The 144,179-nt window shown below is 38.0% G+C and overlaps 8 protein-coding genes, 1 long non-coding RNA gene and 1 pseudogene across 9 annotated transcripts; 2 read left to right on the top strand and 8 right to left on the bottom strand.

The window, feature by feature from the left end:
- Window positions 1-3,524: 3,524 nt before the first annotated feature.
- LOC126692852 (dirigent protein 22-like) lies at window positions 3,525-4,550 on the bottom strand. The gene has a single exon (XM_050388651.1). The coding sequence runs from the start codon at window positions 4,462-4,464 to the stop codon at window positions 3,877-3,879; it is 588 nt and encodes a 195-aa protein (XP_050244608.1). The 5' UTR covers window positions 4,465-4,550; the 3' UTR covers window positions 3,525-3,876.
- Window positions 4,551-7,307: 2,757 nt separating this feature from the next.
- Window positions 7,308-7,850, top strand: LOC126691192 (uncharacterized). The gene has a single exon (XM_050386253.1). The coding sequence runs from the start codon at window positions 7,308-7,310 to the stop codon at window positions 7,848-7,850; it is 543 nt and encodes a 180-aa protein (XP_050242210.1).
- A 39,028-nt stretch (window positions 7,851-46,878) lies between these two features.
- Window positions 46,879-47,826, bottom strand: LOC126692851 (dirigent protein 22-like). The gene has a single exon (XM_050388650.1). The coding sequence runs from the start codon at window positions 47,622-47,624 to the stop codon at window positions 47,037-47,039; it is 588 nt and encodes a 195-aa protein (XP_050244607.1). The 5' UTR covers window positions 47,625-47,826; the 3' UTR covers window positions 46,879-47,036.
- A 29,943-nt stretch (window positions 47,827-77,769) lies between these two features.
- LOC126690871 (dirigent protein 2-like) lies at window positions 77,770-78,488 on the bottom strand (annotated as a pseudogene).
- Window positions 78,489-79,914: 1,426 nt separating this feature from the next.
- On the bottom strand, window positions 79,915-80,716 carry LOC126692850 (dirigent protein 22-like). Its single transcript, XM_050388649.1, has one exon. It carries the CDS (start codon window positions 80,698-80,700, stop codon window positions 80,041-80,043), a length of 660 nt encoding a protein of 219 aa, XP_050244606.1. The 5' UTR covers window positions 80,701-80,716; the 3' UTR covers window positions 79,915-80,040.
- Window positions 80,717-84,224: 3,508 nt separating this feature from the next.
- LOC126692849 (dirigent protein 22-like) lies at window positions 84,225-85,166 on the bottom strand. Its single transcript, XM_050388648.1, has one exon. It carries the CDS (start codon window positions 85,012-85,014, stop codon window positions 84,427-84,429), a length of 588 nt encoding a protein of 195 aa, XP_050244605.1. The 5' UTR covers window positions 85,015-85,166; the 3' UTR covers window positions 84,225-84,426.
- A 10,894-nt stretch (window positions 85,167-96,060) lies between these two features.
- LOC126692848 (dirigent protein 22-like) lies at window positions 96,061-96,985 on the bottom strand. The gene has a single exon (XM_050388647.1). The coding sequence runs from the start codon at window positions 96,937-96,939 to the stop codon at window positions 96,346-96,348; it is 594 nt and encodes a 197-aa protein (XP_050244604.1). The 5' UTR covers window positions 96,940-96,985; the 3' UTR covers window positions 96,061-96,345.
- A 1,765-nt stretch (window positions 96,986-98,750) lies between these two features.
- LOC126692846 (uncharacterized) lies at window positions 98,751-100,825 on the top strand. The gene is made up of 2 exons (XR_007645109.1): window positions 98,751-99,480; window positions 100,525-100,825. It is a non-coding gene; the product is annotated as an uncharacterized LOC126692846 (long non-coding RNA).
- An 11,672-nt stretch (window positions 100,826-112,497) lies between these two features.
- On the bottom strand, window positions 112,498-113,500 carry LOC126692845 (dirigent protein 22-like). Its single transcript, XM_050388646.1, has one exon. The coding sequence runs from the start codon at window positions 113,331-113,333 to the stop codon at window positions 112,743-112,745; it is 591 nt and encodes a 196-aa protein (XP_050244603.1). The 5' UTR covers window positions 113,334-113,500; the 3' UTR covers window positions 112,498-112,742.
- Window positions 113,501-126,074: 12,574 nt separating this feature from the next.
- Window positions 126,075-134,097, bottom strand: LOC126692844 (chaperonin 60 subunit beta 2, chloroplastic). The gene is made up of 15 exons (XM_050388645.1): window positions 133,931-134,097; window positions 130,492-130,745; window positions 130,257-130,382; window positions 129,825-129,962; window positions 129,486-129,581; window positions 129,120-129,362; window positions 128,761-128,995; window positions 128,435-128,604; window positions 128,264-128,341; window positions 128,088-128,159; window positions 127,889-127,993; window positions 127,604-127,696; window positions 127,429-127,521; window positions 126,626-126,749; window positions 126,075-126,515 (listed from the first exon to the last, which is right to left on the bottom strand). The coding sequence occupies exons 2-15, from the start codon at window positions 130,729-130,731 to the stop codon at window positions 126,502-126,504; spliced, it is 1,827 nt and encodes a 608-aa protein (XP_050244602.1). The 5' UTR covers window positions 130,732-130,745; window positions 133,931-134,097; the 3' UTR covers window positions 126,075-126,501.
- Window positions 134,098-144,179: the final 10,082 nt, after the last annotated feature.

The following is a 144,179-nucleotide window of genomic DNA, read 5'->3' as shown; positions in this document are numbered from 1 at the left end:
TAATGTGGGATTAAACATATTCATTAACTTATCATTTTCCATATTCACTCCCACATCTTTATATTTATGTTGTAACATTTATTCATTTTAATTATTTTATATTAAAATGCTCCAACAAATTTCAATGTTGATAAAGTATTGAGGCTGATGTATGTGCATGAAAATAATAGATAGCTAAACTAGCAAAAGTAAAGTTCTTTAGATTAATTTAACTAAATATTTGAAGAGACTGATATGAATGCTCTCATTATTGAAAATAATAGTAGTAATAATGTACTTGTTTTCCAATGACGCCTGCACCAAAAGAAACCATCTTAGAACACAAAAGGAATCACTAACCAAACCACCTAAAAAAAGCGGTTCAATAAAAAAAAAGGCAATTAATAACTTAATACAGGATTAGATAACAGAGCAAATGATATGAAATTTCCAAGTCAAAGGTGAACTACCAACCAGCACCAGGCAACCAATTTAATGATAGAATTGATCAATGGCCTCAGGCGTACACTATTCAAGAATTAAAAACAATAGTACTTACGTAGCTGTAACCTGTAAGAAATTAGTGTTTAATTATTGATACGAACATATTGTAAGCGCAAGTTGAACCAATAACAGAGATATACTTTATGTATTTTGTTGCCTCCATCGTCAAAGAGTCCACATGAAAGATTACTAGGGCATGGCTATCTTATTGGGGGTGCGAGGCGAGGGGCCATCGCCCCAAAATTTTGAAAAATGCAATTATACTTATACCTTGAAGGAAAAAAAAAAAAAAAAATCCTTTTTTTCTTTATCTCAAAAGAAATAAATATTTTTTTTTAATTTCAAAATTTTAATAAAACAAAAAATATCTCATAAATGAGAATAAAGATATAAGCATATTATATATATTGACGATACAAATTTTAAATTTTCATTCATTTTTTTTTGTTTAAATTTAAGACTTTAAAATTCTCAATTTTGTATTAGAATTTTGTATTTGGTTTCATACAATCTTATATGAAAGAATGATATCTATTATTTTCTAAAAAAAGAAAAAGGAGAATAATATCTAGTTAAAAAGGCTTAAATGTTAAAAAATTACTTATCAAGATGAAAATATAATATTAAGAAGTCCATAATCAATAAATTTTATATGATTATAGTTTTGTCCTTTCTCAAAAAGCATAATATTTTTCACTAAAACACTTTTTAAGAAAATGCGTACACATGTGTGTATGTATATATAAGACAAAACTTAAATACAATACTTTAAGTATTATTTCTTAGGTTTCCAATCTTAAATTTCAGTTATGCGGCTTTTTTTTCTCATGAATAGAAGTGTATTTTTAGTTAAGCACAGCCACATGGATGAATTTTAAAAGAGAAACAAAAAAAACAACATCAAAGTACTCTCTCTCTCTATATATATATAAATTTGGGAAACCTAATTAAGAAAAATTTGTTGGCTACATGCATAGTACAAGATTAAGTCATACATAATCAACAACCTAGATATCATTAGAGAAGATGGCAATTGAGAAAGACAATGCAATTCTGGCTGCTATTTCCCCACTCACTCACAAAGAGGGCGGGGAGGAAATAAGAGGAAGAAGTGCATGTGGGGCATGTAAAGAGTTGTTCCTGTAATCACTTCAATTTTTCTTAATGTTACAAAACAATTAAATGATCAATGTGGATAGTTGGGTTGTGCTCACAAATGGGAAACCTAATTGGGCCAAATGGGTCTAATTTGTCACATCTCCCATTTGCATATAGTGGACATGTACTTGACATGCATCTCTCGTGCTACTCAATCTCTCTTTATGTGGTTTGGAATCAAAGTCAACACAAGCTTGAGAATACACACGTGTCTCTAAAATAGATACATAAAGGAGGTTAGGAACAATTTATTAACTCCATGATGAAGGTCTATACAACCAAGCTAACTTCAAAGTTAGGGTAAGATCTCGAGAAGACGTTAGGCACCCCGAATCACCTTGTCGGAGATGGTCTTCATTATTTATCATTAGTTGTGGTCAAATGGGGCCTACCTAATGGGTCTATGTTAACATGCACTCATATCTATGTCCTAGGGGCTAGGGGTACAATATTTAAAAAACTCTATTATCTCATATAACACATGATTGAATTTAACTGAGAAACTTAAGATATAACATGTAAAAATCTTTACCGAATTAAACTTTCCTTAAAATTTGGAATAAGTATAATTCTCATGGAATAACAAATTAGATGGTCAACTTAAATTATGTTTTCATCCCATCAAAAGAAAATAATAATAATTGATGAAGTATGAAATTAGTAGGTCGTATGCTCCAAACTCAATGGTGGATCAACAACCTAAAAAAGAAAACAGGACTACCGAAGGTAACCAGGGTGAATAGTTGATGAATAGTTGTACATTCCTTGGATTGGTGAGGTTTAGTCCTTTTTATAAAGAGTTTGGAGTGAGTCTACTTGTTAGGTGTCATTATCATCATGGGAGATAAATGGACTTAGTGGGAGAAAATGGAGTGAATTTCGGGAAATTCACCCCATATCTCAGAATAATGGATAGTGTTGCAACTGTTCTTGGTTTGCAGAGAACATATTAGAATTTACTAAATGTCCATTGGTCATCTACAATCTCTTTTCTTTGGCAAAATTTGCCAAACAGTGAAAATTCTGAAAAATTTTAGTCGGACAGCACGCGTCCAAACTTATTTAGTTAGTTAGACTGTTTTTGAAAGTTGAGTTTGGCAAACTCGACTTTGGGCTGGATTACAGACACAATAGTGGCGTTTTTTTTAGTGGCGTTTTTAAAAACGCCACTATAGGTTTCCTATAGTGGCGTTTTCTATAAACGCTGCTATAGCCACTAAAACGTTTTCTATAAACGCTGCTATAGCCACTAAAAAAACGCCACTATAGTGTGCGTTTTCCAGCCCAAAGTCGAGTTTGCCAAACTCGACTTTCAAAAACAGTCTAACTTACTAAATAACTTTGAACACGTGCCATACGCCTAATTTTTTCCTAAAAATAGTCTGTTTGGCAATTTTTTCCCTTTTCTTTAGAAGATCTATCTTGCCCTTAGACGAACTTGCTCATTGGTGTTACTGTTTTCCTCTTTTCTGTCTGAACGACTATCCTGGACGTGGTGCTCTTGAACGAGTCTTATGGACATGTATAGTTTTAATTACCCATCAATAATGTTTTCACTATTCATCCCATTTAAATTCATTAAAGCTAGAAATTCTATATTTCAATCTAACTAAGTGAGGGAAAGTGGAGGAATTTAAACTGTTGCAATAGATATTGATAGTACGTGAGAAGAACAAAGCAATGGGCGCCCAATGGTCAACCATGTTGAATGAACCTAAATTTATAATCAGAAACGTTGAACCTGATTGAAAGAAAATAAAAGTATATATCTCAAAATTTTCTATAGATCATTATTATGTTTTCTATATGATAATTTAAACGTGAGTAACACAAAATTCAACAGACAAATCAAAAATTAAAACCATTGTGGCATCCAAAATATGTTATAAATAAAAGCATCTTCCAAAATTTGGTTCTGTAATGTTCATATTGGATTTTCAAATGAGACAAACATGCTTTTCATATACATATGACATATCTTTCACAAAATCAAACATTCCCAATTATCTGACAATACATTCAGTCAACGGTATTTTATTTTTCACAAAAAAAGGAAGAAAACCATGAGTAGCCATATAACATGTGGAAGGCTCAATAAACATGTTCTCGCTCAAATCAATAAGGGTGGTGTTTATTGCACATAGTGTACAAATACACAAAAATTGTGACTTAAAGTCACATTTTCAACATTTTTGCAGTGTATAGAACACATTGTGTGCAATATATTTTTCCCAATCAATGATGTAAGACATAGACATTGTACTCCACAACTGCATCCCCAGATTTGGTATCAAACGTGTAAGTCTTGGCCTGAGCATACCCACGAGCAAACCGGAAAACACCACTCCCACCAACGATCGGCATCTCCCTGACAGTCGAGAATACAGTGTTTCTCCCTAACACACTAAGAGTGCTACCATTATACTGTCCCTCTGTGAAAGCAAAGTTCATCACCATTAACAACGCTGCTTCACTCTGCGACGCCAAGGTATAAATTCCTTGTGCTTGTCCAACAACTTTGGAGGTATTTTCTGGGAGGAGAGTCAGTGGGTCATCAATCACCGCCATGGCTCCAAACCCCGTTGGGGATGTGTTTGTCGTGGCAGCTTGTGCAACTCGTATAGCAGTAGGTTTGGGGCCACTGACAATGTCATGGAAGTAGAAGTGGAGGTGGCTTAACTTCTCTTGCTTAAGTCCAAGTGATGAAGGAGGTAAATTTTTAGAGAAAACGGGTGCTTCATCTGCGATGACGTAGGTTGAGAAGAAGAAAATGGTGAAGAGCATGAATAAAATGGATGTGCGTTTTGAGAAGGTTTTGGCCATGGTGGTGAGTAATTAACTTGCGTAGAGTTTTGTAGAAGAATCAAAAGTTTAATCTGTGTCAAGTTTTGTGTCTGAACCTTTACACATAATCATGTCAATGTTATTATGGGTTTAAATCGTTTGTTTATATAACAGAGAAGCGTGAAAAGATTAATGTAGCAGTTCCAACAACTAATAACATACACAACTGACCGAGAAATATGTATTTTTTGGCAAAATAAAATATGTAATACACAATGATTGATATGCTTGGTTTCCCATTACCAATAATAACAGTAATAATTTCCAAGTCAAGATGAACTACCAACCAGGGAACCAATTTAATGATAGAATTCAATGGCCTCAGGCGTACACAATACTTTTTTTTTTTTTTTTTTTTTTTGCTGAATAGGCGTACACTATTCAAGAATTAAAAACTAGTACTTAAGTAGCAGTAAGAAATTAGTATTGAATTATTGATACGATCATATTGTAAGCGCGAGCAAGTTGAACTAATAACAGAGAAATATTTTATGTATTTGGTAGCCTTTGCCTCCATCGTCAAAGAGTCCACATTAAAGATTACAAGCAAGCCTCCAACAAGCTGAATTTAGCATTGCCCGAGGGTGATGCTTACTAGGGCATAGCTCTCTTATTGACGTGCGAGGGGCCATCACCCCAAAATTTTGAAAAATGCAATTATACTTATACCTTAAAGGAAAATAATTAACCCTTTCTTTCTTCATCTCAAAAGAAAAAAAAATTTTAATTTCAAAATTTTAATAAAACAAATATTATCTCATAAATCAGAATAAAGATATAAGCATATTATAGAGATGATACAAATTTTAAATTTTCATTCATTTTTTTGTTATAGAATTTAAGACTTTTAAATTCTCAATCTTGTATGAGAATTTTATTTTTGGTTTCATACAATCTTATATGAAAGAATGATATCTAGTATCTCCTCAAAAAAAGAAAAAGGAAAATAATATCTAGTTAGAAGTCTTAAATGTTAAAGATTTACTTATCAAATAGAAAATAGGAGTATAATATTAAGAAGTCCATAATCAATAACTTTTATATGATGTTAGTTTTGTCCTTTCTCAGAAAGCATAATATTTTTCATTAAAACACTTTTTTAAGAAAATGCGTACACACGTGTGTCTATATATATATTGAAGGGGTAAGAAATTGCGGAACATTGGGCTTGACGGATTCGGACTCATGGGCCAATATTAAGCGTGGGCCGAGGACTTAGCGTCACTTAAAATACTTGGTGTACACGTTTGGAATCCGAGGGAACCCTAGGAAAATTAGGATGTTCGCACAAAGATAATTCTAGAACATCCGCTTTAATGAAAAAACCCACTCTACAAGGAAATACTTGTCCATCACGCTTGGGATTGTTAAAGGAAGAGTCCCATAAGGAAAAGACTTCTAGTCCAAGGAAGGGAAGCCGATTTTCTTCTACTATAAAAGCTTCAATACCCTCGCAAATCAAGGTACGCATAATTTACCCTCTCTAGCACTCTAGAGTTGAGAACAGTTCTAATTTGACCCTCGGAGGGTATTTGGTCGACACCACACCGGTGCCCACGGCGAGATCACTTTTTCTTCTTGCAGGTTGTTAGCGGGAGCGAGCGTGGATTGTATTGCTCACTGGTGATATTACGGCATCATCAGTTGGCGCCGTCTGTGGGAAAGCGAAAAGTTTAAGCCAGATCATCGCCTCCCGGACATAAGAGTCGCATGGTACTCACTTGCTCAATGGCTACCACCAACAACGCTCAAGAAGATGAACCACCGAGATCTACTACATTAGAAAGGCAGGTCCAGACACTCATGACAGCAGTAGAACGACTCACAAAGCAGAACCACGATCTGGAGGAGCAGCTACGACAAAGGGATGTAGGACCCAACCTTCAGGAGCAAAACCAGGAAGGTAACAGTGCCGAGCGAAGGGAGCAGGAGAAGCCTGAAGGCAGCAATGCCCCAAGCCGACCAGAGCGGCAAAACGTGAGCCTTCCATCTCTCATGGATTTTGCCCCCCCGCTTATCGTCGCAGAGATGCAGGCGATGAAGGAGCAGATGGAGGTCATGATGAACGCCCTTAAGGGGCGAGTATCTTATGATCTCGACGATTTGGTGAACAAGACCGACTCACCATTCACCACGTCCGTCAACTCATTCCCTCTGCCACAAAGTTCCGGATGCCGCAGATCGAAAGTTACGACGGGGTCAAGGATCCACTCGATCATCTAGAGACCTTCAAGACCCTGATGCACCTTCAGGGCGTACCAGACGAGATCATGTGCAGGGCGTTCCCGACCACACTAAAGGGGCCTGCGAGGGTCTGGTTCAGTAGGTTGACACCAAACTCCATCAATACTTTCAAGGAGTTGAGCGCCCTGTTCACCTCACACTTTATAGGCGGACATCGATACAAAAAGTCCACCGCTTGCTTAATGAACATCAAGCAGCGAGAAGACGAGACGCTGCGAGCCTATATAACTCGTTTCAACAAAGAAGCCCTTTCGATTGATGAAGCTGACGATAAAATACTCGTAGCCGCGTTCACTAGCGGGCTACGAAAGGGTAAGTTCTTGTTTTCCCTATACAAGAATGACCCGAAAACCATGACGGACGTCCTCTACAGGGCTACCAAGTACATGAATGCAGAAGATGCGCTGCTGGCCCGCGAGGAAAGGCCTAAGAAGAGGGAAAGGCAGGAAGACACGAGACAAGACAGGGGGTGAAAGGTCGCTAAAACTAGGGATCAACGTGATGAAAAGCGCTCCAGACCACCCACTGGAAGGTTCACCAATTTCACCCCGTTAACCGCCCTAATCGACCAAGTATTGATGCAAATCAAAGATGAAGGAGCATTGACTTTCCCTGGAAAGTTGAAGGGAGACCCCAACAAAAGACCAAGAGACAAGTATTGCCGCTTTCACCGGGACCACGGTCACGACACAGCTAACTGCTACGACTTGAAGCAGCAGATTGAGGCCCTAATTAAGAAGGGGAAACTACAGAGGTTCGTCAGCAGGGAAAGAACCAATACGCCGGAAGAACAGGCTCCACGAAGGGAGAACGACTGCCCTAGACCACCCACTGGAGACATACGAATGATCGTAGGGGGCACAACTGCAGTCGGATCTTCCAAGAAAGCCCGCAAGACCTACCTCAGGATGGTCCATAGCATCCAACTCACAGGATCAGTACCAAAGATGCCGCGGATAGATAACCCCGTCATAAACTTTTCAGAGGATGACGCTCGGAGACTTCACCATCCTCATGACGACGCGCTAGTAGTCAGCCTGCAGATTGGGGATTATAATATGCACCGGGTCCTCGTCGACAATGGCAGCTCAGCAGACATCCTGTACTATCCAGCATTCTAGCAGATGAGGATTGACAAGGAACGATTGTCCCCAACGAACACCCCATTTGTAGGATTTGGGGGTACGAAGGTCTTCCCTTTGGGCGCGATAACGCTAGTTGTGACGGCAGGTGACTATCCTTAGCAGATCACTAAGGAGATAACGTTCCTCGTAGTCGACTGCTCGTCCGCTTACAACGCCATCCTCGGGCGACCCACTCTCAATTCCTAGAAGGCGGTAACCTCTACATACCACCTAATGATCAAATTCCCGACGGAATATGGGGTAGGAGAACTGCGGGGGAATCAAGTAGCAGCACGAGAATGCTACATCGCCATGTTAGAGATGGAGGATCAACAGCAGACAATGTGCATCGGGAAACAGCGAGCATTAGCAGAGCCGGTTGAAGAGCTAGAAGAAGTAAGACTTGACGAAACACGGCCTGAACGAACGACTAAGATTGGCACACTAGCCAGTTGGCCCGTACGCCAGATGATCACAACTTTCCTAAGAAATAACCAAGACGTATTCGCCTGGAATCATGAAGACATGCCGGGAATTGACCCATCGGTCATGGTCCACAAGTTGAATGTGTCGCCCTCCTTCCCTCCAGTCCGGCAAAAGAAACGAGTCTTCGCCCGGGAACGGGATAGGGCCATAGCCGAGGAAGTTCGGAAGTTACTAGAGGCAGGTTTCATCCAGGAAGTATATTATCCCGACTGGCTGGCGAATGTAGTTATGGTTAAGAAAGCCAACGGAAGCTGGAGGATGTGCGTAGATTTCACAGACCTCAACAAGGCTTGTCCCAAAGACAGCTACCCGCTCCCACGGATAGATACCCTTATGGATTCGACTACAAGACACCAGCTCCTCAGCTTCATGGACGCTTTCTCTGGCTACAACCAGATCAGGATGGACGAATCTGATCAGGAGAAGACCTCTTTCGTCACAAGCCAGGGATTATTCTGCTACAAGGTGATGCCGTTTAGACTCAAAAATGCTGGAGCAACATACCAAAGGCTAATGAACAAGATGTTTGCACATCAGATTGGCAGGAACGTTCAGGTTTATGTTGACGACATGTTGGTTAAAAGCGTGCACGAAGAAGATCACCTAGACGACCTCATAGAAACATTCGATACGCTTCGATCGTTCAATATGAAGCTGAATCCGAACAAGTGTGCGTTCGGAGTAACTGCGGGAAAATTCTTGGGTTACATGGTATCCCAAAGAGGAATAGAGGTCAACCCGGAGAAAGTACGGGCGATAATGGAGTTAGAACCACCAAGGACGGTCAAGGAGGTCCAAAGTTTAAATGGGAAGATCGCAGCACTAAACAGGTTCGTCTTAAGGGCGACGGATAGGTGTTTGCCATTCTTCCGAACTTTGAGAAAGTCATTTGAGTGGACGGATGAATGCCAAACGGCTTTCAACGACTTGAAGATGTATTTATCGTCTCCACCACTGCTCAGTTCGTCCATACACGGAGAAGAACTCTACCTTTATTTGGCAGTCTCGAGTGCCGCTGTAAGCGCAGCCTTAGTAAGGGAAGAGGATGGTATACAGAAACCCGTCTACTTTACCAGCCGTGCGCTTCGAGGAGCAGAAGAGAGGTACCCTCAGTTGGAGAAGTTGGCTTTCGCGTTAGTAATTGCTACGCGGAGACTTAAGCCATACTTCCAGGCGCATACAATCATTGTCTTAACGGACAAGCCGCTAAGAAAAGCCATGCATAGCCTAGAAGTAGCAGGAAGGATGGCCTTGTGGGCGATAGAGCTAAGCGAATTCGACATCCAGTAACGCCTGCGGACGGCCATAAAAGGACAGGCAGTAGCTGACTTCATCGCCGAGTTCACACTCGGGGAGGACCAGTTGGTAAAAGAGAAGGAACAGTGGAGTATCCGCACAGACAGATCCTCAAATAGACGAGCTGGAGGAGCCGGAGTAGTGATAAAAACTCCGCAGGGGGACACGATACAATGCATGATCCAACTGGATTTCCCAACAACCAACAACGAGGCAGAGTATAAAGCCCTGGTCGCGGGGCTAGACCTTGCGAGGGCCGCGGGTGCAAAAAGCATAATTGTCCACTGCGATTCACAAGTGGTCACAAGTCAGATCAATGGCAACTATGAGTGCAAGAACGATAGAATGAAGAGATATCTAGAAGAAGTGAGGTACCGAATCAACAGCCTCGAAGTCGAATTCATTCAGGTCCCAAGAGAAGAAAACGAATGGGCTGACCAACTAGCAAAAGCTGCATCAGCCGAATTCATGCTGGTTCCCGAACAGGTATTATCATTTGTCCAAATATCTTCACTTATCGATGACGGGACAAATATGCGGGTGGTGAACTCTGAACATAATTGGATCACGCCATTGATCTCCTACCTAAGGGACGGGGTGTTACCAGAGGAAAAGGGCGCCGCAAGGAAGCTGAAGGTCCAGGCGTCACGATTCATGCTGATGAAGGATGTCCTATACAAAAGGGGTTTCTCTCGACCGTACCTAAGGTGCTTGTGCCAAGAAGAAGCAGACTATGTGATGAAAGAAGTACACGAGGGTATCTGTGGAAACCACTCAGGCGCACGATCACTGGAACACAAGCTGATCCGAGCAAGGTACTACTGGCCTACAATGATGAAGGATGCACAAGCTTATGTCCAGTCTTGCGACAAATGCCAGAGGTTCAGCAATCTCATACGGCAGCCGTCCGAAAAGCTGACACCTATGACGGTTCCGTGGTCGTTCGCACAATGGGGACTTGATATTATGGGTCCGTTTCCGACGGCTATCTGGCAGCTGAAATTCTTGGTCGTTGGCATAGACTACTTCACTAAATGGGTCAAGGCAGAAGTTTTAGCCACCATCACGGAGAAAAACATCCGAAGCTTTGTCTGGAGAAATATCATATGCAGGTACGGGATACCCAGGATACTGGTCTCTAACAACGGAAAGCAGTTCGACAACAGCATGTTCAGAGACTTCTGCGCGGAGCTAAGGATCAAGAACCACTACTCATCACCCGCACACCCACAGGCAAACGGGCAAGTTGAGGTCACGAACAGGTCCCTGCTCAAAATAATCAAGACCCGTCTCGAGGGGGTAAAGGGTATCTGGCTAGACGAACTACCAAGCGTCCTATGGGCATACCGGACCACAGCAAGAACACCTACTGGAGAAACCCCATTCCGACTCGCATATGGAACCGAAGTTGTCATTCCCGCAGAAGTGGGGCTCACGAGTTACTGGGTGGAGAGCTACGACGAGGATACGAACAAAGTGGGTATGCGCCTCCAGCTTGATCTACTGGACGAAGTTAGGGCAACAGCAGAACAGAGGTTGGCGCGCTATCAGGATCTCATGGCGAAATACTACAACAACAAAGTAAGGCACAAGGATTTCCAGGTCGGGGACCTCGTATTACGAAAAGTAATGGGTACCGCAAGAGATCCTTCGCAAGGAAAACTCGGCCCCAACTGGGAAGGACCCTACAGGATCGCGTCATGGCGAAGGAAGGGAACCTACCACCTCGAAACGATGGACGGACGAAAGCTACAGCACCCTTGGAACACGGAGCATCTTCGGAAATACTACCAGTAGAGGAAAATATGGGGATCCGACGATTTCCAAAATTTATTTTATTCTATTCTATTAGCTACAATTTATTAGTTTTTCCTTTTTACTTTTGCTACAATCTTTTTATGCCTTTTTAAGCCCAAGGAGGCAGGTACTTTTTCTACAAACGCATTTTCTTTAAAGAAGAATATTCAGACACGACTTTGATTTTTCACATGGATCTTTGTTACGAATGTATAATACAGGCAACAAAATCCACAAAGTGGACAGATCACTAAGGTGATGAAAAACTGTCCTCAAAGTGGACGGATCACCAAAATGGTGAACATAATTACAAGTCCACAAAGTAGACGGATCACTAAGGTGATGAAAAACTATTCTCAAAGTGGACGGATCACCAAAACGGTGAAATTACAAGTCCACAAAGTGGACGGGTCACTAAGGTGACGAATAACTGTCCTCAAAGTGGACGGATCACCAAAACGGTGAACATAATTACAAGTCCACAAAGTGGACGGGTCACTAAGGTGACGAATAACTGTCCTCAAAGTGGACGGATCACCAAAACGGTGAACATAATTACAAGTCCACAAAGTGGACGGATCACTAAGGTGATGAAAAACTATCCTCAAAGTGGATGGATCACTAACGTGATGGAAAAACTGTCCACAAAGTGGACGGATCACCAAAACGGTGAAATTACGAGGCTATAAAGTGGACGGATCACTAAGTTGATGAAAAAACTGTCCGGAAAGTGGACGGATCACCAAAACGGTGAACAAAATTACAAAGTCCAAAAGTGGATGGACTACCAAGATTTTGGAAAGTTGACGGATCATACATGTCTTCAAGGTAGACGGATCATCCAAATGGACAGATCAATCAACACTAAAATAATAAACTCCTCACTGTGGACGGAGTGAACGTTGGCTAGAAGTACACTCGGATAGACAAGTATTTTCTCAGAATCTCTCCTTCATGAGGAGGACGGATTTTTAATCAAGTTCCAAACAAAAATAGAAAGCATAAAAATAAAGTATAACATTAATAAGCGAATAAAAAGCCCAGGGGGCAAGAGTTTAATACAAAAAAAGAGGACGGATTGTTCTCAAAATAAATTACAAAAAGACAAGTAATATCAGGCTACTTTATTTGGGTCGGCAACTTGGGCATCCTTCGACGGGACTGATTCTCCGTCACCCTGAACCGCATCATCGCCAAAAAGGTCGTCCGTATTCTCTGAAGCGGCGGGCAGAACAGACGTCTGATCTTGATCATTGATGTTTATCGTTGACAAATCCAGGTCAGGGTAGGCTTTTTTAAGCTGACGGAGTGCATCGTTGAAGCCTTGAAGGAACGAACCCCCCAGCTCTTTCAACAAAGCCTTGGAGTCTCGGTATTCACTGACAGCATCCTCCTTGGCTTGACGGAGCTTTTCCTTCAAGTCCTTTATCTCCTCGTCTTTTGCCTCCAAGGCCTTCCCAGCTTCCTCCGTCCTCTTCTCAAGCTCCTTCCTAGTCTTCTCTGACAGGTTGAACTTCTTCTCCATAGTAGACTTCCACTTATGAAGTTGACCGAGTTCGTCCTCCGTCTACTCTGCTTTTGCCCGTACACGGTCCAGAGCCGCCTCACGATTTAGGCACCGGTCCATTAGGCCCTTCATCATAACCAAGGACTGGAATAAACAAGTTAAAAGTGTTAAACAGAAGGCTAAAAAATGTGGACGGACATAAAGGGACGGATAAAAGTTACCTGTGCAACAGCAAACAGACCCGTCTCCCCCATTGCCTTCGTCGAATGATTACCCAGGTCCTCGTAATCCTCCGTGGAAATTATGGACGAAAGTTTCTCCAAGGCGAATTTTGAGTCATCACGGAGAAGAGGTGGAGGTTTCTCCTGGCTGGTGGACGGGGCCTTCATTAAGCCCTTGCCGGACCCATGTTTTGTTGGGGTGACGGTCTTCGCTCCCTCAGCCATCAAGCCCACAACGGGTTCCAGAGGAACCTTCTGCTGCTTATGTGGACGGTCAGACTTGGGCGGCTGCTTCCTCTTCGCCGACGACCCCAACCCCTTGGGAACCACAACTTCGCCCGTCTCCTTTTGTTTGACGGCCAGCGATTTTATCAGTGCCCTCCTCTTTGTGTCGTCCATTTCTGTAATACAGGACGGATAAAGCTATCTACATAAATTAAAAACTACTTTCGAAAAGTAAAAGTTGACGGACTTACGTCTGTGGACTCTTTCGTTGTATATAATGGCTTCACGGGTAGGTTCGGGACCGTCACAATACCAATGTATTGTTTTTGGGTTCACTAACTTGGCCCAGGTCCTTTCTTCCGGCTTAGTCTTCTGGAAAATCTTTTCAAGAAAACCAAATTCCTCAAGACTAACTTGTGGGCGCCGTCTACCTGCAGAGAAATAGACGGTTATAAAAATTATAATGGACGGTATGAAAAGGATTATAAAATTCGGACGGGTGCATACGTGAAAGGTGTATTACTCCCCAAGTTGTGTCAACAGGCATGTACTCCGTCTCCCCAGAACGGTTCAGCCACGTGTTACCCTCTAGAAAAAAGTAATGACTCTTCCAGTCTCTATTTGAGTCAGGAGTCTCAAAGATGACCTTCAACAAAGGGCTTCTACTAGCAAAACTGTACATCCCCCTTGATCTATCGATCTCATCTGGACGGTAGCAATGAAGGAATTCACGAACCGTCAACCTCCTACGTCCGTCCGACATTGCTCCATAGAGGATTTCCATCGCTATGAAGACCCTCCAGGCGTTTGGAGATATCTGGGTGACGGACAGTCCCAGATAATATAAGAGTTCTCTATGAAGTGTACTTAGCGGAAACCGAAGTCCTGCCTTCAGCATCTGCTCGTACACTCCGACACCTTCTACACCTTCGTAGTAACACTTCTCCGACACGTATGGTAGACGGATGGAAATGTTGTCTGGAATTTGGAAGTTTGTCCTAAAAGTGCTGAAGTGTCTCTCCTTGATGATGGATGTGACTCTATGCACCGTCCACTCTGGTAGCATGATGAACTCCCTAAGTCCACCAGCACCATCGACGAGTCCCAGTGCTTGATCCCCGTCGTCATTAGAAGAACCTTCTTCTTCAACCATCTCCATATCCTCATCTGCTGAGGATGAAGAAGAAGCAGACGGACTCCTATCTTCGCCGGGACTCTCTTGGTCTTTATGACCGGACGGGTATACCTCCTCGTATTCCGTCCCGTCACGGACCACTGACTGGTTACTTGACACACTAGACATTTCCTACAAATTGACGATAAAACCTAAGACTGACGGGTCTAAAATTGTTAACGGGTGTGTAGGTCTAACAAAAATGTAGACACAAAATGTAACATTAAAAAAAAAATGATGATGAAAAATGAGAATGAAGTACTTACAACACTGTGTAAAAAGTAGTTGACGGATGAAATAGCCGACGGGTATAGATTCTCAACGGAATGCTCTGACAAGGCTGACGACTTCGCTCTGACAACGATTTCTTGCTGAAAATGTTAGAAATGAGGGAAGAGAGGTGCGCTATATATATGAGAAATGCACAGAAGACGAAGCGACGCTTCGATCCGATACACCATCCAATCCAAGAAGGACACGTGGCAAGCCTCATTAATGTGACAACCTGGCAACACGCGTCCACGGATCGTACCCTTGAAGGAGCCGTCAACTTCATGAATCTTCATCCGTCAATATGTTCCATCTGGGAACGTCAAAGTTTTTAACCGTCAACATTAGCAATCCTTGATCATCATGCCCAATTACATTTAACCGTCACCCTAATGATCCGACCACTTAAAAATATGACGGACCATAGGGTGAAGGGGGCAACTGAAGGGGTAAGAAATTGCGGAACATTGGGCTTGACGGATTCGGACTCATGGGCCAATATTAAGCGTGGGCCGAGGACTTAGCGTCACTTAAAATACTTGGTGTACACGTTTGGAATCCGAGGGAACCTTAGGAAAATCAGGATGTTCGCACAAAGATAATTCTAGAACATCTGCTTTAATGAAAAAACCCACTCTACAAGGAAATACTTGTCCATCACGCTTGGGATTGTTAAAGGAAGAGTCCCATAAGGAAAAGACTTCTAGTCCAAGGAAGGGAAGCCGATTTTCTTCTACTATAAAAGCTTCAATACCCTCGCAAATCAAGGTACGCATAATTTACCCTCTCTAGCACTCTAGAGTTGAGAACAGTTCTAATTTGACCGTCGGAGGGTATTTGGTCGACACCACACCGGTGCCCACGGCGAGATCACTTTTTCTTCTTGCAGGTTGTTAGCGGGAGCGAGCGTGGATTGTGTTGCTCACTGGTGATATTACGGCATCATATATATATATTTATATTAAAATTTGTCGTCCCTAAGCAAAAATTGTTGGCTACATGCATAGTACAAGATCAAGTCATACTTAATCGGTAGCCTAGATATCATTAGAGAAGATGGAAATTGAGAAAGACAGTGCAATATTAGCTGCTATTTTTTCACTCACTCACAAAAAGAGAATTGGCAGAAAGTAAGAGAGGAAGAAGTGCATGTGGGGCATGTAAAGAGTTGTTCCTGTAATTAATCACTTTAATTTTTCTTAATGTTACAAAATAATTAAATGATCAATGTGGGTAGTCGTGTCGGGCTCACAAATGGGAAACCTAATTGGGCCAAGATGGGTTTATCACATCTCCCATATCATAGAGAAATTATACAATCCTCTAGTTTTTGTTTAAAAATTTTTTCTAACTTAACAATTTTAAACAGATAAGAGTCTTTTAGTAAAATGGTGGACCACATCACTTATCCATCATGTGGACCTTATAATTTCTCCATATCATGGGTGGCTCTAGGTATAGTTCAGGGGTTCAAATGAACCCATTGAGCCGAGCCTATATATATATATATATATAATTTTTTTGTTTTTTTATTTGACCCTCCTAAAATAAATTTTGAACCCCCTAGACCTAAATTTTTTTAAACCCAATTTAAATGAATTTGAATATGATCATCTTGATAATATCTTAGTCTTTTCAAACACAAAAAAAACCCCCAATAACAAACCAATTTGATTTAAAATATGGGGGGGAAATAGTAAGCCTAACAACAAAAGTATAAATTTGTTCATCTTAAATCTAAAAGAAAAATCATTTATATAGATCTTAACAAATTTGAAATAAACTAATACATAAAATTTTATTGTATTTAGATCTCACTTGGAGTTCACTTAACAACAATAATTGATGTGAACGTCAATTGACACGCTTTGAGACCTAACAAACAATATTGGAATACTTGCCACAAAATGCTAAAATTCATATTTTTGATAGAAAACCCCGACCCAACGTCTATAAATGAAATGTGAACCAAAGGTATAAAGTAACAAACCTTGACCCAGTGATTATAATTGAATCACGAACCGAAGATATAAAATTTGAACGCCAAAAGGAAGAATCCTTGATAAGTTCACAAGTTCAGTGAAGAACCAAGAGAAGAAGCAACCCTCACGTTTTTCTATGATTTTTATTCAATAATTCCTCCCTTGATTACAATGAGTGCATGCTATTTATAAAACATAGCTAAAAAGGACAAAATAATAGAAGCCTAAAATTAAGGATGATTTGGTCTGAAAGTAAAAAAAAAGGAAGTAGATAAAAAAGGACTAAATAATAGAAGCCTAAAATTAAGGTTGATTTGGTTTGAAATTAGTAGCTCATCCATGCCAAAAAATAGACTGAAATGGGCAAGGAAATCACACCTAAGGAAGAAAAGTCAATCAACTATTAATGCACACCATTGTTGGAAATTAAGCCCAATTAAGCAAAATCAGCCCTATCAATAGCTTGGATTAAATTCATTATGCCTTCATCTTTTTTTAGGCTAAGTTTGGAATGCCCAGTTTTAGACTAAGCCCAAATCTCTTGAATCAGCCCATTAAGTGCTTCTTTGATCTTCTTGGATCTTGCTCTAGTAATAGACCCAACTGAAACATGCAATGGATCCTTTAATGGTGCTTGTTGATTCTTATCAATAATTCATATATTGATTGTATATTTTTTTTAAAAAGATGATTTCCAAGATTTAATCTTAGCAAAAATAATTAGTATCTTCATCATATTAATAAACAATATGCAATGAACTTATAGTTTATCTTATATGGGAAACGCTATGTTGTGGGCACAAGGGGTTTTTGGAGTCACCACCTAATTTTTGCAATAGTTTAGGAACCATATATATAGCATCCTCTTGAGGAAGGACCTTTTGATCTTACTACCAGAGGTATGGGTTCGGGGTTTAGGTACGCTTTTGGGTAGGTGTTAGGTACCTAAGATCGCCCAACCCTAAGGTTGGCCTCCCATCATTGTGTTTTACGTCTTAACCTCATTAAAAAAAATGTTCAACACTTGTATCCATACTCACACACACATTAGCATACATCTAAACATACAACATGGCATCATCATCCCAAAACGCATACATATCTATCCATAAAGCAATAAAGAGCCAAACCCATACCCAAATAAAAATCCATAGCATACATGTAGCATGTGAAACCCTATTATACATATCAAACAAAGCAGCAACTTAATAATGGCAGCAAGGTATCATGGCAATCACAAATATTACATAAAGCATACAATTGGGATATAAAACAAACATTCAAATGACATACATCATCAAATGCATGTTCATACCAATGCATGACTTACCTTTACTTACCTTTCACCAACATAGCACCTATGACATTAATGCATGGACATGTGAATGAATGGAATGGCATCAACGCAAGTAACAAGCATAAAACCCTAATATAGGCATGTTAAAGAAAAACAAGCATGTGAACAAAGCAAACAGAAACTTATGGAGCATATAACATATGAAAAGAAGCTAAATAGAACAAACATGTGAAAACAGAAGCAACAAACAAATAAAATTAGGGTTTCTAGGTTGCGGCTTGCACACACAAGAACAAGCCTGTGTGCACAGGCAAGATTATGCTAAAAACACAGAAAATAGAGTAGAACTTTGTAATGAAAATTCTAACAACATACATGCATTTAACATGAAAAGAACCCTTAAACTAACCTAAATAGACATACACAAACATAAACTAAGCAAAAAAACAAGATTAAAACGCAAAAAGAAAAGCAAAAAAGAAAAATAAATAAAAAGAAAGGGTTGGACTCAATACCTCAAATGAGAAGCTTTACAAGCTTGATTTTGACCGTTTCCCTCAGTCAAACCTATCACAAGTCATTAAACAAGTGATTAGTAATCTTAAACTCAAAGTATTAGGGCCAAAAGAGGTCCCAATCAAATAAAATATGACTTGAGGGTGTTTTGTGAAAACTCCATTTTGATTCACTATTTTCTAGTGAATCTTAGGTTTTTTCCCTTGGGATTTTTGTGTGTTTTGAAAATGTACCATGTAAGGATTTATATAGTGGGAAAAAGGGGTTTGGAATAACTCCCAGACGATATGGGATTCATTCCAAACCTTAGCCATTATTACAGAAAACTTGCCTCTTTTATGGTTTTGAAACCCTCACTATGTGATCTAGGTTTATGCTTGCGTATGCATACTATGGCCCACATACGTGGGTCGAGGGCCACTTTGGTCTTTTATTTCCAAAAATAAGTTTTTGCTCATTTAAAAGGTTATATTTTCCATTTTAACACTCCTCAAGTCAATTTGATATCTAATTGGGCTCTAAACTAGCCTTGGGCCTTAGAGTTTGAGTATTATTAGGGAACGGGAGCTCGAGTTGTAAGGGGTATAAAATGCGGTGTCTAGATATATTCATAATATGCTCATAATAAAGCCTAAGTGGTAGATTGTTATTAGCTATTATTGATGAGAAAAAAAGTAATTTCAGTAGTGAGTTTAAATTAGAACTAATAAAAACCTATAACCTAAAATTTGTTGGAAAAGTGTTGTGAAAATGTTGTAAATGTAGCACTTTTCATCTTGTATTCTCTTGCTAGTACATACTATGAAAAATTTTGTAATAAAGAAATCAGGTAGACCGCAAGATTACCACTTTTTTTTTTTTAATACCCAAAATGCATCTTCTTACTGACCCCCTTAAAAATATATCCTGGAGTCGATACTGTCCCATATGCATATAGTGGACATGTACTTATCATGCATCTCTCGTGCTACTTAATCGTTCTTGATGTGGTTTGGAATCAAAGTTACCACGGGCTTTAGAATACACACATGTCTCTAAAATAGATACACAATGAAGTCTCCATTTGGTTATAGGTTCATGAACAATTTATTAACTTCATGATGAAGGTGAGTTAGGGTACGATCTCGAGAAGATGTTAGGCACCGTAGATCACCCAATCATAGCTGGTCTTCATTATTTATCATTAGGTTGTGAAATTTTAAAAAGTACTTGCAAGTGCACGAACTATACTAAAGTATAGTTTGACAAGAACAAGGTTGAACCCATAGAGACTTGTAGGAAAATTAATCAAAACTTAACCAAATTAATCCTAATCTAGTTTAATAAAAATTGGTTGTTTGAAATTAAATAAAGCTAAGCAAAGATATTATTAAAGTAGTAAAAAGATGTAAACAATTAAGAGAAAGGAATTAAGGCTTTGGAATCCGCCTTGTTAATTCATATTAACATATATTCATGATCATTAATTTTTCTCAACCTACTACATGATAATCTATAATTCAATCTTACTATCATGGAAAATATTATCATTGAAAGCCCTATGTTCAAAAATCTGAAGTATGCTCTTCTTTGCTTCCTATGTATAAAATCAAATCATCAATTGTATTTGTTGAAAAACAAATTACAAGAGATATCCAATTTTAAAAATCAAATCTTCAATTGTATAAGTTGACAAACAAATCTCAAGAGATATCCAATTTTAAAATCAAGAAATAATAAACCAAGCATTCAATCAATTAAGATAAATCCAAAATATGAGAAACACATGATTGAACTCATATTAAGAATCCTACTTTAGTCAATTGAGATGAAGTAAGAACAATTTAAATCATATTAAAGAGCAACCGTTGTGAGAAAAATCAAATCACATAAATAAAACTGATAATCCTTAATAAGGTTTCATCCTCAAACTTAATTGAAAATTTAGCTACTCATAGTAATTGAAAGAAAAAATAAAAATAAAATAGTAAACATTAAATTAAACAAATAAAACTGTCGTGGAGGAAAGCCACAGATGTAGCGGCCATCGGTGGCTCCTCAGCCTCTCTAAACTTCTGCCCTCCAATCCCCCCTTATTTTTTGTTTGCTCTCTATTTATATATATCTGCGCACTACCTGACGCTATGACATAGTCCCAATACAAGTGAAACTAGGATTTTAATACTTGTAGTCCCACATGCGGACTTCAAGAGTTTCACAAGCAAAACCCAAATGGCCCAAAAGTCTCTCTTCTTCTCTAATTTGTATTGCCGTTAAGTAAGAAAGAAGCCCACTAAAAGATATTCAAGGTCTTAAGCCCACAAATAGATGTCTCCACCACCTTTCAATTATATTTTTTCTTTGCTTCTTGCTTTTACTTCACAATTCACACCTTCATCCTGGATTTCTTCAAGTTTGGCACTTAGCCTTTAACAATCGGAGTTCCACAAGGTCACGTGAATAGCTTCTTCTTTCTTTTCTTTGCCTTCCACTTCTGATTAGGCTTTAAGTTTAATTTGGGTTCAGCCCACTTGAATTAGAATCCATCATTCGGCCTCAAATAAAGTTCATTAATATGTAAAATATTTATCAATGTTGATGCCCATTTTTTGGCAAAAGGGCCCAATGGCAAAAGAAGCCCAATAATATGAAAAAGGTAGAGAAATAAAACAGCAAAGTAAATACCATTGGGTCGGAATGGCAGGAATAATGGTCCATAGGCATACAAATAGTAAAGTGGCCCCAAAGAAAGCAAACGGGCCAAGGAAGCCCCAAAGAATGAAGTAGTAAGCCCATGAGAGTCGTAAGAAATAGAAAGAAAGTAAAAACAGGCCGGAGTAGCCCAAAGAAAGAAATTGGTAAATGGAATTTGGTTCGAAGGTCAATAAACTCAAAGGTAAAGGATGTGGTAATTAGGCTAGGGAAGCCCAAAAGATTTAGCAAGAGCCTATGGGAATGTAAGAAGTAGGAAAAAATGAAATGGGCCGAGGAAGCCTAAGATGTTATATGAACTAACCCAGCAGGAATGCTGGAAAGGAATAATGTGTGAAACTGTAATGGTGGGCACTTTAGCCCACAAGCCTAGAAGCAGTAAAGCAAACAAGGATAAGGGATATCATAGTAGGAACAATATAGTGGCATGGTAGGAGCACTAGCCAACCCACAAACAAGGAATGAAAGGAGACATGGGCCAAATCAAAGAAGAGAAGGCCCACACCCAAGCCGTGCTCAGCCCAAAGAAGAAATGAGATGCAAAGAATGAAGACCCAATAACTCATCCACCCCACAAAAGTTAAACAAGTACCAAAGCGTGCAGCAGATTTAGACAAACCTATAGGCAATGGCAAACACATGAATGCCATAAAAGTAATGGACTCACATGGAAGTGGAGCTTGCACACAAGGCTCAGGCACCACCTACTTGTACCTAGCCAATATAGGGGAGGTAGGCCACGGGTCTGAGGTAAGAGAGGGTGTGGTTTGACGGTGGGGAAAAGGGGGGAGAATATTTTGGGGTTCCCGCTAAAGCTTTTTTGGAGGAAATGTCCTGCTGGGATGACATACCACCCAAAAAATGCAAACATGAGCCAGAATCACTAGATGCATACTATAGGGATTGGCAAGAGAGAAACCCATCCCTTATCTAGATGGGAGTGCAAAAGGAAGTAGAAAACAAAATAAAAACTACTTTAGTTTGGGAATGAGGCATGGCACTGCTAACACAATGTAGTGGTGGTGGCTGGGTAGTTAGCAGACCAGTAAGCAGTCCTGGAAGGACACCCACAACAAGCCAAAAGTGATTAAGGGGTAAAAATGGTAAATCTTGTCACAGCAGGCAGTATCAAAGGCCATGGACATGCGTAGTAAACAACAACTACGGAACACAGAAAAAAAAAATGAAGAAGAAGTAAGGAAACAGAGAAAGCAAGGAAATCGAGAGTGAGGTAGAAAATATGAGTGATAGGGGTAAAAACATGCACCAATAGACTACCCACGTCTCTCTCCCTTAATAGCCCACTCTCTAGCAAGTTAAGGATCTGAGATCAAGTCACTTAGGTCCATTTTTCCAAAGTGAGTAACTTCTATGACAGAATTCTCCTCTGAGGTTACCCACATTGGAGATTGGTTCCCTTTTTGGACTTGAACCTGCCAAGGGGCCAAGTCTGTTCCTTTAGCATATTACTCTTCCTTTCTTTTGTCATGGTTGATTAGGGACTAAAATAACTTTCTTTGTGGAATTGTTCAAGTATTATTGTTTTCAGTAGAAAAACATTTTAGTTAAAGTATTTTAGTTATCCTATTATAGTATGTTTTTCCTACTATAATGTTTTGTAATAATATTTCCTGCCATAGGCATGTGACGCACCCAAGATTGCTACTGGGGCTTTAACTTGAGCACAAGCTAGCCCAGGGAGTGTTTCAATTAGGCTAATCTTGACTCTCTTTCCCAGAATCATAGGGCTATAGTATAGCAGGAGCAATCAAGCCCAAGATGCAAAAAAGGCCCACCACATTTAAATTGGTAACTCAGCTGGGGAGTTGGGAAAAAGACAGGGAAAAAAAAATAAAACCCTCACAAGTTATGTCCCCTAGGTAAAAAACGACGTGAAACATGAGTGTCGTGCTTTCACAAGCGGAGTCAAAGCCAGCCACGCCCCACTAGCACTAGCTCAATCAGGCAAAAGGTATTAAAGGAGCGGGGTTGGGCCACAGCAACAACAAAGAACTCCTGCTAACAATACCATCTTTTTTATTGAAGTGCTATAATCCGTGTAGCATTCCTAACAATAGCTGATGGAAGAGATTCGCCAGATGAAGGCAGACAAGACGAAAGAGAAAGGAAGCTAGCATGACCTAGAGCATGCGGCAGACAAGGAAGAAACCTCTGTTGTGGGTGGCCCACAGAACATAGAATAGCATTTTATTACCATGGTTGAAGTTGGAGCACTTTTAGAATAGGAGAGGGCCAAGGTGCCCAAGGAAAGATTCTATGCATGAAGGTCTCCTTATTCACTAAAAATACTCAGCAAGACGTATCCTGATAGATATAAGCCATAAACTTTTGCACAATACGATAGCAGAAGGGGAATTGCTGTCGAGCACGTGAGTAACTTTATTGACACTCTCGGTCCCTACGCAGCAGACAAGGATTTGTGTCTTCGAGAGTTTTCCAAATCCCTATGTGACCGAGCTACACCTAGTACATTAGTTTGAAACTAGGATCAATCCCGATGTGGGATGATATGGTGGATGTATTTTGCACCAAGTATTTTCATGGAGAAGAAACTGTAACACTTGCAACTTTGCAAGCAACCAAGCAAAGGAGCTGTGAAGACCTGATGGAATACATTAAGAGGTTTAGGGACATAGCCTTCGACTACTATGATCACTATGAAGAAAAGACATTGGTGGAAATGTGTGTGGGTAACATGATCATGGAGTATAGAGTTGTCTTGGAGAACCTGGAGATCTCCCAGTTCGCGCTGCTATTGCAAAAATCTAGGAAGACCGCCCAATCAGTAAGGCCAAATTCTGACAGGCCCAAAGAGCGAAAATCCACACTACAGGCTATGGCGGTATCTACCGGTAAAAAGAAGAGAAAATCAAATGGGAGGGAGTATAAGACTCCCCCACCATTATCGTGTACACCAAAGGAGCTAGATGTGCTCTTGGATAAATGGATTTCAGATAGGGTCTTCAAGCCCAATCAAGTTTCTAGAGAACCCACTGAAGAAGAGCGAAGGGACCCATACTTTTGCCATTTGCACAATTATGTGCAACTTCATACCGTAGAATGTTGGGCACTTTGTAGATTAGTGCATCATAGAATCAGAGAGGGAACTCTTGAATTGTCTCAGCCAGAAGTTCAAAGAAACCCACTTCTGAACCATAAGGGAAAAGGGGTAGTAGTAGTTGTTATTTGCGCAGATTCAGGAGAAGATGAAGAAGAGAGGCCAGCCCTGCTTGCCACAACCATTACCACCCTAAAGAGAATTTCTAGGTTTAAGAACTAGTTTAATCAGTTGGAACACATAGCCAGCGAACGAAGAATTGCCATAGAGGCTTTAGTAAGCATTGCCTCAGAGGCAAGAATGGAATGTTTGGCGGCAGAAATCAAAGCTGATAAAGCCTTCCTACAAGACACTAACGAGATTACTTTTAGCGATGAACACACGAAGGTAGGCTATTTAGACCACAGGAGACCTCTCTACTTGGCGGCCTCCATAAACCAAATCCCCATTAAGAGAGCCTTAGTAGATACAAGCACCTTAATGAATCTCATCCCACTTAGCACACTGCAAGTAGCAAGAATTTGAGAAGGCAAAATCTAGGGATGTCTAATGGAAGTGATGGGATTCGGAGGAAGAGGTGAGTACATTGTGGGACACATTCAGCTATGGTTGAAAGTGGGGCCAATAGCCTCCTTGACATGCTTCTATGTAGTCAAAACAAATGTTTCATACCACATATTATTGGAAAGACCGTGGTTGCACAAATATCGGTTGGTCCCATCTACCTATCATCAATGCGTGAAAGGAAGATCGAATGGCAGGATGATACGGATAGTGGTAAACCTATCACCCTTTGAACAAGTAGAAGCCTATTAAGTAGAAACTGTAAGGTTGAATTTATTCAATCATTTTTTTGGCTTTATTCTGTGCAAAATTTGCTTGTAATTCAGCATTTAGAAACCTTGTATTTAGGTGAGAATCATGTAAGTGTAGTGTGTAAGAGAGTGTGATGAAAAGCTCAAGAGTGTGCACTCAAGAAGAGCCTCGCAACTGGATCTCACGACTGGTAAGTCGCTAAAGGTGGCATATGTGTAAAGCATGCAGGGGAGTTGAAGGGTCATGCCAGTTGGAGCACTACAGGACAAAACTTCTAGACTGGCCAGGCAGTTAGCTCGCAGCTTAAACTCGCAACTCGTTTTAGTCGTGAGCTGTTGTCACCAGAATGCCCTGTTTGATGAAAACTGATTGTTCGCATTCCTCACTCACCCTACTATAAATACTCTTATACCCACAAAATGTAGAGAGCTTTCAGAGATGATTTTGAGAGAGAAACCCTAAAGAAAAACAAGATTGACTCATCCACAATCTTCATCCTTTGATTCTCCAAATTCCTCTACTCTCACCCTCTCCATTGATATATCCTTGAGAGGTACATTAGTCAAATCCTTATCTCACCATACCCATATTTGTAAGAAGGTATTTTGGTACTTTGGAAGTAGTTTGGAAGGGACCAATTCATTTTGGTTGATGCAATGGGCGATTGCGGGATTCGGTAAGCTAGAGAAGACAAGGTTCGATGTAACCCTGTTGGAGCAAGAAGTTTGGAAGGCTTAGGTGCACTGGGTAGATTAGGCTTGGAGGGTCTTCTGCTATTTGTGTATCTCAGCTTTATTCTCTAGTGGATTATTGACCGCTTGAAGGGCGGCAGAGAGGTTTTTTGCCGAGGACTTCGGTTTCCTCTTCAATAACACATCACTTTGTTGTCTTTGTGTTTGTATCTCTCTTCCCTTAATCTTTGCCTTTTAATTACTACTGTGGTTGTGATTAATTTCGGTTTAGATTGTTTTACCAATTCCGTTTTAGCTTATTCTCATATTCCGCACATACGTTGTTTGATTATAAGCTTGTGTTGGTAATTTGTAAATTGGGAGTCTAAACGTTCATAGGTGTTTTACACACTAATTGAACTTTCAGAAACCATGTTCTATGATGAATGGACACCATTCGGTGAAATTTTGGTGTCCAAACCACAAGGCACCTTTGTCCCTAGATGGGATAATATTCAAGATAACCCAGAGCCTAACCTAAGAGAGCTTCTAATGTGGAGAAAGAAGAGGAAAGAAGCGCCCACTTCGGAGTCAAGTGACATGCCATGATGCGTTAGGGTACGAACACCTGACGGCAGGATAGTCTACAAGTTATGAAGGTGTGAGGCCCACCTGCAGTATGTGAGGGGGTCCCGGACAAGGGTCACAACATAAAAGTTTAGTGTCCTGTGTAGCCTAAGAAAATGCAGAAGAAGAAAGCAACACGAAAAGCGAAGAAGAGGTTACAATAGAAAAGGACACAAGTAACAGCAGAAGAGAAGTTAAAAGAAGTTGATTTAGGTACAAACTCGTAGAAGCCCAGACCTATTTCAATAAGTTCAAAATTGTCATAAGGTGAAAAGGCAGAGTTAATCCTACTGCTAAAAGAGTTCAGAGATGTTTTTGCATGGGACTACAATGAAATGCCTAGGTTAGACCTAGGACACTGGGACACATGCTTAATGTAGATCCCTAGGCTAAACTGATGGCTCAGCTTGCCAGAGTATTTCACATCGAAATTGAAGAACAGATAGTGAAGGAAGTGCAAAAGTTATTAGCAGCTGGCTTCATCAAACCCATTCAGCACCCGCGATGGTTGTCCAACATTGTACTAGTGAAGAAGAAAAACGGGTAGATAAGATGTTGTGTGGACTTCAGGAACTTGAATTGGGTATGCCTCAAAGATGAATTCCCGCTACCCAACATGGATCTGTTGATAGATTCCGTAGCAGGAATGCCATGTTTTCCTTCATGAATGGGTTCAGCGTGTACAACCAGATTCGAATGGCGCCAAAAGACAGGGAGAAAATTGCTTTCAGAACACCTAGTGCACGATGACTGCCGTATTCCATGACATGATGCACCACAAGGTAGAAGACTATGTGGATGACATAGTCGTAAAGCCGAGAAGGCAAGAAGACCACGATAAGTTGTTAAGAAAGGTTTTTGAAAGATGCAGACTTTTCAGGTTGAGAATGAATCCACTAAAATGTGCTTTCGGAGTGTCAACCAGGAAATTTTTGGGATTCTTGGCCCATAGCAAGGGAATAAACGTGGACCCAGCCAAAGCCATAGCCATAGCAACCATGAAGCCACTAGCAACAGTGAAGGAGTTAAAGAGTTTCCTAGGAAAAGTTTCCTACATCCGGAGGTTTATCCCTACTTTGACATCGATCACCTCAGCTTTTACCAAATTGCTCAAGAAAGGACAAGGCTTCAAGTGGGGAGAAGTGCAACATACAGCCTTTCGAAGGCTACAGTAGATCATGGCAAATCTCCATATGGTGCAAGCCCTAGTCCACAAAGAGCCACTACTGCTTTATTTGGCCTTAAGCTCATCGGCCATAGGTGCTTTGATAGCTCAAGAAGATGGGGGCGATATTGAATAACCAGTTTGTTATGTAAGTCACGCTCTAAGGGATGTAGAGACCTGCTACCCTAGAGCAGAAACGGCATGCCTAGCAATAGTCTATGCATCACAAAGGTCGCGTCATTACTTCTTGGCCTACGAGATACACCTAATGACAAAGTCCCACACAATCAAAGCCCTTGTCTTGCAACCTCTCCTCTCTAGAAGGATATCTCAATGGTTGTTACAATTGTCGCAATATGACTTAAAGGTAAGAACACCCAAGGCAGTAAAGAGTCAGGCCATAGCAAACTTGCTAGCGTAATTCCCAAGAGAAGAGGAATTCCCACTAAACGATAAAATTCCAGGGGAAGTGGCCATGGCAGAAATAATCAAAGAGCAATGGGTCATGAAATTCAACGACTCTTCTACAGCAAACTCAGAGGGCACAGGAGTGGTCCTCCATCATGAAGGAGAAGAGACCGTGGCACTCTCATTCAAGTTGGAGTTTCCTTGTTCAAACAATATCGTGGAATACGAGGCCTATCTTACTGGGTTAGCCACAACCCTTAAGATGGGGATCAAACATTTGAAAGTGATAGGCAATTCCAATCTAGTGGTTTGCCAGGCCAAGGGGAGTTTCTCTTTAAAGGAACCAAGTTTGGCTCTATACAGGATGCTAACTCAGAAAATGGAAGAAGGGTTTTCTATGTTTGAGATAGAGTACACTCAAAGAAGTGAAAATCGGTACATAGACACGTTGGCCGCTTTGGGCTCACAAATAGCCTTCAAAGGAAGTAGTACTAGAGTCGAAGTCAACAAATGAAGGGAGTCTATTGTTGAAATACTGCAGGAAAGGTTTCAGGAAAAGCAAGAGTGTGAAGAGGACTGAAGGGTTCCCATTAAGGAAGCATTGTTAAAAGAAAGAGACCTCGCTAACTTAAAAACATTAAAAGACTATGTCCTGATGAAAGGGGAATTGTATTGCAAAATGCTAGGAGGGATTTTGTCAAGATGTGCAGGGCACGAAGAGACCCAAAGAAAACTAACGGAGGTGCATGGCAGAACTTGCAGGTTCTGTGGTGAGATTAGCTTTATCGCGGCTCCAAGGAGCGAGTTTTTATTGGCCCAGCATGGGTAAGGATGCAGATCTAGTCCAAACCCAGTGTGAGGCCTGCCATTTGGCTGTGGATAGAGAAGAAAGTCATGCTGTGTTTGTTAGTAAGGATTGGAGAAGCCCATTCATGCAATACCTTGCAAAAGGTGTCCTGTTGCAAAAGCATAGTGAAAGATATAAGCTCAAGAAGCTGGCAGTTCGCTACTTTTTACATGAGGAAATCCTTTTTAAGAAAGGATATGATGGGGACCCATTACGATGTTTGGGTCTTGAAGAAGTCAAGGAAATGATAAAGGAAGTGCACACAGGGGAATGCGAATAGTACCAAGGGAAGAAAAAGCTATACTAGTGTATGCTGTAGATGGCTTATTATTGGCAGAATTTGTGAAGAAATGCCATAGCTGCCAAGTGCAGGCCAACCTAATTCACACCCACCCACAAATTTTACATAGCATGGTCACCTCATGGCCCTTCCATACCTAGGGGCTTGACTTAGTGGGACCAATTAACCCACCCTCTCATGGGTACATATGGATCCTTGTAGCTATGAAATACTTTACCAAATGGGCAAAAGTCATACCACTTCGTAAGGCCACACGAAGAGCCATAACAAATTTTAGCAAGGAGAACATAATTTTCATATTTGGGGTACCTCATAGGATCATAGGTGGTACTAGCACTCCATTTATCAATAGTGAGGTAAGAAAGATGCTGAAATTTTATTAGATTAAATACCACCGGTCATCGCCTTATTACCCCCAAGGGAATAGGCAAGCAAAAGCAACAAAAAAAAAAAAAAAAAACCCTTATCAAGATTATCAACAAAATGAGTCAGGAATACACTAGAGGATGGGTAACGCATTTGCCAAATGCCTTTTAGGCCTACCGAAGTTCACCCAAGTCTGTCACGGGATTTTCTCCTTTCTCTTTAGTCTACAGAATGGAGGTAATGAGCCCAGCGAAAGTAATGATTCCTTCCTTAAAGGTCATGCAAGCACAAAAGAAAGAAAAAAAGAAAGAAGTCTTCGCGGTAGAAAGATGCGTGGACTTGGAAGGATTAGATGAGAAAATGGAGAAGGCCCAAGAGCGCAGCCACAGATACAGACAAAAGATCACCGAAGCTTATGACAGGACGACTAAAGAGAGGGTGTTCGCAAAAGGACAACTTGTATTGAATACAGCAGACCATGTTAGGTGAGATATGGCAGGACCATCTAAATTTTCACCAAAATGGGAGGGACCCTTCATAGTAAGGGAAGCACATGCAAGTGGGTATTACCGTTTGGCCCAAATGAACAGAAAAGATCTAATGGACCCCAGTAACAGCAAATGGTTAAAGAGTTATTATGCTTAGGAAACATTATGTAGTTATTCCTTTCTCTTGTTTAGTTCTCTTTCCTCCAAGTGACCACCCTTGCAAGGGATAATGTGACAAGAAAGTATTGTAGTATGTTCTCGTTTGTAATAAGTAATGAAGACTTTGGAGTATTAGTAAAACACACTATATCATAATCATAGTAATAGCTATAGTAGATGTAGCATAATAGATTACAAACACAAAATATATAAGTTATGTTAGACTTATCAAATAAATGCTAGAGAAATAAGGAAGTGTACTGGGTAGGGCGAAAAGAAAAAGAAAATAAACATAGGGGAAGGAAACAAAAAAAGAAAAAGAAAAAAAAAAGGGTCTGATCTCCAAAGCGGCTAGGGCCAACAACACCAGAAAGGAGATGCTCACGACGTGCTTCTAAGTCTGCCACCTCCTTCTTCAAAGCCTCAATGCGAGCATTTATGGCGTCTACAACAGGCTGAACCTTCTTCTTAAAGAAGGCTCGAGCAATCTCTCGCAGGTGATCCAACATAAACTCCACTGCAAATCCAACTTTGATCAACTCCAGAACTGCGGCCCTCCACTACAAAATCCTCTCAACAGATATAGTATCGACAAAGTTATGCTCAATGTTGTTCACCATGCTCCCCAATAGCTTAAGGAAGTGCTCCCTTGTGGATCGGCCAAAAAGAAACCCTTGCATGAAGTCCCCACGACTGTTATAGATTCCTCTAAGGGGGAGATGCACTCCCCATGAACCCGAAAACCATGAAAGTCAACATAAGCAGCTCCAACACCCTAGAAGTCCGAGGGATCAAGATCATTGCTCTTAGGTTGGTCGAATCAGATGAAGAAGGCAGTAGCTTCACTTGCTAGATCAGGAATAATGGCAGAACTGCTACCAGCCTTAAACCGAGAGGACAAAGCCACCTCAACAGGAGTTGGACCTGGGAAGAAATATAAGGTAGGGAATGAGTTCACAAGGGAAAGGCAAAGTGAAGGGATGAATCCAATAGTGAAGAGTAAAGAAGATGCAAGAGAAAGAAAATTACCAAGAGGACCTGTAGGAATAGGGGCGACAAGTGTGGCAGAAGTAGGGGCTGTAGGCATCGCCATGTCTACTGCAGTCTTAGGCTTCGCAGGAATGTCTGTGGCTAAGAAAATTGAAGTAAGGAATATTTAGAGGATTGTACTAGGAAATTACAGGAAGAAAAGAAGGAGAAGATTTGTTAAGGACAAGAGACACATACCCATAGCCTCGGTCTCACGCTCACCGTCCTCATCAAAATTAGAAACCCTCATCCTTATGATAGGTTTATCCTCAAAATCCTCAAGGACGTCTTTAGATCCCTCATCAGAAGATAAATCTGCATTAGGCCTTCGGGTGGCAAAACTAGGAATGGATGAAGGAGTGACCACCAACGAGGAGCCATCTTTCACAGCTTAGGAGAGGGCAACGAAAGGGATCATTGGCGGAGATGACAAGAGAAGTAACAGGAGAAGCGCTCCCAGTTTGAGATGCAACTGTAGGAGTGACTTCTTTTTGGGGAGTAGGAACCTCGACAGGAATAAGAACAGACTCACCAACCCTCTCTGTCTGGGTACTCTCTTCAACAGAAACAGGCTTGGGTGGAGGAATTGGAGCCCCGACAGGAGCTCCCTGTGTAGCAGCAAAAGCGGAGGCCATGACCTCAGCCACAATATCTGCCCCATCAAAGAAGCCCTCCATGGGCATGCCCATAACAGTAGGAACTTCCCCACTCGTGGGGTGATAAACAAAAAGGGGCTCAGGATTAGCCTGAAAGAAAAAAAGGGGAAGAGAAAGAAGGATGGTGGATGTTAAGGCAGGAAGAAGAAATAAATAAACATGCAAAAAAAAAAAAAAAAAAAAGAGAGAGAGTGAAAACACATAGCAACACGTGGCAAAGAAAATGAATGCAAAGAGAAGGAATGTACCTCCAACTTGAGCTTATTAGGTAATATGAGGCGAGTGATAGAAGTGTCCTCCTAAAACTTAGACTACCAAAAAAAAAAAAAAGGGAGGAGAGAGATGAATAAGTATGCATGTGGAGTGTGCCGCAGGAAAGCCCTATGAATAAGTAAAAGAAATAAAAGGCAAAGTTTACAGATAACATACTCTCCTCTTGGTAGTGGCATATGGAGTTGGTGGAGATATCTTTCTCTTACTGCTGTGGGTCCTGCTAGAAGGAGCATCCATGGCTTGGGCTTGCTTGTAGTAGAGTGCTTGCTAGAATGGGTACGAGCAAAGGGAGGAGAACCCTTGAGGACTATGTTACCAATGGGAGGAAGGCCACCCTCATAGGGAATGATGTCAGAACTAGTCTCAGAAGAATCATCCCCTTTCTTGGTAGACTTGGGCTTAGTGGACTGAGACACCGAACCCTTCTTCGCAGGAGTAGAAAGGTTCACCACCTTTACTTTCTTCTCCCAACCCGTAGGATACTCACCAGCATATAAATACCACCCTTCTCCTTTGTTTGCCACTCAAATATGGCAAACCTACTTTGTTTCCTAACATATGCCACCACGGATTTGGTGGGAAGCAACAACCACAGGTTGGTAGAAATGATGGCATAAAAACCATCAGGAGGAATGAGAGAAAACTCACAGCTACCCAATAACTCCTGCCCAAATGAGGTCATCACAGCCTGCCAATACCCATGCATTGCAACTATGCAAAGATCCTTTCTCTATGAACCCATAATGGTGACTGCTGTGAAATGCTTACTCTAAAACTCAAAATCATTAGGCCGTAGAAATGGCTGGATGGAAGTAGTGGACTCTAGAATAGCAGAGAAATCATCAGGTATGTCCTAACCCAACCCAAACTGCCTCCTCATTCTATTGACAGAATAGTGAATAAAGCGAACACCCTCATCAGTAAGGCAGCCACCCAGCATTAGTGGTTGCCAAATATGTAATCCCCCTCTCATCAAAGGTAGTCAACGGGGTAGTGGTCCCAGTAGTGTTAGTAAAGGGTCCCATAACTGAATTAGCACATGTGAAGCCAGTGCCCAAATTCCTGTATGCCCTCCAACAAAAGCTGACTCCTTTATAAGAAAGCTCAAAAACAGAATGCCCAAATAGCTTCAACTTAACCCAACAATAAGCCAACAAAAAATCAGATAAAAAACGACCACAGAAATTAGTAATAACCTTCAGACATGAACGGTACTTCTCTTTGGCAAAAAGGACAAACTTGCACTTAGCCAAGTGCCTAGCACAACACTCCCACAACAAATGCTGCAAAATCGTACTGTAGGCAGAAATAGTAACTATGTGGCAAGAGCTTGCTTGCCTTTCATCACTCTTCATAATATCTAACTGCACATACAGGTGACCTAGAAACACAAGGACCAATGGCAGACTCACCCTAGTAGAAATCTTTATGGCCAATCGGAAGTAGAGAGGTTTTACAGCATAATGAGGGTGAGAGCCAAAAATGAACTTACAGAGCCAAAATATAACGAAGGCCACACGCGAACTACATTAGAAGCTTTGGAGAAAGCCTTAATCCAATGCGACAACTTCGCGTTGCCACTCATCCCTTTCTTCAACTCGGCCTCCACAGCCTCCTCCTTGGTAGAAAGTTCAATGTTGCTTGGGTCTACATCACCAAGAATGGGCAACAATAGTGCTAAACTGGGGAATAAGGCAGGATGTAATTCCTTTGACTACATCACCAAGAATAACTGCTAAACTGGGGAATTCGAAGAGACAACACTGTTCATAACAAGAAAGAAAATAAGGCAGGGCTCACTATTCCAAAAAAAGAAAGAGAGACTTTTGGTTTTATTCGCATATGAACCGTAGGAGCAGTTCATACGCTTAGGGGGCTGAATGTTGATGCCCATTTTTTGGCAAAAGGGCGCAATGGTAGAAGAAGCCCAACAATATGAAAAATATAGAGAAAGAAAACAACAAAGTAAAGACCATTGGGCTAGAATGGTAGGAATAATGGTCCACAGGCCTACAAAATAGTAAAGTGGCCCCAAAGAAAACAAACGAGCCAAAGAAGCCCCCAAAAATGAAGTAGTAAGCCCATTGGAATCATAAGAAATAGAAAGAAAGCAAAAAGGTGTTAGAGTAGCCCAAAGAAAGAAATTGGTAAATGAGATTGGTTTAAAGGCTATTAAACCCAAAGGTAAAGGATGTGATAATTGGGCAAGGGAAGCCCCAAAGATTTAGCAAGAGTCCATAGGAATGTAAGAAGTAGGAAATAATGAAATGAGCCAAGGATTCGCAAAGAATGAAATGGGCCGGGGAAGCTTGAGATGTTATATGAACTAACCCAGTAGGAATGTTGGGAAGGAATAACGTGTGAAACTGGCATGGTAGACACTTCAGCTTGCAAGCCCAGAAGCAGTAAAGCAAACAAGGGTAAAGGATATCATAACAGGAATAATGCAGTGGCATGGCAGGAGCACCAGCTAGCCCATGGACAAGGGATGAAAGGAGACATGGGCCAAATCAAAGAAGAGAAGGCCCACACCCAAGCAATGCTCAACTCAAAGAAGAAATGAGATGCAAAGAATGAAGACCCAAGAACTCATTCACGCCACATGAGTTAAACGAGTAGTAGAGCGTGCAGCAGAGTCAGACAAACCTATAGGCAATGGCAAACACAAGAACGCCAAAAAAGCAATGGACTCACATGGAAGTGGAGCACGCACACAAGGCTCAGGCACCACCTACTTGTACCCAGCCAATACAGGGGAGGTGGGCCACGGGTCTGAGGTAAGAGAGGGTGTGGTATGGCGGTAGGGAGAAGGGGGGAGCCTATTTTGGGGTTCCTGCTCAAGTTCTTTTGGGGGAAATGTCCTATTGGGATGACATACCACCCAAAAGAGGCAAACATGAGCTGGAATCACTAGGTGCATGCTATAGGGATTGGCAAGAGAGAAACCTAGCCCTTATCTGGATGTGAGTGCAAAAGGAAGTAGAAAAAAAAAATAAAAACTACTTTTGTCTGGGAATAAGGCATGGCATGGCCAACATGGTGTAGTGGTGGTGGCTAGGTAGCCGACAGACTAGTGGGCAGTCCTAGAAGGACACCCACAACAAGCCGAAAGTGGTTAAGGGATAAAAATGGTTAATCTTGTTACAGCAGGCAATATAAAAGGCCGTAGACATTCACAATAAACAACAACTAAGGAACTAAGGAAAAGAGGAAAAAGAAAGAAAATAAGTAAAACAAGTAAGGAAACAGAGAAAGCAAGGAAACCGAGAGTGAGGTAGAAAAGCATGAACCAATAGACTACCCACGTCTCTCCCCTTCGACAATCCACTCTCTAGCAAGTTAACAATCTGAGATCAAGCCATTTAGGTCCATTTTTCCAAAGTGAGTAACTTCTATGGCAGGATTCTCCTCTGAGGTTACCCACAATGGAGATTGGTTCCCTTTTTGGACTTGAATCTGCCAAGGGGTCAAGTCTGTTCCTTTAGCATATTACTCTTCCTTTCTTTTGTCATGGTTGATTAAGGACTAACATAACTTTCTTTGTGGAATTGTTCAAGGATTATTGTTGCAGTAGAAAAACATATTAGTTAAAGTATTTTAGTTATCCTGTTGTAGTATGTTTTTCCTGCTATAATGTTTTGTAACATTATTTCCTGCCATAGGCATGTGACGCACCCAAGATTGTTGCCAGGGCTCTAACTTGCGCACAAGCTGGCCTAGAGAGTGTTTCAATTAGGCTACTCTCCTACCCAGAATCATAGGACCACAGTACAGCAGGAGTAATCCAGCCCAAGACTCAAAAATGGCCCACCACAATCACCTATAAAATAAATATTATTTATAATTAGTCACAAAATAGCATAAAAGTAAGGCTTAGTTTGCATTTGGAATGAGCTGAATTTTCCACTTATTTCCACTTTCAGCTTGTTTGTTCTACTATTCATGGGTCCTATTGCATTTTTTGATACTATTCATGAGTCCCATTGTACTATTCAGCTTATTTTTTAACCTTTTTTCTACACTTTCAGCAAATATTTTTCAATTTCAGTTAAATAAGCTGTTCCAAATGGACACTTAATATGCAAATATGAAAGTACTTTATCGTCTATATTTCATGCACATCACTGTATCACACACGTGTCTCTATATAGATACACAAAAGAGTCTCCACTTGGTTTAGGTTCATGAAAATTTTATTAACTCCATGATGAAGATCTATACAACCAGGCTAACTTTGGAGTTAGGGTACGATCTCGGGAAGAGGTTAGGCATCCTAGATCACCTAGTCGTAGCTGGTCTTCATTAATTATCATTAAACTGTGGTAAAATGGGGTCTATCTAATGGGCCTATGTGAACACGCACTTGTATCTATGTCTCAGGGGTACAATATTTAAAAAAAACTGTATTATCTTGTATAATCAATGATTGAATTTAATTGAAAAACTTAAGATACAACATTTAAAAAACTTTACCTAATTAAATTTTCCTTAAACTTTGGGATAAGTATAATTCTTATGGAATAAAAAATTAGATGGTCAACTTAAATTATGTTTTCAGCCCATCAAAAGAAAATAATAATAATGTTTTCACTATTCATCTCATTTAAGTTCATTTAAAATTAGAAATTCAATATTTGGATATTACTTATCAAGGGAAAGCAGAGGAATTTAAACGGTTGCAATAGATATTGATAGTATGTGAGAAGAACAAAGCAATGGGCCAATGGTCAAATATGTTAAATGAACCTAAATTTAGAATCAAATAGGTTGAACCTAATTGAAAGAAAATAAAAATAGATATCTCAAAACTTTTGTGGTGGGCCTTTTGCAGTGTTGGGCCTTGATCCCTCTTACTGTGCTACAACTCGTTAGTCTAAGGTAAGAGAGTTGAGACTGGCCTTACTAGAGCTACGCTTCAGGTTAGCTTGTGCACAAGTGAAGCCAACCCAATGTAGACACGCCCTGGCATGAATGCTATGGACCGAGTGTATGGCATGGTCATGGCAGGAAAAACTATTACAAATATTATGGCAGGAATACAATACAATAGGATAGCAATGATATAAATGGAATAAATAAAAATAACACCAAAAAAAAATTTGTTAATGGAATTACAGCAGAGTAATACAACTGTAGACACTCAATTTTGCACCCATGATTTAATCAAGGAAGATGACTAGAGTGACCATTCATGTACCCAAAATTCATGATTGCATTACATATGTTAATTTTTTCATTGCATATCATAAAAATGATCTTGAGATTCTAATGGTCGCGACGGTATGCCCGGTTTCCAAATCGGACCGTTGGATTGAAAGCTATCGCATGATTAAGTTTTCACAGTTAGCATGCATTGTGCCTAGGTAGAATCAACAACACGTGATTAATTTAAATTAATTCTGATTGGCTAAACAATTAAAATTAATTAACTAATTTTGTGATTGGTTGTTAGTGAGTGTCAAAGATAGGCTTGCTTGCATAGGAACAAAAGGGGATAATCAGATAACAATATAATTGTGGATAATCAAGACTTTTTGGAGTATTTATCTACAAGATAATCATTGCTGAAAAGACCTGAATTATCATTTTAAAAAAAGTTTAATTTTTAGAATTTGGATTAAGAACGCGTCTAAGTGTAAATCTCGGCTCAAAAAACCTCAAAAAAGGAGTCCAAAACGAACCAAAACTCAAACACGAGGCCGGCACCCAAAAGGGCTATTCGGCACTTTTGGAGTGCTGATTAGTACTTGGAAAGTGCATAATGGAAAAAAACTCGGGCCTCGGCCCAAGGGAACTTGGATTAAGCTGAAACACATCTTTTTAAATTTTTTAGAGATAAGGATGCGTCCCAGTTTGTATTCTAATCATTTAGCTATTTTTTTTAGCCTCCCAGCCTCTATAAATAGAGGATGTCTCTCAAAATTCAGCACACTTTTTCACACACTTAGATTTCCCTCTTTCTAACTCCCCTTATCTATTATTTTCTCTTACATTAAAGACATTCTGGAGGCTCTAGCCTTAAGAATTTCCTTTTTGTAAGCAAGGTATTTTAGGTTTCAAAGATAATTGAATAAATTTCTTTGAACCCTAAAATATTCCCTCAATAAGAAGAGTACGTCCATGCAAGAGGTGGTTTTTCTTTACACTTTTTTCTGTTTTCTTTTATTTTGATGATGCATGATGTAGATATTCTTTTAGTTTCAATTTCTAATGTTCATGCCATGTGTTGTTAATATTCTTGTTGAAATATTTTCTTAATGCTTTTGTTGTCATGATTTAACTTTTTGAGTTTCAAAAATCTGCTCATTAACAAATCTTTTTTTTTTTCAAGACTAAAAACAGATCTCTACATCTTCCTTAGATGCAGACTTGAGATTTTTAAAACACAAAATAGATTTGTATCTTCCTTAGATGCAGATTAGAATTTTTTTTCTAACATAAAAACTGATCTGTATCTTCCTTAGATGCAGATCTGCATTTTTTTCTAATATAAAAAACTGATTTGTATCTTCCCTAGATGCAGATCTTAATTTTTTTAACATAAAAATAGATTTGTATCTTCCTTAGATGCATATATGAATTTTTTTTAACATAAAAACTGATTTGTTTCTTCCTTAGATATAGATATGATTTTTTAAACATAATAGATTTTGAAATAAAAAAGGAAAGTCATAAGAGGCAATGTTTTGTTTGTTTGATTCATAAGTAGTGATGTCTTGTTTGTTTTGTTTAATGCAAGTAGCGTAGGTTTATTTCATGAGTGTTGTCCTCCTCTAAAAAAACCCTTTTTATTTTATTTTATTTCACATTAAAAAAAGGTCTGATTTTTTATTCTCTACAAATCTTGATTTTTTTACTTATAAAACAGATTTGATTTTTTATATATATAAAAACCAAAACCAATTTTTTACTTTGTTCCAAACAGAACTGATATTTTTTTTGGCAAAAAAAAAAAAAAAGCCTTGTTTTATTTAATAAAATAGATCTGATTTTTCTTCACCAAAACTAATTTTTTACCTATACCAAAACAGATCTAGTTCTTTTTTTCCTAATGAATCAAATCAAAAAATTTTTTTTATTCACAAAAACATATCTAAATTTTTTAATGAAGAGGACACATTCATGAAGTAGATTTATGTGATTTAGTTTAGGGTTAAGTTTGTCATGTATGCAACATATCATTCATATCATGCATTAAAGGTACATTGGTCATGAGAGTCTAGAAGACCAGACTCTGTCTAGGCGGAATGGGTGCCGAGCACCTTTCCATTCCATAACCTAACCTCCGAATTTAGTGTTTTTGGATAGGTAGACCTAGGTTTTATCTTTATTTTTTATTTTTGGTAGTTTGTAACTAGGACCCAAAGCCATTTAATACTCAATTTATCAAGTTTGTATTTTTTTTTTAATTCAATTAATGATAATGGAACATTTCAGTCATGTAAAGTTGTATTTAATTTTTTTATTATTTATTTTGCATAAAAAAATAAGTGACGACTCCACACCACTTACCCAAAAAGAGAGGTGCCCTTAAAAAACACCTAAATCTCTTTTTTGAGAGCACTTGAAGTTCGATCTCTCACAACAACAGATAGAAATAACGCTACGACAGGAAAGTAGAAGAATCACCCAATAAATATGAATAGTAAAAAAAAAGGAAAACTTGTCTACTAGACAGTAAGCTGTGCTTCTCAGAAGAAGCAAACCCAAGAAGGGACCCAATCTCCAACGTGAGTAACCTCAAGAAAGGCTCTTGCCATAGAAGTTACACTTTGGAAAAAGGGCCTAAATGGTTTGACTTTCAATTCTCAATCCTCAGAGAGTGGGTCTGTCAAAAGGGAGAGAAAAGGTGGCTTGTAGACACTCGATTTTACACCCATAATTTAATCTTGGAAGATGGCTAGCTAGAGTGACCATTCATATACCCAAAATTTAGAGTTGCATTACATGCATTAATTCATTCATTGCATATCATAAAAATGATCTTAAGATTCTAATGGTTGCAACGGTATGTCCAATTCCCAAATCAAACCGTCGGATTAAAAGATATCACATGATCAAGTTTTTACAATCCGCATGCATTTTGTTTGGGTGGAACCAACCACGCGTGATTAATTTAAATTAATTCTGATTAGTTAAACAATTAAAATTAATTAAATAATTTTGTGATTGGTTTGTTGGTTAATGTAAAAAATATGCCTACTTGCATGGGAATAAAGTGGATAATCAAATAACAAAGAAGTTGTGGATAATTAAGTCTTTTTAGAATATTTATCTATAAGATAATTATCACTTTAAAGACCTGAATATCAAGAAAAATGGATTAATTTTTAGAACACGGATTAAAAATGCGTCTAGGTGCAATTTCCGGCTAAAAAATCCTTAAAAAAAGAGTCCAAATCGATCCAAAACTCAAACGCGGGCCTAGCACCCAAGAGGGCTTGTTGGCACTCTTGGAGTGCTGATCGGCACTTCCCAAGTGCTGATTGGCCCAAATGTGTGGCTTAGCCTGGGAACCTCCTGATTAAGATAAAACTTATCTTTTTCGGACTTTTAGAGATAAAGATGCATTCCAGTTCATATCTAATCTCATTCAGCTTATTTTTTAAGCCTCGTAACCTCTAAAAATAGAGGAAAATGATCATAATTAAAGGCTCTTCTTTTTTGACTTCTCTATTCCTCTTACGTTAAAGACATTCTGGAGTTAAGAATTTCTTTTTTGTAAGTAAAGTATTTTAGACCTCAAAGAAATGAAAACTTCTTTGATTTCTAAAATATTCTTCTATTAAAGAACATGCTCATGCAAGAGGTATCTAGTTTCATTATTCTGTCTATTTTTCTTTTCCATTAATTAATATATTGTGATTGTTCATTGAATGAATTTGGTTAATTAATATGTTTGATTGTTCATTCTTTTGTTTGTTTTTCTTTGACATGTTCTTTAGTTAATTGTTTGTTTTAATTTTTTCTTTGATTTCAAAATCTGCTAATGATTATCAAAACCTTTTTTTTTTAAATCCAAAACTAGTCTGTATTTTCATTAAGGAGATGGGTTCAAATTACACCTGGTGTAACTCTAAAGAGTTACACCTTTTTTAAACCATTGGATTTAAGTAGATCCAATAGTCAAAAAAGACTCTCATTAATACTAATATACTAATTGTTCTCATTTATTATCCCTTATTTAATACATTCCATACTTATTTCTAAACCCAAAAAAATTTATACGCTTAACTCTCTCTGTCTTTCCCTTTGCACGTCTCTCTCTATATCTCCTCCATGGCTCTTCCACCTCCATGGCCAGGTCGTTGGCAACAACCAAAAAAAAAAGCCAAGCCGCTGGACTTTGTTGAATAACACGACTATTGCTTTTAGTTGTTCTCTATCTCCACGTTTCTCTCTCTAGAACGCTCTCTCTTTCTCCTTCACTGCTCTTCCACCTCTACGAATAGGTTGCCAAAAGCAAAAAAAAAAAAAAAAAAACACAGCTACCGGACACTAACATTAAATATTTTGGAAGAAATTAGTTCAAAATTCTTGTTTGAGCAATTATGTTTCCATCATTTTGTATTTGTGAAATTTTTATAAAGATTGCACTTTTCGTTGTTGCAATTCAGTTGCAACTTTAAACCATCATAACAAATGCTATTTCTTACAAGACAATAGTGCAATTCTAGCGAATTCATTACAACAATGCAATCCTATTGATTAAGGTAACATACTAATTATTGAAGAATTCTTATCTTCCTTTCCTAGAAAATATTTAAAATAAACTGAAAATTTTTTTTCAACATGTGTATTTCATTGAAAGCCATCCTTGGAGACATTAACACGTTTTGGGCAAAATTGTTAATAGGCTTCCTCCAAAATGTTTACATTATTAGTATACCCCAGATTACTAATTTTTATGAAAACAATCCATCTATTACATCTTCAAAACTTAAAAAAATAATATATAATCTTCAACTATATGCTCTGAAATCAACTTGATAAAAGTGGAGATAGAGAACAACTAAAAGCAATAGTTGTGTTATTCAACAAAGTCCGGCGGTTGTGTTTTTTTTTTTTTTTTGTTTGTTGCTGCCAGCGACTTGGCCATGGAGATGGAAGAACCATGGAGGAGATAGAGAGAGAAAAGTTCAAAGAGAAAGAGAGAGAGAGAGAGTCAAATGTATAAATTTTTTTGGGTTTAGAAATAAGTATGGAATGTATTAAATAAGTGATAATAAATGAGATCAATTAGAATATTAGCATTAATGAGGGTCTTTTTTTTACCGTTGGATCTACTTAAATCCAATGGTTTAAAAAATGTGTAACTCTAATAAAGTTACACCAGGTGTAACTTGAACCCATCTCTTCATTAAATACAGATATGTATTTTTTTCTGATCACAAAATTGGTTTGTATTTTCATTAAATACAGATCTGTATTTTTTCTGATCACAAAATTGGTCTGTATTTTCCTTAAATAAAAATCTGAATTTTTTTCAACTACAAAATTGATATGTATTTTCCTTAAATACAGAACTAATTTTTTTTTTTTCTGAAAAAGTTTTCTTTTTATAAAATTGCAGATTTTGAAATTTCAAAGAAGGAATTAAGAGTTAGGTTAAAGTCTTTCTTTTTAATATGTGATACGTGCATAATAAGTTTATCTTATGAATATGAATCATCTTTTAACAAATCCCATTTTTTTTTACCCTTTCAAAAACAGATGTAATTTTTTTACAAACCAAATCTCATTTTTTTTAACTTCTCAAAACAGATCTGATTTTTTATTAACCTGATGAGAATGCAAAATGCCATATTTTTCTCCCTTAATGTTTAGTCTTTTATATTTATTTGGTGCCTAAATGTACTCATTATTATTATATTTTGATTTAGGATGCAAATGGAGGCATTAAGTGCAAAACGTAGCTAATTGGGCGATTTTGGACAACTTTGACATTGCTTCGTAATCTGAGCATAACTCTCTCATCCAAGCTCCGATTGAGATGATTCAAGATGGTATGGAATTCCAAGACAAATCTCTACAACTTTCATGTTTTGAGTTTTGAGAGATACAGGCTTCGTCAAGGTCAAAATCGAGCATGAATTTGCTGCACCTGCATTGTTGACGTTCTGGAATGTTCCTTTGCCTGCAATTCTAATACACAAACTTGATGTAGTTTATTTTTGGAAGCTTCCAGATCTGATGCACGAAAATTAAAGCTGAAAAACACCACTTTCCTAGTTATATTAGGACTTTGTTTTATTTTTAATATTTTTCCTTAATTAGTCAGATTTGGATATTATTATTGAGAATATTTTTAGGAGATTTTGTAGGATTGGGAAAGGGGGATTTACCATGTAAAAGGGGGAGGAGAAATCAGAATTGGACACACGCTTCTCTCTCCCCTCTTCTCTGATTTTCTCCTTTAAGTTTTCATCATGGCCCTGCGTGGCTAAAACTTTTATACTTGGTCAAAGGAAACTAAAGCCTCGAAATCAATAAAACTGTGAGATCTAATTTGTTTTTATTGTTCAATTTATGCTTTGAATATCAGATGTTCTTCTGTGCCTTTTTTCATGATTGTCTCGTTTAATTACTAGGAGGCCTACTAGTTTATTATTCGTTGCAATTTACAACTAGGTTAGATATCAAATCCGTAATTGTTTGATCTCTCTAACTTGTGAAGCAACTAAGATTTAATGATTTGCCACGTCAAACATTATTAGTTCTTAGGAAGAACGCTCGACTAAATTAAATACAACTGCTTGTGCTTGTGTTGTTTAGTTTCATTGATCTCTCTAATTCTTAAGGCTGCTACTATATTAAACCTTTAGTGCTTGTCTTGGGTTGTTTAGTAGTTAGGGTTTATTAGATCGCTTGTTTTCTAATTAACTACAACTAAGGAGAGATAGGAAAATAGTTCCAACAGTGAATATTCAAAATGTGAATTGATATATACTTGCATCAATGATCAGTTGTAAAATTCTGATGGTGGATGTTGACTTAGACAAAGGTTTGTTCTTTTGATTGATTTCAATACTTTAATTTGAATTGTTCCTAAGTTGTTTTTTTTCTTAAAATTGTTTTCATTATACTCAACCCCCCCCCCCCCTTCCTTGTTCATAGAGCATAAAACTAGGATAGATACTCTCCGTGGGAACAATCCTTACTTGCATTATTACATATATTTTTAGGAGTATAGGTTTTATTTTTGGTTGCTTGTGACAGCACACAATAACCCAATCTCATTTTCTTTACCCTTTACAGAAGCATATATGCTTTTTACAAATCAAATCATTTTTTTTTTTTTGAAAACAAATTTGATTTTTCTTTTAAAAAAGGACATATCCATAAGACAGATTCATTTAAATCAATTTTACCAAGTGTTTTCATGTGTGTTACAACATATCATTCAACATCATACAAAAGGGTATATAATGGTCATTAGAGTCTAGAAGAACAGACTTTGTTTGGGCGGAGTGGGTGCCTAAAACCTTCCCATTCCATAACCTAGCTCCCGAACTTAGGATTTTGGATAGTAGATTAGTGTTTTGTCTATAATTTTGGTAGATTGTAACTAAAATCAAAGCTTTGTATTTTTTGCATAGATTGTAATTAGGACCAAAGCCTTGTAAGGTTATGCTTCCAAAATTGTACTCTTTTTTTATCAATGACATTTGATGTATTTTGGACATGTAATTCTACTTTATTTTTTCTTATTTTTTTTGTAAAAAAATAAGTGGCGACTCTATACACTTACCCAAAAAGAGAGGTGCCCAAAGCACCCAAATCTCTTTTTTGAGAGCACCCCCCCCCCTTTTCGCAGTCTCTCACATGGCCTATTGATGTACGCCTTTGTTTCAACCATTCATTTTTCCTCTTTGGTTTTCTTTTCAGTCTTTCTTTCTTTTCTCTCTAATTTTTCCATGTATGCTCTTGTTTTCTATTTTTCTCTTTTCTTTCTATCTCCCCTCTATTCTCTTTTCTACCTCCTTTTGTTTTGTTCATGGCTATGTCCTCATATACTGTTTGCCATTGTGTGATTTACCCCTTTTGTCCCTTAATCGTTTTTGGCTCCTTATGGGCATCCCTCCAGGACTAGCCACCAGCCTACTAGCTGTCTAGCCACTACCTCTGCTCAGAGTGTCTTGTTTGCACCACTCTCCATTTCCAAACAAAATTACTTATCTTGTTTCTTACCTCTCTCCGTTCTTGTTTCACCCATATGGATAAGGATTAAACTTGCTCTTCACCTACCTCTATGGCATGCATCAAGTGGTCCCAGCCTATACTTACCTCTTTTGGGTGAAATGCTATCCCAGCAGGACATTTCCCCCAATGAAGCTTAAGTGGGAACCCCAGAATAGACCCCCTTTTCTCCCCACCGCCAAACCACACCCTCTAAATGCCTCGACCCATGGCCCACCTCCCATGTATTGGCTAGGTACAAGTAGGTGGTGCCTTGGCCCTTTGTGCATGCTCTCACTTCGTCTGAATTTTTTTTTCTTTCTGGCCTTCACACCATTTCTACTGCTTTTGCGTTTTGTTTGATTCTGCTGTATGTGCTAGTTGATGTTTATCTTTTGTGGCGTGAAGGACATGTGGGCTTTTGGGCTCATATCTTCTTCTTTTCATCCCTTCTCAAACTGGGTATTGCTTGGAAAAGGGCCTTCTTCTTTCTACTAAGCCCGTGTTTTCCTTCTCTATGACCGTGGGCCCTTTGGCCACTGATCTTGCCATGTCACTTCATTGTGCCTTCCACAATTTTACCTATCTTTTTTATATCTAAATACCCTGTGGGCTTGTGGGCTGATGTTCCTATCATGTCAGCCCATTCCTCCATCAATCTTTTGCTCAGGGCCTCCTTGGCCCACTTTCCACATTTTTACCTCTTTTGGGCTTGTTGGCCAACATTCCTGCCATGCTAGCCCATTTTACCACTTCATTCCTTGGGCTTTCTCGGCCCATTTACTTCTTCTTTACCCATTTTACTCCTATGAGCTTTTTACTAAATTCTTTGGGCTTTGGCCCATTTACTACATCCTCACCTCTTATTACCCTTTTGGGCTTATTGGCCCCTAAGCCAGCCCATTGAGTTTACTAATTCGCTCCCTGGGTTTCCCCAGCCCATTTACTTCTTCTTTGCCTCTCATTATTTCCATGGGCTTACTACTTCATTCCTTAGGCTTTTTCGACCAATTTATTCTTTTTTTACCTCTTTTTATTTTCATGGGCCTGCTGGCCATCGATCTTGCTGCTTCAGCCCGATGGGCTTGTTTTCTTGTTTCTTTATCGTTTTGCCCCTCATTCCCCTTCTCATCTTCTCTATTGTTAGGCTTCTTCTGTTATTGGGCCCTTTGTCAAAAATGGGAATCAACAATTTTTTATAGATCATTTAATTGTTTTCAATCTCACAATTTAAACGTGACTAAACACAAAACTCAATAGACAAATCTAAAATTAAAATCATTGTGGCATCCGTAATATGTTACAAATTAAATCAGCTTCCAAATTTTGGTTCTGTGATGTTTAGATTGGATTGTCAAATTAGACAAATAGGCATTTCATATACATTTGACATATCTTAAACAAAATCAAAAGTTCCCAATTATCTGACAATACATTCAGCCAATGGTATTTTATTTTTCACCAAATAAAAAAATGGAAGAAAACCATGGGTAGCCATATAACAAGTGAAAGGCTCAATAAATATATTCACGCTCAAATCAATAAGGGCCGTGTTTATTGCACATATGTGCAAATACACTAAAATCACGACTTAAAGTCACATTTTCAACATTTTTGCTGTGTGTAGAACACATTGTGTGTAATATATTTTTCCCAATCAATGATGTAAGACATAGACATTATACTCCACAACAGTGTCCCCAGTTTTGTTATCAAACGTGTAAGTCTTGGCCTGAGCATACCCACGAGCAAACCGGAAAACACCACTCCCACCAACGATCGGCATCTCCCTGACGGACGAGGATACAGTGTTTCTCCCTAACAAACTAAGAGTACTACCGTTATACTCTCCCTCTGTGAAAGCAAAGTTCATAACCATCAACAATGCTGATTCACTTTGCGACGCGAAGGTATAAGTTCCTTGTGCTTGTCCAACAACTTTAGAGGTATTTTCTGGGAGGAGAGTCAGCGGGTCATCGATCACCACCACAGCTCCAAACCCCGTTGGGGATGTGTTTGTCGTGTTAGCTTGTGCTACTCGTACAGCAGTAGGTTTGGGGCCACGAACAATTTCTTGGAAGTAGAAGTGGAGGTGGCTTAGCTTCTGTTGCTCAAGTCCAAGTGATGAAGGAGGTAAATTTTTGGAGAAAACGGGTGCTTCATCTGCGATGACATAGGTTGAGAAGAAGAAAATGGTGAAGAGCATAAAGAAAATGGATGTGGGTTTTGAGAGGGTTTTGGCCATGGTGGGGAGTAACTTGCATAGGGTTTTGGAGAAGAAGCAAAAGTTTAATCTGTGTAAAGTTGTGTGCCGGAACCTTTACGCATAATCATATCATTATGGGTTTAAATCGTTTGTTTATGTAATAGAGAAGCGTGAAAAGATTAATGCACTAATAACATACACAACTGACGGAGTAGATATGTATATTTTGGCAACAATAAAATATGTAATACCCAATATATATATATATATATATATGTGTGTGTGTGTGTGTGTGTGTGAGAGAATATCATTGATAATTTGATATGCTTGGATTCCCATTAATTCAACGTCTGACGTGTTTTATCGTCTAATATCGCATTCGGTAGTGGTTACTTGTTACTATCTCAGTTGGTGGTGTATTTGACCGACCAACGCAGAACTTAAAAACTCTTTTAAGTTAAAAGGAATCACTAACCAAAACCACATAAAATGAGGGGGTCAATAAAACGCAATTAATAACTCAATAGTACAGTGTTAGATGACACTTGATAGGACTGACGAACTCTTTCCTTGGACGACCTCATCAAATACATTCATCCACCTTGACACGACATGAACGAAGGCAGGTGAGTCATTAATAAGAGAATTCAATATTTTGGACAGTTACCAACTAGCTGTCAGACCATTGGAGGCTCATCAAAACTCTCATTAATAAGCCCTAAGGCGTTACAGGAAGAGTACTAAAGCCACAATTAAGGCCCCAACGGCTAGGAACTACGAAGCTATACATGCACACTCATCAGAAACAAACAAGGTACATAGATACACCCAAAAATACTCTTACATAGATACTCTGATATTCAGAACTTTCTTGTTTCTCTCAAAAAGCTTCTATACACTAATTTTGGTATCAGAGATGTTGTGGTAGGCACCACACCGGTGACCATCTTAGGAGAGACTTTGTTCTACGTTTGCAAGGATAGTGGCGAGGACTCAGCTCCATCTGGATGAACCAACAAGACTGACGATTTACACATCATCAGTTTGGCGCCATTTGTGGGAACGACATTTTCGCACTTAGGTTCGAAAGCGTAGTTCCAATCAATTCCCAAATTCAGATGGAGTCCAACCAAGATTCCACAACATTAGCCCTGCAAATCTAGACATTTATAGCTAGCGTGAAAGAACTCACCAGACAGAATCGGGAGATGAGGCTGCAACTTCAACAAGAGGAGAACCAGTCTAGGACCAATCAGGAAGACGAAGGAGATAGCAACCGAAGGAGTGACTGTCGAAGACCAGCCACTCCAAATGGACCAAACTCGAACCTTCTTAAGGAAATGAGAAAGGAGATGGATGAGCTAAAGAACGCCATTAAAGTGAAAACAAAGCGAAGCTTGGATAGAATGGTCAGAACAATAGATTCACCTTTTATAGCGGCAGTCCTGGAATGCCCAGTGCCGTTAAAATTTCATCTGCCTCAGCTTGAATCGTTTGATGGACTTAAGGACCCCGTGAACCACCTCAACACTTTCAAGACGACATTAGGCCTCCAACAGCCCTCAGACGAAATACTGTGCCACTTTTTCCCAACCACTCTCAAATGAGCTGCAAGGGAGTGGTTCATGAAGTTACCAACATCGCCCATTGATAACTTCGAGCAATTGGGCAATTCCCTTCTATGCCACTTTATCAAAGGATAGCACTCGAGGAGGACAACAGACCACTTGCTCACCATCAAGCAAGGAGAGAAGGAGACCCTGAGGTCGTACGTGAAGCGTTTTACTCAAGAAACCTTGGAGGTAGACGAAGCTAATGACAAAGTGCAGCTAACAACCTTTAAAGCTAGATTGAAATCCAGGGAGTTCGTGGTCTCACTCGCGAAAAACCCTCCTAAGACGATGGCAGAGATGCTCCTGAAGGCACAGAAGTACATGAACATCGAAGACGCCTTAGCCACAATAAAAGACGTAGAGAAGACCAGTAAAAAGGGAAGGAAGACGACCGAAGAGGATGAAAAAGGGAGCATTTAGATCATCAGACTACCGATGAAGGTAAAAAGAAAAATGAAAAAACTCCACCAATGGTAAAATTCACACCTTTAATTATGCTAGTTGACAAAATTTTGGCGCAAATTAAAGATGAGCACTACCTCAAATGGCCAAGGCCATTACATTTGTTGCCCAACATACGTGAGAAGAAGAAGTATTGTCGTTTCCACAAGGATCATGACCATTACATAGAGGATTGCAGAGATCTAAAGGAGCAAATAAAGGAACTCATATGAAAAGGAAAATTGCAAAGGTTTGTGAAGAAGGGAGAACCTAGTAGGTCTACGGATGATAGCAAGGACAAGCGCGAAGCCTCACCAAGGGACGAGGATAACGCGTCCCAACGTCCGCCAAGTGTGATCAGGGATATAAAGACGATCATAGGCAGGCCATCCACAGGCAGATCGTTCAAATTCCTTAAGAAATCATATCAGAGGCAGGTGAACAGCGTCCACAGAATACCCCCTTAAAGTAAGACAAACAGACAGTGACCTGTTTTTCTTGGAAGAAGATGCTAGAGGAGTGAAGTAACCTCATGACGACCCCTTGGTCATAATGCTCACGATAAAAGGATCCAATACCAGGAGAATCTTCGTGGATAATGGCAACTCCGTGGACAACATCTACCTCTCCATTTTTCAACAGTTGAAGCTAGATCCAAGAAGGCTATGCCCTTTTAAGTCTCCCCTCGTCAGCTTCAGCGGGGACAGGGTGTATCCCAAGGGCATAGTGACATTAACGGTCATAGTAAGATCTTATCCACAACAGTTGACTCGTCAATTGGATTTCTTGGTGAAAGATTGTCTCTCTTCATATAATGTGATCATTGGAAGGCCTACACTAAACCGCTAGAGGGCAGCTATGTCCATCTATTGCCTGAAGATGAAATTTCCAACGGAAAACGGTGTAAATGAAGTAAAAGGAGATCAAGTATTGGCTAGGGAGTGCTACCAAGCAGTGTTGGTAGCCAAGGAAAACCATACATGGATGATCGAGGAAAAAGAAGAGAAGAAGCTGGAAGCCTTGGAAACTGTGGAGCTACTAGACGGGGAGCCAATGAAGACCATCAAGGTAAGGATGACCATGAGTGCAAACACGAAGAAGAAGCTAGTCCAGTTCCTTAAGGAGAACCTGGACATTTTCGTGTGGAGCCACGAGGACATGCCAGGCATATCCCCGAAGATTATCCAACACAAGTTAGATGTGGACCCTGAGAAAAAGCCCGTCTAGTAGAAACGTCGAGTGTTTGCTCCAGAACGAAACTAGGCGATCATGGATGAAGTAAATAAGCTACTAGCAGTAGGCTTTATCCGTGAGGTCTACTACCCAGACTAGTTGGTTAACGTTGTTCTCGTAAAGAAGGCAAACGAGAAATGGAAGATGTGCATGGACTTCACAGACTTAAGCAAGGCCTGCCCAAAGGACAACTTCCCCCTGCCGAGGATAAATCAGATGGTGGATTCCATTGCAGGGCACAAGCTCCTGACTTTTATGGACGCATTCTCAGGGTATAACCAGATAAAACTGGCAGAGGAAGACTAGAAGAAAACTGCCTTTATCACAAGCCAAGGGCTATACTGCTACAAGGTGATGCCCTTCAGGCTAAAAAATGCAGAAGTAACCTACCAGAGGTTAGTAAACAAGATGTTCAGTAAACAAATCAGGAGGAATATGGAAGTATACGTGGACGACATGCTCGTCAAGAGTAAAAAAGAGTCTACTCACCTAAAGTTAAACCCCAACAAGTGCGCTTTTGGGGTGGCGTCAGGGAAGTTCTTGGGGTTCATGGTGTCCTAGAGGGGAATAGAAGCAAACCCAGAGAAGGTGCAAGCCATACTGGAGATGGCGTCACCCAAGACCGTGAAGGAAGTCCAAAAGCTCATAGGAATGATAGCAGCGCTCAACAGGTTCGTCTCGAAAGTAACGGACAAATGCCTGCCCTTCTTCAAGACACTAAAGTAAGCCTTTCTTTGGACAGACGAGTGTGAGAAAGCCTTCCAGGAACTCAAGCAATACTTGAGCAATCCACCCCTCTTGAGTCAGTCCAAGGAGGGAGAAAACCTGTATTTGTACTTGGTAGTGTCAACTACAGCTGTGAGTGCTACGTTGATTCAAGAATAGTACAAAAGACAGTTCCCAGTCTACTATGTCAACCAAGCCTTCCAGGGGGCAAAAGCCAAATATCCACGGATAGAGAAGATTGCATTCACTTTGTTTGTCGCTTCATGCAAGGTGCGCCTTTATTTCCAAGTGAATCCCATCTTGGTAATGACGGACCAACCTATAAAGAAGGCAATGAACAAGCCCGAGGTTGTAGGAAGGATGATCTAGTGGGCTATAGAGCTCAGCCAATTCAACATAGAATACCACCCCAGGACAACTATTAAGGCATAGGCATTGGCAGATTTCATCATTGAATTTACAATCCTCGACGACAAGGGGGATACAGACAAGACAGAAAGATGGACGATTTAGACTGACGGCTCGTCAATCCAAAAAAGGGGCATAGTAAGGGTCATTATCATTACCCCGAATGAGAGACGCTCAAATACGGAGTTCGGCTAGCATTCTCGGCCACAAACAATTAAGCTGAATACAAAGGAGTACTGATAGGATTAAAGGTCGGAAAAGCACTAGGATTCAAAAGCTTGCTCCTCCATAGTGATTTAAAGCTCATCATAGACCAAATAAAGGGGGAATTCGAAGTAAATGAGGAGAGGATGCAAAAATACCTAAAGTTGACGAAACTTTTGACACAAGAGTTTGATTAGGTAGAGTTCACACAGATCCCAGAAGCCGGAATATGGGGGCAGACGAGTTGGCGAAACAATCGTCGTCAAAAGTAGGACCAACGAGTGAAGATATAGAGATTGAAGTCTAGAGATGCCCCAGCATCGAAAAAGGCCACACCTTCACAATCCAGAGCGAAAGCAATTGGATGACCCCAATCTTATCCTTCCTTCAAGATGGAAGGCTCCTATAGGACATTGAAGAAGTAAGGAAGGTCAGGAAGAGGGCAGCAAGGTTCATGATCTTGAATGATACCTTGTACAAGAGAGGCTTTTCCATGCCCTACTTGAGGTGTGTCAACGAGGAGGAAGCCAAATATGTTTTGAAGGAGATCCACGAAGGAATTTGCGGAGATCATGCAGGCCTAAGATCCCTGATTAGTAAAGTTATCCAAACGAGTTACTTTTGGCTTACCCTACGGAAGGATGCAAAGGAGTTCGTCAAGAAGTGCGATAAATGTCAGAGGTTTGAAAATGTCCAGCGCATCCCATCTGAAAAACTGACAACAATATCCTCCCCATAGTCATTTGCTTAATGGAGACTTGCTATCGTCAACCCATTGCTCCAAGGTAAAAGACAAGTAAGATTTTTACTAGTTGCCATTGATTATTTCATAAAATGGGTTGAAGCAGAAGCACTATCAACCATAACGTAGGTGAAAGTCCAGAACTTTGTGTGAAAGAACATAGTCTGCCGATTTGGGATACCACGAACGATCATATCAAACAATGGGCGGCAGTTTGATAGTCAGGAGTTCTGCTTAGGGCTAGGAATCAAGAACTAATTCTCATCCCCTGGTCACCCCCAAGCTAACAGCCAGACGGAAGTGACGAATCGGACCCTGCTCAAGGTCATCAAAGCTCGACTGGACGAGGCAAAGGGTGGGTGGCCAGAAGAACTGCCCAATGTTCTATGGGCATACAAGACTATTGCAATAACCCCAACAAAAGAGACCCCCTTTATTCTCACCTATGGCACCGAAGCAGTAATTCTAGTCGAAGTAGGAATCACCAACTTGAGACGAGAAGCTTTCTACGAAGGCAACAATGATGATCAACTAAGAGTCATTCGGGATTGTTTGGATGAATCCAAAGACGGAGCATCCCACAAGATGGGGAAGTACCAGCAGAAGATGTCCGAGTACTACAACAGAAGGGTGAAGCTCAAATGACTTAATATTGGAGATCTCGTCCTACACAAAGTCACGCTTGCCACCAAGAACCTAACCCAGGAAAAGCTCGATCCAACTTGGAAGGACCCTCAGAGTCACCCATTATTCTAGGCAAGGTAGCTATCACCTGGAGACGTTGGACGGGAGGAAACTACCACGACCATGGAATATTAAGCATTTGAAGCAATACCATTAATAGATGTAGTGTGATAGGCCACAAACTGAATGACCCCTTGTGATAGAAATTAATTAATTAATTAGCCAAGTTATTAATTAATCAATTTATCATGCAAACGCGTGGTAGCACAAACAAATCACCAATAAACTAATTATTCAGCGGAAAATAAATAACACGGTAATTTGTTTACTAATGGGGAAAACCTAACGGCAAAAATCCCACCGGGTGATTTTCAGGTCACCACTCCCAAAACTTCACTATTATCATAACAAGCGGTTACAAGTAAAGGAATCCCAAGTACCTTACCCACCTACAATTGAACCCTTACCCTAATACCCAATTGGACTTGTTCTGTAGTGACAGTTCCCCTTTCTAATGCACGGCTCCCAAGTACGTGACTAACTAATTGTGCGGATCCCAGTACGCGACTTCAATCATCAACTAAGAAGGTCGTTGGCTGCAAAGTTCTTCAGTTCATCCACACGATGAAGATCAAGAAGATGCTTGGTCACAAAACTCTACAGTGCACATACATAGTAACTTCTTCAAGAGAAAGAGATGAACTAGGGTAAGAACTTCGTCTTTGGTCACAATTTGCTTGAACAGAGTTTGCTCAATACTTGTGCAACTTCTGAACTGTTTGATGGCCCTTAAAACAATCCTTTTATATGTCTAGGGTTAGAAGAGAAGAAAGCCCAAATACATATACACGGATCCCAAGAAAATCATATCAGAATTCTGAAATTCTTAAACCTCGACAGATAGGAGGTGTCGAGCAGCTATCGAGCACACGGGATTTGAACAGCTTTCTTAAGCTCGATAGATGCAGCTGTCAAGCTTTAATGAATTTGCACTATCAGCTTGTTTTCTTGGACAGACTTGAAGGCTTCAACACTTGATCTTGAAACATGGTTTCTTGAAGTATTTAAACACATCCTAAATCTACCCAAATACAAGTAAAGTGTGTTTTGTCAAAGGATTAGCCAATTACATAAAATCATGACATATGTTCTTAACATGTGAACCACATATGTCCTAACATAGTGGATGAATGTATTCATGTTTGACATAAAGCAATAAAAGAACTATTCAGCCAATGTGATGCATGTTTAATAAATAAATAAAAATTGCTAAGTAATAAGATTCTACCTAGATGGATGTAAGTTACTAACAGATCCAAAAATAACAAGATCCCCTCAATGGGTGTAAGTCATAACAATTTGCTAAGTAACAAGATTCCACTTAGACGGATGTAAGTTATTGACGAATCAAAAATGACAAGATCCCTTCAATGAGTGTAAGTCATAAAAATTTGCTAAGTAACAAGATTCCACCTAGACGGATGTAAGTTACTGACAAATCCAAAGATGACAAGGTTTCATCAATGGGTATGAGTCAAAACAAAACTTTTGACTAAGTAACAACAACTCACACAGACGGATGCAAGTTACTTATGCAAAAAAATAAATAAATAAAATAATTAAAAAATTTTAAAAATTTAAAAATTTTAAAAAAAATTAAAAAAAAAAAAAAAGATAACAGAAGGAACGAAGCAGACGGGGATTATATGCAATCATAGAGTATCATGTAAGGCAAGAAAATAAACAAGTATGAAATTACTATTATAATTGAAGGCCCAAAAACAACGGGCAACCATCATTGTTTCAACATTATAATTAAAAGCCCATAAACACTGGGCTAAAAACATTGTTCTTAAATTAGAATAAAAACATTGTTCTGGAAGTAGAATAAAAAAGCCCAAAATACACTGGGCACCCAAAAAAAAAGGAGATTACAAAGAAAAAATAGACGAACATAAGTAGGTTCAAGCATTGGTAGCTGCATCATCACCAGCGCGAGGCGAAAGAGCACTCTCAAGAGCATCACCCTCAGGAGCTGTGGACTAGGAGGCTTCATTAGCTACCATTTCTTTGTCCACCTTTTCCATATCCAGGTTCTCTAGATCCACTCTGGTGGGGTGCTTGATGAAGTATCACCTCAGGAGCTCAAATCCTTTATAGTACCAACTGAAGAGCACAGTGTTGTACTCCTCAGTCTGCTGGAAAGCCTCAACAATCTTGGCAGCAACGGTCTTGATTTTCTCCTTCGTGGCCAGGAGTTGCTCATCCTTTTCTAGAGTCAGTTGTTGCTTAGCTTTGAGGTCCTCCCCCAAGGCCTTAGCCTCTTCCTTGATGGTGTTGGCCTCGTCCATGGCAACAATTAGGTCCTTCTTCAGTTTGGAGTTCTCCGCCTCCAGAACCTCCATCCTGTACATCACAGATGCAACCTTCGCCTCCTAAGTAAGATACTCCGAGGTGATATGAAGACTCACCCCCAGCACCTGAAAAGAAAATTAAAATTTTCAGGACAATGCAAAAAGAAGAGAAAGAAAAGGATGAAATTGCACAAGTACATTACCTAGACGAGTTTGTGGATATGACAACTCACAACCTCATTGGAGGGTGTGCCAGAGAAGACCTTCAATTCCTCGATAGTGACGACCTTATATGCCCTCACCGCGAGTCCAATGTCGTCCCAAATGCTGGACGAGTGGGAATCAGCCTTCTCCTTCCCCTTGTCGGCCATGCGTGGCTTCTTCCGGATGGGAGTAATCTCTTCCACCGAGGTAGTCGGAGAAGCTATCCTCGTCGTTTCAGTACCGGGTGCAGCTAGAGTGACAGAAACTCCCTTCTCTACGACACGCACTGTCCTCTTCTCGAGATTGGATAGAGGCTCGTTCTTCTTGGACCTCATTTTCGCATACATGTCTTGGTTAAATTTAGTCGTCATTCCTGCAAAAAGGAAACACTTGTTATTAAATTTTTTTAAAAAAAAAATCAATGACAAATTAAATAAAGTTCTTACTTTTCTTCTCTTCAATCTCAATAGTGTGCAGGACAAAAGCGGAAGGCTCCGAGCCAAGGCAGTACAAAGCTAAAGTGCAAGGATCGACCAAATCGTCAAAATCGTCAATTTACTTCGCGTACTCAATAGCAGCCTCAACAAGTTGCTTGTACCTGCTCTTAAGTTTGGGCCGTCTCTTAACTGCATGAGACAACGAACAAAAGAATTAGTAACAACAAAATGAACACAAAAAGAATGAAGGACAAAGGACTGGTAGAAATAACGACGCATCTAAACTCGAGGTTCTCCATTGACGGAGCAACCTAGGGAGATCACCCCAAACCTCATCAAAGGAAGTCTCCCACTCATCCCTGAACACAAAATAGAATTGGGACTTCCAGTATCTAAATGATGAGGGCAGGTCCTGGATGATCCTAGTCTTCCTCTCCCAAGGCACCAGTTCGTAGTACCCATGTTCCTTGGACTCCTTTAGACAATACAAATAAACAAGCTCGTCCACCTTAATCATATCTCCTTCAGTAGCAACCAGCCATATCTCCATATAGCTGACCACTATCCTCCATGAATTGGGCATAAGTTTCCTAAAATGGCCTAGAAGCTCTATAATAAAAGGGTGGATAGGGAATCTAAGCTCACTCAGGAAGGCAACCTCATAGAAGCATACCTCCCCAGGTGAAAAGTGACAAGCTCGTTCCTCCCTGTGAGGAAGACAAACCCTAACCCTATCAGGAAATTGGAATCTACCCCTGAACCTGGAGAGCATCTCATTGTCTAGACTACACACCTCCCTAAAGGCATGGAAAGCCCTAACCTCCCAAGGGACGGAGACTGCAGTGTCTTCCTCCACCTCCATAGCATCATCGCTAGATGACAACCCAGTCTCAAGCTCACTTGATCTCACTTCAAACATTGCTCCTTGCTCACTCACTAAACCCTCAAACCAATCAATTGACTGACAGAGCAAGGGGAGCAAATCAGCCAACGCAATGCTTAAATACTACCCTCAAAGACAAAGTTTTCAACTAAAGGGAAAAAGGTACTGGAAACACCTAAATAAGCCCTAAACGCGCAAAAAGGAATGAAATTAAGGGGCAAGCTACCTTAACTTTAGAGCTACTAACCATGGAAAACTAGAAAACAGAGGAAGAGAGAAGATAATCCTAAAAGCCCCAAAACAGAAAAGAAATCAGAAACCAAGCATAATCTATCTATGACATAAAAAAGCGAAGGAAAAGGGAAAAAAGAGACATACCTCAAAAGAAGCAACCACATAATGCAAAAGCTCAAAGAAAATCGCAAGAACATATTGGAGAAGAAGAAGCACAAAGCAATGATTGAGAGTTGGAAAAAGTGAAGGGGAAAGTGGAAAGAAAGGAAGTTTAAAAACTAGGCACAAAAAACTGAAATTCAATGGGAAAACCAAGAGTCACACAAATGGGGCATTAACTCCACTGGTAAGAACACACCACATGGCCACAATGTGTGTGGCGCCACCACTACACATTGAATGTGGAACAAAACCCCAAAAGCCATGTCTGGTCAAAAAACCTTTCATCTTCTGATGGTCGTCTTGACATGCCACGACGACCACAGAACCTGAGGGGCAGCTAATGGGACTGACGAACTCTCTTTTCTTGGGCGACCTTATCAAATACATTCGTCCACCTTGACACGGCATGGACAAAGGAAGGCGAGTCATTAATAAGAGAATTCAATACTTCGGACAGTTATCAAGTAGCTGTCAGACCGTTGGAGGCTCATCAAAACTCCCATTAATAAGCCCTAAGGCATTACAGGAAGAGCACTAAAGCCACATTTAAGGCCCCAATGGCTAGGAACTACGAAGCTATATATGCACACTCATTAGAAACAAGGTACATAGATACACCCAAAAAACTTTCTTATTTCTCTCAAAAAGCTTCTAGACACTAACTTTGGCATCAGAGACGTTGTGGCAAGCACCACACCGATGACCACCTTAGGAGAGACTTTGTCCTACATTTGTAGGGATAGTGATGAGGACTCAACTCCTTCTGGACGAACCAACAGGATTTACGATTTACGCATCATCAACACTCATGACAGAGCAAAAGATATGAAATTTCCAAGTCAAAGGTGACCCCCTACCCACTAATTTAATGCAAAAGTCCGTGGCACTCAGGATCGTGCGATGACTGATTAAATAGCATATGGTTCCTCATCAAAAGATAGAAGATGATGATAATGATCATAAAGGTCCAAAAATCTGTCTGGGCTCAGTTTAATCATGGCCTCATCAGACTCAATTGATGGTTTTCACAGTACTAATGAAACTCAAAATATAAAAGACCTATTATATATTCCTGGATGAAATCGACATTCAAACAAACATGCCTATTGTAAGTGGGATGGCAACTTTTGCCCACCCCACCCTTGCTTCTTCCCACACGGTTTTTCCTTGCCTCTCATAGGTGGAGGGATAGGAATGAATATATACTTTTTTGACCTACTTACATTGCAATATGTGGAAGAAAGTGGAAATTATTTTTGATATAGCTAGGTAATGTGATTTTGTTATTATTGTATTAAGAGTTTGGATTATGCTATTATGTATTATAATATTAGTATTAAATACATGGTTTGTATTAGTACTAAATATTTTAATGCATGGATATTAATTAAGACTCTTTTTTTTTTTGGGGTGATATTTTCTTGTTAAATACTTTGGATAATATTATTCGATCCTTAATAAAAATTATTTTTATTTGATGTGATAAATTTATTTGTAATTTTAAGTATATTTATATTAATGAAATAATTTAAAAAAAAATTGTAATAGGTGTAAGGTGGGGCAAATTGACACGAAGTAGAGTTTTGCGGGGCCCTATGGGGTAGAGATGGGGCAAGGAAATTCGCCCATCGTGCGGAGCGAGGGACAGGACAAAACCATGTGGGACAAAAGTGAAGACTCCATTCTTAGGCCCCGCCCCACTTCATTGCCAGCAGAAGCTTGAACCAAGAAGAATGGTGTTAAATAAATATTTTAAATTCTAATATTGATGATATTTGAACTTTAAAAAAAAATAAACTAGAATAAAGTTATAAGGATATTATGGAAAAAACTACAAATATCTTTTTTTTTTAATTGTAAAATTTAATTTTTTTTCCCCTACTTAGAAAACCTCCTAGTTTTGCGCATAGGCGCGCACGCACACACAAAATGCTATTCTAGGATGGGGAAAAAGCAAGAGAGAAGAAGTTCATGGAAGCATGTAATGTGTTGTCCCTTTATTCCCCTTAAAGCTTCTTAATGATACAAAATCATTAAAGGACTAGTGTGGCTAGTCGAGTCAGCTCACTATTAAAGTTGTTATGTGATTGTGCATGGTGATTGAATGATGAGCGGAAGCATGAAAGAGAGCGCACACAAAAGCGTACGTGGTTCAGCCTAATGGCTTACATTCACAGTAAAAAACCCCTAACGACTACATTTTCCATTAACCTCTTCAGTTTAAAATAAACTCAATTTAGAGTTTATATACTAGAGTATACTTGACTAACCCTAAGTTAACCATAGACTAACCAAAGGTTAATTTGCTAGGTCTATAATTGTATGTGCCTACAATTGGTTTGGGCCATAATATATCTAACAATCACTATTGGGAAATATAATTGGACCAAGATGGGTCCAATTACTCACATCTCCCACTTTCATATAATGTACATATACTTGCCATGCATCTCTTGTGCTACTCTAAACTCTATTCATATTGGTAATTTGTTATGCCCCTTTAAGTACCCTTGCAGAAAAAAAAAATGTTTGGGAGCACTATTGAAAATCATTTAAGGACCAAAATAGAAATATCCTTTTTAAGTGTATTATTATAACCAAACTCATTTGGTAATACCAAATTAAGCATTTCTACTCTCTGCTAAGTCTAATAACTTAAAACTATGCTTAACATCCACAAACTTGATGTAACCATAGTTATGTTGCAACATTCAAGAAGTTACACAACCTTATGATAATAAGTACAAACACATCACAAATGTGTTACTAAATAGTTTTCCTTTTGCCCTCATGCTACTTAGTTCTCGCCTAGTCCCTTTCCCAACAATGTTACTTTAGACTGTATCATTCAAGATTAATGTAAAGTTGTGATTTACAACTATATAGTGTTGGCTTTAATTCCATGCCAAATTTGATTGTAATTTCTTAAATCATTTTCCCTATATGTATGTGGGTTTATTTGTAAGGGATAAGTGTGAGAGATCGGTGAAGAAGAAAGCTTTCAAAGTTGAATCAGTGGATTACGCGACTACCTCGTGAGAAGCAACCCGCGAAAATGCCATGTGTGGAGCACATGACTGGAAGATGAAGAGTTATGCCAGGCTGTCAATTTCACGACTGTCTTGCGAGAAGGGCCAACTTGCGAAGGACCCATAAAAGTTTCTGTTTGGCAAAAATTTATGTTTGCCTTACCAATTCTTTACCCACACTATATATACCCTCATTACCCACAAATTGTAAGGAGTACTTTTCAGTGAGAAAACCCTAGCAAATACACTTGAGAGTTAGAGATTGTTATATCCACAATCATCTACACATTTCCTTGTGGTTTTCCTCAACTCCTACCTTTCCATCTCTAGATCTTTAAGAGGTTGTTAGCCTAAACACTTACCACACCCATTCTGAGTGTTAAGTGAGATTTTGGTGCTGTTAGGAAGAATTGAAAAGAGCCATTCATTGGCAGATGCAATTGGGCTGAATTGCGAGATCCGGAAAGTTAGAAAAGACAAGACTCCGAGAAGTCTGTTGGAAGCAGAAGCTTGGAGGGCTCAAGTACATAGGGTGAACTCGGCTTGGAGGATCTTTTGTTATTTGTTCAATGAATGCCTATTTATTTGTGTGATTGTACATGTTCAAATGTGATATGTGTATACTCAATTGCTTAATGACCAAACCCAAAAAGATTTTTGAGTATTTTATATGTTTTCTAAAGTGTTTTTGTATAACATTTTTGTGTTAAGAGTTTTTCCAAAAAGCCAAATCAGTTTTTGTTGAAAAAATCCTTCAGAGGCATTTTCACAAGTAAGTCGCGAGTAAGTCTTCTCGAAGCCTATCTACAAAAATGAGGAAGCCATTTTCAGTTCTTCCTAAAATTTACACAGAAAGTTTCGCGACTCTTTCACGAGAAGAAGCTTCCCACGAAACTACCCTTGTGCATATTGAAAGTTCAAATAGTGTGTAAAACACCAATAAACATTTAAACCCCTAATTTAAAATTACCAACACAAGCGTATAAACAAACAATATATGTGCAGAATATGAATATAAGCTAAATCCAAATTGGTAAAACACCCTAATCCATATTTAATTACAACCATAGCAGCAATTAAATTATAAAGAGTAAGGGAAGAAAGATGCAAACACAAAGATAACATGGCGATGTGTTATCAAAGAGGAAACCGAAGTACTCGACGAAAAACCTTTCCGCTACCCTCCAAGCGGTCAATAATCCACTAGAGAATGAAGTTGGGATACATGAATAGCAAAAAACCCTTCAAACCTAATCTATCCAGTGTACCTAAGACCTCCAAGCTTTTTGCTCCAACAGGGTTACGCCAAACCTTGTCTTTTCTAGTTTACTGGATCCCGTAATAGCCCATTGCATCAACCAAAATGAATTGGTCCTTTCTAAATTGCTTCCCAAGCACCAAAATACCTCCTCACTGATATGAGTATGGTGAGATAAGGATTTGGCTAAATGTACCTCTCAAGGATATGTCAATGGAGAGGGTGAGAGTAGAAGAATTTGGAGAATCAAAATATGAAGATTGTGGATGAGTCAATCTTGTTTTTCTCAAGGGTTTCTCTCTCAAAATTCTCTCTGGAAGCTTTCTACATTTTGTGGGTATAAGGGTATTCATAGTAGGGTGTATGAGAAATGCGAAAGGTCAGTTTTCATCAAACAGGGCATTCTGGAAATTCAACCTTGCAACTGGAAAGAATCGTGAGTCTGAGTCACGAGCTAAACTGCCTGACCAGACTAGAAGTTTTTTCCTATAGTGCTATAGCTGGTGTGACCCTTCAGCTCCCCCTGCATGCTTCACACGTGTGCCATTCTGGGGACTTACCAGTCACGAGCCAATCGCGAGACTCCCTTGAATTGCACATTTCTTGAGATTTCTTCACACTTTCTCACACACTACCCTTACATGATTCCCACCTAAATACAGGGTATCTAATTGCTAAATTACAAGCAAATTTGGCATGGAATAAAGCTAACACATGATTGAATAAATTCAACCTTACAATCTCCTCCTTTGGCTATTCCGTGACAAAACCCTAAAACAGACTCTAGACTTAACATGTGAGTTGGGAACAGTTGCCAAAACTCACTCACACCTAACTCTAGAACCTGTGAAGCTCTTGAACCACACGAACAAGTTTTTCCTAAAAACTATAACACAAGACAATCATTGTAAGCAGAAATCTTGAAATGCATATGAAACAAGCACAATGCGATCAAGTAGTAAAGACAAAAGCAATAAAGCATAACTTGACCAAACAAGAACAATCACTATAAATAGTTATCACAATGATCACAATGATCATTCACACAAGGAATGAACATTTGGACATGCAAGTTAATAAACTCAATGCAAAGTATCATTTGCATGTCCCACACTCAACCGATATAAAAACACAAGGTAGTTGCATCAAGGATATAAAATCCAACAAGGACACAAGAGTGATGTACTAAAGAAAATGCATAACATTAACTGAAAGTACTAAACTACAAAGCAAAGGTACAAAGAAAAATATTTTAAATAGCTAAGTATTCAAGTATTCACAACACAACATAGTCAAGAAGTAGAAAACCAAGTACAAGAGTTATAGAGTTCAAACCAAAGTACTTAATTGAAACTAAATCCAAACATAAACACCATAAACAATATAAACTAATAGTGCTTAAAATTTCTCCCCCTCAAAATGATGCTCCCCTTCAAGAGCTACTCCTACTCCATATCTCCCCCTTTTTGACCAAAATGGCCAAAGGGCTAGGGCTGTGCAGTGAAGATGTCAAACTTGGCTGAAAGCAAGTTAATCTGGTCTTGGATAGCAGTCAACCTATCAGATTGCTCATTTTGGACGTCTCACAGGCCGTCAATCCTCTCAAGGATGATCTAAAATGCATCTGGAGGTACAGTAGAAGATGATGACGCTCAACTTCTTTTACCATGACTTCGGGAGCATGAAGGTTGTCCTTCTGCTTCTGTCTCGGTATCTATAGGTTCTCCTTGTGTTTGATCACCCTCCTCTTCATCACCCAGAAGACGTACTTTGATCCATGCAAGTGTTAGAGCATTTGTAGCTAGAGAAGTGGGCATGAGACTGATGTCTTGAGGAATTTCCACACCTTTTGCTCGAAAGAGCCTCATGAGAACACTAGGAAGAATCAACTTTGCCCTTGAAGTTGTCCTTGTTTCATCAACAATTATGGAGTAGACATGAGCACTAATATGAATGTAAGTATTCTCCCGAAGCTCCATGAGAAAAATGGCTCTAGCATTACTGATGGTGGTCATCTTCTTCATCGGGTACAGGTTGAACATCATAATGTATGTAAGACATCGAAGATCCGATGGAAAAGCTGAAGTGTTGAGACGTCTACCTTCTCGAACACCACCGATATGGGATTGAACCGTTTCAATGGATAACATTCTGTCCTTGTAGTGAGTGAAATCATGCTCTAGATCCTCAAAACCAAGAACATCATCAACATCTTCCAAGTCAATGGTGAACTCATGGCCTCTAATCCAACAATTGATTTCATCCTCTCGTAGAGTGGCATTGGCATAGAACTCACGAATCAAGGGTTCACACACCCCAAGGAGATCACCAAGGAGCTTGTCCCAACCTGTATCTTGAAAACAACTTGGGATAAAGTAATCCTTCAAATCAGTTAAGTCCACAAAATGCTCTAGGATGATTAGAGCTTTTGCGTAGAACTGATTGTATCTTTCAAAGTGTTGGATAGAGCAAAACTGAGTATTGTCCATTTTCTTCCTTTTGTCAGCACGATGTGCCGTAGTCTTCTTCTTTGGAGTGATCTGCAAAAACATAGTAGCAAAGACCACAACACAGGGCACAACATATGTAAACACCAAATATTAGTAACAAGTTAGTAGCAATAAAATGGACTAAGGATGAGGCCAAAGATTAAACTAAAGCATAGTTCAATAGCAACAAGACAAGAGAGGGCACAAATCATCAAAGCACAATAGAGTCTTGGAATTAAGTCCACAAACATACCACAGTGTGTGTTGTGTTAACAAATAATATCATGTACAACCTAGGGCATAGTGAAAATCATATATCCAAACAAAAAATTCACAATCAGCAAATCAAGGTCATCCCTAGAGACATTGTATACCATAAAGTCTACAGTAACAAAGGAAATGTCTATGAGACATTTTACCATGAGCATGATATGCATAACACAACACAACACAAACAAGGTATAATACTCAAAAGGAGAAACAAATATGAAAAGCATTTATAATAGGCAAAATATTTTGAAAACCAACAAACCCAAATCATCAAACGCAACGAAATATACACAATCCATATTCGAGCATCATATTTTCAAATCTCATATAAAAACACAAAATCCAAGAAATCAATGCAAGAATCAAGAAATACTTTGAGAAAAATAGAGAACCCATACCTTTTCTTGAAGATTAATGAAGAGATGATAAAGAAAAATGGAGGATTTGTTAGAGAACACGGTGAGTTTGTGAGGGAGAGGATGAACAGTCACAATATGCGAGGGAAAACTGAAAAGTTTTTGAAAACTGTCCTGAAAATAACCCTCAAAGCGCAAAACACGTGTTTTTCGCAACTGGAATGAGCTGCAAACAAGTCGCCAATGCAAGTTGCCAAAAAACTCGTGTGACAAAATTTTAAAAAATTTGTCTAAGTGTTTTTCGCGACTAGAAGTTCCACCCATGAGAAAGTCGCGACGAGAGTTGCCAAACATTCTGAGTAAAACTCGCGACTAGAGCTTCCACTCATGAACCAGTCACCAAACTGAGTCACAACAATCCTAAAAACCCAGTTTTTTGAAAAAAATTCTAAGTCTTTTTCGTGACTGGGGGCCTGACTTGCCAGAAAGTCACGAAAGCTTCTAAATAAGCTCGCAACTGGATTAACTCGCGAGAGTGAGTCGCCAAAACAGAGTTGCACAATTTTTGAAATTAAAAAAAATAAATAAATAAATAACACTTTCCAAAAACAATTAAAACACTCAAAAATCTTTTTGTGTTTGATCAGCATATAATTGAGTATGTGCAACACATTTAACCAAGTACAATCACACAAATGAATAAGGAATTCATTGAACATAGACATGTGTGTTGTGTGTGGGTATCAAAGATGAGATAGTCCTTAGTCTAATGTGAAGCTTCAATGATCAATTCAACCAAGACATACACAATTAGCACGAGGAAATGTGACCAATCTCAATTATAGAAGTATACATATATGACCTCTCATAAAACTTGATAACATAATTTTGAAGCTTTTCATTTGGCTCTATACAAATCATAACATTTGATCATTTTAAATCAATACATCTCATTTTGAGATTGATGCTTGAAATTTTTGATATTTCAATTTGATGAACAAGCCTTTGGCTTTTTGGGCATCATACATTTTCATATAAGTCATTTTCCCTTTTTCCTAGTCAAATACTAGTATGTGCGATAGCTTTTGCAACTCATTATCTCTTTTCATTTTGAGATTTACATTGGTTAAGCTCTTTAAGCAAAAATAAAAGAGTGGGAAGATATATAGGCACAAGTCTATGCAAGTCTCAAGATCAACAAAACCATTGACTAATCATTTATGTCAAGTTTGAAGATCTATTTACAACAGTTACATAGATGTCAAGATTTTTCCCACAATGATATGAGTGCATAAAGAACAAGCTACGCTCGTAAATGCACAAAGTCATTTGTACGAAGGTACAAGGCAAAATATGCATGTGACATAACTTAAAAATGCTGATCAAACTTTTTGGATTTTCTACTTTTTATGTGTTTTTGGATTTTTGACACAAAAACAAGCTAAGATTGATAAAAAAAAAATGTAAAAACATTCAAAGTAAATAACAAATAAACACAAACATGCTATATAAATAGCCAATAAGGTAATGTGTGCTAAACAACAGTGAGAGCAAATCCAAAAATATAATTAAAGCAGACATCACACATGAGATTCAAGGTTGTACCAATACCAATGGTGTTATGAAGTGATTCAAATCGTGGACCATCGAGAGGTTTGGTGAAAATATCTACCTTTTGGTTGTCTATATGTATGAATTCAAGACACACAACTTTATCTTCCACCAAATCCCGGATGAAGTGGTAACGTATCTCTATGTGCTTCAACTTTGAATGCTGAACCGAATTCTTAGATAGATTTATAGCACTGATGTTATCATAGAAGACACACATTGTATCTTGGGAAATCCTGTAGTCGTGAAGTAGCTTCTTCATCCAGAGTAGTTGTGTGCAGCAACTCCCAGCAGCTATGTACTCTGCTTTTGCCATAGAGAGAGACACGAAATTTTGTTTCTTGCTTATCCAAGAGACAAGATTGTTCCCAAGATAGAAACAGCCACCTGAGGTACTGTTTCGGTCATCTACACTTCCAGCCCAATCTGCATCTGAATAACCCGCAAGGCAAGCATTAGAATCCTTAGAGTACCACAAGCCATAATCCGGAGTGCCATTAACATATCTTATGATTCGCTTCACTACTGTCAGATGAGATTCCTTCGGAGCAGCTTGATATCGATCACAAACTCCCACACTAAAATAAATATCCAATCTACTTGTCGTAAGATAGAGTAAGCTCCCAATGATGCTCCTATACAAAGTTGGACTCACTTCTACCCCAAAAGAATCAAGATTAAGCTTTGTAGATGAACTCATGGGAGTGGAGGCATGCTTTTTGGAATTTAGTCCAAATTTCTTGACAATATTTCTCACATATTTTTCTTGTGAAATGAATATGCCCTTCTTCTTTTGTCTGACTTGAAGGCCCAAAAAAATGTAAGCTCCCCCACCATACTCATCTCAAATTCTTTCTTCATCTCCTCGGAGAACTCTATAGCTCAAGCATCAATGGTAGCTCCAAATACTATCATCAACATATACTTGAGCCACGAGGAGGTAGTTCTCATCATTCTTGATAAATAGAGTCCGGTCAGCATATCCTCTTTTAAATCCTCTGTCCAAGAGGTAATATGTAAGCCAATCATACCAAGCTCTAGGAGCTTGTTTCAAGCCATAAAAAGCCTTATTTAATCTCAACACATGATCTGGAAAGTGAGGATCTTGAAAACCTTTAGGCTATTCGACGAACACTTCTTCATTCAGAAATCCATTGAGAAATGCACATTTCACATCCATTTGATAGAGTTTGAATTTCATGGTCCATGAAATTGACATAAGAATGTGGATAGACTCAAACCTTGCTATGAGAGCGAAGGATTCATCAAAATCTACTCCTTCCACTTGAGTATATCCTTGAGCCACCAACCAAGACTTATTCCATATAATCTCTCCATCTTCATCAGTCTTGTCCTAGAAGATCCATTTGGTGCCAATGACATGAACATTTTTAGGCCTAGGAACAAATTCTCATACATCATTTCTTACAAATTGATTCAGTTCTTCATGCATTGACTCAACCCAATTTTCATCTTAAAGAGCTTCTTCTACCCTTTTTCGCTCAAATTGGGCAAGGTAGCAATGGTATGTTACATGATTGGCTAGAAGTATGTTTCCCTTTCTAAGATGAAGACCTTTATCTAGAGACCCAAAGATGTTACTGTTTGGATGGTTTTTAACAACTCTTGACAATGGCTTCTTTTAGGTGGACACTTCATCATTTCGGGAGATAGGAGGATGAACTTTCGGAGGAGCAAGAGGACTTGGTGTTCTAGACATTGACCTTGTTTCCATTCTTGAGTTCACAAGAGTCAATTCCTTTTCCAATGTAGGTTCTTCTCCTTCAATATCTTGGGCTTCAACCTCAACAGTGGGTCCTTTAGAGCTTAGTCCTTCTCCATCATCATCAATCTCTACTATTGTTATAGCATTATTAATTTCCACATTGATGGACTCCATTACCCTTTTTGTTCTCTTGTTGAAAACTCTGTATGCCCAGCTAGTAGTAGAATATCCAAGGAAGATGCCTTCATCACTTTTTGCATCAAATTTTCCAAGGTTCTCCCAATCATTTAGAATGTAACACTTGCTTCCGAATACTCGGAAGTACTTCACTTTTGGATTCTTTCCATTCCAAATTTCATATGCAGTCTTCTTTGTTCCTGCTCGGAAGAATATTCTATTACCAATGTGACATGAAGTGTTCACGACTTCTCCCCAAAACTTTTGAGCCATTTTCTTGTTAAGTAGCATAACTCGTGCCATTTCTTGAATCGCCTGATTTTTCCTCTCAACCACCCCATTTTGTTGAGGAGTTTTGGGGGCTGAAAATTCCTTTTTGATCCCATTCTTCTCACAAAAAGACTCAAATCTTGCATTCTCAAACTCCTTCCCATAATCACTCCTTATCTTGACAATAGGAGCCCCTTTCATGTTTTGAAGTCTCTTGCACAGAATTTCCAGTTTCTTACATGCTTCTGATTTTTCTCTAAGAAACTCCACCCAAGTGTATCTTAAGAAATCATCAACAATGACCATGATGTACCTTTTTCCTCCCAAGCTTTCAGTTCTTGTGGGCCCCATTAGATCAACATGAAGAGGCTCTAAACAACATGAAGTAGCAATCACATTCACCTTGTGATGACTTGCCTTTGTTTGCTTCCCCATTTGGCATGCACCACAAATGGTCTTCTCTACTTTTCCAAATTTTGGAAGCCCCTCAATAGCTTCAAGTTTAGATACTTTAGCCACTTATTTGAAATTTGCATGCCCAAGTCTTTGATGCCAAAGTTCCAACATATCAACACAAGCACTTCTGCAAGAAATCTTTGATGTAGGAACTACTCCGTAGCAATTGTCAGTAGTCCTATTTCCCTCCAGGACTTGAATCCCTTCTTCATCAATGATTACACACCCCTTCTTTGAGAATTAAACAAGGAAGGCCTCATTCACATATTTGAGTGATGCTTAAGAGATTCGCCTTAAGTCCTTTAATGTATAAGACATCCTTTAATAGAGGTAATTCTGATATCTAAACAGTCCCTTTGCCAAGAACTTAAGCATGACTTTCATCGCCAAATGTCATGTAGTCACTGACCTTCTCTTTGAGTGACTTAAACAGTGATTTATCTCCTTTCATATGGCAAGAGCAACCACTATCAAGATACCATAAACACAAATTAAATACCTTCTAAGAAGTGTGCACAAACAAGCAAGCATGGGACAAGCACTCTTGACCTTCAAATAGAAAATTGTCTTCATTTTCCACACTTTTGTTAGATTGAATTTTCTTTTTAAGATTATCAACATTTTCACACAATATTCTATTCCTTCTTTTATACTTCTTAATCAAATAATTTGACTCACATAGACTATTGTGAAGGATATGATTCTCATTTTCAAAATGTTTCAGCATGTGAACAAACATTCTAGCATGTCTCTTTGTTTTTAATAACTCCAAGAGTACATTGTTAGGACAATCTTCAAACATACTCATAAAGCCATTATCACATACATTTAAACCATAATTCAACATATCCTTTTCCATAGCTTCATCCATAGCCAATGGGTCTAGGATCGCACTTAGGTAATTAAACCACAACAAGTGCACCTGTTCTGATACCAATTGAAAGTTCAAATAGTGTGTAAAACACCAATGAATGTTTAGACCCCCAATTTAAAATTACCAACACAAGCTTATAAACAAACAATATATGTGCAGAATATGAATATAAGCTAAACCCAAATTGGTAAAACACTCTAATCCATATTTAATCAAATCCACGGCAACAATTAAATGATAAAGAGTAAGGGAAGAAAGATGCAAACACAAAGATAACACAGCAATGTGTTATCTAAGAGGAAACCGAAATACTCGACGAAAAACCTCTCTGCCGCCCTCCAAGTGGTAATAATCCACTAGAGAATGAAGTTGGGATACATGAATAACAGAAAATCCTTCAAGCCTAATCTACCCAGTGCACCTAAGCCCTCCAAACTTCTTACTCCAACAGGGTTATGCCGAACCTTGTCTTCTCTAGCTTACCAAATCCCGCAATAGCCCATTGCATCACCCAAAATGAATTGGTCCCTTCTGAACTGCTTCCTAAGCACCAAAATACCTCTTCACTAATATGGGTATGGTGAGATAAGGATTTGTCTAAATGTACCTCTCAAGGATATGTCAATGGAGAGGGTGAGAGTAGAGGAATTTGGAGAATCAAAAGATGAAGATTGTGTATGAATCAATCTTGTTTTTCTCTAGGGTTTCTCTCTCAAAATTATCTTTGGAAGCTCTCTACATTTCGTGGGTATAAGGATATTTATAGTAGGATGTATGAGGAATGTGAAAGGTCAGTTTCATCAAATAAGGCATTCTGGCGACTCGACCTCGCGATTGGAAAGAGTCGCGAGTCTGAGTCACGAGCTAACTGTCTAGCCAGACTGGAAGTTTTGTCCTGTAATGCTACAGCTGGCGTGACCCTTCAACTCCCCATGCATGCTTCACACATGTGCCATTCTGGCGACTTGCTAGTCACAAGATCCAGTCGCAAGGCTCCCTTGAATTGCACACTTCTTAAGATTTCCTCACACACTACCCTTATATGATTCCCACCTAAATACAGGGTATCTAATTGCTAAATTACAAGCAAATTTGGCACGGAATAAGGCCAATACATGATTGAATAAATTCAACCTTACACATATGAGGCCATTTCATGAGTGCTTCGTGAGTACTTCATGAGTACCCTACCTACGAAATGAGTGGATTTTTAGTTTTAAAAGCCAAACAGTGTCAGTTTTTTCAAAAACTCTCTTTTTGCCTCTCTCGCACCTCTCTCAACCCAAAACAACTTTTTCTCCAAAACTCAACCAAATCTCAAGGACTTTCATCTCTAAGACTCATCTAAGGTATGTTTTAACACTTTTTCACACTTGAATCCTTAGATTAAGCCTTAAATTCTAAGATTTCTAAGATAGAGTTATTTTTTGAAAAGGGCTGGGAAAACTTATTTTCATGTCAAAATTCTTTAATTTTGTTGATTGGGCTTTGTCCCACTGTGTTTTTTTGTGTTTTTGTTGACCCCAAGTGGCATTTTGATGTATTTAGGCAAGATTTTCATATGTTCATGCATTTTTTCATATGTTAGTTGAAAGTGTGCACTCTAGGTGTTTGATAAAATGCCTAAATGGTATTTTTTTTCGTTATTTTGGACTCCGATGAGTACTAATTTTTGGGGATTACCATGTTTTTACATACTTAACATGTTTTGATCTTTGGTTGTGTGTTTTACACACTTTGCCCCATGAGTGCTTTGTCATGCATTGCTCATGCATCTCACATGCACACCACAAGCACACTTGATGCACACACTCTATCACTTGACACGTTTTGCATTTCACTCATGCTATGTAAGTCTTGTTAGACCTTTAGCACTTCAAACATGATCTTGTGACATTTTTTGCTTGTCTATTTGCTATTTAGGACTATATTGTTTCATTTTATGGACTAACTCGTATCTAATCAAGTTTGTTTCCATGTTTGTGTTTGTGTTGGAGTTTGTTTTGTAGATGTCTCCTCTTAAGAAAAGGGCAACAAAGAAGCCTTCAAAGTGTCCCCGCATCTCCTCAAACTCATTTAGAAATGACGATATTAACATGGCCTTCATTGATCACTACAAATAGGCCCCAATAGTCCTAAAGAGGTCTATAGACTTGGAGTCCTTAAAGGATACCTTCATTCCGAAAGTGTTCAAAGAAAGAACATGGACCAAGTTGCTAAATCCGATGGGTGATGTGTTTGAAGAGATCATATGAGAATTCTTCGCTAATGCCATTGTGGAAGGTGACCACATTAACTGTTGGTTAAGGGGGAGAGAGTTCTTAGTTTCAAGGGAATCAATTCAAGAGGTTTTGGAGATTTGACCAATGACTCTAGACACATCTCTACAATATGATGAATGAAAGGAGAAACTTGAGCCTCTCGTGGAAGTTCTTGGAGGACAACTCAAGATGAAAGCCTTGCACACTATTGAGTTCACCATCGAAATGAGAGCTTTGGCCTACATCATGATCTTCAACCTCTATCCGATGAAGAACTTGACGACCTTGTTAGCGCCAAGGACCGTGTTCCTCTATTATCTCTTCACTCACAAGGAGATCGACATCTGTGATCACATTTATCGCCTCTTCGTCAAGAGCATCAAGAAGAGGACTGCAAGGCTAACTCTACCATTTCCAAGCCTTGTCATGTCTCTTGTTTTAAGGGCAAGGGTGAAGATTCCAAGCGGGCTTCTGGTGATGCAAAGGGAAGACACTATTAGTAAGCAGACCATCATCCAAAGCAAAGCTCACATTCCTGGATCAAGCACCAATGTGTCTCAAATTCCAAGAGATGAAGATGTAGAAGAATGAGGTAACACCGATGAAGAAATTGATCGCTTCACTTCAGTACCGGAGGATATTCCATAGCCATCTTCCCAAGCACCAGCAAGAGCCCCGATCGCCTTGATCTTCTACTTGGAAGAGTTGAAGAGATGCATACCATGTTGGCTTCTCACATCGACAACTCCACGAGGCAGTTCACATATCTTCAAGGCCAAATCATTGCCCTCTCTTCTTATATTCAAGATATGATGGAGTCAGATTTGGAGTCTAATGCATTTTAGGACTTTTGGCCATTCCGGTCAAAAAGGGGGAGTAGATTAGTTTGAAGGGGAGTACAGCCCGAAGGGGAGTAGTAACACCATTGGCTCATTTTGGTGGTTTTATCTTTATGTATATGCTTTTATAGCTTTTGGATATTTACAGTTCTTTTATTTAAAGCTTTCAAGTACTTTAGTTTAAAACATAGTTTTCTTTAGTACTTTATGTATCTTGGTTTTTATAGCCGTTTCTTGATGCTTATAGTTATCTATTGCTTATTGCCTTAGTTTTTTTAATGCATCATGTGGTATGTTGGACATGCAATTGATTTCAACATTGCTCATAATTGCATTGCGTGTCCGGATGATCATTTACTCGTTAAATGTTAATTGTGGACATTTTCCTACAACTGTTTATGCTTGATCAAGTTATATTTAATGTTATATATCTTAGTTGGTATCTTGATTGCATTTTACTTGTTCTTTATACATGCCTTGTGTTCTACTTGTCTCATGCTTAATGAAGTTTATTTGTTATGTGCTAGTGTTTCGAGATACAAGTGTATATGGTGCAAGTGCTTCACAGCTTTTAGATTTAGGTGTGAATGAGTTTTGTCTATGCTCTTAAACTCATGTTTAAGTCTAAAGTCTATTTAGGGGTTTTGTCACGGAATAGCCAAAGAGGGAGATTGTAAATTCGTGATTTCCAACTATATTGTGTTGGCTTTAATTTCGTACCAAATTTTATTGTAATTTATTCAATCATTTTCCCTGTATATATGTAGGTTTATTTGTAAAGAATGAGTGTGAGAAATTGGTGAAGAATCAAGCTTCAAAAGTTGAATCAATGGATTTCACAACTAACTCGTGAGAAGCAACCTGCTGAAATGCCACGTGTGGAGCACATGACTGGAAGATGAAAAGTTGTGCCAGGCTGTCAATTTCGCGACTATCTCGCGAGAAGGGCCAACTCACGAAGGACCCGCGAAAGTTTCTGTTTGGCAAAAAGTTGTGTTTGCTTTACCAATTCTTTACCCACACTATATATACCCTCATTACCCATGAATTGTAAGGAGTGCTTTTCAAAGAGAAAACCCTAGCAAATACACTTGAGAGTGATTGTTATACCCACAATCATCTGTACATTTCCTTGTAGTTTTCCTCAAATCCTACCTCTCCATCTCTAGATCTTTGAGAGGTTATTAGCTTAAACACTAACCATACCCATTCTTAGTGTTAAGTGAGATTTTGGTGCTGCTGGGAAGCATTGGAAGGAGTCATTCATTGGCGGATGCAATCAGGCTAAATTGCGGGAGCCGGAAAGCTAGAGAAGACAAGACTCTGAGAAGTCCGTTGGTAGTAGGAGCTTGGAGGGCTCAAGTACATGGGGTAGACTAGGCTTGGAGGATCTTTTGTTATTCGTGCACTCCAACTATATTCTCTAGTGGATCATTTTTTACTTGGAGGGTTGCAGAAAGGTTTTTCGCCAAGTTCTTTAGTTTCCTCTTCAATAATACATTTCAATGTTATCTTGTGTTTGCATCTCTCTTCCCTACTCTATAAGCTTTCATTTTATTGTTGATGATGGATGAATATGACTTAGGGTAGCTTTATCAGTTCATTACACTTATTTACTCTTGTTCCGCACTTAGTCTAAGTTAGAGTAAAAGCAATCTAGCCATAATTTTTAATTGGGGGTCTAAACAAACTCTTGTATTTTAGCACAAATCTGAGCTTTCAATTACAAATAGCATGCCAAAGTAGTAGCCATAAAACCCTCACCTTTGGACATTACCCAAAGGCACATAAGCCATAATAAGGCAACTAAGAGTGATTGATGGGACTCAAACAGTAGGAAGCAATGATTCATTCACTCACTGTATTAATAGGCACAAAACTTATGAACAACCAATATAATCATTTAAGAAAGCTATCAAGCACATCATATGGTGACCTTCAAACACATAAACAAAATTAACCTGGTAAAGCTTTAGGACCATTTCACTCTTTTTGCAACTATATTTGTTGTAACTTTCAACACTCATGCACTTATTATGATCAATATATCAAGGATTTCTACTTGCATTTTATAAACTGTCTACACATATCTCAGTAAGTCATCACTATGTAGTTAACAACTAATATTGTGACTTTAGATTCCAGTCAGCAAATTCATATCGCAACTTTGAGAAATTTAAGGAATTTATTTCATCTACAAACAGTATGCGGGATGGGTAAGTGATGGACTTATAACGTGCATTAATCTAAATTTGCCAGTTGTAGAAATTGAAATTGATGCAAAAGTTTTCTTTGAATGGGTAAATGAGCCTTGCAGTAACAATTTATACCATACCCCTCTTATCAAGGACTATCGGAACCTCCCCAAGCAAATTCCTCCTATGATACAACACCTATTTAGGTACAACTCATTTATTTTTATCATCTTAAAATTTTAAGTAAATTTTAGGTACTATTTATTAGGTGTTGTATATAGATTCTCCAATTAAATTCAACTATTTGGCTAAATTGGCCAGTACCTTAATGACAATTAAAGTCAATCATGTGTTTAAATTGTCCAATGCCTTTACAACAATCAAATTCAATCATGTGACTTATTGGACAATGCATACACATGGTTCAATTTAATTGAAAAACCTAAATGTGTATTTGGTTGAATTTAATTTTAAAACCTAAAATGTGTGTTTGGGTAAAGTATTTGGAGACATGATTTGGGGAGAAGCCAAAATTTGATGAAGGAATTTATCGAACCCTTTTTTTGTGACCTTCTCAAACGAAATTGCATTTCCACATGGAATTTTTTGTTAGAATCTAAGGGTCACAAATTCAGGTTCCAAACCCTGTCTTATTAGGTATAATTTCATAAATGAAAGAAACATGCAACTTCATATTTCTTGGGCATGCTGACTCTTCTTAGTTTTTGCTCTTCTTTTAGACTTCCTTCAACCTTCGACGATTTTACAATCTTCAAATTAAGTAATCTCTCTCTCTCTCTCTCTCTCTCTCTTTGTTTTTAATTTTTATACCATTTTCTGGTCTCTGCTTTTTTATTTACCTTGATTGCCTTAGAATTTTATTTCACGGTGTCAAACTCAAACATGATCTAATCAATCCACTCCCCAAAATTCATGTTTTTGTAAGCAATAAAACCATCTAATACATCTTCAAACCCATGCTGAGTTGTCGAGGCATGCCACTGTTCAACCAAATGCCTCATAAAAGTTTGGTTTCATGGAACCTAATTCGAATGACATTTAAAAATTACACCTAATTAATTCGGCCTAAATTTTAAAGATAAGTATAGTTTATCATGGAATCAAAAATAGATGGTCAATTTAAATCATGTTTCCACTTTACGTCCCATTTAGAAATAAAAATTCTATATTTTAAATCTTACTTAATGAGACGAAATCAATATTGATAATTTGTGAGAAAGAACATTGTGGCCTGGTTGAAAGAAAATATAAATAGTATTGTCAAAATTTTCTATATAAATATTCAATTTTAAATCTATTAATTTAGACATGATTAACAAAAATCTCAATAGAAACATCTTAAATTAAAACCATAGTGGCCTCCAAAATATGCTATAAAGCATCTTCTAGATTGTGTTACGTATTGTTCTCATTGGATAATGTAAAATTAGACAAAAATGTGTTATTAGGGCTGTCAACTTACTCGACAAACCTGACCCACCCGAAGGATTTGGGACCCAAACTAGAAATTGACCTATTTGGTGAATGTGACAATCGACAGCGAGTCTTCGCAAGAAAATCAAATTCAAACCAATCTAATAGACTACTGATGTTAGATTTTTTTTGTTTTCCGTTGATACATTGGTTTCTCTGCTAGATGTAGTGAGTTTACGATCAGATTCGGTGAGATCTCAGTTTGAACAGACAAGATCACGACCAGATCTGGAGAGATCTTAAAAAATACAATGAGATCCATCAAATTTCCACTGGAAATTAAGTCTCCACCATGACTTGATGGTTTCGACCAATCTATAGAATCGTGAAGTTTTGGTGGTCAAAGACCCGTATGGCCATAGTTGGCCACAAATGCCGCGATTTTAGACTTGAGTTGATCAGGTTGATGGGCAGTTTGACCCTAAACAGACTCATGGATAACCTAGCGTATTATATATCTGTCACAAAATTAAAAGTCCCAATTATCTGACAATACATTCAGCCACTGGTATTTTATTTCCAAAAACAAAAACAAAAAAACCGTGAATGGCCAAGTAACATGTGTATGGCTCAATAATGTAAGACATAGGCATCAAACTCCACAACAACCTCCTTAGTTTTGGTATCAAACATTTAAGTCCTGGCCTGAGCATACCCACGTGCAAACCGTAAAAAACTGCTCCCACCAACGATTGGCATCTCCCTCACGGTGAACAAGATAGCGTCTCTCCCTAACATACTAAGAGTGCTACCATTATACTTTCCCTCCGTGAAAACCAAGTTCAACACCATTAACAACGCTGCTTCACTCTGCGCCGCTAAGGCATAAATTCCTTGTGCTCTTCCTACAACTTCGAGGTATTTTCGGGCAAGATAACTAAGGGTCATCAATCACAAACACAGCTCCAAACGACGTTGAGGACGTGTCGGTTGTGGCAGCCTGGGCAACTCGTACAGCACTAGGTTTGGTGCCACTAAGAATGTCATGGAAGTAGAAGTGGAAGTGGATTAGTTTCTAAGTCCTAGTGATGAAGGTGATGGATTTCGAGAGAAAACTGGTGTTTCTGTAGTGACATAGGTTGAGAAGAAGAAAATAGTGAAATATATGAGTAAAGTGGAATTGGGCTTTGAGATGGTTTTGGCCATGGAGGGGAGAAAAGTTCGCAGTACTTTGGAGAGGAAACAAGGGTTTGTGTCTGTAGAATTTGTACCTTCAAACATAATCTTATAATAGAGGAGCCTTGACAAAATTAATGTAGCAGTTCAAGAACTGCTAACATACGCAACTAACAGAGTAAATTTACCAACGAGAAACTAAACAAATTAATTGGTAATTGAAAACCAAAAATTCATCGACACCAATCAGAATCGCTAATCTGACCACATAAACTCAGGAACGTGCGATTTATAAGTCAATACAGGATTAGATAAAATGTGAGCAAAACCAAAACATATGAAATTTCTAAGGTCAAAGGTGACCTACCCACTAATTTAATGAAAGAAGTGGCCTTAAGCTCAAGACTGTGCGATTGCCATTAGAAATCAAGCAGATAGTTCCTCGTCCAAATATGTGTTCATCACAAAAAGAATATGATAATGATGATGATGATATAAAGGGCCAAATATATGTTCTTGCCTTGAATTCCCTATCGTATCTTTAAAAAAAATTAAAAAGAACCAATTTCTATATAAACGTCAGAAAAAGGCAAAGAGAGAGATACGAAATCAAAGAGGGTCCCTGTTTTTTTATATACAATCTTATTTACCCTATATATTAAAATTTGTCCACCCTAAGCAAAAATTGTCGGCTACATGCATGGTGCTTCTTACTAGATCAAAGCATACATAATCTACAGCCTAGACATCATTAGAGAAGATGGAAATTGAGAGGGACGATGCAGTTCTAGCTGCTCTTTCTCCACTCACTCTCACAAAAAGGTTGGGGAGAAAGCAAAAGAGGAAGAAGCGCACAGGGGCATGTACAGAGTTTTTCCTGTAATCACTTTAATTTTTCTTAATGTTACAAAATAATTAAAGGATCAATGTGGATGGTCGGGCTGTGCTCACAAACGGTAAACCTAATGGGCAATTTGTGAAACCTAATTGGGCCAAGATGGGTCTAATTACTCATATCTCCCACTTTCATATAGTGGACAAACTCGTCATCCATCTTTCGTGCTTCTCTAAATTATACTCATATTGGTAACTTAGTAGTGCAACCATCGAGCATACCTACTATGAGCGTCGTGAAGGAATTTAAATAATCAAAAGAAAATAATTTTTTCACTATTCATCTTATTTATGTTCATTTAAAGTTAGAAATTGAATATTTCGATCTTACTTATCGAGTGAAAGTGGAGGAATTTAAACTATATATTGTAATAGATATTGATAGTCTGTGAGAAGAACAGAGCAATGGGCCATGGTCAAACATGTTGAATGAACCTAATTTAGAATCAAAATGGTTGTATCTGATTGACAGAAAATAAAAAATAGAAATCTCAAAATTTTCTATCGATCATTATTCTGCTTTAAATATGATAATTTAGACGTGAATAACAAAAAATTCAATAGACAAACCTCAAATTAAAACCATTGTGGCCTCCCAAATATATTTGTTATAAATTAACGCATCTTCCAAATTTTGGCTCTGTAATGTTCTGGTTGGATTATTAAAGCCTCTTTCACAAAATAAAACGTTCCCAATTATCTGATAATACATTCAGCCACCGGCATTTTATTCTTCACATAAAAAAAGAAAGAAAAAAAAATTATGAATAGCCAAGTAACATGTGAATGGCTCAATAAACATGTTCAGGCTCAAATCAATAATGTAAGACATAGACATTGTACTCCACAACAGCATCCCCAGATTTTGTATCAAACGTGTAAGTCTTGGCCTGAGCATACCCACGAGCAAACCGGAAAACACCACTCCCACCAACGATCGGCATCTCCCTGACGGTCGAGAATACAGTGTTTCTCCCTAACACACTAAGAGTGCTACCATTATACTCTCCCTCTGTGAAAGCTAAGTTCAACACCATTAGCAATGCTGCTTCACTCTGCGACGCCAAGGTATAAATTCCTTGTGCTTGTCCAACAACTTTGGAGGTATTTTCTGGGAGGAGAGTCAGCGGGTCATCGATCACCGCCACAGCTCCGAACCCCGTTGCGGATTTGTTTGTTGTGGCAGCTTGTGCAACTCGCACAGCAGTAGGTTTGGGGCCACTGACAATGTCATGGAAGTAGAAGTGGAGGTGGCTTAGCTTCTGTTGATTAAGTCCAAGTGATGAAGGAGGTAAATTTTTAGAGAAAACAGGTGCTTCATCTGCGGTGACATAGGTTGAGAAGAAGAAAATGGTGAAGAGCATGAATAAAATGGATGTGGGTTTCGAGAGGGTTTTGGCCATGGTTGGGCTTGGGAGAAAGTACGTAGTGTTTTGGAGAAGAAGCGAAAGTTCAATCTCTGTGAAGTTTATCATTATAGGTTTGAATTATTTGTTTATCATTATGGGTTTGGATCATTTGCTTATATAATAGAGAAGCGTGAAAATATTAATATAGCAGTTCCAACAACTAAATCCTAACATGCACAACTGACCGAGTAAATAAGTGTTTTATGGCAACAATAAAATGTGTAATACACATGTATATGCACGGATTCCCATTAATTCAACGGCTAGCGTGTTTTATTCTAGAATAAAACATTTTGTACTATCTCAGTTGGTGGTGAATTTGCCCAACCAACGCAGAACTGATCAAAAGGAATCACTAACCAAACCACATAAAATTAATGAGGGGGTCAATAAAACGCAATTAACTTAATAGTATAGTATTAAATTTCCAAGTCAAATTGGTGACCCCTACCCACTAATTTAATGAAAGAGTCAGTGGCCCTCAGGATCGTGCAAATGCCGACTATTAGAGAGCAGATGGTTCTTCGATTTTCAAAAGATAAAAGGACCAATTCATCATAAAAAAGAAGAAGGAGATGATGACTAGAAAACTTTAAAACTGATGCCAAAGGGGAGAATTACATGGTTACAACTTACACGTAGTTGTAATCTTTGAAAAACGATACCTTTCAGATCTAGTTTATAAACTCTCAATAAACCCGTTTGCTACATATGTTGATGGTGTTCTACACAAATACAAACACCCAAAAAAAAATAAACACATGGCACAAGACAAAAATAAATAAATAAAAATTATAACCGTGGCCTAAACAATAATTAATATATCTCATCTCTACAAAGTGACTATGAATTCCATCTTGAGAATATGTGTTCCTTTAGCACTACGTGTGGCTGCCCAACATTCTGAGGTTTTGACCGTTGATTTGGATCTCACTCTTGATATATCAAAACAACCTACATTTCATGATCGGCTATGATCAGGTTCACTATCCTCTCAGGATTAAGTGTTTATGTAAATGAAAGTCGTGAAATTTATTATTCTATTGATAGTCATTAATAAAATAATTAATCTCACAGCGGTCTAATTCAATGTCTTATACACTTAAGACACATCAACATATCAACTAAAAATCTTCACTTCCATGATTAAGAAAAACCATCTTAGTTGACACGTTATAATCTTCACAGATGAAATGTCCAATTTCATCACTGACTACGAACTAAGTTTTCGAATTTACAAAGAACTTGTGATTTATGTGATTTAGTCACAGAATATTTGGACATTATTTAGACATTATCATCTCCAAAATAATGGTAACATGAATATTTGGACATTATCATATAGTCTTTGAGATGCATAGTATGTGATTTATGTGATTTAATCACAGAATATATAAATTTCAAGTTCTTTGTAAATTCAAAACCTTAGTTTGTAGTTGGTGATGAAATTGGGCATTTCATCTGTAAAGACTATAACGTATCAACTAAGATGGTTTGTCTTGATCATAGAAATGAAGACTTCTAGTTGATATGTTGATGTGTCTTAAGTATATAAGACATATTGAACTGGACTACTATGGGATTAATTATTTTATTAATGACTGTTAACAGAATAATAAATCTCACAACTTTCATTTACATAAACTCTTAATTCTAAGAGGATAGTAAACCCGATCATGAAATGTAAGTTGCTTTGATATATCAGGAGTATGATCTAATTTAGGAGTGAGATCAAGAGGAATGCATGGTGCTTTTTTAGAAGAAAGATTAAATCTATTTTTCAATAGCATTCTCATGCATCGCACAGGTTAGTGACTAGTTTACCCTATATATTAAAATTTGTCATCCCTAAGCAAAAACTGTCGACTACATGCATGGTGCTTGTTACTAGATCAAGGCATACATAATCTACAGCCTAGACATCATTAGAGAAGATGGAAATTGAGAGAGAGAATGCAATTCTAGGGTTGTAATTCTAGCTGCTCTTTCTCCACTCATTCTCACAAAGAGGTTAGGGAGAAAGCAAAAGACAAAGCAGCGCACAAGGGCATGTAAAGAGGTTTTCCTGTAATCACTTTAATTTTCCTTAATGTTACAAAATAATTAAAGGATCAATGTAGATGGTTGGGTTGTGCTCACAAATGGTAAACATAATGGGGCAATTTGTGAAACCTAATTGGGCCAAGATGGGTCTAATTATTGACATCTCTCACTTTCATATAGTGGACACGTACTCGTCATGCATCTCTTGTGCTACTTTAAGCTATACTCATATTAGTAAATTAGTAGTGCGATCATCGAGCATACCTACTGTGAGCATTGTGGAGGAATTTAAATAATCAAAAGTGTACGTTTTTAGACCCCTTAAAACACAAGTTGTTTAACCTAGTTATTTAGCCAAGTGATTACTTAGATAAATTATTCAAATCTAGGTTAACATAAGTAAATCATATCATGTAAATAATGCAAAAATATAAAGAACACAACGATATAATAACCCAAGAAAACCAAACAGGTAAAAAACCTAGGGAGGATTTAACCTATCTATCCTCAAGGTAAAACAGATCCACTATGAAAGAATTGAAGTTTTACAATAGCGACTTAGACCACTAACATCCTATTGCTACCTCGTGTAGAAAACTTACTACCATGACCACATGACAGCTCCAAATCCACAAACTACTTCTTTTCTTGATCCACAGCAACCACAATTACTCATACTTGTGTTTTCTTTAAGTTCTTGAAAAAACAACTGAAGAGATCACCAAGCTCTTGACATCAATCTTGATCTTGATAACCCTAAGTGTGTATGAAGGTAAACACCTCTAAATCTCACAAGAGATTCACACACACGGCATATCAACAACCTCTAAAACGTGGCTAGGGTTTCTCTTTTTATACTTGAAGCAAAACATAATACCCTACACGTCATATAAGCTTGGGCTGAGTTGGAAAATTCTGCAGAAAAACAATCTGCACGATCTTTAATTGATCGAGTCTAATTTTCGATTGATCGAGCCTTACAGAAATTGAATAGTAATTTCCTGCAATTACTCAATTCCAACTTTACACATAACCACACTTTGAGCAAACTAAATTTAGACTAAATGTTTTGATCATGATTTGCCAGCATTACACATTGAAGTTCTAATACATTTAGATCTTAAAGTCTTAGAACCTAACAAAAAGAAAATAATAATAATTTTTTCATTATTCATATTATTTAAGTTCATTTAAAGTTAGAAATTGTATATTTCGATCTTACTTATCGAGTGAAAGGGTAGGAATTTAAACTATTGTAATAGATATTGATAGTCTGTGAGAAGAACAGAGCAATGGGCCAATGGTCAACCATGTTAAATGAACCTAAATTTAGAATCAGAAAGGTTGAACCTGATTGAAAGAAAATAAAAGTAGATATCTCAAAATTTTCTATAGATCATTATTCTGTTTTAAATATGATAATTTAGACTTGAGTTACAAAAAATTCAATAGACAAATTTCAAATTAAAAAAATTGTGGCCTCCGGAATATATATGTTATAAATTAAAGCATCTTCCAAATTTTGGGTTTGTAATGTTCTGGTTGGATTGTTAAAGCATCTCTCACAAAATCAGACGTTCCCAATTATCTTATAACACATTCAGCCAGCGGTATTTTATTTTTCACTTTCAAAAAAGAAAGAAAACCTTTCTACCAAAAAAAAAAAAAAAAGAAAGAAAGAAAACAAAAACAAAAACATGAATAGCCAAGTAACATGTGAATGGCTCAATAAACACGTTCTGGCTCATATCAATAATGTAAGACATAGACATTGTACTCCACAACAGCATCCCCAGATTTGGTATCAAACGTGTAAGTCTTGGCCTGAGCATACCCACGAGCAAACCGGAAAACACCACTCCCACCTACGATCGGCATCTCCCTGACGGTCGAGAATACAGTGTTTCTCCCTAACACACTAAGAGTGCTACCATTATACTCTCCCTCTGTGAATGCAAAGTTCAACACCATTAGCAACGCTGCTTCACTCTGCGACGCCAAGGTATAAATTCCTTGTGCTTGTCCAACAACTTTGGAGGTATTTTCTGGGAGGAGAGTCAGCGGGTCATCGATCACCGCCACAGCTCCGAACCCCGTTGGGGATTTGTTTGTTGTGGCAGCTTGTGCAACTCGCACAGCAGTAGGTTTGGGGCCACTGACAATGTCATGGAAGTAGAAGTGGAGGTGGCTTAGCTTCTGTTGCTTAAGTCCAAGTGATGAAGGAGGTAAATTTTTAGAGAAAACGGGTGCTTCATCTGCGATGACATAGGTTGAGAAGAAGAAAATGGTGAAGAGCATGAATAAAATGGATGTGGGTTTTGAGAGGGTTTTGGCCATGGTTGGGAGAAAAGTACGTAGTGTTTTGGAGAAGAAGCTAATGTTCAATCTCTGTAAAGTTTATCATTATGGGTTTGAATCATTTGTTTATAGAATAGAGAAGGGTGAAATTTTTTTTTTTTTTTTTTGTTTGTGAAGGGTGAAAATATTAATATAGCAGTTCCAACAACTAAATACTAACACACACAACTGACCGAGTAAATAAGTTTTTTTTGGCAACAATAAAATATGTAAAACACAATCATTGAAATGCATGGATTCCCATTAATTCAACGGCTAACGTGTTTCATTCTAGAATAATGCATTTAGTACTATCTCAATTGGTGGTAAATTTGCCCAACCAACGCAGAACTGATCGAAAGGAATCACTAACCAAACCACATAAGATGAGGGGGTCAATAAAACGCAATTAACTTAATAGAATAGTATAGTATTAAATTCCAAGTCAAATTGGTGACCCCAACCCACTAATTTAATGAAAGAGTCAGTGGCCCTCAGGATCGTGCAAAAGCCGATTATTAGAGAGCAGATGGTTCTTCAATTTTCAAAAGATAAAAGGACCAGTTCATCATAAAAAAGAAGAAGGAGATGATGACTAGAAATCACAGACATAGATATGGGTATAACATGATTACATGAATAATTTTTGAAAAATTATAACATGAAATGGCCAGTTCGGCACAGTATAACACAGGTATGACATACATACGGCACCTTAAATGAGGTGTCCATACTTCCTAACTAAAATGATGATAAAGGTCCAAAAATCTGTCTAAGTTCAGTTTAATCGTGGCCTCATCAAACTCCATCAATGGTTTAACACTATTAAAGGACCTATTATATATTCCTTAATCATCAAATCAGCATTCAAACAAAAACATGCATATTGTAAGCGGAAGCCAGAACCAAGAACAGACCTATATTTGATGTTGTTTGTTGCCCCCATTATTATCAGAGAGTCCATTACCAATTGCAAGTCTCCAACAAGCTGAATCAGCATTGCCCGACGGTGGTGCTTACCAGAAGCTAGCAGAGCTACATTACTTGGTGGGAGGGGGGCATGGTCCCAAATTTTGAAAAAAAAAAAAATGTATTTATCTCTTAAGAAATTTTTTTTTAAAAAAAAAAAAAAATTGGTCTCCTAAAAATTATGAATTTCTTTAGCTCAAAGGGGAAAAAATGTTAAATAAATATTTTAAATTCTAATATTGAAGAGATTTAAACTTTTAATGTAACACCATCTAATAACTAGAATAAAGTATAAGCATATTAAGGAAGTGGAAACAATACAAATATCTTTTTTTTTAATTGTAAAATTTTATTTTGTCCCCACTAAGAAAAACCATCTAGTTCTGCCCAAAGAGAGAATGCAATTCTACGTGCTCTTTCACTACTCACTCGTTTCTATTCTCAATTAATCAAGCATATGTAATATGAAATACATGCTATGATGAAGTTTTCTTTTCGAGAAGAGCATATATGTCTAAACCCAATATTGTACTTAATGACAATTAAAGTTAATCATGTTTTTAAATTCAACCATTTGGCTAAATTGGCCAATGCCTTAATAACAATTAAAGTCAATCATGTGTTTAAATTGTCCAATGCCTTTACAACAAGGGAGTCAATCTCATACCGAAAGTTGTACCAGTTTGACCAGTGAAACAATATATTTCGGTACCGGTCAATACCGGTGTACCGTTTCGGGTTTACTGTTATTTTTTATATTTATATATATATATATATATATATATATATATATGTATGAATGTGTGTGTATTATAATAAATATAAAAGTTTATCATAAAATATTACCTTAATTCAGAACAAATTATTCATGGTTTTAGACTTTAGTATCAATTAAAAGAAGAAAAAAAAACACAATATAAAAAATAAAAAGCTTAATTGTTCATTGCATTCTAAGAAAACAAATAATACTAATAAGTTAATGCAAATAAGTTACCATTCTGCCCTTACAAAAATTCAAAAATTACAAAACTAAAAAATAAAAAAAGTTTTTTTCTGTACCGGTCGGCATTGCCCGAAATTGGCCGGTATGGCCGGTACATGGCAGATACGGCTGGTATTTAAACTGGTATGAAATGTTGCCATTTCAATACCGGTATATGATACGATACATACTGGTTGGTACGGCTAGTACTGGTACAATATCGACTACATTGGTTTACAACAATCAAATTCAATCATGTGACTTATTAGGTAATGCAGACACATGGTTGAATTTAATTAAAAAAGCTAAATGTGTGTTTGGGTAAAGTATTTGGAGACAAGATTTGGGGAGAAGCCAAAATTTGATGAAGGAATTTATCAAACCCTTTTTCAGTGACCTTCTCAAAGGAAATTGCATTTCCACATGGAATATTTTGTCAGAGTTTGGGGGTCACAAATTCGGGTTTCAAGCCTTGTCTCATTAGGTATAATTTCATAAATGAAAGAAACATGTGACTTCATATTTCTTGGGCATGCCTTTGACAATTATACAATCTTCAGATTAAAATCTCTCTCTCTCTTCCATGGTGTCAAACTCAAACATGATATGAACGACCCACTCCCCAAAATTCATGTTTTTGTAAGCAATAGAACCAACTAATACATCTTCAAACCCATGCTGAGTTGTCAAGGCATGCCGCCTGTTCAACTAAATGCCTCATAAAAGTCGGGTCTCGTGGATCACCTAATTCAAATGACATTTAAGAAACTATACCTAATCAATTTGGCCCTAAACTTTAAAGATAGTTTATCTTCGAATCAAAAAATAGATGGTCAATTTAAATCATGTTTTCACTTTGCATCACACTTATAAATAAAAATTATATATTTTAAATCTTACTTATCGAGGGAAAATAAATAGTGATTGTCTGTGAGAAGAAAATAACAATGGTCAACCTTTTTTTTTATTAGAATGGTCGACCATGTTAAATGAACCTGATTGAAAGAAGAGAAATTATTGTTGTGCGCACCAAAAATGAGGATGTTGGGCTTGACCTCACTTAGACTCATAACTTACTTATAATGTGGGCTTAGGATTTCCTACTTTGGGTTGTTCTCGGCACAGAGACTCAACGTAGTTTTTTCTCTCTCTTCCTGAATCACTGTTTCTCTCTACTCTCTATTTTTTGTGAACCTCTCAACAACCCTTTTTCCATTCCATCTTCTTATATTTATAGCTCTGGATTAGTGGGGAGATTATGATTACAACCATAGTTAGTGCAATTGGGGGTCCAATATCATCAGTCGTAAGTGGGTGGTTAGGTGGGGGTGGAATGTGGCGAATGTGGCCTTGGAACTTGGTTCCAACTCAATTAATAGTGCTTAGTAGTGATGTTTCCTGGAAACTGCCGAGCATGCTGTGGTGTGTTCGGATTTTAGTCTTTCTTTATTATTCGGGAACTTTTTACCGAGCAATGGTTAGGTGATGAAACTTGGGCTTGTAGTTGTGAGGGTAGAGTAGAAAGAGATTGGAGGTGTGGGCAGTGCTACTGGGCCTGAATCCAAGGCCCAATTGGATCCGAGCACCTCGATGCCGTACAATTGTGTACTCCCAGAGTACCATAAATGCGTACTTCCTCCTCTAACATGAATGGTGGGTCCCACTAATTAAATTCATAGTGGGACCCACCATTTATATGAGAGGGGAGAGTATGCATTTATGATATTCCGGAAGTACCTAATAATTTTCCTTGAAAGAAAATATAAGTAGTATTGTCAAAAAAATTTATATAATTATTCAATTTTAAATTTGTTAATTTAGACATGATTAACAAAAATCTCAAATTAAAGCCATAGTGGCCTCCAAAATATGTTATAAAGCATCTTCTAAGTTGTGTAATTTATTGCTCTCATTGGATATTATCAAATGAGACAAACAAGCATAATTAGGGTTGTCCACTTACTCAAGAAACCCAACCCACCAAAAGGATCCCAAACCTAAACTGAAAATCGATCTATTTGGTGACTATGACGATTGACGACGGGTCTTTGCAAATAAATCAAATTCAAACCAATCTGACATATTACCGTTGTTAGATTTTGTCGTTTTCCGTTGATATGTTGGTTTCTCCACTAGATGTAGTGATATTATAGTCAGATTTGGTGAGATCTCTGTTAGATCAAACCAGATCTCGACCAAATCTTAAGAGATCTTCAGGATGAGATCCATCAAATCTCCACCGGAAATTAATTAGATCTCGAGTTGATCAGGTCGACGTCGAGGAAGTGTCGGTTGTGGCAGCCTGGGCAACTCGTACAGCAGTAGGTTTGGTGCCAGTAATAATGTCATGGAAGTAGAAGTGGAAGTGGCTTAGCTTCTCTTGCTTAAGTCCTAGTGATGAAGGAGACAAATTTCGAGAGAAAACGGGTGTTTCTGCAGTGACATAGGTTGAGAAGAAGAAAATAGCAAAGGATATGAGCAAAGTGGAAGTGGGCTTTGAGATGGTTTGGGCCATGGTGGGGAGAAAAGTTCCCAGTGTTTTAGAGAAGAAACCACGGTTTGTGTCTGAAACTGGCAAAATTTGTTTAATAGTACTTTTTTTAGAAAATAATTTGGTGAATAGCATATGTTTGAAGTTATTTAGTTAATTAGACTATTTTTGGAAGTCGAGTTTAGCAAACTCGAGTTTGGGCTGGAAGTCAAGTTTGACAAACTCGACTTCCAAGCAATATTGATGCATCCTGCTTGCTCTTGCTTGGAAGTCGAGTTTGACAAACTCGACTTCCAACCCAAACTCGAGTTTGCCAAACTCGACTTCTAAAAACAGTTTAACTAACTAAATAACTTATTTTGTGTACTGTTTTCCTAAAATTTTTCTTAAAACATACCATTTGGCAAATTTTGCCCTGAAAACTCTATACCTTCAAACATAATCTTAAAATAGAGAAGCGTTGAGTCGTGGACAAAATTAATGTAGCAGTTCAAGAACTGCTAACATACGCTGCTAACCGAGTAAATTTACCAATTTAATAAGTAATGGACAACCAACGAGACACTAAACAAATTAATTGGTAATTGAAAGCCAAAATTTCATCGACACCAATCAGAATTGCTAACCAAATTACATAAAATAAGAGGGCAATTAATAATTTAATACAGGATTAGATAACATGTGAGCAAAACCAAAACATATTAAATTTCTAAAGTCAAAGGTGACCTACCCACTAATTTAATGAAAGAAGTGGTCTTAGTTCAGGATCGTGCGATTGCCATTAAAGATTGAGCAGAGAGTGCCAAATATGTGTTCGTCACAAAAAGAAGAAGATGATAATGATGATAATGATATAAAGGACCAAATATCTGTTCATAGGTTGAATTCCCTATCATATCTTTAAAAAAAAATTAAAAAACTAATTTCTATATAAATATCAGAAAAAGGTAAAGAGAGAGATTCGAAATCAGAGAGGGTCCCTGTTTTTCTTATATACAACCTTTTATAATAACTAAGTTATACTGAAAACGATATTTTATTTGGAAAATGAGAAATAAATGTGTATGTCAAGTTGTCAACATGAGTTTGTGAACATACACGAAGTCCTATATTGAATGGTTAAATTTTTTGAGATTCATTTGGTTGCACTGACAATCCAAGAGCTTGTGCCAAAAGTTAAAGACAACCAGGCTTGGATAGTAGTTGGACGAAGCCCCAACCAGATCAGTATAAATGTAATTGTGATGCTACTTAAGGGTAAAAATGGCTGCTACATATGGCTGTGATAATAAGGAAAAGTAATGGAGAAACTGTACCAGCTATAACTAAACTGATTTTGACACAATAGATCCCGGTGTAGCAGAAGTTAAAACTAAAAATTCTCTCAAGAGACTGTCAGAGTAATTTTGATGCAAAAGAAGTTCTTACTAGTGGTGATTAAAGGAGATGCAAAAGCTTGTGTGGAGGCAATTGTGAAACCAAATGTGTACCCAAATTGGCAGCTTGAGGAAATTATAGATGAGGTAAAAAACATGGTTGAAAGCTCAAATTAGTGTGAAAATACTAGAGCTTGTTTAGGCCCCAATTTTAAAGATACAGCTAGATTACTTTTATTCTAACTAAACAAAAGTGCGGAACAAAAGTAAATATGTGTAATAAACCGGTAACACTACTCTAAGCCATATCCAACCACAATGAACAATAAATAACAAGCTTAAAGAGTAGGGAAGAGAGATGCAAATACGAGATAACACCAAGACGTGTTATCAAAGAGGAAACCAAAGAACTCGATGAAAAACCTCTCCGCAACCCTCCAAATCGAAATCGATCCACTAATGAATAAAGTTGAAGTACACAAATAACAAAAAGCCTTCCAAGCCTAGTATACCCTATGTACTTGAGCCCTCCAAGCTCCTGCAACCAACGAATTTCTCGGAGTCTTGTCTTCACTAACTTTCTAGATCCCGCAATTCAGCCCAATTGCATCCGCCACTAAATGGCTCCTTCCCATGCTTCCCAAGGGCACCAAAACTTGACTCAACACTCAGATTGAGTGTGGTAAGTGTTTAGGTTAAGAACTTCTCAAAGATATAGAGATGGAGAGGTAGGAGTAAAGGAAAACCAAGAGAAAATTTGCAAATGATTGTGAGTATAACAATCTCTAACTCTCAAGTGTTTTTGCTAGGATTTTCTCTCTGAAAAGCACTCCTTACATTTCGTGGGTAATAAGGGTATTTATAGTGTGGGTAAAGAATTTGGTAAAGCACTTTATCTTTTTGCCAAATATAATGTTTCACGAGTACCTTGCGAGATGGCATTTCTTGCGAAGTACTCGCAAATTTGACAGTCTGGCATGACTCTTCAGCTTCTAGTCATATGCTTCACACGTGGCCTTTTACGGGTTACTCTTCTTGCAAGCTAGTCGAGAACTGCACTGATCTTCTTTTAACACTTGATTCTTCACCAATCTCTCAAACATCCCTTACAATTAAATCCACATAAATAGAGGGAAATGATTGAAGAAATTATAATCAAATTTGGCACGAAATTAAAGCCAACAAAGGCTAGTTGGAAATCACAACTTTACAATCTCCCCCTTTAGCTATTTCATGACAAAATCCTTAATAGACTCTAGACTTAAACGTGAGTTTGGGAACAAAGATAAAACTCACTCACACCTAAATCTAAAAACTGTGAAGTACTTGAACCATATAAACCTGTATCCTAAAACACTTGCACATAACAAATAAACTTCATTAAGTACGAGACAAGTAAAACACAAGGCATGTATAGAGAACAAGCAAAATGCGATCAAGATAATCACAAGATATGAGAACATATAGCATAGCTTGATCATAAAGAAACAGTCATTAAGAAATGACCACAATGAACATTTAACGAGTAAATGATCATCCGGATATGCAATGCAATTAAGAGCAATGCAAAAATCAATTGCATGTCCAACAAACCACATGATGCATTAAAGAAACTAAAGCAAGACGTAATAGATAACTATAAGCATCAAGAAATGGTTATAAAAACCAAGAAACACAAAGTACTAAAGAAAAACTAAGTTTTAAACTAAAATACTAAAAGTTTTAAATAAAGCACTGTATAAAAAATTTAAAAAAAAAGAAAAGAAAAAAAAAACACACATAAACTTAAACTATAAAAACATATGTTAGACTATCCAAAAGATGTGTGGTTATAGGTTAGCTTCCTCCTTTTGAGCCCACTGATCTCCCCCTTTCAATATGCACTCCCCCTTAACTAAGAGAGCATTCTTGTAGGGTTTTGTCTCTACGTTCTGACCATACTGAGATGACTTCACCTTCCTCTGACGTTAAATTAATATGTTGCAACCAATCAATAACATCAGTGTCCATCCTAGGTTTTCTACTCTATTGGTTTAGGAAAATTGAGAAAACAGTGGGATGTAGAAGAAGAAAACCACGTGAGAACGTGGTGAAGAAAAAATGGCTCACCCTAGGTGAGAAGGAAAACTCCTAGTGAGAGGAGAAGAAAAAATTTGCATTAAAAATTCTAAAATGCGAAGGTAAAAAAAAAGAGTTATATTTAAATATATAAAAAGTCTCAAATCAGTTTTCACCTAACGCCCTCAAATACATCAAGCCGCCTCTATTTATCTATTATACTTTTCTTAATCAGTACTTTAGACAATTTTTTAATAAGAAAACTATGTAAACAACAAGATTAACTGCTACTCAAGATTCATCTTCTTACTTAGCCCTAAAAAAATTCTTGGAACCACCCACTTGGATAACCCTTTTCCTTTTTTTCCTACTGACCCCCTAAAAAAATTCTGGAGTCGCTATTGGAGTTAGGAGCAACTTATTTTTGAAGGCGATTTCACAAATATACATATGAAGACTAACTCTCAGGTGCGCATTGACTTCAATAGTTCAATGCCGTATGGGAAAGAAGCAGAGGAGCTGTCTAAGATTGTGCTGGAAAAGTCTTTGACACTGGTTTATGGGGAACATGGCTATGGCCGCCACGTAGGTGACATACAATTAATGTAAAAGCAAATTTGCCTTTGGGTTTTAAAAGTTTTATCATATTATTTTTGGTTAAAGGGAAAATATATTAAAAACTAACCGAAAACAAAATTCAGTCTATTACAAGATGTTGCTCTATCAAGAGCCAGCAGATTCACCAAGTTTTATCATTAGGTGATTTAATGAGTTCTATCTTCATAATACCAAAAAAAAAAAGTAATTTAATAAGATTTTCTTTATATGAATTTTAAATTTTTAATATTTTGTAAATAAAAGTTTTACACAACGCTTTTTATTGAATTTGTTTGTTCTCATAACCAAGTACTTAACTAATGGATTGATTAACACCCACAAACAGTCATTCCCTAACACAGTTTGCCTCCAATAAACATTACAACATTTAACATGGGCCCAAAGAACAAATGGAGGTCATGACTTGTGGGATGTTATGCTATTATTCATAATTTGTGAGATGTAGACATTTTTGTTTTCTGATATAAGAAGATAGTGAGAGAAGATAATGTAAGGTTCGAATCACATGCATGAAAAACCACAAATAATATAAGGACAAAACTTAGATACAGTACTTTAGATACAGTTTCTTAGGTTCCCTCTTTAAATTTAAGCCACGTGTCCAATAAAGTTAACTTAACAAACGGGCGTTAAAAGATAACGGCGTCCTCTCCTTGTTTTAGTTTTTCTGTTTTTCCTCACTGGCCCGCAATTGATGATTTTAGGGTGCGTTTGAATCGACTTCAAACGCATTCCGGAAATGATTTTCCGGAAAATAGGTGTGTTTGGTTGGTCCGGAAAATTCTATTTTCCGGAAATTGAAATCCGTTGACCGAAAAAATTAGCCTTTGACCACGGAAATCAATTACCGGCTCTATTTTCACTTCAAAGGATTTCCGGAAAAGAGAGAGAGAGAGAGAGAGCGCGCGCGCGCGAGGGAGAAGACCAGTGGGCGGATCCAGACACAAGCCACAACCCAGATCGCGCGATCGCGATCTCGCCGGCGGATCGCGATCTCGCGAAGGCGAGATCGCGATCAACGTCGCGATCTCGCGTTCGCGAGATCGCGCCAGATCGAGATCGCGATCGACGGCGCGATCTCGGATCCGCGATCGCGATCTCGGATCCGCGATCGCGATCGACGCAGCGAGATTGCGATCTCGGATCGCGATCGCGATCTCGGATCGCGATCGCGCCGTGGATCGCGATCGACGGCGCGGTCGTCGGACTGAATTTGTCGCCGTGGATCGCGATTTTTTCCTGGGTTGTGGGTTGTGTTTTTCTGAATTTGTGTTTTCCTTTCTTTTCCAAACAGCAGAAAATATTTTCCGGAAAATTTTTTGAAGTCCAACCAAACACCATGAAAACATTTTCCTTTTCCAGAAATTAGCATTTCCGGAAAATACATATTTTCCGGAAAACGTTTTCCAGCAACCAAACACAGCCTTAGTTTCAAATATCAAATCTTTCCCTAGTTGACTTCCTCCACTAAGTCTCCTCATTCAAATTTCTTCTACTAAAGTCTCCTCCTCCAGAGACATCAGGTTTCTCTTATGTTCTTTTTCATATTTCTTTGGCCTTTTTCTTTCTTTTTTTTCCAAATCCTCTCCTCTTTTTATGGCTTACCCAGCAACAGATCGAAAGAAATAAGGGGCATGCCCCGCTGTCTTCTTCATCTCTCTTATAGGCTAGTTCTCTCTTAAAGCTTCTATTATGGGGTTTTCATGTGGGTGAAAACCAATCTGCCTCCTCACATGGTGGCCAAAATGAATGCAAGGTGTGGTTGTGAAGGGATTTTGTCCAAAATTTGTTGAGTTTTAGCCAAAATTTCAATTTGGAACTTGTTTGTTTCTTGGGAAAATGAAGGTGAAAGCATTTGAAGCCATCTGGTGTTTCTAGCAAGTTGAGTTACCTTAAAGGGCTTAGGATCCGGTGCAATACCTAGGGTATTGCACCGGGTGCAATTCACCCAAATCATTCATTATTTTTTTTTACTTTTCATCTTTTTAACTTTTTACTTTTTATTTCTTTTATTTTTTTTTTTTAACTTTATTGAATTAATAATTGAGGTTGAAAGTTATTTTTTGTAACTATTAATCTCAATCATTCATAATAATTATATCAAGTATAATATCCTAAATATTGCATCTGATCTTAAACCACTTTAGAGGTTGAGCTCATGGCTCAAGGCTCACGTGAATGATATTGATGGATCTATTTACTTTCTTGATCTTTCCTTCTTCTGAATGAGTTTACTGCACTTTCTCTTCTTTTTAGGTGTGGTAGTAGTAAAAGCTTGGTTGAGTTATTACTGCACAGCGTTGGTTGAGCAATAACTTTAGAGTTCAAATGGTGCTTGTTGAGTTAATTAACTTTATTGAACACATGCCTTAAACTTAAAGAGAGAATAGTTTAAGAGAGAATCTAAAGAAGTTTTATTCATATATTATTATCACATGAACCGAGATAAAGAAATTACTAAGAGAATTTTTATTTTATTTTTTTATACAACAAAATAGGAGGGGGTATTTCAAGTTTTTAACACTTTATTAATCTCCTCAATAAATATCAAATGGTAAAACTAAACCACACATAAACATAATAATCATTCTCAAAATAATGATACAAAATCCTCAACTTTTCTTTCGTAGTACTAGTTAATATTTTATTGAATGAAAAGAAAAAAAAAAAAAAAAAAAGTAAATAAACTCACACAAATCAACGTCATCCTTAAACGACTAACCCAACGGCTTTAATTCCCAAAGCCTTCTAATTCTAAACGAAAATTTTAAAACAAAAAGGCTAATAATCAAAGCACTATAGCTATTAAATTAAAAAACAAGAGTAAAACACACACATCAATAATGGAAGACATAAACATTATACTCCACAACAGCATCACCAGTTTTAAGGTCAATCGTGTGAGTATGAGCATGAGCATACCCACGTGCGAATCGGAAAAGCCCACTCCCACCAACGATAGGCATTTCCCTGACATCGGAGAGCACAGTATTGCGACCCAATACACTGAGAGTACTGCCATTATACTTGCCTTCAGTGAAAGCAAAGTTGAGCGCCATTAAAAACCCCACGTCAGTTTGCGAAGCAGAAGCATAGATTCCTTGAGCTCTGCCAACGGGTTTTGAGCTCAGCTGGGGCTTTACAGTCAAAGGGTCGTCGATCATCACAACGGCTCCGAAACCTGTGAGTGATGTCTTTGTCATCGGAGCCTCGGCGACTCTCACCGCCGTGGCGTTTTTCCCACTGACTATGTCGTGGAAGTAGAAGTGGAGGTGGCTTAGTTTCTCACGCTTTAGCCCGAGTTTAGCTGGAGATAAGATTCTTGAGAAGCCATGGTTTTTTTTGGCGGTGGTGAGGGTTGAGATAGAGAAAATGGTGAACAGAATGAGAAGGAAGGTGAGGGTCTTGGTCTTGGTCTTGGTCTTGGCCATGGAGTGCTACTTTAATTGAAAGGTTTAGAAATGAGCACTAGTTTGTGCCTAGCAGCTACCTTTATATTGTGTTCTAAATTAGTTTGGTCTTGGTCTTGGTCTTTTTCCTTTTTTTTTTCTTTTTTTTTCTTTTTTTTTGATAATCAACACAACCAATTTCATTAGATGGGACATAAACCCATGGATAAAACATCCATACAGATTTGGTCAGCAATCATGGGTGGAATAGCCTCAACCCATATAGTAGAGTCGAAAATATTACAAGCATGCCTAGCAAGTAAATGGGCTGCAATATTACAATGCCTACGCACATGGTTTGTCTTCCACATCTTAAAAGCCTTCAGCCTCGTTCTAGCACCTTCCACAATTTTTTGGTTTGAGCTTGGGGGATGGTCATTGATATGCCAAGAATGTATTGACTCCTTGTGATAAATTAACAAATTAATTAGTCAAGTTAATTAATTAATTTAATTAGCATACAATACGCGTGGTAGCACAAACAAATCACCAACTAAGTTAAAGTTTCAACGGAAAATAAATTGACACGGTGATTTGTTTACGAATGGGGAAAACCTACACGGCAAAAACCCCACTGGGTGATTTTAAAGTCACCACTCCCGAGAATTCACTATTACCACAACAAGTAGTTACAAGTAAAGGAATCTCAGTACCTTATACCAACTTACAGTTGAACCCTTACTCCAATACCTAATTGGACTTATTCTGTAGTGACAATCTCTCCTTTTAATGCACGGCTCCTAGTACGTGACTAATCAATTCGATGCACAAATCCCAATACACGGCTTACACACCAACTTGAGAAAGATTTTGACTGCAAAGTTCTTCAGTTCATCAACACAATGAATATCACGAAACTCTTTGGTTACAAAACCCTACAGTATACAAACACAGCAGCTTCTTCAAGAGAAAGATAAACTAGGGCAAATTCTGTCTCCTGTCACAATTTGTATGAACACAACTTTGCTTCACACTTGCGCAACCTTTGACGGCCCTTAAAACAATCCTTATATATGTTTAGGGTTGTGAGAAAAAAAAGCCCAAACATGTATTCACGGATTGAAGTGAAATCAGCTCTAAAAAACTGATTTTCATACATCTCGATAAATACCCTATCTATCGAGAAGCTATCGAGCATCGAGCTTCAGGAGCCTTTTTAAACCTCGATAGATACTAGCTATCGAGCTTTAAAATTCAGCACTTCTTCACTTGTTTCTTAGACAGACTTGCATGGTTTTAACACTTGAATTTGAAACCTTATTCCTTGAAGCATTAAACACATGCTAGATCTACCGAATTACAAGTAAATTGCGTTTTGTCAAAAGATTAGCCAATTCAATATTGACATATGTTCCTAACATTGAATCACATATGTCCTAACAGTCATGTTTTGCGAGGGCTGACATTACAATTGAAGCATCACCTTCTACAATCACTTCCCCAAGGCGCAGGTCCCTTGCGAAGATAATTCCTTATTCTGCCACTCTTGCTTCCACCTCTAGAGCCCCTAATGGGAAAGGTATTTTCTTACACATTGCACACATCAGTTATCCTTGCTCATTTTTGACAACCACTCCCACACTGCAATGCCCTGCCTCTTTGAACACAGCTCCATCGATGTTAACCTTGTACCACCCACGTTTAAAAGGGCAAGGGTGACACTATAATGTCCCGTCAGTCTAAAAAAAAAAAAAAGTCAAGGTCAGATTTTTTGGTTTCCCACGTGCCAAGCGCCACCTAACCCCACTACCCACCTCATAATCACTCTACCTTATCTTCTTTGGCCAGCTCACTCCCTGCTTCTCATTTCTTTCTTTTTCTTCTTTTTCATTTTCAGTAGAACACTCTCTACTCTCATCCTCTCCACTGGCACTTCCACACCACCACCATCACCATTTCCACCATCATTTTTCCGGCAAGATCACGGGAAAATTCTTGGGAACCCATAAACACCTTCACATCCTTTTTTTTGAGTAAAAATTTCTCATTTTTTTGTGGGTTTTGCACTTTTGCTTGAGGTTATTTTTATCTAAGTTTTAATAATGATACTCATATGATTTATGAGCATAGGAAGTGATATTTATGTGTTTTTATGTATGGGTTTTGTATTGGTGGAATTATTTGATGAGTGGGTATATGGTTTGTGCTAATGATTACTACCTAAAATTTATTTATGGTGGAAAATTTAGGAGTTTTAAGTTATAACATATGATGGTTGGTAAATTTAATTTTTCCATTGCCATTGGGTTTATTTGGAGTTGGAGATGATATTGAATGGGTTAAATTTATAAATTGGAGTCTATGCCTTGTGAATTAATTTGTTGAGAAACTTTAGAAGAGGAATATGTTATTGATGAGGTTAAATGCTAGGCTTGCCTAATTAAGTGCATATTTGGCAATTCCTAAATTGTAGCTAGATACAATTTTAAGCTTTATGCTTATTGTGTTAGATTTGCTTGATATTGTTGAGGTTCTAGCTAATCTCCTTTGGAGTTTGGAGAATTAGGCTTTTGCGGTTGCAAGGTAAGTAGCTTTTTAATGGAATTTTTGGAAAATAATCATGTTGCATAAACATTACTTTTGGGTCAAACACATTTTGGAAAATTAATAGTGGAACTATGTTTTTCTAAAAGGTGTTGTGTTGTGACCCTACTATATTTATATATGAAAATACATCATATTTGGTATTGCATTTGGGGAAATGCATGAATTGTTGATATGGAAAAATGAGCATCTTTTATTTAATTTTTGATAAGAAAATCATTGATTTTATGGTATATCGAAAAATTTAAAGATGCTTATCTTGTCTTGTATTATTTAGGAAATTGATAGAAATTTTTTGAGAAGAATGAAGTTGAAAACCTTACAAACTTTGTAGAAGTTAGATTATTTAAGGTTTTCTGAAACTACTTGGATATGAGCTATGTGTTTCAAGGTAATGTAAACTGTGAGTTTATGTGGTTTTAACACCATGCCATATGTGATTTTCCGGTGATCACCCGATTTGGTTTCCGTAGTCTTTGTGACAATGGAATCAAATCCAGGTTAGTGCTCTTTCACTTTGGATGACGCATTCTTCCCTACTGCCCAAAGGGGGAAGAGGTTCCTTGATTGTGTGTGGGTGAGGCTACTGCCCATGGGGCCAAGAGACCACATGCAAGAGAGGTCCTATTTGACGCGCTCTCTCTACTGCCGATGGGGGGAGAGAAAAACCTTGAGGGTATGGGTGAGGTTGTTGTCCATGGGGCCAAGAGTCTGTATACCAGAGAGGACAATATCATGCCAGTTGTGAATGGGTAGATCCCCTGACCAGTCTATGTGGTAGTGTGGTATATTTATGATAATTTACCCTATGTTAGATATTATGGCTTTAGAAATTATTTTGTTGGTACTCACAGATTATAGTATACGACAGTTTCAAGGTATTTACTTTGAGAAACTTTGTATTTCATTATTCAATCATTCTTGTCATTTCATATTATTATTATTGAAGATGAAACTTGCATTTCCCCCACCCCCATTAATTATGCTACTTACTGGGTTTTGGCTCATCCCAATCTTTCACAGTCTTACAGATTAATTAGCTATATCATGGGAATGGAGCTTGCCTTATCGGTAGTGATTGGAGTTTTATGCTGAATTGGGAGACTTACATTACTAATGGTTGGTGACTCGATCTTGCTATGTTCAATGAGACCTTAATTAATTCTATTGGAGGTTGGTCACTTGAGGTTTGTTAGCCTTAGGCGTGGTAGGCCTAGACTCGATATTAAGATTCCTTATCCTTGATAAGATTGTGATTTTGTGTAATCCAAGAGTTTTGTAATATATATTCATGTATTATGTGGAAGCACCTGATTTTTAGTTATTGTTCGTAAATATGTTATAGAGCTCTGACTTGTAATGTGGAGATTTATGGTTATATATTCTTATCATATGGAAATAAAAGGAAAATAAAGATCTCCTATAGTTTGGTTGTCCAAAAAGGAAAAAATCTACAAGTACCTTTGGGATGTATTTCTCATGCTTTGGACCCTTTTGGGTTTGGGGCGTGACAGACACGATGCTCTGTTCTGCCCCTCTGGTTTGGGATTGGTGTCATTAGGGACATTACTTTGACAAAACTCCTCCACGTAGTTGGCTGCATCCCTGGCTATTGTTTTGGCCAATTTGCACCTACCTTCATGCTTGACGAGGTTTCTGTTTTTCCATATTCCCTAGGCTGTAGTTACAAAAAATTCCCAATCAATATCCATGGAAAACTCCCTCATCAACCACATAATATCGATGAAGTCTTTCTATGGTGAGATCCTAGTAAGGAGCTTAATACCCGATTCCTTCCACACCTCAGAAGCTGCCTTGCAATTCCATAGAGTGTGACTTAACATTTCCCTTTCGCCACAAAATACACATCCATCAATTGTCGCCACTTTCCTTCTAACCAAACAATGATTCGTAGGCAGAATGTTCGTGCAAGCCCTCCACAAGAAGTGTTTAATTTTGCTTAGGCATTGAAGCTTCCAAATTGACTTCCAAATGTTGGACATTTTTTAGTTATCCGAGCAATCTCCACTATCCCTAGCCTGTTTGACTTTTTTGAGAGCTTGAAGAACTACACCATGAGCGCTTCTAACCATGAATCTCCCATTCTTGGTCCATGCCCAAATTAAGGAATCTTCGGGTAGACCTAGGTTGATTGGAATGCCCAACATCGCATTAGCTTCATGGGGGAGAAAGGTGTTTTTCACCTTATTAGTATCCTAAGTACCCTTTTCACAGTCCAGCAAATTAGCCACCATCTCAGCATCTAAACCTTGTCTTCTAAGGCTGCACACTTTGAAAGATACAGGAGTTGGAAGCCACTTGTCCTTCCAAATATTGACCTTCCTTCCATTCCCGATGATCCATCTCATGCCTTTCTCAATGATACATCTTGCAGCCAAGATACTTCACCATGTGTAGGAAGGGTTTTTCCCCAATTGAGCCTCAATGAAGCTAGAATTCTTAAAATACCTGGCCTTGTATACTTTGTGGAGAAGGGAGGAGGTGTTTTGGAGCAGCCGCTAGCCCTGTTTAGCAAAGAGAGCTAAATTGAATGCCTTTAAGTCCTTGAAACCCATCCTGCCATCCGCTTTCCTCATACACATTCTTTCCCATGGAACCCAAGTCATTTTCCTCTCACTTCCTTTCTACCCCCACCAAAACTACTCACCATGGTGTTTAGCTCTCAACATAGGGAATCTGGGAGCTTGAAACAGCTTATGGTGTACGTGGGGGTGGCTTGGGCCACCGCTTTGATGAGGATTTCTCTGCCTGCACTTGATAAAAGTTTGCCCTTCCACCTAGCTATCCTTCTTCCCACTTGGTCCTTCAATCGATTGAAGGCTTTCTTTTTTCCTTTCTCTATCATCGAAGGCAGCCCTAAATATTTTTCATGTTGTTGTATGATTTGCGCCCCAAAAAGGTTTTTCACCCCCTCTTGCACTTCTCTCTTCGTATTTTTTCTAAAGAAAAGTGAGGTTTTCTCCTTATTCAATTTCTAGCCTAAATCCATTTCATAATCTGTCAGAACATTGATCACTCAATTACTTTCCTCCATGGAAGCTCTACATAAAATGATGCTGTCGTCGGCGAATAGCAAATGAGAAATCTAAGGAGCCCCTCTACACACTTGGACTCCCTTCAATCTTCCCATACTCACCTCCCTTCTAATCATAGCTAACAAACCCTTGGCACATAGCAGGAAAAGGTAGGGGGAGATAGGGTCTCCCTAATGAAGCTCCCTAGTAGGATTAATGTAGCCTTTTGGTACACCATTAATGAGAACCGAGTATGACACAGTCTTCATGCACATCATAGTAAGAGCAATCCACCTTTCCTAGAATCCCATTCTCCTCATCATCGCCTCTAAGTATGGCCACTCCACCTTATCGTATGCCTTACTCATGTCGAGTTTTATGGCCATCATTCCTTTCTTCCCTTTTCTTTTCTTGTTGATACAGTGCATTGTCTAAAAGGCAATGAGCATGTTGTCTGTGATTTGTCTCCCTGGCACAAAAGCACTTTGGGCTTCACTTATCACTTCAGGTAGAATCTTCTTTAGTCTATTAGCGAGGACTTTAGATATGATCTTGTATATTACGTTGCACAGGCTGATAGGTCTGAATTTTGTAATTTTTTACGAGCACTTCACTTTTGGAATTAGGCAAATGTAGGTCTCATTTATACTATTAGGCATAACACCAAAGTTCAGTGAATGCAATACACAATTAATGACATTAGGACCTACTATACTCCAATATTTTTGGAAAAAAATAGGACATATACCATCTGGGCCCGGGGATTTTGTAGGGTGCATCTACCACAACGCCGTTCTGACCTCTTTGGCTTTGAAGTCTTCAAGAAGTAGTCCATTCATTTTTGGAGAATCCTTGTACTCACTGCGTCCAAACTGGGTTCGTGAGATTCAGAATGTTCAGAGCTATAAATTGAGGAGAAGTAGTCAAGAATGATTTCCTCCACTTTCTTTTAGTCCTCACACCACACACCATCATTATCCCAAAGTCCTTTAATCTTATTGGTTCGCTGCCTTTGTGTTGCTATCGCATGAAAGAATTTAGTGTTTCGATCACCACACTTCATCCATAGAGCCCTGGATCACTGGTTCCACATTAACTCCTCCCTACACAAAACTTCGTTGATTTCCTTCCTAAGCTCTTTGATCTCTTCCACGGTCTTGTGAAGCAGATTCATGGCCTCAAGTTGTTGAAGGCGTACTTGCTTATTCTTCAGAATCTTGTTCACATTCCCATACACCTCCCAATTCCACTTTTGGAGATGAAATTGGCAGCACTTAAGTCTATCTTGTATTTGGAACTTAGGGCTTTCCCTGATTGGGTCCGATGCCCTTTCAATTACCTCCTTGCATCTCTCATCTCAAGTCCACATGGCCTCAAAGAAGAATCTTCGTTTCAACCGTCTTGAGGGTGCTCGCTGTGGTAGGTACAAAGATAGGAGACAGTGGTCCGAAGCAAACATCGAGACATGGTGCACTTTAGCTTCCGGAAACAATTCCCTCCACCCTTCATTGGCAACCATTCTGTCCAATCTTATCAACATGCACTAATCCCCCAATCTTTCATTACACCACGTGAATCTTGGCCCCACAAAACCTAAGTCCGTGAGCTTGCAACTATCCAGACACTTTCTGAAAGATCGCATCTAGTTTGTATCTTTTTCAAGCCACCCCAATTTCTCATCCAAGTGGGTTATTTCGTTGAAATCCCCAAATCACCCACAGCATATCACACTGTTTTTCAAAGATTCAATCAGGCTCCAAGAGATATGTCTCTTACCCGAATCCGACTAACCGTAGAAACCTATAGCTCTCCACGGCGTTGTTCCCATTTTGCCGAAAACCACCACATCAATGTGGGAGTTTGAATAACTCTTCAATCTAACATCCGTACCTTCTATCTGTAAAGACATATGTGAATCATGTTAGAAACATATGCCAATATTTTATGTAACTGGCTAATCCTTTGACAAAACGTAATTTACTAGTAATTGGGTAGATCTAGGATGTGTTTAATACTTCAAAAAACAAGGTTTTAAGTTCAAGTGTTAAAGCCATGCAAGTCTATCCAAGAAACAAGTGAAGATGTGCTGGATTTTAAAGTTCGACAGCTAGTATCTATCGAGGTTTAAAAGCTGTTGAAACCCGATGCTCGACAGCTAGCTCGATAGATAAGCTATCTATCGAAGTTTATGAAATTCAGTTTTTCAGAACTGATTTTCATCCAATCTATGTGTATGGGCTTTCTTTTATCACAACCCTAAACATATATAAGGATTATTTTAAGGCCCATCAAAGGTTGCGTAAGTGTGAAGTAAAGTTTTGTTCATGTAAATTATGACCAGAGACAAAATTTACCCTAGTTCATCTTTCTCTTGAAGAAGCTACTGTGTTTGTACAACGTAGGGTTTTGTGACCAAGAAGGTTCGTGATCTTTATCGTGTGATGAACTGAAGAACTTTGCAGCCAACATCTTTCTCAAGTTGGTGATTAAGTCGCGTACTGGGATTTGTGCATCTATTGGTTAGTCACGTACTGGGAGCCATGCATTGAAAAGGAGAGATTTTCACTACAGAACAAGTCCAATTGGGTATTAGGGTAAGGGTTCAATTGTAGGTTGGTATAAGGTACTGGGATTCTTTTACTTGTAATCACTTGTTTTGACAATAGTGGATTTTCGAGAGTAGTGACCTTAAAATCACCCGGTGGGGTTTTTACCATGTAAGTTTTCCCCATTCGTAAACAAATCACCATGTCAATTTAATTTCCGCTGCATTTAGTTAATTGGTGATTTGGTTGTGCTACCATGCGTTTTGCATGTTAAGTGAATTAATTAATTAACTTGGCTAAATCAATTGGTTAATTTATCACAAGGGGTCAATACATTCTTGGCCTATCACTTTCCATATCATCGCTAAGCTTCCGCTCTATCCATCACTAAGGACCGTAATCCCCTGAGTTAGGTTTAGCTTACACTAAACACCCTTCATTTTATTTATGCTGGCTTTCGTCTCCGCGAGGAAGACAAGGATCGGTTTCTTCACTTTCACCTCCTCGGTGAGCATCCAAACCACTGAGGGTGATCCGAGACCCTGGCAGTTCCATGCCAATACACTCATCGAGCTCAGCGACGCTGCTCTGCAAACACTACCACACAGACATCCGTGATGTTCTTCTTTCACTGGACTGTATAGACTTGTTCTAACTTCTTACTCCATTTCAATTCTAAGGTATTTGAATTGAGCTCTTGTATAGGGATCGGGCTTTCTCTCTTTATCATCAATGGGCATAAGTTTTCCGTTCCATTTTTTATGTGGGCTGCCCTTGCCATCCTCTTCCAATGCTCACTCTTTGGGCCCAAACTCTCAACCATCCAGCCCATCTTATGTGAAAAATTCATTACCATTGGGCCTATTGGTGTACTTTCCTTTCCTTTGCTTTCCTTATCCATTCCTTCACACAGGCTGGACCCCACCTTAAATTCAAATTTTGGCTCGTCAACTTGTTGTGTTGCTGTCTCCCACTACATTATTTCCCTCCCTTCTTTTTAGGGCTCAATATCTTCCAAATTATCCTTTCCTAAGATGGGAAGGATTTTTCTGAGGGCTTACCTAGATTGTTGACAATTCCTTTTGTGTGAAAGGTCTCTACATCTTGCACCACTACCTTTGTCTCTACTTCCTTGGTGCTCTTCTCTATGTAGGTTGTGATTGACTCTATTTTTCCACCAGGTTTATCTCTACTAGCCGGTGACCGTAAAACAACCACCGACTAATCACCCAAACTCTTATCTGGATTTTCTCTCATCTCCGACATGGTCCTGGTTTCGTTTTGGCTTGACTCTTTCCCTATCTTTTGCATAAACTCCCCCCTAAGCCATGCTCCAAACTAAAGCCCATTTGAGTCTGGTTACTTACCATTCCCAAATAGTTTCAAGCAATCTCTCAGATCGTGGCTCAAGAGGCCATAAATGTAGCAAAAGTTTGGAAGGTGTTCGTATTTAAAATGCACCCATCGTCCCATGTCTCCCTTAATGGCTACTTTCTTCCCCCTAACCAACCTTTTTGTGACATCCACATGTACCTTCACCCTCATATACTTTCCCCCTTGTACCATGGTGTCAGCCACATCTACCTCTAAAACTTCTACAAGCGTGCCTCTTATTGCCCATCCCGTTTCTCTCGTTCTACTCTTAAGGGGTAGGTTGTGGGTCTGTATCAAGAAAGGAGACCATTTTAAGGATATTTCCTTTGGTGCTTAATCCCCTTCAAAATCTTGGAGAAGGATAAGTTGTTTTTCGTAACTCCATGGACTCATATCCAGAACTTTCTTTTTATCTCTTTCATCGCCGAACTCCACTATGAACATTTCATCTTCGATTTCCACGATCTGTAGTCCTTCGTCTGGTTTCTAGACCATTCTTAAGTTATTTCTAATAGCATTAAGCGCAATGCTTCTACGTGATAGGACCTTCATAATTAGGCAATTTTTGCCAAGCTCTTTTGCTGCTTTTGTGTTGTTACTTCCCAGTACCAACCTCTCATCTTCCTCTTCCGTGAATGACAGCTTCTTCCAAAGTACCTCTAATTCGTCAGCCATCGTATTTTGTCACTGACTTCACCCATGGAGGTCGCAATACTCTTGCAAGGGTAGACCTGCAAGACTCACACTGCCACTACATGCACAAGGGTAAGAGAGCAAAAAAGCTAGGGGTAAGGGAATAGCCTGTACCAACCACATATTTTGGATACCTTGAGTTTCGAGAATTACAACTCACCCCAAATGTGAGGAATGATATATAGATTGCGTTTGGCATTGGCTTTAAAAGCCAACTTTTTTTACTACTTAGCTTATTTTTATTACTATTCAGCTTATTTTTGTACTATTCGTGGGTCTCACTATACTATTTCAGTTACCTTTTAACTTTATTTATAGTACTCTCAGCAAAAAGTTTTCAGTTTCAGTTAATAAACTGTTCACAAACAGACTCATAGTCCCTTCTCTTGAAAGAAATAAACACATTAATCCTTTTAATAATAATAATAATAATAATAAGGGTAAATTCTGTTCACACTCCTAAGCGTTGGGCTAATGCCAACTAGGTCCAAGACTTTTCAAAACTAACCAGTTTGGCCTTTAAAGCTAATTTAGTCACTAAAACAATTGAGAAAAAATAACTAACTATTTAGGAACTAAGTTGGCTTTAGGAACCAAATTGGCTACATTTGAAAAGTCTTAGTCTTGGTTGGTATTAGCCCAAATGTCAAGGTATGTTAGTGGAATTTACCCTAATAATAATAATAACATAATTTTCTAGATTTTGAGAGATTATCTTGACCAAACCCTGACCATGTTTGGCAATAAAGAATAATATTTACGCTAATGTTTGTTGTACATAGCTAGTTCTTGTTTGTTGTACATAGCATTATCAAGGGAAGTTCATTTAAGTGCATGATAAAGGGGACAAACTTAATCAGCCTCTGCACTTTGCTGGACATACTCTCTCTCCCTCCAGTTGCACCCATTTTTCTCCTTCAATCTTGTAGTCATTATGGAAGGATTTATCATGGCATATTGCCTCTCTACAGCTGGAGTCATTCTGCTGAAATATTATCAGTTCACTAATGTTATACAGCTGGAGCTACAAACCATACGAAGATAAGTGATTATGTTTTCGTATCTCTAAATTTACATTATTGAATACATGATTACTTCACCTTTAAAAACAAATTACTTTAATATTACATTACTATTTAATACACATGATTTCACTAGTGTTTCACTTATAAACACATATACTAATAAATTGATCTATCATTGCTGGACATATATTATTTAAACATAAACCTCTGCTAGACATATATTATTTGAACATAAACCTCTGCTAGACATATATATTATTTGAACATAAACCTTTGCTAGACTTATAATATTTGAACATAAACCCTTGCTAGACATATCTTATTATGTTAAACGTGAACTATTTTGAACTCATCACATTGTTGGACGTATGACAATTAATTATTCCCTAATAATGGACATCACTCAATATAAATTATTAAGAACTTTAACTCATAACTTAAGCAATGCAATTACACTAAATAAATATTACTTTATTTCAACTATTATTATAACCATTAATCAAAGTTTTTACAAAATATATTATTTACTTTATTTTAACCATCATCATAATCCTTAAGACTTTGGGCTTTACCCATTTTTTAGGCCTAAAATTACACTAAAAGCCATTAGACTATGCAACCCAACGTAGAGTTCCTAACTCAACTCCCTAGACAAATTCGGGTCTAGCAAGGTCACCCTTCTAAAGGACAACACGTGGCTATGAACGAAAAACGGCCCCCAACATCCTTAACTAGAGGAAGAGTGCAGAAATACAGTAATGGGGTGCAAGATTTTTTTCCAGCTGTTTGGCCAGATGGTGGAGAAACTATCAAATAAGGAGCTGGAACAGTGGGCCACTACATCTTGGGCAATTTGAAATGCAAGAAACAAATCTTATTTTGAGAAAATTCAGACACAACCAAAGATCATTTTGGATGGAGCTTTAGCGCTGTTAGAGACATATCAGAAGCTTTCGGCCACTCAAGAAAACATATGAATATGAGGCAGCAGGTTCTACGATCTAGGCTTGTTTTTCTCGGCATTTTTTTTTTCTAGTTTAGTCGAGAGGTAGCCTAGTCTTTTTCTTTCGTTGTATGGCTACTAGCTAGCCTGGGATGTGTGCCTAGGTTTCTTACTTTGTATACGGATTACTTACTTCTGAATAATAATAAAAAATTTATCCATTATCTCAACCAAAAAAAAAAAAAAAAAAAGTATAATTTGAACTCGTATGTGGATATATAATTATAATTGTTTTTAATTGTATTTTTGTATATGCTTACATACTTGTCTATATATAAAGCCAAAACTCAGAGAAAATCCAATTAGAATTCAAATTGGATTTCAATTCACCAAATGTCCAATTAAACTTTCTTAATTTTGGTGAACCATAATAATGACACTACTTCAATCTCAATACAATACTTATTACTCAACTATTCTTGAGATGAGAACCCTACAAAACTGTCTCATTCATTGTTCATATATATAATGGGAAATGCTAATGAGTACCCTTAAGGTATTGGTTAATAATCCATTTTAGAAAAGTTTTAACATCATTTTTATGGAAAATGAAAAAAACTATCTATTTAGGAAAAAACTTAAGTAAAATACCTTAGGTGCTGTTTCTTAGGTCCCCTTCTTAAGATTTAGCCATGTGGCTTCTTCACTAAAAAATATACTTCTATTCTATGGAAAAAATTCACATGGCAGAATTTTAAAAAATGAACTTAAGAAACAGTACTTAAGTACTACACCTAATTCTTACCCTATAATATATCTATTTGTGTCTCATTCAATGCTCATAATGTGTCACATAGACAAATGAACCAATGCAATAGTTCTTTAAAGAATAACACAGAGGGAAATAATATGTTCACAACTGTGCACGCCGGAAATGAGACTATTGGGCTTAACCTCACTTGGGCTCACAACTTATTTATAAGGTAGGCTTTAGGATTTCCTACTTTGGGTCGTTCTCGGCACAGAGACTCAAAGTAATATCCTCTCTCCCTTCCTGAATAACTATTTTCTTCCCTTTTTTCTGAACCCCCCTTTCTTCCCCCAACTTCTCCTATTTATAGCTCTAAGTTAGTGGGGAGATCATGATTACTGCTATTGTTAGTGCAGTTGAAGGTCCAATATTATTTGTTGTAAGTGGATGTTTAGGTGAGAGTGGAATGCAGCAATATGGCTTTGGAACTTGGTTCCAACTCAGGTTAATATGCTCAGTAGTGATGTTTCCTGAACTGCCGAGCATCCTATGGTACGTCTGGACAAGACTTCCTTATTTGTTCGGGAAATTTATGCCGAGCATCGGTTAAGGGTCGAGGCTCAAAACTCATAGTTTGTGAAGGTAGTTTCAAGCAGAATTTAAAGTAATGGGGTCGTGCCATTGGGCCTGAACCCAGGGCCCAATTAGGTCTGGGGACCTCGGTGCCATACAACAACATTTTCACAACACTTTCACAACAAATTTTAAGCGGTAGGTTGTTATTGGTTGTTATGGGTAGGCAAAAAAGTAATTTAAGTTTTAAGATTCAAATGTCATCATGTACTTCTAATTTATGCCAATCTATTTCCAACCTTATATCTTTGTCTGATAGTTGTGCTTTAGGCTGCGTTTGGTTCGATGTAAATTGAATTCCGAGTGTAAAATAAATGCAAGGGAAAATATTTTCAAGAAAGGAAAATATTTTCAAGTGTTTGGTTGCATTCCAAAAAATGCTATGAAAAATATTTTCTAATGTTTGGTTGGGTTCCTGAAAATGCTCTAGAAAACCCATTTTTATCAAGTTTCTCACATTTTCTTAGGACCCAAACAAATATTGTTACAGAGAATCAAAATATATAAACAATCAAAGAAACAAAAATCAAAACAAAAAAATCAAAATCCCAAGACCAATCGTGAGAGAGGGACTTAAGTGACAGAGAGAGAGATCGGTTCGTGGGTGACTTAGTGGTGGTGACAGTAGTGGCGACATGGACACGGTGGGTCGATCTAAAGGTGGCAACTCGATCTATGAGTGGGTCACTCACTGGGTGGTCCGATCTAGGAATGGGTTGCTCACACGGTGGACAAATCTGCTCAGGGGTGGGTTGCTCATAACGGTCCGATTGGCTCAGGGGTGGGTCGTTCACTGGGTCGGTGACGATGAGGAATGGGTCGGCGGAGTACCCTCTCCTTGCTCGGATTGAGGGATGGGTCTTATTTCTCTGGGTGTGAGTCCAGCAAGGATGGGTCTTCTTGCTCGGTCGGGACCCATGTCTTCTCTCTCTCTCTCTCTCTCTCTCTCTCTCTCGTGTCTATGAGTCCGGAAATCATTTGAAGGTAAAATACAAGTGTAATTGGTTTTAATGCGTGAGGCTCTCTATTTTACAGTCAACTGAAATTCATTTTCAATTTGACCAAATTTTCATGCGCACCCAAACACCATCAAGAGTGTAAAACGTTTTCCTGATTTCCTTTACCACCGAAACAAACGCAGCCTTAGATCCAAAGTTAGATTTACATTTCATTTTTTTTTTTTTTTTTTTCATCTCTCATTTTTATTCTTTAAAATATTATGTTGTCTACGTGAATAATAAATGGATATATATACATAGAGAGAGAGAGAGAGAGAGTACTGCTGCAATTGAACATGTTTGTATGTAAGCACGGTTATCTACCAACTCTCAGGTGCGCATTGACTTGAATGCCGTAAGTATGGGAAAGAAGCAAAGGAGGATCTGACTAAGATTGTGCTGGAAAAGTCTTTGACAGTCATTGTTAACGGGGAACATGGTTATGGCCGCCTCGTAGATGACATACATTGAATAGCAAATTTGCCTTCGGGTTTTAAAAATTTTATCATATTAGGTAATTTAATGAGTTCTATTCTATCTTCATAAAACCCAAAAAAAAATGTTATTTAATGGGATTTTCTTTATATGAATTTTAATATTTTGTAAATAAAAGTTTTACACCACATTTTTTATTGAATTTGTTTGTTCTCATAACCGAGACTCCGAGAGCTTAACGAATGGATTGATTGACACCCACAAACAGTCATTCCCTAACACAGTTTAGCTCCAATAAACATTTCAACGTTTAACATGGGCCCAAAGAACACATGGAAGTCATGACTAGTAGGATGTTATGCTATTATTCATAATTTGTGAGGTGTAAAAATTTTTGTTTTCCGATATAAGGAGATAGCGGGAGAAGGGAATATAATGTTCGAATCACATGAACTGAGAAACCACAAATGATATAATTATCACGGAACTATCACATAAATCAAGATAAAGAAATTAATAGGAAAATTTTTATTTTATTTTTTTATACAACAAAATGGGAGAGAGGATTTCAAGTTTTCTACCCTTTATTAATCTCCTCAATAAACATCAAATGGTGAAACTAAACCGCACATAAACATAATAATCATTCTCAGACCAACGATACGAAATCCTCAACTTTCCTTTTGTTAATACTAGTTAATTCCCAAAGCCTTCTAATTCTTAAAATAAATATAAATAAAAATAAAAGAGAGAGCTAATAATTAAAGTATTAGCCGTACAAAAATTAAAATAAAGTAAAAAGCACACATCAATAATGAAAGACATAAACATTATACTCCACAACAGCATCGCCAGTTTTAAAGTCAATCGTGTGAGTATGAGCATGAGCATACCCACGTGCGAATCGGAAAAGCCCACTCCCACCAACGATAGGCATTTCCCTGACATCGGAGAACACAGTGTTGCGCCCCAACACACTGAGAGTGCTGCCATTATACTTGCCTTCAGTGAAAGCAAAGTTGAGCACCATTAACAACCCCAAGTCAGTTTGCGAAGCAGAAGCATAGATTCCTTGAGCTCTACCAACGGGTTTTGAGCTCAGCTGGGGCTTTACAGTCAAAGGGTCGTCGATCATCACAACGGCTCCGAAACCTGTGAATGATGTCTTTGTCATCGGAGCCTCGGCGACTCTCACCGCCGTGGCGTTTTTCCCACTGACTATGTCGTGGAAGTAGAAGTGGAGGTGGCTTAGTTTCTCACGCTTTAGACCGAGTTTAGCCGGAGATAAGATTCTTGAGAAGCCATGGTTTTTTTTGGCGGTGGTGAGGGTTGAGATAGAAAAAATGGCGAAGAGAATGAGGAGGACTGTGAGGAGGGTCTTGGTCTTGATCTTGGCCATGGTGAGGAATATGGGGTTTGCTTCTTTAATTGAAAGGTTTAGAAATGAGCTTAGTTTGTGCCTAGCATCCTTTATATTGTGGTACGGACACCTTGAGTTTTGGGGAATTACAGTCCACCCCAAGTGTTAGAAATATCATTTCGAACGTATCTCTTGCGCCACCCATGAGACCCGTGTCTCAATGTTACTGCAATATGCGTGGCTCTCATCAGTCTCATGCGTCCCATGTGTGGGATCCATGTCAGTGAGACATAGATCTGAAAAAAAACTTAGGTGCTTCAGGTGCAATACTTCCTTTTCCCACGTAAGGAGTGGGCTCCACGATTGGTGATAATAATAATAATAATAATAATAATATCTACATTAATGTTTGTTGCACATAACCGGTTACACTTACAATCTTGGAAATTATGTTATGTTTTGAAAACATGATTTCAACTAATGTGGCACACATACTATATATATACACAGGTGTGTAATATTCAGCACTAGAATATTTAATCTAAAATTTCTTTTACCAACCATGATTATAATTTGGTCAACAGAAATTAACTAAATAAGTAATTTGTTGACTTTCTCAAACCTTTAGGGAATAGGTGTTGTTTCCCCTAGATAAAAAAGCTTGAGTGCACTAAATTTTAAATTGAATTCAAGCACTTGGTTGCATTAACCAATAAAACACAAATGGTATTATCCTTTTTTAAAACAATCAAATTCAATCAAACCAACTGTTTAAATTCAATTGGAGAATCTAACATATTGCACCAAAAATATTGTAAGTCTGAAACTAAGTTTTATAATTAAGTGCATTCAAATTAGCTTATGCAACAATTTATGTCTATTTTAGTATAAGAACCTATATTTTCTATTTCACAAAGCCACTTTTCAAAAATACTCACATCAGATTATCTATTATACATTCTATCTTATTTAAATACTCATTTCTCTTTTTTTTTTTTAATTATTATCTTCATATATACATAGAGAGAGAGAGAGAGAGAGAGAATATGATAAAACATGTATCTTTACACAACTTTTCATGGTCTTATGTGTATGAATTTTGGGTTCCTTATTTTATCATACAAGCACTGACTAATTGGTCTTTTCGTCTAATGATAAAGAACACAATCATCTGAAGTAAATGGCATAAATTTAAATTCTATAAAAATAAATAGATAAATAAAAAGCACCGATGCAAATGCTTTTACCCTATATATTCTATTATTGTTGTTAGGCAGAAGAAGGAACTTAAAAGGAAAAAGTTAAAGTTAAAAACAAATCATTATCATGGGTTGAGCATTAAGCACGGGCAAAAATACCTGTGTGAAAGAAAGAATAAAAAGTAGAGAGAGAACGTTTTACGCATTGTTTAAGTTTGGAATGATTTAAAATCACCATAAAAGGCATACTTGTGTTCCTCTCAGAAAATTCTTAAGAACGGTCTATTTAATACACCCATACGTGGTCTATTAAAAAGAGAACTAGTCAATGACAACATTTTACAATTAGTTAATTACCAAAAGTTTATGATTTAAACTTTAAAGTGTTTTTTCGTTTTTGTCTTTTCTTTTCTTGGGATCTTCTGGTATATTAAAGTCCCCATTTATTAAGTGACACCATGCCAACGCACACATGACATATAGATATGCATGATATTAAAATTTACAATTTACTTTGTAGTCAAAGTTGTAGTGAAGATCTAGGCACACAATTGATATGATGGTCATTCACAAATATAAATTTTTGTAGGATATGAGATTCAAGTTTTTAGGAGGAAGTTTCATACATATAACTTAAATTATACTAAAGTAAGATTTTTGTCTCAGATAAAAAAAAAATTAGTAAAAAAATAGTTATTTAGCATAATAAAATCTTACCATGCTTTTATAAAGTAAACGATATAAGTTAAAATTCTATTGTAATTATGTAAGAAATAATAATAATAATAATAATAAGGCACTAGTTGAGATGTGCCATAAGACAATAAATAAAATAAAATATTACACGTGGCCCATCACAACTCATAACAAGATTATTGTGAGATTTTGTTGTTTCCATAAATTTTCTCTAAAAAAAAATGGTAACTACATCAAACACATCCGAGATTAAAAGTTCAAACTTCATTTTTTTAACACAAATTGAGCTCGAGCTCATCATCAAGTTGTATTACACATTCAAATTTGTTTCATTCTTTTATTGAACAAGCTAAAACCTGTTAACAAACTATTTGATCAACTTATACTTTTTCCATATATTTAGACAGGAAGACTAAATTTTTTTAACCCCTTAACATATCTATGCTAATAATATACAATTATATTATATAAACTAATTAAATAGAAAATTTTTAATTACAGACTTTCTTACAAAATACGCTTTTATATTTATTTGTAACTTATAACTAAACTTTATACTCAAGACCTTGTTCACAAATATAATATTATGTTTGGGTTTTGTCGTTGAGCCTAAGCACAGGCTTAAGTTTGACACATTTATTAAATAATCAAACATAATTTTTTTTTTTTTTTTTGATAAGTTGAGAGTTCAATTCATTTACCCTTATATATATATATATATATATATATATATATATATATATATATTAAGGCTTAATGATTTTTTTAAGGTTATCTCTGATAATGTGCTGCACTAAATAGTAATTATGATTAATGAGTTGAAGAAAATACTTTGCCCGGAAAGTGAAGGAAGAGATGTTCAAGCAGTACGAGACACGCAAAGACAATAATGTGCTTTCTCAAAAGTAAATTTGGGCCCTAAAAATTATGTGGAATCATCATATGTTTTTTTGCTAGATATAGTCCATTTTCCTTTTTTCTGTTTTTTGTAGATGGATATGTGGATTGTGGAGTCATCATAATTGCTTTTAAATAGTTTCATTAATACATGCGAATATGCGATAGGCTCCAGGTTGGGTAAAATCAGCCTAAGTATTTTGTTGCAGAACAAAATTCCAAAGAATAAATCTGCAAATAATAGTGCAGGGAAATTTAAAAGACAGACTTCTATTATATAACTACTAGTACATCCAAATAATTTCTAGTGAAAAAGAAAGAGAAAAAAGAAAAAAGGCCCTACTTGCCCTTTGCCTTGGGGATAGGGGGAGGAGGACCGAGGACCTTAGCAAGTTCAATGTTTGGGGTCAATAGCTAATATTAAATATGGATTCATATCTGAATTTATGGTCAATTGAATTGATGGATGAGCAAGTGGACTCTGAGTCTTTCAATTCTTAGTCAATATGAGGGTATTAAATACAGATTGGGGTCCATATAATTGATGGCAAGTGAAAAATAATTGGATGCTAAAATTTCCTTGTGAGAGGTGACCTGCCCACTTTTTGAAGAAATTTTGTTGGCATTAGAAACGCCGGTCCAATTGAATATAAAGTGAAAAGGAAAGGGAATTGGGCCAATTCGCACTAGCCAGTATCGGAAATTTGGAGTTATGTGCCTGTTGTAAAGGAATGAATGAAGGGGCATATGAAGGTCCACCACGTTTAAGGATTGTCTATGTTCTAAAATGCCTTCGTCAAGATTTGTTTTCTAGCTTTATGCTTTCACTATTCATTATGTTATTATTAATTGATGATGCAAAGTGTTTCCCAAAAAGAAAAATAATAATAATAATAATAATTGGCGATGTAAAGAATTTTGGTGGTTCACACTTTTAAACGTGTTTTGAAAGACTTGTCAAAAATGTTATTATTAATTGATGATGCAAAAATTCTTAATTGCTAATACAAAGAATTTTGGTGGGTCACTCTTTCAAATGTGTTTTAAAAGAGCTGTCAAAAATTACAAGTTAATTTAGAATGATAACGGTGTGATATCAATCAAAACTCTTCTAATATTCAAATTAATACTAATAGTAATAGAATTTTAAAAGGGGTAATTTGTTCTCTAAACTTTACACCATATTTCAATTTAGTCTCTAACCTTTCAATTATGTCAATTTAATCCCTAGCCTTTTAATGGCGTGTCAATTTAGTCCCTGATGTTATATCAACGTAAGCTAATTTTTTGTTTCAACCATTAGACACGTCATAAATTTTCATCCAAAAGATAACGGTAGGGTCTAAATCGACACAATACTAAAAGGTTATGGACTAAATTGACACAATTGAAATGTTAGGAATCAAATTGAAATATAGTGCATAGGATAAGGACTAAATATGTAGTTTACCCAATTTAAAAGTATATCAATGTGAGAAATCATAGATACAATTTTCTCATTCTTAGCTGTGGAGATGTATGGTGCTTATATAGAGCTTTTGCTAACCATTACTCTCCATGATTTCAACCAAATCATCACTTGTAATTAGGGTGTGAACTGTGAAAGGTATGGCTACAATTGTGGGCGAAGGCCAAGCAAATTTTTTTTTTTTTTTTTTAATTTATAGATACAATAGAAGTCAATCTATAGTATCTATTTCATTATGATTGTTCTTATCATCAAAGTAAGATTTGGTGTAAGCAAAGTTTAAATCTCAAATCTCTTATTTGATAATAAAAAAATTTACTAGTTAAACTAATTGGAATCCACATGCCTCGGGATTCATGTCTACGTTCAAGTGGGTTGAATACAATATCAGATTATGCCTTTCCAACTTGATGATGACCATCCTTCCTTGCTTTGTTTATACAAAAGTGGACAAGATCTTTTGTACGATTGAAAGTAGATGATCTATGCTCATCAGTTACCCCTCATTCCAAGGTCGTTCATCCATCCAACTAAACGAGCCTTTGAGTGCCAAGCGTCATGGATTGGGGGTATTTTATTAATTTCATGTTGCCCCATTTTTTCAACTATCTCATTAACTGTGACGACAGTTTGGCAACTTTTTGCCACGTGTCACTTTTTTTTGACACAAAACGGCTCGTCCTCTAGGTTGCTTGAGTGAAATTTTGAATTTTGTCACAAAATGACAATCACATTGTGCTTTACTTTTCATTTTCACACATCCGCAAGAATATTGGTGATATTACTTCTCAGAGTTCCATCTTTATCCTTAGGCGACCTCCCAACTCCTACATTGTTTCTCTGGTGATTATCTATCTTCCTTCCTAGCTTTGTTGCTTTATTAGTTCTGGCTACATGGGACCCCACTGGCTACCCCCTAAGCTTTATGTTCATTAGGTTGTGTTTCTTCGTAAAGAGATACTGTACGTGTTCATCAACACAAAAATAATTTCATTACTAATTACTATATATATAAAGCACCCAATTCAAAAGAAATTATTACTCCATGTTAACCCTTAAAAAAATTACAAAAAATGTATATAATTTTGTGTCAATCTAAACATGCTGAAATAATATAGTATTTAAATCGATATCTTTTAAAGAGATTTTGTTTATAGGATTACTGGTTTGAACAAAAAATCTAACCAATATTGATACGATATAGCATTTATAACTTTGATTTATATGACATGATTGAAGAGGTCAAATGTCAAAATTTCCTAGCAAGTTCAAGTTAAGAATTAGGCAAAAAAACAAAACTGACCCTCTAACTTTCACCGTTTTTCATTTCAGTCATCTAACTTTTAGTTTTGTCAATTTAGTCATCTAACTTTCAATTTTTGTCAATTCAAAACTCCGTTACAACTCAGTTAGTGACTACCGTTAGAACTCCTGAAACGACGCCGTTTTGTAGAGTTTTTTTTAAAAAAAAAAATTCGAAATTAAAAGAAAATAAGAAAAATCTTTATAAAAATAAATAAATAAAATAAAGATTAAGGGGATCGTGATACACTACATCTGAGGCTAGTACAAGATTGAAGTCTCGCCCAATCAAATTCACATCATCGACCTCTCCCCACCTCAGCGGCACCACATGGACTGTCCCACCGTTCGCGGCCAAAACGGCGGCGTTCGCTTCAGTGTTGAACTGGAGGTTCGTGATGATGTGTGGGAGGTCAATGACCGTGACATTAGCACCAAGAGTAGTGGCTACGGCAATTCCAACTAGGCCGGTTTTGGATCCAAGCTTGAGGATATTAAGACTGCGACATTGGTCGAGGAGTGTGGAAGACAAGGGACTATTACTAGGGTCACAGCGGTGGTGATCTAGGAGGGTGACGAGAGTGGTTGCTGCGGGCCAGAGTTGGAACGAAAGGCCTTGCGATGGGAGTTGCTTGATCACCACCGTTCAGTCGATCGAACGGATGTAATGTTGTTGTGGTTGTTTTGTTTTGATTCAAGGGAAGGGGAACTACGACGTCATTCCCCTTAATTTTTTTTTTTTTTTTAGATTTTTCTTATTTTCTTTTAATTCCGAATTTATTTATTTATTAAAAAAAAAAAAAAAAAACACACACACACACACACACATACACACATATACACATACTCTCTACAAAACGGCATGGTTTCAAGAGTTCTAACGGCAGTCTATAACTAAGTTATAACGGAGTCCTGAATTGACAAAAATTGAAAGTTAGAGGACTGAAATGAAAAACGATGAAAGTTAGAAAGTCAGTTTTGTATTTTTGCCTCAGAATTATCATGCTTGGATGAAGTCTATGCTGCTGTTATTGTTGATTTTCTTTTCTTTTCTTTTAATAGATATAATGAGATTTGAACCTATGGTTTCTTTTCCATGATAATTGTTGATTGTTCTTTATTATCAAGTCAAGACACCTATTGATTTTTTGTGTAAACAGGATTCAAACATAGGTCTCTTATTCGATTATAAGAAACTTTATCATGTGAGCTAACTATAACCCACAAATCTATTTTGTTTTAGTAGTTGTACGCTTAAATAAACAACTAGTGCATTATCTAATTACCAATGGGTTTAGTATGTTCTACTCTCCACATTCATTGTGACTATCGAACTATAAAAAGAAAAAGAAAAAGCTTTAATATGATCTGATTCTACTTGCCATTTGCAAATAATAAACATTTAAGGATTTAGGTTGGCAATATTTATTGCTACCACTAAATAATTAATTCCTCCCACCCCCCCCCCCCTCCCCCCCCCCCCCCCCAATTATAAAAAGAAAAAATGATTAATCAATTAAACCTAATTCATTTATGACAAAGTTTAGCTACAAAATTAGTTATAAGATAAGACTACAACTTTATTCAATAAAATAAATATTACTACATATTTCAAAAATCTAACTATTGAATTACATATTTTTTACATTCTTAATACACAAGTCAAATTTTGTATCAATCAGATATTATTTACTATATGATTTATAAGCTTATATTTTATGCATAATTTTAAACTATAAAAACTTGTAATTTAAATAATTCATCGATGACATAGCTATTAATTTTTAATTTTCTATAAATTTTGCAAGCATGAAGAATATAATAAGAATGTGTAATCCAATGATGGATTTGTCAAAATTCACCTTTAATAAAAAAATATTGAGTAAGATTGTAGTCTTTTTTTTTTATAAGTAACGTAAGAATATTATTAATAATAGAAAAAGTGCCAAGCCGAGTACATGGGGATGTACTATGGGGGCACAAATTAAGAAACAAAAGTACAACGATCAAGAAAAATAGGAAAAGAAGAACAAGAAAAATGAGAAAAAACCACACTCCATTCAAAGAGAGTGCGCAAGAAAAAAGACTTAATCTCCAACAAAGAACGTTCACAGCCCTCAAAACTTCTAGCATTCCTTTCACGCCAAATGCACCAAATCAAGCAATGAGGCACTAATCTCCAAACATCAATGTGACGATGTCGTGCAAACTTTCCTTGCCAAGCCTCAAACAACTCAAGAACAGTATGAGGCATAACCCATTGGACACCAAACAAGCAGAAAACCAAAGACCACAACTCCCAAGCTACGGGGCAATGAAGTAGAAGATGATCTACCGACTCCCCACATCTCTTACACATATAGCACCAGTCAAGCACTATCACACGTCTTTTACGAAGGTTGTCTGTTGTTAAGATCTTACCTAAGGAAGCCGACCAAGAAAAGAAAGCCACCCTTGGAGGAACCTTTGATTTCCATATCATTCTCCATGGGAATGAAACAAGAGTAGGAGGGTAGAAATAGCTATAATATCCTCTAACCTCAAAACCTCTGTTCCTAGCAGGCTTCCAACAAACCTTATCTAGGCCAAACCCCCGCACTGTCGAAGAATAGACCAACCCCATAAACCGATCAAAGACTTCTTCTTCCCAATCTTGTGGTGGACGACGAAATTGCACATTCCAGTGAAATCTCCCAGCAGACCAACTCATAACTTCAGCCACCGAGGAATCCTTTGACCTACTAAGAGAATAGAGCTCTGGAAAGGCCTCTTGGAAAGTACACTCCCCGCACCACACATGCTTCCAAAATTTCACTCTAGTACCATCCCCCACATCATATACAAGGAATTTAGAGAAGTTCAACCAGCCACTTCTAATGTATCTCCACAGGCTGACCCCATAAGGACTTGTCACCTTTTTCGTACACCATCCACCCCAAATATTCCCATATTTTGCCTCTATAACCCTCCTCCATAAAGCATCAGTCTCCATGCCATACCTCCACAACCATTTTCCTAGCAATGCAGAATTAAAGCTTCCCAAACGTCTAATACCCAACCCCCCAACCTGCAACGGCTTACAAACCTTGGCCCATTTAACTAAATGTATTTTAGGTTCACCACCAATCCCATTCCATAGGAAATCTCTCTGTAATTTCTCCATACGCTTAGCCACCTTACCCGGTAAAGGAAGAAGGGAAAGGAAGTATGTAGGTAAAGACGAGAGTGAGCTTTTAATGAGTGTCACTTTACCCCCCTTTAGATAAATACAGTCTCTTCCAACCTGCTAATCTCCTCTCCATTCTCTCTAGGATAGGATTCCAAACAGTTAAATCCTTAAACTTAGCACCTAAAGGAAGGCCCAAATATTTCAAAGGTAAAGAAGATTGCCCACACCCCAACAGACTCACCAAAGTGTCCAAATTGTGCACCCCACCAACAGGTACCAACTCAGATTTTCCCAAATTAATACGAAGCCCTGACACCCCCTCAAATCTAGCAAGAATCGCCCTCAAATTAGCAATCTGAGAAGGATCAGCATCACAAAAAATTAGAGTGTCATCTGCAAATAAAAGGTGAGACACCATCACTGATGGGCCAGCCGTACTACCCACAGAAAAGCCTGAGAATTGCCCAGCGGAGGCAGCCACATCCAACATACGACTTAATGCCTCCATCACAATATCAAACAACAGAGGAGATAATGGGTCACCTTGCCGAAGCCCCCTAGAACTTCCAAAGAAATCAAATGGACTACCATTGATCAAAATGGAAAACTTTACAGTTGAAATACAATAACTTATCCATTTTCTCCATTTCTCAGAGAAACCACACCGCCTAAGCATATACATTAAAAAATCCCAGCTCACATGATCATACGCCTTTTCCACATCCAATTTACACAACACACCCGGGACTCCTGACTTCAATCTGCTATCAATACATTCAGAAGCAATCAAGACTGAGTCCAAAATTTGTCTACCCTTCACAAAGGCATTCTGTGAATCCGAAATAAGCCCATGTGCCACCCTACGAAGCCGATTAGCCAACACCTTAGAGATAATCTTATAAATCCCACCAACTAGACTAATAGGCCGAAAGTCTTTTACCTCCACAACATCCACTTTCTTAGGAATAAGGGCAAGGAACGAAGCATTAAGACTCTTCTCAAACACTGCCTGAGTATGAAAATTGTGGAAGACAGCCATAATTTCTGTTTTCAAAACACACCAGCAAGACTGGAAGAATGCCATGGAAAAGCCATCCGGACCAGGTGCCTTATCACCATTAAAATCATTGATTACCCCAAACACCTCTTCCTCCTCAAAAGGTCTATCTAGCCAACTTGCATCCTCCACCGAGATACTAGAGAAGTCCACATCATCTAAGACAGGTCTATGAGCCACATCCTCAAAATAAAGCTGCCTATAAAACTGAGAGATACAATCTGCTATAGTTGCCGGATCCGAAGACAACTCCCCCTCCACCATAAGTCTATCAATAGAATTAACCCTCCTATGAGAGTTAGCTATACGGTGGAAAAATTTAGTATTCCTGTCTCCTTCCCTAACACAGAGAACTCTAGATTTCTGCCTCCAACAAATTTCTTCCAGCAGAGTAGCTTTTTCTAACTCATCACGAATTCTTCCCACTTCTACTGTTTCCTCCGCTGATAAACCCCGACTATCCTCCAAATTCTCAAGAACACTCAGGTCCTTCCACAATTTTTTAATCCGATCTTCAACATGACCAAACACCTCCACATTCCATCTTTTCAAATCATTTTTTAAGAGCTTTAATTTATTGGCCAAAACAAAACTCGGTGCACCTTGAAACTGATAGGATTCCCACCAAGACCTAACCCTATCCACAAAACCCTCATCCTTGAGCCACATATTCTCAAATCTAAATGGCCTACTCCCTCTTTGAAAAGATCCACCCTCAAGGACAACTGGAAAATGATCCGAGCACAACCTAGACATCCGTCGTTGAGCAACTGTTGGAAACTTATCCTCCCAATCTGCAGAAAACAAAAATCTATCTAGCCTAGCCTTCGAAGCAACTTCTCTAGAATTTGACCAAGTGAAAGTCCCCCCTTGCAGAGGCAGATCAATGAGGCCCTGTTCCGAAATAAAATTGGAGAATTCCCGCATAGCAGCAGTGAAAGTATTAGACCCCAATCGTTCGGAAGGGAACCTAACCACATTAAAGTCACCACCCACACACCAAGGAACACTCCACCAGCTGTTTAAACCACAAAGTTCCTCCCATAAAAACCTCCTGTCCCGATGTACATTTGGACCATAAACACCAGTAAATGCCCATACAAACTGATCTGACACATGTAAATTTACAGGAAACTGAAAATCTCCCCACTGCTTCCTCCATCTTACTCACAACCCGTGTGTCCCACATCAATAACACCCCTCCAGAAGCACCACAAGAACCTAAGTAAGACCAATCAACATGTTGGCCACCCCACAAGCTACGAATCACTGCCCTATTTATCAATCCCATTTTGGTTTCTTGTAGACAAACCAAGTCAGGCCCCCATTTCCTAATCAAGTTTCTAACCCTGAGCCTTTTATCCTGCTCATTCAACCCTCTTACATTCCAAGAAATAATCTTCAAACTCATTGATAAGGCACAACAGCCCGTTCCATACTTTCACTCCTTAATTTATTTGAGCCATACTCAACATTCAAAGATGACAACAAATTTTTCAACTCCCGCTGACCTTTCTGACCTGATTTAACCAATTTCATCTTAACAACCACCACATGTTTCTGCTTATCTTTTTTTCTGGCCTCTATAGCTAATAATAACCCTGTAATTTGCTCCTCAAAACCTTCCAAAGAAGTGCCCACAGATTTCTTAAAGGCCTTAATCCTATTAGTTACCCATTGTGAAAGTTGAGAGTTATCGACACTCTCCTTACACTCACTCTCCTTACACTCAATCTCCTTAACAGGACTAGACACCGACTCCAAAGGACCTTCAGTGGCCAAAGGTACCACAACTAATGGCTCACCACCACTCTCCCAAGACATCAACCTTTCATCAAATTCCCACCTCACATTCTCTGATCCAGGCACCACATGCAAAGACTCTACTAGCCCCTCACCCTCATCTGCCCAACTAATCCTCTGCCCTTCATTATCAATAGCAGCAAAACCTGGTACACAATCTTCCTCTATACTTGAGCAAACCGACATGCTATCTAGAGAACGATAGAGTGAAAGTGGAAGCACTAACTGCCGCCCATCACGCAATTGTAGCATCCAGTCTTTAGAGTTACCCCAAGACTTATCCAAGTTTCCAACCAATTCCCTAATATTGGGGCCAGGTAGATGAACTCCCTCAAGATCAGCATCATTAGTAGTAGTGGTTGATCCTTCCAAGCCCACAAAATCCGCATCCCCACCTTCCGATGCCACCTAAGATGTCAAATTCACCCCCACTGACTTAGCTGGCAAGGTGGAGCTCAGATTCTGGCTACTCGGACCACCAAATCCATCAGCACCCATCTCTTCCGCCACCGTAATGGAGGACACCATGGCCGAGGACACCACCGGCGGCATAAAAGACCCAATCGGAGCTCCGGCAGCCAATACCACCTCGTGGGAAGCTTGGGTCACCGCCGCTAGTCCAGTCGGCACAGAGAATGTCTGCGCTATACAACTCGGGCTGTGCTGGTCACCCTTACCTGCCAGTTCCGTCACCGCTAGGGAGGAGATCGTGGCCAAGGGCACCTTTGACAACATCACAGGCTTCGTCAAAGTCTTATGCGAGATAGCTGAGCTCTCCTGTTTAAACTACAACTAATTTTGTAACTAAACTTTGTCCATTCAATAAACTATTTAGTTCTTTGGTAAAAATTATTTGTGATGTGATCTTACGACTGAACCAAATTATTTCTCCCCTTAATCCACTCAACCAATCTATTCTATTGTGCTTATTCAAAAAAAAAAAAAAAAAAATCTATTCTATTCCATTGTGCATTATTTGTTTTAGAACCTATAATACACTGCACCTAAGGAAAAATTTAACCCAACCATAAGGCGTGCATCTATTGCCTTGCAATTGCAGAGCAAGATTAGAATAGCAGCCAGGAATTGTGGCACAAGCTTAGGCTCTTGGACATAAAAATTTGGGAAAGAATCAAGAAACTTTTGAGACCCCCAAACATGAAAAAAAGAGAGATGAGAGAGAGAGGGATGAGCAATGTGCAAAAACAATTCAATGCCAAGTTGAACAAAAAGGAGAATAGTGACAATCATCATGCTGGAAATCTCCCACAAGTCGAAAGCATTAAGGGCCTAAGATTATTCATGTAAATGGCATTACTCTCAAAACTTGGGGCCATTTTCTAATTGGGGGCCCTAGGCAATGGCCTAAGCCTATGAGCCAGCCCTAACTCTCAAACCTTGAAAACATGCCATACTCCAGCAAGCTGACCTCACTAGACTGTTATTTCTTTTGCTGTCAAATAATTAAATTTACAAAAAAAAAAGATAAAAAAGAGTTAGTCTGCTCATCTGCTACTATAAAACTAACATCTCTTTAGCTAACCACACAGATTGCACTTCTCACTTTCCCTTTGCATCTCATAATGCCGATTAGAAAGCTCTATTGTCAATCAACCTTAGTAGCCATATCCTGGGAAAAAAAAAAAATTTTAAAAAGACATTTAGTCAGTACCAACTTTTGAAAGGGAGAAGCAGCGGAACATTGGCAGAGTTAATAGTTTCAAATTAGCAACTACAGACCTGAGTTGTCCATGGGGTTGCCAGCAGGCACTTGTTCAGGCTCCTTGATTTCAACAACTACACAATCTGACATCAAGAATGTTTTTGCCACTGAGGAAGCATGCTCAAGGCAACATCTAACCACCTGAAGTAAGAGAATGTAAAGTTTCAGAGTTAAAGCTTCAAGAGTTACCAGACTTTCAAAAAAATGACAAGTAATAATTGACTTGATCAACATGCGTCTTTGAACCCGGTAAACCCACATGCTAACTAAACCGCTCACATATTTAAACAGATACCACAAAAGGAAGGGTCATATCAATACTTGAACCATCCATGTAGTAAACACTAATTCACTTGATCAACATGCATCTTGGAACCTGGTAAACCCCCATGCTAACTATACCAAAAGAACTGAAGCTAAACCACTCACATATTTAAACAGATACCACAAAAGAAGGGTCATATCAATACTCTAACCAGAAGGAATAACTAAATCCTTATTTTCTATTTCTATTTCTATTGTTAACAATAAACATAAAAGCAATGGATACAAAATAGACCCCATTCTCCTCAATGAAATTGGGCATTAGAGCAGGAACATGATTTTAGGAGAGAAAACCAAGACCTCCAAGACACTGTCAGAAGGTACTCTACCAGCACTTCATATGATTGTGCATTCATAACACATTAGCAAGATACTGGCATGTATTTCATCATGAATTGCTTAAAGTTCAACTACCAAAACCTTCCAAAATGGGAACATGAAACGCAGATCAAAACCATCTCATGCTTCTCTTGTAAAGTTCTATATGGGTACTCACCTTAGTTGGATCAATAATTCCGGCAGCCATTAAATCTTCATATTTTCCTGTGGCCGCATTATATCCATATTTAAAATTGTCACTGGAAAGCACCTAAAGAAAACAATATACCATCAGTACAATACATCATAAATATAAACTCGAGAGAACAAAATGACAAGAATGGTAAGAATACCTTCTCGCTAACCACGCTTCCATTAACACCAGCATTCTTGGCAATCAATTTCAAAGGGTAACTCAAAGCTCTTTTGACAATATCTGCTCCAACCTGCAATTAATCCAAACAGATTCAGCCTAAAAAGCTATCCAAAGAGGTCAAAAGAACATGCTGCGTCATTTTAAATTTAACAATATCTACAAATTGGTGAGATTCCAACCAAGTTTATGACAACTAAAGCTTTAGACATGACTTCCACAATTTTACCAAAGCCAAGACTTGAACCTTCAGTAAATAGCTTACCTTTTCTTCATCATTGTCAAGGCTGTCCCTGATAGCATCCACCTTTGATGCAAGTCTGAGCAGGGTGCATCCACCGCCAACTACAATACCTTCCTCAACAGCAGCCTGGAAATCATTGAAATTGTAAACTGATAAGGGACTTACCTTTAACCTAAAACCTATTTGTACTGGTGTACTTTCCAATTGTAACATATATTACCTTTGTTGCATTAAGAGCATCTTCGACTCTCAGTTTCTTTTCTTTGAGCTCTGTCTCAGTTTGTGCACCAACCTTGTGTTCAGTAGGAAGTTGAAAAATTCAGATTTTCACTCAACCCAAAAATAAAAATAAAAAAAATCACGGATGATAATTACAACTTGCTATTGGTAACTTACCTGGATCACAGCAACTCCACCTGACAATTTTGCAATCCTTTCATTCAGTTTTTCCTTCTCGTAATCTTGCTCTGCAGCCTGCATGAGAATGTCAACTTAATTGGCCTAGAAACAGTCAAAATGAACCCCACACACCCTGTTTATTTATGTGAGAGAGAGGAAGATAGATACCTCAATAAGATTTCTAATCTGCGCAACTCTCTTGTTTACTGCTTCCTGTGTGCTTCCATCACCGACAATTGTAGTAGTATCCTTGGTAAGCACCACCTTAGAAGCATGGCCAAGTACCTCCTTCTCAGCTTTGTCTAACGTAAGCCCCACCTCTTCCCTGATTACAGTTCCTGCAAGCCAGATGAAGAAAGCTCTCAATATGTGACAAAAATAGCACTGAAGAATACACTGAAACAGTGAAACACTTGACGGTTTAATATAGAGCAACCAGGAAGGAATAGAACCAGAGAAAGGTTAACCCAAAAGAGAAGATGATGTGAACATACCTCCAGTGAGAATAGCAATGTCATCAAGGTACTGGCTCTTGCGCTCTCCAAAACCAGGAGCTTTCAGTGCAGCAATCTTCAGAGCACCCCTCAGCTTGTTCACAACCAAAGTTGCTAGAGCTTCTTGTTCAATGTCTTCTGCAATTAACACAATTGGGTATCCACCTTTGATAGCATCCTCAAGCACGTTAATAAGATCCCTTGCATTTGTTATTTTCTTATCAACAAGAAGCAACTGCATTAAAACGTACACACATCAATTAGCAAAGGCAACATATATTACTGCCGATGTCAATATTTGCAGGAGAGATCATAAAAGCCAAAAATACAAAACAGGTCAGCTTTGATAGAATTCACACCTTGCAATTATCATATTCAACTGCCATTTTCTCACTATCTGTGACAAAGTAAGGTGAAATGTAACCACGATCAAATTGCATTCCTTCAACAACATAAAGGCTGTTCTCAGCACTTTTTCCCTCTTCTAGGGTCACCACACCCTTACGACCCACCTTACTCATGGCTTCAGCTATCATATTTCCTACTTCATAGTTGTTTCCGGCACTAACTGTTGCTACATCAGCCAGCTCGCTGTCTTCAACCTGCAGCCCGATGTCATTGTTATTAAGAGACATTATTAGAAACTGACTAAACCACGCACAAAAAGTATGGTGGGACACAGTCTTGATGCTTGAAACCAGAAAACTCAATTAGACATACATTACCTCCTTTGACATCAACTTAAGCTCAGACACAAGAGCTTTTGTGGTCTTCTCAATGCCTCGAGTAATTAAAACAGGGTTTGCACCAGCAGCTACCACCTGGAATTTTAAATCATTTTGATGAGATTGGGAAATCATCACTGATTAAAAAAATTTTGAAAAAAAACATTTTCTTTATCTTTCTACTATGTTCCTATTTCCTAAATGAAGAGAGAGAAATGAAAAATAGGGAACAAAGATAATATGGCTCTCTCTTCATTGTTGTCTCTTTTATGAAGTGACCTAAACAGGATTTTTTGACATTTTCAAACAAGATAGTGCCCCATAAATCAAAATACAAACCTTGACACCCTCAGCAATAAGACCTTGTGCAAGAACAACAGACGTTGTTGTTCCATCACCAGCCAAATCATTAGTCTTTGCAGCCGCTTGCCTCACTAACTTAGCACCAATGTTCTCAACTGGGTCCTCCAACTCAACCTTCAGAGGGGAGAGACCAAATACATCAATATCTTGCACAAGATGGTATTCGTTTCATAATAGATTGAGCAAAAAAAATACATACAAGGGAGAAATTGTAAAAAGATGAATAGCATTGCATAAAAGTTTATTCATCAGAATTTTGCTAGGCATATTAAGTTCATTTGATCCTTGGTTTCAACAATAATGGAAATCTAAGTATCTAACACCAACAAATTCCCACTAAAAAAGGAAATATCTTTTTTGAAGTTCAATAAACAACCTTAGCACCATAAAAAAAGAATAGAAACTAACCTCTTTAGCCACGGTAACACCATCGTTAACAATTTTTGGGGAGCCATACTTGCTTTCCAGAACAACATTCCGTCCTTTTGGACCAAGAGTAACCCCAACTAAATCCGCAAGCTTGTTCACACCAGTCTGAAACAAAACAAGTGATAGATTGTAGAAACTAGAAAAAACAAATTACAAAAGTCAAAAACCCATCGCAATAAATCAACACCCAACATAGTCTTAATGAGAAACTCACTTGAAGCTTCTTAATAGCCAAGCCGTCCTTGTTGAAATGCAATTCCTTTGCCATGGCACAAATCTTGGGAGAGCGATTTCTTTGTGACATCACATTTTGTCTCCTAGCAAATGAGAACGAAGAAATGGAAGCAGAAGATGATAACTTGTCTGAAGAAGAAGCAAATTTCTTGTCCATAACACGGCAACCTGGAGCAGCCAAGGAGCCAACTGAAGACATGGCTGTAAAAGTTGACGCCATCTGCTCCTCAAAAGCTGAAATAAAAAATAACCATTATTGTCTTGGTAATCTCAAACACATAAAATAAAGATACTCCATCAAGAGACCAAAGAAGGTATTACAACAAATCATGAGAGAGAAAGAAGGGAGAAACTCTAAAAGAAATCAATTAATCAATCAATAACAATGACCAAAGGCAGCTCATGTAGAAGCAAATGAGACTTCCTCCCAGTCAAATAATTCAAGCATGATATCAAACCCATCACACACTTTTAACTTGAAATCTTCATAATGAAGCAGAATTTTGGAAGATTAGTCAACAACATATAGCTTGACAGTACCCATACTTGTCATTTGGATTATAATATGCTCTCAAAAGAGTTCTATATTTTTTACAAATTTATAACCATAAAAAACTTTCCCAGCTGGAGTAGGTAATTTCAGACCAGAAAAGCTATGATCTTTGAATTGGTTCAATGCTGAACCAATAAAAATCTTTTTTTCAATAAACAAGGGTATCTAGACCTCTTCGAATATCTGACTATTCCTTTGGGCATGTACAATCCCCTCATCCCACACACACCGAGTTATTACAAGGAGAAATCCCTTAAGGGTGGCCCCAAGATGCTGACAAAAGGTTTTAAATCCAGAATCTCATGGATATCATGAGACCTAGGAGTTCATAAGGAAATAGAATGGAATGATCATAAGGGAATGGAATGTATTTAAGTAAGAGAAAAGAATGGAATGAAATGGAATTAAGTAACATTGATTGAATATTTTAAAATAAAGAAATGAAAATGAATAGAATATAAGTAATCTTATTTGAGAGCAACATGGAGGAAATGGAATGGAATCATTTTATGACAATATTACTATTAGACCTCTGTTTTAAAATAAATGGTTGAATATATAGAGGTATTTTAGGAGTTTTAGTAAAAAAATAATTAAATCTAATTTCATTCCCTCTCATTCCTCCCAATTTCGAGGGGAACAAAAATTTAAGGTTTTAAGGGAATAGAGAAGAATGAGTATTCCCTCCTACTCATTTCATTCTCTCCCACTTAAACTCCCAAATAAGGGAATGGACTTTCCATTCCCTCCATTAAAACTCCAAAACAAGAAAAGAGAAGAATATTCTAAAATTATTTTTTTCATTCATTTCCAGTCCATTCCATTCTCTCCTCCCAAACAAGGTCTAAGAACCACTTAGCCAACCCCTTGAGGTTAAGCTAACATAAAAATATAAGTTTCCCAGAACATAAAAGGCATAATTGTAAGCCCTAACAACTTTTAGAGCAGACTCGAACTGTCCTAGAATATCTAACAACAAACACAGCAAGATCTCCAGTACAAGAATTCAGAGATAGCATGGTTTGATACTCATATTAATGGAATTCGTCAACTTGCCCTGCATTGTTTAATGTGGTGCATTTGGAGAGAGAGGAACAATCAAAGTTTCGAGGACACAGAGAGAGAGCTATGCCTAATCTCAAATTATTTTTCTTTCAAACTTTGTTGGACTGGATATCAGCTCTGCATTGTCAGCCTTTATGTTCTGTTTTTTATTTTATAGATTCATGTAATTTGCATGTTTGATTATTTAGTCCCCAACCGTATACTTGGGAGACTCTTTTAATGATATCAATAAATTGCATTACTTATCAAAAAAAAAAAAAAAGAAGAAGAAGAAGATGGAATTCATCAACTTCATTAAGAAAAGAATAATACTTCAATAAACTATAGAGATAATAATACTTCAATAAACTATAGAGATAATAATACTTCAATAAACCTCTTCAGTTACATGATTCCATGTTGGATCACACTTTCCCCTCACAAAAATTTTACAAAAGGCCAAAGCACACAGGAAGTGTACTAAGCTGGCAAGAGAACAAAAACAAAACTAAGAAATATAAAGACTACATATATCGAGCAATCAGACAAAGAATAAAAAGGAAAATTCCCCAAAGGATTTGCCCACCCAAACAAGGTTTGGAGGAAATACATCTTTAAGTCTCGAATCAACCTCTTGGTTCCTTCAAATGTTCGTGCATTCCTCTCCCTCCATATACCCCACATCAAAAATGAGGAACCATATTCCAAATACCCTCACAAATGTATTATTATTAGACCCAATTGTAGAAGCATGATGTGGAAGCAAAATCCATTTCACTCAAAAATTGCAGACCAACAACAACCATTTCACCAACAAATAATTCCCAAAAAAATGAACGATTTATCAAATTTAAAAGAAGGGCAAATTACAACTTACTCACTTGTGATTTGGCCGAAATTTAAGTTGCCTATCTACGGTTTGAAATTTGACATTTTACCCAATTGAAATTAGCTCAGTTAGAGTTTTGTAATCCACATCTGTTAAAAACAGGGCTAAATATGTAATTTGCTCCACTTTTATGTCTCTCCCCTCCAAAAACACAAAAAACATAAACATACAAGATCAAATAAGATAAAAAATAATCCAGGAGAACACTTGCATCATAGGATTTCAAACCACAAGTAAGTAATTTAAATTTCGGTCAAACCCTAGGTGGGTAAAGTATCAAATTTCAAACCACAAGTTGGTAACTTAAATTTCAACCAAACCACAAATGCGTAAATTGTAATTTGCCCTTAAAAGAATAAGGTTGTGTACCAAGTAAATAAATCTATTAAGCTAATTTAAGCACTAATCACAAAGCGTGCATCCCTTATTAAGTATTAATCACTGAGTATTCAAAGTACTAATGTCTTAAGTACAAATTACAAAGTGTGCATTCCAAACAAAAAATGAACAATCTCACCCTCCAGTTTCTAGCAATCTGGGTTCCAATTATTAATTTCCCGGTATATCTTAAGCACATACAGAGATAATGGGCAGTGTTAATTATATTCACATGACATGGTTGAAGCACCAAAATATTAGTATCAGATTAAATAATCTTGCACTTCAAGAAAAAAACCAATATTTTTCATATTCCCAATTTCCCATAGAGAAAATGAAATGCCAACCGCTACAAATACATTTGTAAATGCTCATTATCAGTGAAGATTCCACCACCTCCTCAACAACACAAAGTTTCTCATATTAAGACCAAAATGCAATGCAAGTCAAAAGCATACAAATCATATTCAGCAAATGGTAAATAATGAGATATTTGAATTGAAGTTGAAGTGTGTATGAGAAGCCAAAGCAAAGAAAAGAGAGGAAATTCCTTACAGTGGAAACCCTAATTCCTTTGAAGCTGCGAAGATGAAAGTTGAAGAGAGAGTTGAGAGTAGGGTTTGGAAATGGATTGGGGTTGAAGAGTGACTGAGTGAGACGGCATAGGAAACGACACAGTTTTTATTCTGGAACAAAACCACGTCGTTTTTTGTCTGAGGAAACGACGCAGAGGCGTCATAACCGGCCGAACGGGTGTTATTTATATCAGACGGTCCTGATTCATCAAAAGCCTTAAGATAAAACTGAGATAAAACTGAGATAAAGAGTGCGTTTGGATTGCACTGAAAGTTGCTGAATTTGTGGCTGCGTTTTCCAGTTTTTTTTTTTTTTTTTTTTTTTTCCTCTCAGCCGCACTATTTGACCAAGTCCACTGTGAACAGTGCATTCGTGCACTGTTTACGGACCCACAAATTCCACTTTTTATCAACTTTTTCATTAAAAATGGGTCCCACGATATTATTTACACATTTAAAAATTATTTTGCTACAGTGTTTTCAGTTTCAGTTTTCAGTTTCAGCAAAAATAAGCTCAATCCAAACGGACCCAAAAAGTGGTGTGGGAAAATAGTAGATAATTTAAACAAAACGCTAGCTTATAATAAATTGTCAAACACACTTATTATTTCACATTTTGATATGCATTTTACTTTATTCTTCTATTGTTGTGAGTTTGATAGATTATTGTATTCCTAACATATTTGAACAATGGTGAAAAATGCTTTAAAGAAGTTATTATTGTGGATTGGAATTCTCCATCAATTTATGATATGTACCCTAATGAAGATTATGAATTGGGGAAACAGCAAGTTAAGGAATATGATGATGAGACTTTCTTTGTTCAAATACAAAAAGTTGTTGATTTTACAAAAGATAATTATCTGGCAAGATTCATTGTTGTAGCCATCAAGTAATTAGGTGTCAAGACATTGTCTCTTAAGGAGCAAAATCCACATGTAAATTTTCTTAGGGTTAACAAATATATATTTCATGATGATAAATTTGATATTGATTTTGGTCCTTCAATAGAGAGCAAGAGACACATGTAAATATTCTTAGGGTTGACAAATATATATTTCATAATGATTGTTGATATCCATTTTCACGATACATTTTGTACAAACCTGATTCAACCAAGCTCCACTTCCTTGTGGGCTCAATTCATGTATTATATTTTATTTTATTCTTTTAAGCATGGCCCAAGCCCATGCAATTTATGGGGGAAATTGAGCAAATGTGGATTGGAGGGTATGGGTCAGTTTCTTTTGGACCTTTTGCATGAGTTTAGCCCATACGTGCTACCAAGTGGGCAAGGGACACTAGTAGCACCTCAGGCTCATGGAGAAGGTTTTGTACCTGAAATTTCCATCACAAAAGAGCTTTTATGCTCTGGCTGACTTTGGCCCAAAGTTTTTCCCCTAACCTAATTTCGCTACCATATTTTCTTTTCCACCCAAAAAACACAGCTGACCCTAAACTAATTAGCTAGCCTATTGTAGCCACCAAATGCAGCTATCAAAAGCCTACAATGACAAGAAAACAATAGCTAATGGAGTTAGCTACTTTTCCAAAATCATGCTAAACTCTTCCCTAAACAAAAGCAACCTAAGCCAAAACACTAAATTAGTATCATGAGGGATAAAAGCCTTTTTCACTACTCAAAAACCAGTCATTAGCAAAACTCCAAACTCTATATAAAACTCTCTCTTCAGCTCAAAAAGGGAACCAACCACGTTTTTCTCAGAGAGCTGAAACTTGAGAGCAAAAACCCATTGAGCCAGGAAACATTCTCACAATTCTGAACCTGAGGGGTGGAAATATGGGTACAGGGGAACCTTCCCTCTCTTCCTCACAACCTCTCTCAATTTCCTTTTCTCGCTGACTATGGGTCGAAATTTTGAGACCTGTTATGTTTTTATGTTTTTTCTGCACTTTTGTTAAGCTCATTCAACCAACTAACATTCTCGCAATTCTAAAGTATAGGGGTGGAAATATGGGTATAGGAGAACCTTCCCTCTCTTCCTCACAACCTCTCTTAATTTCCTCTTTTCGCTGACTGTGGGTCGAAGTTTCAGACCTGTTATGTTTTTATACTATTTCTGCACTTTTGTTATTAGCATTTTGATTCTCCCTTGTCAAAGTACCATTAGCCTTTTGTTCATTATATATTTGGAATTTTGAGCTTGATTCTCCACAATAAACACTTCTAAAGAACCCAATGAAACATTTAGGCCTTTCTCGCATTTTTGGCCCTCGTTGCAAAAACGTCCTCAACATTTTGACAACTCCACTAGGGAGCCAAGCAGCTAAAACAAGAGAAATCATGTATCCAAAGACACGAAACCAGCAAAAAGATGGTGTTTCTCACACCAACTTGTCATTCCAAGAGAAACCATATGATGCTTTGTCGTGCAAGAGGAGCATTGTGAAGTTGAGCTTAAAAAAGTTCTATTCTTAGCTCATTGAGCTACTAGAGATGATCCAAACCATGTGACAAAATCGCTCCAACCTCTGGAAGCCATCCAAGAAGTGAAGGATGGAAGGAGAACTAACTTTCTTATTCAAGGGAAAATTTTTCTTTCACTCATCTATATTATTTTTTAGCTATCATTCTTATGGAGGAATTATCCCACATCTCTTGTTTTATATAATATTTGTAAACATTTTTATTGTAGCTTGAAAATGCAAAATGGTGAGCCACAAGTTTGACCACAAAGGGAAGCAAGGCTGCAACTAATAATCAAAGAAGCGAAGTTCTAAACATCAATTTCAACCCAAGAACCCCCCAACAACAACACTAAAAGCTCATTGTCAACATCTCCTCAACATATTTTATTATTGAGTCTGTATTGTTGCCGAGGTTAGTGCTAAAGCATATAAGGGCTATCGCGGTTGATTAACTCATTTTGGGACAACTATAGTGGACTATATGTGTGACCCTTTCGCAGCTGAATAGTTGACGTCACCATTAAATGAAGTCTTCACCAAATAGCTGAAGGCCATAACCAAATGGCCTACCGTAAGTCCAAGTGATATTCCACACACTAAGTCTTCAAGTAGCGGCATTTCATAAATCAAGTCTTGAAGTCATACAAGCAACATACTAGCGCCAATGCACGTTTAAGCTAAGACTTTTAAGCACTCTCTTTGCTAATTAAATTTATCTATGTCATTTAAATCACTTCAACACTCTAAACTTGTCATTAAAATATTTTCTATAATTCGTGTGTGCTTTTACACTTAGCCGTGACTATTACTTACTAATGTGAATCGCATTTGCACTAGGGCACAAAATGGAAACCTTCTTGGAACATCCAACAATGAAGGAAATCTGAATTTAATCCTCTCTCACCCAAGCCATGACAAGCTCATGCACTCCAATCCGTGACACGCCCATGCACTCCAAGCCATGACAAGCTCACACATCCAAATTCATGGTCGATTCACGCATGCCAAGCCATGGCATGTTCATATGTTTCAAGTCATGACAAGCGCATGCATTCCAAGCCATGCTAATGCCTTGATCATTCTTGAATTCAAGATTATGCTTGAAGAGGGAAGCACCAATGTTGTCATCCTCAAGAAAAATTTTCTTATCACTCAATTCTTGCAAGGAGAATTCCTAAGTAAGCCTAATGGTAGGGGGCTCGGCACGCACCTTTGAAGAATGTTTTGCTAGACCTCGCTCTAGATATTGATGTCAAATAGCTCAAAAGCTTGAAAATGCAAAAAATGGTTAGCCGTAAATCCAATCGTGAAGGGAAGGAAGGCTCCGTTCAATAATCAACAAAGCAAAGTTCTAAACTTCCATTTAAACCCAAGAACCCCTCACGCGCTGAGCATATAGGAGCCGTCATTAGTGATTGACTCATTTCGGGATGAGTATAAATACTGTTGCATGCGTCCCTTCGCAACTGAATATTTTTTTGGCGTCACCGCTAAATGAAGCCTTTACCAAATAGCTAAAGGTCATAGCTAAATGGTCCACTGCAAGTCACTAGATATTCCATACACCAAGCCTTGAGGTAGTTATATACCATACACCAAGTCTTGAAGTAGCAATGTTCCATACTCCAAGTCTTGAGGTCATACGAGCGATATACTATCGTCAAAGCATGCTTGAGTTAAGACTCTCAAGCATTCTCTTCTCTTATTCATCTTTTTTATCTATCGCTTAAACTATTTCAATCCTTCAAATTTTTAATCAAAATACTTTCTATAAGTCATTTGTGCTAAAGCTTAGCCATGACTATCGTTTACTAACACAAATCATAATTACTCTAAAGGACAAAATGAAAACCTTCTCAGACCATCCAACAAAAAAGGGAAAGTCGGACTTAATTCCCTCTCAACGAAGCCGTGACATACTCATTCACTCCAATCCGTGACACACTCAGGCACTCTAATCCATGACAAGCTCACTCATCCAAAGTCCCAGTCGATCTAGGCATGCCAAGCCACGGCATGTTCATATATTTCAAGTCGTTACAAGCGCGTGCATTCCAAGCCATGCCAATGCCCCGATCATACTTGAATTCGATATTGTACTTGAAGAGGGAAGCACCAACATTGCCATCATCAAGAAAATTGTTCTCATCATTCAACTCTTGCAATTGAAATCCCCAACTAAGCCCACTAATAGGAAGAGTTTGTGCACGCCTTTGAAGAATGCTTTATTAGACCTCGCTTTAGAAATTGATGTCAAACAACTCAAAGTATCATACACTAGTTGTTGGAAACCCATTCCGAAGACTTTGGAGTGGAATCTTAGTACAATGTGGAAACTTGGAATAAATGGCATAAAGGCTAACAAGAGAAATTGTTATGCTAGAGATGCAACAACCCTACACCGATGCCTCTAATGCTTAGCCCATCATTATCTCAAAGTTAGATGCCAAGTAAGCAAAGTATGGAGACCCTATCTGTGGTACCATGTATCTTTGACAAATAGGCTAACCAAAGCATGAAAAAAAAAAAAAAAATTTGTTGTGCTGGGAATGAAACAACCCTAACCAACATCTCTAATGTTTAGCCTATCGTTGTCCCAAAATTAGAAATCGAGTTAATAAAGTATGGAGTTTCTGTTTGCGGCACAACATCTTTTTCGTTAAAGGAGAATCATATTATGCCTTCTATACAGCAGATTAGGGGACCCCATTTTTGGAATTCATCTTGGAGGAATATGGAGAGTACTAAGGGAGGAATAAATCTCACCAACAACTCTTGGCGATGGGATACCATTGATTTGACGCAACCAAATTCGCTAAAAGTCACCACACCTCCAAGCGCACTCCAACCTCATACTCACATATCTTATAAACCTTCAAGACATGAGTATTCCAAAGCATTCCACACTTGGGGGCTTGATCTCATTAGACTTATCCATCCACCCTTGAATGGGTGCATTCAAGTCTTTGTCGCACTAAGTAATTCACTAAGTGGGTGGAAGCAATTCCACTCAATAAAAGCAATGGCAATGGTTTTAACTAACTCTATCAAGGAGCATATCATTCATCGCTTCGACATCTTGCACAATATCATAAGTGACAACAATATATCTTACTTATACCGATTTTCAGAGGCAAGCCCAATAAAACATTAGAAAGCCAACGAACTATCATATTATCCAAGCATGGTGAGGCCCCTACATGCGAAGGTGCAATGCCTTCAATAAGGTAGGGAAAGTGAATGCTTTCTCCTAATGCAAAACCTTGTGAAGCGGTAAGAAAACCAACAAATTACTCTTACGGCAAAACCTCTACATGCGAGGGTTAAAAAAAAAAAAAATCTTTCAATAAGGTGGGGAAAGCCAAAGTCAGTAAAATGTTTCATTATGGTGATACCCCTACTTGTGAAGGCACTAGCCCTTGACAAGGTAGAAAAGCCAATACATCCTCAAAGGTAGAACCTATCGAATGATTAGGAAGCCGGCGAGATATCACATTATTCATATGTGGTAAGACCCCTACTTGCAATGGTGCAACGCTTTCAACAAGGTAGGAAAAGCCAACGTTCTCTTAAAGGCAAGCCTTATGAAGCGGTATGGAAGCCAACACAACATCTTATAATTCAAGCATGGTGATCCATTACATGGTGGACATAATCATCCCTAAAAAATTATGGGAAAATCGACGCAATATGCATTATATGTGAGAACATTAATCTCAGCTTCGCCAACACTTTCCTCATCATCACAACAAGCATGAAGCAACAACAACTTGTGGTTCTGCATTTTTATTCTCATTCGCCACAAGAACACAATACTGCGAGCTACCAGCACATACAACAACTATGTCACACCCCTATACTACATCGCCAAGTGATATCTTTGCTCCATTCCACCTCAAATACGATGTCCCAAGGTGGCCAACAATATCACTTATGACTACGGCTCCATCAAAACTAATCTTGACAAACACAATCTCACCAAATTGGCCAACAATCAAGCAACTCAAGAAAATTGAAGCATCCTCAATGTGGTACAATTTGCATAGAGGTTTAAGATAGTGTCTCACTTATCATCATTTTCTCCTATGGACCCAAGTCAAATTTACAGTCAAGTATGCTACTCCTACTTCCAACACCAATGCCAACTCAATATTAGGCATGGTCATGCTACGAACTGATTTCCATGCCTTGTGACTATCGAGATCAATGGGAATCAACTTCAACATGAGCTTCAACTTCAATGAGAACAATGGCTCAACCTCATGAATTGATGCAATGAGACTATCATTTTTCCAAAGAAAAATCACTTTACAATTTTAATTGAAGAGTTTGTTCAACATATCAGCAAGCTCAACCAAGAGATAGAGATTAAAAAAAAAAAAAAAAGCTCACCAGGGTAGATGTCATATCCAACATCAAGTTTATGTGAAGAATGGTTTCAACACCTTATCGCTTCGTTGTAAGCACTGCTTCACCAATGTCATCTTGAATAAGTCCTTCAGTCATTAGCAGCAAGCCGCCACAAACATTCTCTAGTGTCACCAGCGTGAAAACCCTACTCCTTTCCAGTGGGTCCTTTCTCTTCTTTGGCAACAATGCTTCATCCTACCTAGATCTCGAATTTTGGACTGAACACGATGTCGATCCCTTGGAATTGTTTCCATGGAACATCCTCTCTTGTCACCATCAAGGATCTCACCACCTCACTGCCTTCCTTGGATCTCTATGACATGGGTGTTATGAGGAGTTGGAGGTGGAATATTTGGAGAAGCTTAAGGAAGTCTATGAAAAGTAAAGCGTTTGAAAAGGAAAATTACAAATCCTAATTTTGAGAGCTTTGTGTGAAGAAGCTCAGCAAAAAATCAAAAGATTTGAAAGCCTAGTAAAATGGCTAAGAGAGAGACATGATATATAGGGAGGTTACTCCTAAAAGAAAACAAAAAAAAAAATGAATGTGTAATGAAGGCAACAAAACAAATAGAAGAAGGTGGGGCATGTGACGCGTGGAAGCAAAAGATTAAAAAGAAAAAAAAAAATTAGTGGAAAGTGGCATTGGAGTTAAAGAGTACTCACCAAAATCTCATGGTTATGTCATATGTTATTTGGTGGAGCAAGTTTTACAAGCTAGGGCCCACTTTGTTGATCAAGTGAAGAAATATCCTTAATAGTCAGGAATGCCCATTTGGAAAAGTCTTAAAAGGCTCCAGATACACATCAGGTCAGGTACTCAATTTGTTTTACAATTAGCCTATCCTAACACCAAAATTCATACAATCAAGTATGGACTCATGCAAATAAGCAAAACAACAATGTTGCTACACAAGTGATCTGTCAAGCAAACAAGAAATTTCTACCAACAGCCTTCATCAACCTGTATTTTATCAACCAAAAAAAAAAAAAAATGGAGCATTTGGGCAAACTAATTCCCAAACTCGCAATATTTTCAAGTAATGGGAAACATCAACAACTCACACGCATGTCGCAAGCACCATGCGTGCTTGGGGGGCTAATGTCAATACCCATTTTCGAGATAAATTTTTTGTATAAGTTCGATTCAACCAAGCTCCACTTCCTTGTGAGCTCAATTCATGTATTATATTTTATTTTATTCTTTTAAGCATGGCCCAATCTCATGTGATTTATGGGGGAAATTAAGGAAGTATGGTTTGGAGGGTATAGGTCGGTTTCTTCCAGGCCTTTTGCATGAGCCCAGCCCATGCGTGCTACCAAGTGGGTAAGGGACACTGGTAGTACCTCAGGCTCATGGAGAAGGTCTTGTACGCGAAATTTCCACCCTAAAAAAGCTTTTATGCTTTGGCTGACTGTGGCCCAAAGTTTCTGCCCTAACCTAATTTTGCTACCATATTTTCTTTTCCACCCAAAAAACACAGCTGATTCTAAACTAATTAGCTAGCCTATTATAGCCACCAAATGTAGCTATCAAAAGCCTACAATGACAAGGAAACAATAGCTAATGGAGTCAGCCACTTTATTTCCAAAATCGTGCTAAACTCTTTAATGAACAAAAGTAGCCCAAGCCAAAACACCAAATTAGTATCACGGGGGATAAAAGCCTCTTCCACTACTTAAAAACCAATCATTAACAATACCCCAAACTTTATATAAAACTCTCTCTTCATCTCAAAAAGGGAACCAACCACATTTTCCCTAGAGAGTTGAAACTTGAGAGCAAAAACCTATTGAGCCAAGAAACATTCTCACAATTCTAAACCTTAGTGGTGGAAATATAGGTACAGGGGGACCTTCCTTCTCTTCCTCATAACCTCTCTCAATTTCTTATTCTCACTGACTGTGAGTCAAAGTTTCAGACCTGTTATGTTTTTTTTATGTTTTTGGGATAATTACAGTAAACCCACCTGTGGTTAGGCCCATTTCCACTGTGCCTACCCGTGGTTCAAAACTTATCACTTTGCCCACCTGAGGTGCCTTCCGTTAGGGATCTGTTACCCACCTCTCCGTTTGCCGTTAGAAAAACACATTTTTAAATAAAAACAAACATAACAAAGATCAAAAAGTTAGGACTTTTTATTGCTTAAGAACTTCTTTGAGAACAAAACAAAGGAATAGCACAGATCAAATGCTATTCCTGATTAAAAGTGATTTCATTGAGCATTTGTTTTTTTATTTTTGTTTTTTTATAGATCTCTCCAACTTTTATTCAAACCAAACCAAACCAAAAAAAAAAAAAAAAATTCCAAATCCCAGAAAAACACAAGCCACAAATCCAGAAAAAAATCATCAACGGATCGCGATCTCGCCGGCGCGATCTTGCGAAGGCGAGATCGCGATCAACGTTGCGATCTCGCGACGGCGCGATCTCGCGTTCGCGAGATCACGATCGACGCTTCGCGAGATCGCGCCGTCGATCGCGATCTCGATCCGGTGCAATCTCGTGAAGGCGAGATCTCGATCCGGCGCAATCTCGCCGGCGAGATCGCGATCCGTCGGACTGGAGCTCGCGAGATCGGCGACCCCATTACTAACACATACCGGACTCGCAGGAACCACAATCTCCAACAACTATATTTATATGTATGAATTTTTTTTGTGATTGGTTGCAGAGAATGAAGGACAAGGATCAACAGCAAAATATATTTCTGGTAATTTGTTTTCTGGGATTTGGAATTTTTTTTTTTTTTTGGGTTTGGTTTGGTTTGAATAAAAGTTGGAGAGATCTATAAAAAAAACAAATGCTCAATGAAATCACTTTTAATCAGGAATAGCATTTGATATGTGCTATTCTCAAAGAAGTTCTTAAGCAATAAAAAGTCCTAACTTTTTTATCTTTGTTATGTTTGTTTTTCTTTAAAAATGTGTTTTTCTAATGGCAAACGGAGAGGTGGGTAACAAATCCCTAACGGAAGGCACCTCAGGTGGGCAAAGTGATAAGTTTTGAACCACGGGTAGGTACAGTGAAAACGGGCCTAACCACAGGTTGGTTTACTGTAATTATCCCTATGTTTTTTCTGCACTTTTGTTAAGCCCATTCAGCCAACTAACATTCTCGCAATTCTGAAGCATAGGGGTGGAAATATGGGTACAGGGGAACCTTCCCTCTCTTCCTCACAACCTCTCTTAATTTCCTCTTCTCGCTGATTGTGGGTCGAAGTTTCAAACCTATTATGTTTTTATGCTTTTTCTGCACTTTTGTTATTAGCATTTTGATTCTCTCTTGTTAAAGCACCATTAGTCTTTTGTTCATTATACATTTGGAATTTTGGGCTTTATTTTTCACAATAAACACTTCTAAAGAACCCAAGGAGAGATTTGGGCCTTTC

The sequence above is a fragment of the Quercus robur genome, chromosome 7 (assembly GCF_932294415.1).
Source record: "Quercus robur chromosome 7, dhQueRobu3.1, whole genome shotgun sequence".
Classification (NCBI taxonomy): domain Eukaryota; kingdom Viridiplantae; phylum Streptophyta; class Magnoliopsida; order Fagales; family Fagaceae; genus Quercus; species Quercus robur.
Note: the sequence above shows the minus strand (reverse complement) of the source record. Positions and strands in the feature narration are given on the sequence as shown.

Excerpts from the sequence above, each read along its gene's own strand:
- LOC126692849 (XM_050388648.1), bottom strand. The coding sequence starts at position 85,014 with ATGGCCAAAACCCTCTCAAAACCCACATCCATTTTATTCATGCTCTTC.
- LOC126692848 (XM_050388647.1), bottom strand. The coding sequence starts at position 96,939 with ATGGCCAAGACCAAGACCAAGACCAAGACCCTCACCTTCCTTCTCATT.
- LOC126692852 (XM_050388651.1), bottom strand. The coding sequence starts at position 4,464 with ATGGCCAAAACCTTCTCAAAACGCACATCCATTTTATTCATGCTCTTC.
- LOC126692844 (XM_050388645.1), bottom strand. The coding sequence starts at position 130,731 with ATGGCGTCAACTTTTACAGCCATGTCTTCAGTTGGCTCCTTGGCTGCT. Across the intron at positions 129,582-129,824 it reads TTATTGCTGAGGGTGTCAAG|GTGGTAGCTGCTGGTGCAAA; the intron begins GTTTGTATTTTG and ends TTAAAATTCCAG. Across the intron at positions 126,750-127,428 it reads GAATTATTGATCCAACTAAG|GTGGTTAGATGTTGCCTTGA; the intron begins GTGAGTACCCAT and ends CTCTTACTTCAG.
- LOC126691192 (XM_050386253.1), top strand. The coding sequence starts at position 7,308 with ATGCAAATCAAAGATGAAGGAGCATTGACTTTCCCTGGAAAGTTGAAG.
- LOC126692851 (XM_050388650.1), bottom strand. The coding sequence starts at position 47,624 with ATGGCCAAAACCCTCTCAAAACCCACATCCATTTTCTTTATGCTCTTC.
- LOC126692850 (XM_050388649.1), bottom strand. The coding sequence starts at position 80,700 with ATGATAAACTTCACAGAGATTGAACTTTCGCTTCTTCTCCAAAACACT.
- LOC126692845 (XM_050388646.1), bottom strand. The coding sequence starts at position 113,333 with ATGGCCAAGATCAAGACCAAGACCCTCCTCACAGTCCTCCTCATTCTC.